The 144,179-nt window shown below is 39.6% G+C and overlaps 2 protein-coding genes across 15 annotated transcripts; both read left to right on the top strand.

Annotated features, from left to right (window-relative positions):
- ZCCHC6 (zinc finger CCHC-type containing 6) lies at positions 52,896–111,175 on the top strand. 13 transcript variants are annotated; one of them, XM_018052452.1, is made up of 30 exons: positions 52,896–53,213; positions 54,681–55,231; positions 59,435–59,616; positions 59,955–60,071; positions 60,563–60,740; positions 62,426–62,514; positions 64,654–64,705; positions 65,669–65,738; positions 66,518–66,644; positions 68,007–68,126; positions 74,780–74,932; positions 77,685–77,865; positions 79,284–80,380; positions 80,729–80,879; positions 81,977–82,063; positions 82,610–82,710; positions 84,499–84,556; positions 88,474–88,577; positions 89,193–89,282; positions 90,084–90,197; positions 90,372–90,449; positions 91,069–91,246; positions 93,805–93,852; positions 93,937–94,028; positions 95,239–95,354; positions 96,782–97,107; positions 99,802–99,878; positions 100,219–100,282; positions 101,407–101,493; positions 110,172–111,175. In XM_018052452.1, exons 2-29 carry the CDS (start codon positions 54,712–54,714, stop codon positions 101,487–101,489), a joined length of 4,653 nt encoding a protein of 1,550 aa, XP_017907941.1. In that variant the 5' UTR covers positions 52,896–53,213; positions 54,681–54,711; the 3' UTR covers positions 101,490–101,493; positions 110,172–111,175. The 13 variants fall into 13 exon arrangements, with proteins under 13 accessions (XP_017907941.1, XP_017907939.1, XP_017907944.1 ...); XM_018052450.1 differs by lacking the exon at positions 52,896–53,213 and adding an exon at positions 53,395–53,522; XM_005684129.3 differs by lacking the exon at positions 52,896–53,213 and adding an exon at positions 53,410–53,633.
- Positions 116,743–130,358, top strand: ISCA1 (iron-sulfur cluster assembly 1). 2 transcript variants are annotated; one of them, XM_018052449.1, is made up of 5 exons: positions 116,792–116,947; positions 120,355–120,459; positions 123,240–123,293; positions 127,303–127,408; positions 128,518–130,358. In XM_018052449.1, exons 2-5 carry the CDS (start codon positions 120,439–120,441, stop codon positions 128,664–128,666), a joined length of 330 nt encoding a protein of 109 aa, XP_017907938.1. In that variant the 5' UTR covers positions 116,792–116,947; positions 120,355–120,438; the 3' UTR covers positions 128,667–130,358. The 2 variants fall into 2 exon arrangements, with proteins under 2 accessions (XP_017907937.1, XP_017907938.1); XM_018052448.1 differs by lacking the exon at positions 120,355–120,459 and having other exon boundaries at positions 116,743–116,947.

Genomic DNA, 144,179 nt, shown 5'->3' with positions numbered 1-144,179 from the left:
TTAGAAGCAACAAAAAAAGGTCAAAATTAAAAAGCAACAAAGAAACATAAGCATAAGCCAAGAAATGGACCATAACCAAATGAATAAAATGTAGCAAAAACAAAAAAAAAATAAGACATAACCACTCTAGAAAAAAATAGAAAATCCCCATTGTGCCAAATAAATAGAGAAACCAAGGTCAGAGGAGAGAAAGGACTCAACTGCAGCTTCAACATCAATCACAGACAATAGAGGCTCAGGATTAATGTTTCTATGGGGACCAGAGATAGAATGTCTTCATGGGGCAAGACCTGTAGTTGGACTTCCCAGGTAAGGCATGGAGCCTCGAAGAACTACCTCCTCCATGAAGAGACTAAAGTAACTCCTTCCACCTAACTGTAAAAGCAGTTCAAAAGATTGCCACCTCTCCAGGGCCTGGAGTGAAACACAAATCAACAGTGAGAAAGCAAAATGCAAGGTACCCATTAACACAGATGTAGAGTTTATGTGTGTAACACCCACAAGATTAAGGCACCACAAACCATGCAGTTGATACTGACATAAAACTTGTTACTATAAAAAGCACTTTTTGCATCCTAAAACATGTGAAACCATTTTTTGGGAATATCTTAAAAATAAGGATTTAAGAAAATTCCAGGAAAGTGGGGGTGGAATGGAGGTAGGGAAGTTACCATAGCTGAAAATCATTTATAAGTTCAGTGAGAAATCAAGACACAATAGAAGAGATTAAGAAAATGCAGTCAATAGGAAAATTAAGCACTCCCAAAATATAGATTATAAACAGTATGAAAGGGACTACAAGGAAGTATAATAAGATACTTATAGGAGATAATGAAGGATCAAAAACCATAAGGAAAAGATTAGAAACAGAAAATAAATAGGCCAACCTAAAGAAAAAAATATATATGACTTAAAACATCTAGAAAAGAAGGGCAAACTCTCTGAAGTTAAAAACAAATAAAAATATCCACACCCAGATATGTTATAGAAAACTTACCAAATTTCAATTATAAAGGAATAAGAAAGTAAAGGCAAGTTATCTATAAATAAATGGTGATTAGAATGACGGTAGACTTCTTATTAGCAGTGATGATTCCAGAAGGCAATGAGACATCCTGAAGCAATGAGGAAAAGTAACCCAAGCAGAGGATACACATGGCTTCCCTGGTGGCTCGGTGGTAAAGAATCTGCCTTGCAGTGCAGGAGATGCAGGTTCCATCCCTGGGTGGGAAGATCCCCTGGACGAAGGCATGGCTACCCACTCCAGTTTTCTTGCCTGGAGAATCCCCATGGACAGAGGAGCCTGGCAGGCTACAGTCCACAGGGTCACACAGAGTCAAACACAGCTGAAGCGACTCAGCAGCAGCAGCAGCAGGGGATACACACAGCTAAACTATACAGAAGTGATGGTGAAATGAAAACGTTTTTGGAGTCTTAAATTGAAAAAGTGTACTGCCCACAGTTTTTCCGAGAAATGACTATCAGATTAAACCACATGAAATGTCTGATATTCAGCCATTTTTGATGCACAAAAATGACAATTTCTTATGATTCAAACTAAAAGACATATGCTTCAAGGAGAAGAAAAGTGAAGCATTAATGAGCAGTTATTTGTAACTCTAAACAAACATTGACTAATAAAGGGTGACTCAGTGCAAAGAACATATCTGCAGTGCAGGAGACTCAAGTTCCATCCCTGGGTCAGCAAGATCCCCTGGAGAAGGAAATGGCAACCCACTTCACTATTCTTGCCTGGAAAATCCCAAGGACAGAGGAGCCTGGTGGGCTACAGTCCATGGGGTCGCAAAAGAGTTGCACAGGACTTAGTTACTAGTTCAGTTCAGTTCAGTTCAGTTCAGTTCAGTCGCTCAGTCGTGTCCGACTCTTTGCGACCCCATGAATCACAGCATGCCAGGCCTCCCTGTCCATCACCAACTCCCGGAGTTCACTCAGACTCATGTCCATTGAGTCCGTGATGCCTTCCAGCCATCTCATCCTCGGTCGTCCCCTTCTCCTCCTGCCCTCAATCCCTCCCAGCATCAGAGTCTTTTCCAATGAGTCAACTCTTCGCATGAGGTGGTCAAAGTACTAGAGCTTCAGCTTTAGCATCATTCCTTCCAAAGAAATCCCAGGGTTGATCTCCTTCAGAATGGACTGGTTGGATCTCCTCAAAGTCCAAGGGACTCTCAAGAGTCTTCTCCAACTAAACAACAATAAATAAATATATAATTTAAAAAATAATAAAATAACCATGGAAGTTGGAATGAAAGGAGAAAGCTAATATGTATCTAAGAGTATGAGCATAAAGCTACTAATTAATATTAAATCATATGAAGTCATGTGTTGATGTTAAGATGTTTTAAGATTGACTCTTTAAAGGTCAGAAATAAAAATATAGAAGTTCCAAACTGGTAGTTGGAATGGGGGATAGGAATAAAGAAAACTCAGTCTTTCCAAGATAAGTTAGGAAAAGAAAGTGAAGTCGCTCAGTGGTCTCCAACTCTTTGCGACCCTATGGACTATAGCCCACCAGTCTTCTCTGTCCATGGGGATTCTCCAGGCAAGAATACTGGAGTGGGTTGCCATTTCCTTCTCCAGAGAATCTCCCCAACCCAGGGATCGAACCTGGTCCCCCACATTTCAGGCAGACTCTTTACCCTCTGAGCCACCAGGGAAGCCCCAAGTTAGGAAAGCAGAAAGTGAAAGCAAAAATAAAAGCCATGAGATATAGACACATAAGCCCAATGTTCTAGTAATCAAAGCAACTGTGTAATGAAACAAATAACCCTATAAAGGAGAAGATTCCCAGACAAGATTTTAAAGAACAGACCAGCAAAACCCAGCCATGTGCTTTATATAAACATATCTACAATGGCTCAAAAATGTCAAGAATAAATTAATAAGAGGATGAAAAAAGATACACCAGGCAAATTCTTAGAAAGAAGAGGAAGATGAGGATGAGGAAGAAGAGGAGGAGAGGAGAAGGAAAGAGAAGGAAGAACATGTAAAGGGAAAGAAAGGGGAGGAGAGAGGGAGAGAAGGTCGAAAGGAGAGGGGACGAGGGCAGGAAGAAACCAGTATAGCAATATTAGACAGAGACTAACATCAAAAAAGACACGATTTCACAGGAAGAGTCTTTGAAAGTGAAAGTGTTAGTCTCTCGGCCGCGACTCGTTGCGACCCCATGGACTGTAGCTCACCAGGCTCCTCTATCCATGGAACTCTCCAGGCAAGAATATGGGAGTGGGTTGCTATTCCTTTCTCCAAAGACAGTCTTTGTGTAATGATAAAAAGAACAATACACCAAGAAAATACACTTGCTTTAGATTTGTATGCACCTAACCCAGTAGTCACAAAACATGTTAAATAAATATTAACAGTCTTGAAGAAATACTGACTGAAACTAAGACCACATTTGATTTTTTCTGTTTACAAAAACACTTTTCACTATCAATTAGTTTTAATTATGTATTAACTTGTTCATTGAAAAAGATGTTGGTGACAATTATGTCCTCAACTAGAAAGTAACGGTGAACAAAACAAAGTCCTTGTCCTCATGGAGCTTAAATTCCAGTGAGCAGAAACATTTATTTTAAAGTAAAATTTGAAAACACATGGCTCACATGGTGAGAAATTATATCTAAAATAATACATAGTGCTCAAATTACTTATTCAGTCATATTGCCCAATGTCTAAATGGTTCTCCGATAATAAATTGGATATCATTAAGAGATTTGTTAATGTTTTAAGAGCTTCACTTTGTTCAATTAGTTTCATATGTTTGTTCACATATTTGCTTCTCACTTTTATTGAACATGTTTACAAGGATGATACCCCACAAGATGAAACAGTAAAAGACAGTAAGAATTATCTAATGTTAAATATACAAACCATTTAAAAAAATAAGATATTAGTGCCAAACTGTGTTTGCAGCCGAACAATAATGGTTATAAAAATAATCGTTGTTCAGTTGCTCAGTCATGTCCAACTCTTTGTGACTCCATGGACTGCAACACGCCAGGCTTCCCTGTCCTTCACCTCTCCCGGAGCTTGCTCAAACTCATGTCCATGGAGTCAGTGAGGCTATCTAACCATCTCATTCTCTGTTGTCCCCTTCTCCTGCCTTCAACCTTTCCCAGCTTCAGGGTCTTTTCCAATGAGTGAGCTCTTTGCATCAGGTGTCCAAAGTATTGGAGCTTCAACCTCAGTCCTTCCAATGAATATTCAGGGTTGATTTCCTTTAGGATGGACTGGTTTGATCTCCTTGCAGTCCAAGGGACTCTCAAGGGTCTTCTCCAACACCACAGTTTGAAAGCATCAATTCTTTGGCTCTCAGCCTTCTTTATGGTCCACCTTTCACATCCATATACAACTACTGGAAAAATCATAGCTTTGACTATATGGACCTTTGTTGGCAAAGAAATATCTCTGCCTTTTAATATACTGTCTAGATTTGGCATAGCCTTTCTACCAAGGAGCAAGTGTCTTCTAATTTTATGGCTGCAGTCACCATCTGCAGTGATGTTAGAGCCCAAAAACTTAAAGTCTGTCACTGTTTCCATTGTTTTCATAATTACCAACTTGTTACATGAGAAATGTAGCTAAAATCCACTACAGTTACATGACTTAGGAAGTATAAATAGCAACACAGCACTGTAGTACACTTTCATCATTTGCTTTACTCTCCTAATGTAAAAAGCATAGATCCATTTACAGTTCTTCTTTGTACATAAGTGTGTGTTTCCATTGAGTCATATATTAAGATGATATAAGAATGTAAATACTTAAATCTTCATGAAGCGTATCTCTTTTCATTAACTGCCAAAGTATACCTAATATATTCCAAAAGACCAAATTACAGCATAAGTTTTTTAGATATGGTCAAAACATAGTTGGCATAAGCTACCAAAAGAAATGTAGTCAAGTGGCAAGGGATATTTAATTTACATCCTGAAATATTTACAGAAACTATCAAGTATTGATGATGATTGATAAAGTGACACAAATAACCTCTGCTATAAATAACATGCATAGTTTTAGCTAGTATAAACACAGTTGTAACAATTAAAATGAAAAAAAGTCCTGAGATTACATCTGATTCCCAAAAAAAACAACTTGATATGAAAAAAAGAAGTTTCTATATGCTTAGAAAGCTTACCTAGAATAGAAATGAACATTTCAAATTAACCTGGTATTTATGGAGCTCCATTTCTCTGTACATGCATGCTAAGTCACTTCAGCTGTGTTTGACTCTTTGCTATCCCATGGACTGTAGCCTGCCAGGCTCCTCTGTCCATGGGATTTTCCAGGCAAGAATATTGTAGTGGGTTGCTGTGCCCTCCTCCAGGGGATCTTCCCGACCCAGGGATCAAACCTGCGTCTCTTACATCTCTTGCAATGGCAAGCTGATTCTTTACCACCTGGGAAGCCCCTATTTTGCTGTATGAATGATTATTTGTAATCTCGGCATTAGTGATCATTTCTGAAAGTTATGTTTTCCTCATCACTGTTGATGAGGTCAAGTAACTGAGAGCTAAATCCGAGAATCTATGTCCACAGATGGTCCCGCATTTGATTGGAAGAAGCTTTCCTTGGATTTAATTGTCTGATCATCATGCACTGAAATGAGTCCTGCTGCTTTTGCCTATTTTATCTGGCCAGGTCCTATTTTATCTACCCAGAATTTCTATGTGTGAGTTACTTAACTTGTACCAATCCTGAGGAAGAGGGAAATGCCAGATCTGCCATTACCTGAAGCTTCCGGTGCGTTCCTAGGGCCGCTGTGTTTCCCTTTTCATGTCTTCTAGGAGGAAAGTGGTGCAGAGAGAGAGGTGCTGAAGCCCAAGTTCTGCCAAGGTGAAGAATGTGACAGAGATCCCTGCATAAAGTTGAGGCCCCACAGGGTATCACCTACCTAGTGAGACTGAAAAAGAGCTAAACTCCACCACCCAGGAAGAGGACAGCATGTAAACCTGCCCACCCCATCTTTGAAGCTAAGGAAAGGGAGAGAAGGGAAAACTCTCCTGGGAGTGAGACTCACTAGGTGGTCCTCAGTGGGGTTTGCAGTACTAATTCTTAGTGCTTTAGACAGTCCAAAGAATCTTAAGTGGAGGAGACAGTTTAAAGTAGCTGCAGAAGGAATTACTAGTGAGAATAAAGAGGAAATTATATTTAAAGAGATAAGATTTTTCAGAATTGCTGACAGAGATCAGTCTTTAGATCATGGTGCTCAGTGAAACCCAAGCAAACACACACTAGACACATCACTGAACAATGTCGAGATGAAAAGAATTTTTAAAAACAGCCACAGAAGGTAGATAGATCTACAGAGAACTGGCATTAGGGTTGATGACTGACTTTTTGATATCCAGCCACTGGAAGTCAGAATAAAAGCCACTGAAAGAAAGAAAATAACCAGCAAACTGGAACTCTATTTCCAGTAAATATCCTTTTCAAATAATAATGGTAGAATCTAGGTAAGTATATGGGTATTCACTACAATACTCTTTCAGCTTTGCTGTATGTTTGAAAATCTTCATAATAAAATGCTAGAAAAATACTTTTCAAGAATGAGGTACAATAAAGACATTTTTAGATAACTGAAACATTATAAGGACTATACTTCAGACAAAAGAATTGTCTAACATCAAAAGGATTTAATGTAAAAACAAATGGTGAGCAGAGATATTGTAGTAGTAAATAGGCAAGTAAATTTTTTAAAATTCTCTGTCTAAACCAATGATAATACTCTGGTTTGTGGCAGAAAATATTCTAGAGATAAAATACAACTGCAGTAGTATATAAAGAGGAAGGAGAATGGAATTTAAGCATTCTGAGGTCTCTTTTATCAGAGAACAATAAGGATACTGATTAATTTAAACTTTGATAAGCATATACATTAAAGTAGCTTTGATAGTGACATAAAAATAGAGAAGACATAACTTGCAAACAAAAACAGAATTAGAAAAAAAATTCAAAAACAAACATCCATGTCATTGCAGATGGAATTATTTCATTCTTTCTTATAATTGAGTAATAGTCCATTGTATTCCATTCCAATATACATATACCATATTTTCTTTCTTCATTCATTCAAATAACCAGATGATGGACGTTTAGGTTGCATACATGTCTTAGCTATTGTAAAGAGTGCTGCAACGAACATTAGGATGCACATATCTATATCGTTACAAATTATGTTTCTCTCCAGATATATGCCCAAGAGTGGGTTGCAGGATCACATGGTGGCTCTATTTTTACTTTTTCAAGGAAACTGCCTACAGTTCTCCATGAGTTCAGTTCAGTCGCTCAGTCGTGTCCAACTCTTTGCGACCCCATGAATCGCAGCACGCCAGGCCTCCCTGTCCATCACCAACTCCCTGAGTTCACTCATATTCATATCCATCAAGTCAGTGATGCCATCCAGCCATCTCATCCTCTGTCATCCCCTTCTCCTCCTGCCCCCAATCCCTCCCAGCATCAAAGTCTTTTCCAATGAATCAACTCTTCTCATGAGGTGGCCAAAGTACTGGAGTTTCAGCTTTAGCATCATTCCTTCCAAAGAAATCCCAGGGCTGATCTCCTTCAGAATGGACTGGTTGGATCTCCTTGCAGTCCAAGGGACTCTCAAGAGTCTTCTCCAACACCACAGTTCAAAAGCATCAATTCCTTGGCGCTCAGCCTTCTTCACAGTCCAACTCTCACATCCATACATGACTACTGGAAAAACCATAGCCTTGACTAGATGGGCCTTAGTTGGCAAAGTAATGTCTCTGTTTTTGAACATGCTATCTAGGTTGATCATAGCTTTCCTTCCAAAGAGTAAGTGTCTTTTAATTTCATGGCTTCAGTCACCATCTGCAGTGATTTTGGAGCCCAAAATAATAAAGTTTGACACTGTTTCCACTGTTTCCCCATCTATTTCCCATGAAGTGATGGCACCAGATGCCATGATCTTCGTTTTCTGAATGTTGAGCTTTAAGCCAACTTTTTCACTCTCCTCTTTCACTTTCATCAAGAGGCTTTTTAGTTTCTTTTCCCTTTCTGCCATAAGGGTGGTGTCATCTGCATATCTGAGGTTATTGAGATTTCTCCTGGCAATCTTGATTCCAGCTTGTGCTTCTTCCAGCCCAGCATTTCTTATGATGTACTCTGCATATAAGTTAAATAAGCAGAGTGACAATATGCAGCCTTGACATACTCCTTTTCCTATTTGGAACCAGTCTGTTGTTCCATGTCCAGTTCTAACTGTGGCTTCCTGACCTGCATACAGGTTTCTCAAGAGGCAGGTCAGGTGGTCTGGTATTCCCATCTCTTGAAGAATTTTCCACAGTTTATTGTGATCCACACAGTCAAAGGCTTTGGCATAGTCAATAAAGCAGAAATAGATGTTCTCCATAGTTGGTACCAATTTACTTTTCCACCCATAGTGTAGGAGGGTTTCTTTTTCTCCACACCCTCTCCAGGATTTATTATTAGCAAACTTTTGGTCATGGTCATTCTGACCAGTGTGAGGTGATAACTGATTGTAGTTTTGATTTGCATTTCTCTAATAATTAGTGACGTTGAACATCTTTTCATGTGTCCTTTAGCCATCTGTATGTCTTCTTTGGAGAAACATCTATTTAGATCTTCTGCCCATTTTCTGATTGGATTTTTTGTTTTGGGAACCTAGAGATTATCAAACGAAGTGAAGTTAAGCCAAACAGAGAAAGACGAATATCATATGATATTGCTTATATGTGGAATACTAATGTGGAAAGGGAAAGGAATATATTAGGAGTTTGGGATTAAAATATACACACTACTATATGTAAAATAGATAACCAACAAGGACTTACTTACTATATAGAACAGAGAACTATTCTCAGTATTTTGTAGTTACCTAGAAGAGAAAAGAATCTGAAAAAGAAACCATATATGTATATTTATATATGTACATGTATAACTGAACCACTTTGCTGTACACCTGAAACTAACACAACTTGTAAATCAACTAAACTTCAATTTAAAAATTAAAAAATAAAAATAAAACAACTAAATTGAAAGGATGTCAAGAAAGGATTTTTTAAAAAAGGAAAGGAGGGAGAGTTAGGGAAAAAAGAGACAAAATAGTAAAGCTAAATGGACTAAATGAAAACAAAACTGAGTTTAAAAAAAAAATCAGAAGCCATGTTATATAGTTTGTAAGTGATGCACCTAAAATGAAAGGTTGATAAGCCTAGAAATATGTATACTAAGTATACATACAACAAGCGAAAGCTAAAGTAGCTATATAAACATCAAACAAAATAATAACTAAGGCAGTAAGAGTTCTATATCTCAGAGTAGAATGATGAATTTCCTTCACGGAACTGAAACTCCCAAGTCGACAGTAATAACTCTTTAGACATGATAACTTTGTTTTTAACCCTCACTCTCTACAACCCTCTGCCTTTATTTCCCTTTGACACAAGACATACCTGGAGTCCTCACAAAATATGGTCCCTCATTCTGAGTTCTCTGTCTTAGTTCTTCCACCTCTATTATAATAACCTTAACCTCTAATTTTCTGTCCTTCTCCAAACCTATTCCACTTCCGCAACCCTTAAAACTGAACTTTTCCAGGAATGTTTTTTGGTGGTCCAATGATTAAGACTCAGTGCTTTCATTGCCAGGGCCTCGGTTCAATCCCTGATCAGGGAACTAAGATCCCACAAGTCATGTGGCATGGCCAAAAAAAAGAAAAAGCAAGCAAACAAACACCTTAACTTTTCCATCACAATCCTGGTGCTAGGGATTAGACAGATTAGACAGCCTCAGATTCCTTCTTGATCTCTGAGCCAACTGCAGTATTGAGTAAAACTGCTTTAAAGGATAAAGCTGCTTTCCAAATTCTTATATATTTAAGAATTTTCTGAATACAGTAGCCAAAGACATTTGTAATGATTTTGTCACTACAGCTATACTTTGAGAATAGCCAACAGTTAGTCTATCTCACAAAGCATGTCACATGGGAGTGATTAGTGATTAGCCAAGCAGTAAACTGGAATTGTTGCAAGCATACTGACCTGAAACAAGCAGAGGGCAGATTCTGACCTGGCAGGAGAAAGAAATGGGAGAGAGGCAGTGGCTAAAGGTGACGGTGAGAAAGAACCAAGGAGAAGGAGAACAAAACAGAGTCTACTTACTTTTTAACCTGGATCAACTCTGAAAATGTTAACATATTATTGGAGTTAAACATTTACCAAAACCTGTCAAAAGGGAAGGAGAGAATAAGTTGATCCCCAAAAGTATAAATCCCTTTTATCTAAAGGGTAGAGGACAGAATTATTGATTAGTATTGAATTTCTATATTTTTTTCTCTGAAATACTTTTAGCCAAATGAGAAAGGCCTTAATTCTCATGTAGACCAAGATCCTAGGTCAAAAAAGCTTCTTTTCAGCCACAAGTATTAATTCACCTTCTAGCTGGATGCAGAGACAGCATAACCCAGAAAAAAAAAAAAAAAAGCTGAATTAAAAGGAGAGATTTAAACACCTGCTCAAGAAATACAAGAGATATCACAAGACAAAAAGTGAATGTCAAAAGCATAATATCCCCAAGAAATGCTAAAAAAGGTGGACTGAAAATACTATTACTGCATTCATTTCCATGCTGAAAGATAAGCAAAGCGAAAGAAAAGCCCTCACATGAACCCCTCTGAATAAGTACCTGGAAACTGGGAGAATCTGATGGAGAAAGAATGAACAAAATGTTGCATAAACCGACAGCTTCAGAAGGGGGTGAGCTGGCAAGCGGGGGGTGCTGCCTCATTTGCTCAGCCCACCGCCCTGTTGCTAGGGGAGAATAACACTGTGGGAGTGAGTCAGGCAAGAAAGGAGAGAACAGGAGGTGTCCTATCTCTGCTAAGTCAGCTGTGGAGATAAAGGAGCGCAGACACTGGAGACTCACGGAATGGAAGCTGATGAGCCAGAGGGGAAGAATGCATCCCAGCTCCCAGTCAGCAGCCACATCAAAGATTTCAAGGATTAGCAAAAATGCCCAACCCACTACGCAAGCAATCCTGGATACCCAGAATCTAATCTGGTTGATGAGTTTAATCAGGCCAGTTTTTTGTGGACTTGGTACAAAATGCTCAAATGACTTTTCACCAGGGAAGCAAAACAGAAAAATAGTCTTCATAAAGCACCCTCCTCAGCATTCTCCAATGGTAATAAAACAATTATATATATCTGCTAATTCCTGAACATAAAATCGAGATCACCAAGGACCAAATCATAGTCCCAGGCTCCTTTCTCTCTAGATGAAATGAAGTCTTGTTTATCTAGGCTATTTGAGGAGTATCCAACCTATGCACTTATTTGCAATCCCAGAAATCAAAGGATAGGTACACTGCACCCTCTACTGGCTTTGCAACTGCAGTTCAGTTCAGTTCAGCCACTCAGTCGCTCCCACTCTGAGACCCGGTGGACTGCAGCACACCAGGCTTCCCTGTCCATCACCAACTCCCGGAGCCTGCTCAAACTCACGTCCATCGAGTCGGTGATGCCATCCAACCATCTCATCCTCTGTCGTCCCCATCTCCTCCCACCTTCAATCTTTCCCAGCATCAGGATCTTTTCAAATGACTCAGTTCTTCACATCAGGTGGCCAAAGTATTGGAGTTTCAGCTTCAACATCAGTCCTTCTAATGAATATTCAGGATTGACTTTCTTTAGGATTGACTGGTTTGATCTCCTTGCAGTCCAAGGGACTCTCAAGAGTCTTCTCCAACACCACAGTTCAAAAATATCAGTTCTTTGGTGCTCATCTTTCTTTATAGTCCAACTCTCACATCTATACATAACCCCTGGAAAAACCATAGTTTTGACTAGACAGACCTGTGTCAGCAAAGTCGGCAAAGCAATTGCAGTTAAAAAGAAATTTAACCTCAACTCTCAGCCTTTAGCTAGATTCCTTTCTCCAGGGGCCAAGAAATCGAAGGATGAAGCAAGTTCAAGGTTAACTTTAAGTTAACCTTAACCAAAGATGTATACAACATAAAATCTATAAATATACAAGACTTATACAAGATTTATCTAATTAAAGAGTTAACATAAAAATGTTCAAACCCTTAAAAATAAACTCTATTCATGTATTTTTGCTGATATTTGCTGGAATTATTGAAGTTTTCTGCTGCTGATGACCCTGGAGAGTCAAGGACTAGAAAGTGAATTAAAGAAAGGAAAGTAATAATAGAGCCATTTCAGATTTTTCAAAGCAGTGTTCCCACGTATTTCTTATTATCTCTCTTCTCAATATTTGCAGAATTTCTGTCACCCCATTCTTCTATCACTGAAATTTACAGACATAAAAGTATCTACCTTCAATTTCTCTGAACTCCCAGAAAAGAGTTTAGAGTACAGATTTTAAGTAAAAGTGAAAATTTTCCAGTGTCCCTAATAATTGAAAATGAATAGGCTATTTCCCTCTTATCAATTACCTAGCAAATAGTCCAAAGGTGATGTTTCAGAATGTATCATCTCTCTTCCAAGGTTGCAGTTACACCCCTAACTGACGTATTCAACCAAATTCACTCATTTTGTCATCTGGTCGACATTTACTGAGCACCTATAATGTGTCAGGCAATGTTCTGCGTGCTACAGACAAACAGTAAACAGATAGCCTCATCCCCTGTATCACTGAAAAGACAGAAGACAGCTTAGAGAGTTCCCATTCATTCTCCTCACATTTCAGTGAGTTTGTTCACCTCCACACCTACTAGACCAAATTCCAGCTCCTTAAAGTCTTCTTTGATCATCTTCACACCAACTCTGATTTTCCTGAAATGTCCTGTTATTAAGCCACTACACATTTCCTATCTAGACATGTGTAGGTGTACAACTGTAGGTCAATAAATTAGTTGTTACTCATGTCTGTTATTGTCTTAAATTAATATTTAAATATTTCATTGTCACTGGGTTTGACATATCTGTGTTTTTTCCTCAACTAAATTAAAAGTTCTTTGAGGCAAGACATACATGACTTGACATGGAATTATATAGGAAATGTTAAAAGAATATAAAAGTAAATCATATTTAACAACTCATGTGTTTTGAAAAGAATAATATTACATTAAATACAATCCATCAGCAGGGTTTTATATACTGTGAAAAGTAAGCTGGTTATTAATAAAAATTAGATGGTTTTATGCTAAGATGTTAACTGTAATCTTCAGGGCAACTTCTAATAAAATAATGCATCAGTTCAGTTCAGTTCAGTTGCTCAGTTGTGTCTGACTCCCCCATGAATCGCAGCAGGCCAGGCCTCCCTGTCCATCACCAACTCCTGGAGTTTACCCAAACTCACGTCCATCGAGTCAGTGATGCCATCCAGCCGTCCCATCCTCTGTCATCCCCTTCTCCTCCTCCCCCCAATCCTTCCCAGCATCAGGGTCTTTTCCAATGAGTCAACTCTTCGCGTGAGTTGGCCAAAGTACTGGAGTTTCAGCTTCAGCATCAGTCCTTCCAATGAACACCCAGGACTGATCTCCTTTAGGATGGACTGGTTGGATCTCCTTGCGGTCCAAGGGACTCTCAAGAGTCTTCTCCAACACCATAGTTCAAAAGGGTCAATTCATCAGTGCTCAGCTTTCTTCACAGTCCAACTCTCACACCCATACATGATAATGCATAAAACACAGTAACAGAAACAACAGCAAGAGAATTTAAATGGGATACTAGAATCTATCTACTTAATACAAAGAAGGCAACAGAGAAATTAGAAGAACAGAAAGGATATAAGATGTATAGAAAGAAAAAGAAAGTGAAAGTGAAGTCGCTCGGTCGTGTCCGACTCTTTGCGACCCCGTGGACTGTAGCCTACTAGGCTTCTCTGTCCATGGGATTCTCCAAGCAAGAATACTGGAGTGGGTTACCATTTCCTCCTCCAGGGGATCTTCCCAACCCAGGGATCGAACCCAGGTCTCACGCATTGGAGGCAGACGCTTTAACCTCTGAGCCAGCATAAATCCTAACTTAGCAGTAATTGTATTAAATGCAAATGGACTAAACATTCCAATCAAACTCACTGGATTTTTTTAATGATCCAATTATATTGTGCCTACAAGAGACATTTTATTCAAAGACACAAAGATATTAAAAGTTTAAAAATGGAAAAATGATATAATATGCAACCAGTAACAAAAAGAGAGCTGGAATCCTATATTAATATTGCATAAAATTGACTTTAAGAGCTGGAGGAATCAACCTTCCTGACTTCATATTATACTACAAGTCATCAAGACAGTATGGTACTGGCACAAAAACAGAAATATAGACCAGAGGAACAAAATAGAAAGTCCAGAAATAAACCCATGCACCTATGGGTACCTTATCTTTTACAAATGAGGCAGTAATATACAATGGGGCAAAGACAGTCTCATCAATAAATAATGCTGGGAAAACTGGACAGCTACATGTAAAATAATGAAATGAGAACACTTCCTAACACCATACACAAAGATAAACTCAAACTGGATTAAAGACCTAACTGTAAGAGGAAAACATAGGCAGAACACTCGATGACATAAATCAAAGCAAGATCAACTATGGCCCACCTCCTAAAGTACTGGAAATAAAAACAAAAGTAAACAAGTGGGACTTGATTAAACGTAAAAGCTTTTGCACAGCAAAGGAAACTATAGCAAGGTAAAAAGACAACCTTCAGAACGGGAGAAAATAATAGCAAATGAAACAACTGACAGAAGATTAATTTCCAAAATATATAAGCAGCTCATACAACTCAGTCCCAGAAAAACAAACAACCCAATCAAAAAGTGGGAAAAAGACTTAAAACAGACGTTTCTCCAAAGAACACATACACATGGCTAACAAACACAAGAAAAGATGCTCAACATCGCTCATTATTAAAGAAATACAAATCAAAACTACAATGAGATATCACCTCATACCAGTCAAAATGGCCATCATCAGAAAGTCTATACACAATAAATGCTGGAGAGGGTGTGGAGAAAAAGGAACGCTCTTGCACTGTTGGTGGGAATGTAAACTGACACAGCCATTATGGAAGATGGTATGGAGATTCCATAAAAATACTAGGCAAAAAAACCACCATATGACCCAGCAATCGCACTCCTAGGCATATAACCTGAGGAAACCAAAACTGAAAAAACACACGTATCCCATTGTTTACAATAGCTAGAACATGAAAGCAACTAGATGTCCATCCACAGATGAATGGATAAAGAAGTTGTGGTACATATGCACAATGGAATATTATTCAGCCATAAAAAGGAATGTATTTGAATCAGTTCTGATGAAGTGGATGAACCTAGAACCTATTATATTATATACAGTGAAGTGAGTCAGAAAGAGAAAGATAAATATTCTATTCTAACACACATATATGCAATCTAGAAAAATGGTACTGAAGAATTTATTTACAGGGCAGCAATGGAGAAACAGACATAGAGAATAGACTTATGGACATGGAGAGAAGGGAGGAGAGGGGGAAAGGATAACATGGAAACTTACATTACCATATGTAAAACAGATAGGCAACAGGAATTTGCTGTATATCTCAGGAAACACAAACAGGGGCTTTGTATCAACCTAGAGGGGTAGGATGGGGAGGAAGATGGGAGAGAAGTTCAAAAGGGAGGGGATATATGTATACCTATGGCTGATTCATGTTGAGGTTTGGCAGAAAACAATAAAATTCTGTAAAGCAATTATTGCCCAATAAAAAATTTAAATATTAAATAAATTTATTTTAAAATTTTTAAATTAATAACAATAAGAAAAATACTCTAGAATGAACTTAATAAAAGAAGTGCAAGAATCGTACACTGAAAACTACAGAACATCATTTAAAAACTTCAAAAACACCTAAATTAATTGAAATACATCCTGAAGTCATGAATCAGAAGACTTACTATTATAAGGTGACAAAACTCCCCAAACTGATCTACAGGTTCAACACAATCCCTTTCATAATCTAGCTATCTCGTTTTGCAGAAATTGATGAACTGAGAGTACTAAGACTCAAATGGAAATGCAAGAGACCCAGAGCAGCCAAAGTAACATTGGGAAAAAATAAAATTAAAGAACACATGTTGCCCAGTTTCAAAACTTACTACAAAGAATTCCCTGGTGGTCCAGTGGTTAGGATTCTGTGCCTTTACTGCAGGAAGCAAAGATACAATAGCCAAAACAATGATATTTGGAACAAAGCTAAACATATAGATCAGTTGGATAAGTAAACCAATACCTGTACTGTCTGGTTTATATACCAGAAATAAACCTATATATCTATAGCCAACTGATTTTCAATAAGAATGCCAAGGCCATTCTTTCAGAAAAGAATAGCCCCTTCAACAAATGATCTTGGACAGTTAGATGTTCATGGGCAAAAGAATAAAGTTGGACCCTTACCACACACAATACACAAACATCAACTAAAAATGGATCAATGTCCTAAAGAGCTGAAACCATAAAACTTTTAGAAGAACACCAGGGGGTTACAAAGAGTCGGACATGACTTAATGACTAAACAACAACAATAACAACAATATTGACATATACGTGAAAGCATTATGCTAAGTGAAAGAAACCAGGCATGAAATGTCACATATTGTACTTTTTAAAGATATTTTGGCTGTTCTGGGTCTCTTGATTTTCCATGACTCTTAAGATCATCAGTTTGGCCATTTCTGCAACTAGAATAGATTTCATAAACATGAAATCCATTTATCAAATAGGCAAATCTATAGAGATAGAAAGTAGATTAGTGGTTGTCAGGGGCTCAGTGAATTGTCAGGGGGAAGGAAAAATGGCCACTGATGGGTGAAAGATTTCCTTTTGGGGTGATAAAAATGTTCTAAAATTATCTAGTGGTAATCAAGATTGCTGGGAGAAATATCAATAACTTCAGATATGCAGATGACACCACCCTTATGGCAGAAAGGGAAGAGGAACTAAAAAGCCTCTTGAAGAAAGTGAAAGAGGAGAGTGAAAAAGTTGGCCTAAAGCTCAACATTCAGAAAACTAAGATCATGGCATCTGGTCCCATCACTTCATGGGAAATAGATGGGGAAACAGTAGAAACAGTGGCAGACTTTATTTTGGGGGGCTCCAAAATCACTGTAGATGGTGACTGCAGCCATGAAATTAAAAGACGCTTACTCCTTGGAAGAAAAGTTATGACCAACCTAGATAGCATATTCAAAAGCAGAGACATTACTTTGCCAACAAAGGTCCGTCTAGTTGAGGCTATGGTTTTTCCAGTGGTCATGTATGGATGTGAGAGTTGGACTGTGAAGAAAGCTGAGTGCCAAAGAATTGATGCTTTTGAACTGTGATGTTGGAAAAGACTCTTGAGAGTCCCTTGGACAGCAAGGAGCTCCAACCAGTCCATTCTAAAGGAGATCAGTCCTGGTGTTCTTTGGAAGGACTGATGCTGAAGCCGGAACTCCAATACTTTGACCACCTGATGCGAAGAGTTGACTCACTGGAAAAGACTCTGAAGCTGGGAGGGATTGAGGGCAGGAGGAGAAGGGGACGACAGAGGATGAGATGGCTGGATGGCATCACTGACTCGATGGACATGGGTTTGAGTGAACTCCGGGAGTTGCTAATGGACAAGGAGGCCTGGCATGCTGCAATTCATGGGATCGCAAAGAGTCGGACATGACTGAGTGAGTGAACTGAACTGAATGGTTGCAGAACTCTGTGAATGTGCTTAAAATCACTGAATTGCAGACTTTCAAAGAGTGATTTTTATGGTGTATGTGAATTTTATGGTATATGAGTATATTGTGTATTTTAACAGAGCTGTCATTTTTTAAAATCCAGTCCCATCCCAGAAAATTGGGATATTATAGTTACTTCATTTTTCTTTCTAGCCCTTGGAATTTACACAAGATGCCTTGTATATAGAAGTGCCAAAAATACATACATTTTTAAAAAGTACATACATTTATGAGTGTCTATTATATCACATTGTTCATGAAATGCTCCATATATTAGTTGGAGTTTCTCAAGTGGTTCAAGCTTCTTGAGGCAAAGTTCATGTCTTAGATTTCATGAATATTCACCATAATCATTAGACATAATGATTACATTGGGGGCTTCCCAGGTAGCTCAGTGGTAAAGACTCCACCTGCTACACAGAAGACATGGGTTCAGTCCCTGAGTCAGGAAGATTCCCTGGAGAAGGAAATGGCAACCCACTCCGGTATTCTTACCTGCGAAATCCCATGGACAGAGCAGCCTGATGGGCTACATCTACGAGGTCACAAAACAGTCAAACGTAACTTAGTAACTAGACAACAACCAATGATTACATTGAGCATGGAAATACATAGAGTAGGTAGAAATGCTCAACATCTTGATCCACTTGTAACTCATGATTATTCAGGAGGCTGTACTATCATGGGATGTAACAATCCCAAAGAAAGGCAATGCCAAAGAACGCTCAAACTACCGCACAGTTGCATTCATCTCACACACTAGTAAAGTAATGCTCAAAATTCTCCAAGCCAGGCTTCAACAGTACATGAACCATGAACTTCCGGATGTTCAAGCTGGTTTTAGAAAAGGCAGAGGAGCCAGAGATCAAATTGCCAACACCCTTTGGATCATCACACAAGAGAGTTCCAGAAAAACATCTATTTCTGCTTTATTGATTATGCCAAAGCCTTTGACAGTGTGGATCACCACAAACTGTGGAAAATTCTGAAAGAGATGGGAATACCATACCACCTGACCTGACTCTTGAGAAATCTGTATGCAGGTCAGGAAGCAACAGTTAGAACTGGACATGGAACAACAGACTGGTTCCAAATTGGGAAAGGAGTACATCAAGGCTGTATATTGTTATCTTGCTTATTTAACTTATATGCAGAGTACATCATGAGAAACACTGGGCTGGATGAAGCACAAGCTGGAATCAAGATTGCTGGGAGAAATATCAATAACCTCAGATACGCAGATGACACCACCCTTATGGCAGAAAGTGAAGAGGAACTAAAAAGCCTCTTGATGAAAGTGAAAGAGGAGAGTGAAAAAGTTGGCCTAAAGCTCAACATTCAGAAAACCAACATCATGGCATCTGGTCCTATCAGTTCATGGCAAACAGATGGGGAAACAGTGTAAACAGTGGCAGACTTTATTTTGGGGGGCTCCAAAATCTCTGCAGATGGTGATTGCAGCCATGAAATTAAAAGATGCTTACTCCTTGGAAGAAAAGTTATGACTAATCTAGACAGCATATTAAAAAGCAGAGACATTACTTTGCCAACAAAGGTCTGTCTAGTCAAGGCTATAGTTTTTCCAGTAGTCATGTATGGATGTGAGAGTTGGACTATAAAGAAAGAATTGATGCTTTTGAACTGTGGTGTTGGAGAAGACTCTTGAGAGTCCCTTGGACTGCAAGGAGATCCAACCAGTCCATCCTAAAGAAAATCAGTCCTGAATATGCATTGGAAGGACTGATGTTGAAGCTGAAACTCCAATACTTTGGCCACCTGATGCAAAGAACTGACTCATTGGAAAAGACCCTGATGCTGGGAAAGATTGAAGGTGGGAGAAGAAGGAGATGACAGAGGATGAGATGGTTGGGTGGCATCACTGATTCAATGGACATGAGTTTGAGTAAACTCCGGGAGTTGGTGATGGACAGGGAGGCTGCAGTCCATGGAGTTCCAAAGAGTTGGACACGACTGAGTGACTGAACTGACTATCAAGGGAGGACTCTGAAGTCAGACTATCTATGTTGAAATCCAACTTCTATGGGTTAATAATGCTATGGTCTTAGATGAATAGTTTATCCTCTGTGAGGCTTGTTTTCTCTAAGGACAGGATCAATGTTAATAGTAACCACCTTCTAGGGCTGTGTGAGGCTTAAATGAGGCAAGGTGTGTAAAGCACTAACATGGCCTTATTCATCATAGAGCTGCTCAACATTCATTGGATATTGAATGTAATGTTCTGTCCTCAAAGGACAGAAGTAGAAGATATGTAAATCAATGCAGTGAAGCACTGTAACTCTGAAAGACATCCAAAGAACACAGGAGGGGTTCCCAAGGGGTGAGAGACCCTGTGTGTAAGTGGGATGGTCAGGGCCACAGGATATAGGAGTTTTATGGAAGAAGTACCACTCGAACAGAGCATTTATTTAACTTCAAAGAAAATTATTCATTCCCCAGGTTGAGAGAAATAGGGAAATAGGACATTTCAAGTGAATGGAGGGAGTGATAAGAGGAAATCACCATTTGTTCAGGGGGCTGTGATTAGCTCAGCATAAAAACAGATCCAAGGTGAAGAGCAGTCACTCTGTGACCCCATGGATTGTAGCCTGCCAGGTTCCCATGTCCACAGGATTCTTCTGGCAAGAATACTGGAGTGGGTTGCCATTTCCTTCTCCAGGGGATCCAAGGGATTGAACCTGGGACATCTGCATTGCAGGCAGATTCTCTACTGTCTGAGTCACCAGGAAAGCCCCAAAGGCTAGGTAAGCAGGAGCTAAAGTCCTTGTTTTCCCACTCACGAGGGCAAAATGAATCAGCTCTTTCCCACTCCAACAGAGGCATTTTCTTTGGTTGGTTTCTTTCCAAAGATCATAGAGCAAAACAGAGGAAGGACCAAACCTGGAGACAGCTTGTGCACTTCCAGAGTGTTCTGGTAATGTCAATGCTGATAAGGAGAGTCATTTGTTGGCCTGTCATCACTGAGCGTTCAAAGGCCACAGGGCAATGATTACAGGTGACAAATTTCCTTGATCAATGCATCTGCACTTTGCACAATCCCCAGTTTCCCTTGTGCGCTTCCAGCATGCACTACTTCCACCAGACACCAGAGGCTGACACAAGATGGCAGCTCCCAGAGGAGGGCCTTCAGTTACCGACAGCAAATACCTAGGCATAATCATGGGTGATTACGGCCACAGGTTAACCTAGCGGTTTCTCCTAACTAATAGCTTGGAGTATTGAAGAAGCCAGAACTGACCGCAACTCTCCAAGTTTTTGGGAAAGCCCAGCTGGCTGAGTGTCAGCCTGCTGCAGACCTAAGCCTCAGTGTGTTTTTTAACCACATCACCCTTTCCTGGAATCTGGCCCTTTGGCTGACACTCCTCTGTGGAGACACAGTGTCCCTCTTGTGGTTCAGAAATGCCATTTAGGTTTTTCTTCTGCCTCAGCATTCCCAGTTCTCGTTCTTTCGATTTCTTCCAACCCATTCTTCTCTCAGAAATAAGCTCAGTCTTTTCTCACTCATTTCTTCAGACTCGCTTTATTTTTTTCTTTTCCCTCAAAAGACCTTATGTCCCATTCTTTTCTGACTCTTTGATTTTTCCATTTCTCTTTCCCTCTGCCCTCTCTCTCAATTACCATTTTTGTTTTGCTTTTCTTTTCTAAACTGACCTCAGATGAAAACAAATGGATTATGTTATATGTTTCATGACACTCTCAGCACATTCTATGTACAGCCCTCTTTTTTTTTTGGCTCATGCTTTTTCTAATTTCTTGTTTTTAATAATGTAATAAGCACCAGTGAATCTAATAACTGCTGAAACAAAAAGGGGGGATCCCACGGTATTCTAACAGGACAACATTTGGTAGCCTTCTATCCTACCCCTTGGTTCCCCAACCCAGAATGGCGGCCATACCAAATCCTGGCCATCATCCCTTCCTTTAATACAATTTTATTGTTTCTACATGTAGTTCTTCTTTAGAACATCTTACTCTAGTATCTTAACTCTATGGAAGGTATAGTGCTATATCTACTTTTTTGTTTTAGCTTTATTTTATAGATTTTTCCTTTTTATTTTGAAATAAGTTCAAAATTACAAAAACATTCCAAGGAAAGCACAAAGAACTCCCCATATAGCCCTGATATACTTTACTTATATTTGACTTATATATTTGTTTATAGAGAGTTATTCTTCTCCAACTCTTTTGAAAGTAAGTTGCATGTATGTTGCCTCTTCACCCCCTCACATACCAGTGTGTATTTCCTAAGAACAAGGCAAATCTCCTACATAACCACAAATGAGAACATGTAACATTGATTCTATACTTATAGTTTAGCAACAGTCCACTTTTAAGTTTTCTCAACTGTCCCCACAATAGTGTTTATAGCAATTTTTTCAAGTACAAAAATCTGATCCAGATTCCAACAGCATTCAGTTGTGTGTCTCTGGTCTTCTTTAATCTCAAACATTTCCTTCACCATTCTTTGCTTTTCATGACATTTAATATTTGTCTGGTATCTTATTAACATCACTCAATTTGGGTTCTCCTGGTGTTTCCTTTCTATTGCATTCAGGATTTATATTTTGGCAGGAATATCACAGAAGTGATGCTATGTGCTATGTTTTTCTCAGTAAATCACATTCAGAGGTCCCTCACTGGTGACATTATTGTTGATGATATTATTGTTGATTTATGGTGATTTATGGAGAAACTGGTGCCCTGTTTCTCCAGATGATATGTTAGCATATATTCTTTGGGAAATCACTATTGCACTTAATATTATACTGCTAAGATTCACCCACAATGATACATGTCACTTTTCTCTTTCTCTCCCACACACACCTATTTTCTTATCTTCTTTCTCCCTGTCTTTCATTTTCCAGCCACATTCTTACTCAAAATCAGTTTGGAAGTATACAACTCTTAGTTGAAGTACGTACCTTCTGTTATTCAATTCCTACAGACTAAATCTCCAAAGATTGGTGTATAACATGCCAGAGATATGTGTTGTTATGAAAACAGGTGGCTTAGCAAAGCAACAGATGACAAAGAGATCAAAACCTGTCAACATGTATTAACTGAGTAACTATTATATTCCCAGCACCATGCTTGACTACAAGGGGGCATATAAGGCACAAAACCACAAAGGGCTTAGAAGCCCACTGTGTTGTGCGCCTCCTCCCACCAGCATGCACCATGAATGCCTTTCTCACACGTCAAGGCTCAGCTCAAGGCTTTCTCCATGAAGCTACCCATCCCCGCACCAATCCTGGGTACTTGACTGAGAACCTACTACTTGCCAAGCATAGTATTACCATATATGCTTTCCTCACAACAGTTTAAGAGGGCTCTGCCTTATTTCAGCTTTCATAATACAAACTGTGTCCTTTTCTGGGTCTATGTAGCGCCATGATTTTCACAACTTTTTGCTTTTTGTTAATGCTTTCACTGTTTAAAATGACCCCTGAGCATAGTGCAGAAGGGCTGTCCAGTATTCCAAAGTGCAAGAAGGCTGTGATGTACCTTACAGAGAAAGAATATGTGTCAGATAAGCTTCCTTCAGGCATGAGTTTTAGTGCTATCAATGTGAATTCAATTTTAATAAATCAATAATAATATATTAAATAAAATCTCCTTAAACAAAAACACACATAAAACAAGTTTATGTATTGACCAATTTACCTAGTTGTGTAAATATTATGACCAGAGATTGTTAGGACCCTGTATTTTTCCTAAGAGTAATGCTTTGGTATTGCTAACTCTGTGTTCCTGGTGATTGTAGAAATTAACAAACAATACTGTAATAAAAATAAAAGATGAAAACATGAAGAAAAGAAGCCATTTGTTGGAGAAATGACATTAACAGATGAAAAGTTGCTTTATGAACCCACACAAAGCCCAACATATATAGATTTTATTATTGATATGATAAAGAAGTGTCAGAAAGTGGATTATCATATAATAAAGAAAACATACAAAGGGGAAGGAGTACATGTCCTACTCAATGGGAAGAAAATGTTCTATAACAATTTCTTTCCAAAAGAGTGAATATTTATTATGCAAATTGAAGTATATCTGGCTGCCCTGAATTTAACACTCCATAATTAACAACTTTTCTCTTTGTATCTCATTGAGCACATTAGAAATCTGAACGTTTCACATTTGCAAGAATATAATAGCACCACACTTTTAACCACAAGTATTTTCAAGGGCCCACTATAACTCTCTCCCAAATTTTTATGAGTACTTTTTTCTTACGAAAAAAATCAACAAGATTATCTCCGTTGTTTTAAAAACAATGCACTAGAATATTTATCTCTGACCTCTTCATAAAGCAAGAAGAGAGTTTTCCATTGACTTTGTAAAGCAGATTCTACATTGTGGCATGATGGGAGAGGGCCTGACCTGACAGTTCCTTATCCATATGATTGTGGTAAAAGCAGACATAACATTATGGCTCAAACAGAACAAAGACGAGCTTCCAAAGTACATGGTTTAAATAATTCCAGAGCTTTGGGACACAGATCTCTTTTTTTAAGACACGAATCTCATGTAACCATAATCATGATTGGTGGTGGGGAAGTTTAAAAACAGAGTGTCCCCCAAAACCTCCAGACTTAGTTATACCACAGCTAAATCAGGTGATTCCAACACATGATTCACATCCCACAAAAAATGAAATGTTTACAAAAAAAGGCTCCCAAAGTAGCCTTTTCTCAAAATCCATTCAAATTTTTAAGCCAATCTTTCTATATTTTGTTTGCCATAACTACCACGTTTCCTATTCTAAAATAAATGTTCATTCAAACACACACACACACACACACAATTTTCACATCTAAGTTTTAGCATTCTGACATATTTTAAAAGCAAATTTGCAGATGTAGGTCGCAACTCAAGCCTATTACTATAGTGATGTGTATACACATACATTTTTTTATCATGGAAACTTTTCAGTTCAGTTCAGTCGCTCAGTCGTGTCCGACTCTTTGCGACCCCATGAATTGCAGCACGCCAGGCCTCCCTGTCCATCACCAACTCCTGGAGTTTACCCAAACTCATGTCCATTGAGTTAGTGATGCCATCCAGCCATCTCATCTTCTGTCGTCCCTTTCTCCTCCTGCCCTCAATCCCTCCCAGCATCAGGGTCTTTTCCGATGAGTCAACTCTTCGCGTGAGGTGGCCAAAGTATTCAGCTGCAGCATCAGTCCTTCCAACGAACACCCAGGACTGATCTCCTTTGGGATGGACTGGTTGGATCTCCTTGCAGTCCAAGGGACTCTCAAGAGTCTTCTCCAACACCACAGTTCAAAAGCTTTACACATATAAAAAAATGGAAGAGGGAATAGGATAGCAAATTTCCATACACCAATCACCCAGTTTCAAAAATTATTAGAGATATTAGCAATTATATTTTTAAATGCAAAGAAAAAAATCTCATAGCATCATACCTTTTCCTGCCTACAACTGTAGAAACAATAACATGATCACCAACACTGAATGCTTTGCAGAATATGAGCTGTATTTGACCTGCAAACACATTAAATTTTGACATGAAATGCCCAAGGGAATAGCTGCATAGAGCAATTTTCCTAAATCCTTTATATAAAATTCCTTAAATCCCTTGTATAAAATTAATGCTAAAAATTCATGTTTACTCTAACATCTGATTTTTTAAAGAAATTTTTTAGTGTTACAAAGTTATGCATTTTCATTTTGTGAAGTTTGCAAATCCAATTACACAAATTTGCATATAGATGGGTATTCTATGGTATTATAAAATAATTGTTCATTTCTTGGTACAATAATACTACATTTAAGTAAGTACTGTTTTGTTCTTAGGAGATGCATTAATAAAGTAACTGAGGGAGCAATGTTATAATGGCTGCAACTTGCTTTTCAAATAATTCAGCAAAACTCTGCTTGCGTGTGTGTGTATATACACGTGTCTGTAGATCCAAGGCTGGCAAACTTTTTCTGTAAAGGACCAGATAGTAACAGTTTTAGGCTTTGTAAATCAAAAGACAAAATCAAGGATGTTTTGGAGGCAACTGTGTAACTAGTTAAAATGTTGCTGCTTAAAAATGTAATAAACTTTCATTAATTCAGGGTTGTACAAAAACAAGTAATGAGCCAGAACTGGCCTTGACTTTAGTTTGCCAACTGTGACACACAGATACACACAGATAGATACAGTTAGGGCAAATATGAGAGAGCTAACAATTGTTGAAATTATGAATACATGGGGTGTTCATTGTATTAGTCTTTCAAATTTTCCGAATGTTTGAAGAATTCCATAATAAAAAGTTGGGAAAATGCAAATACATAAAAATACAATGAAAATAAATCTCTTCCACAGTATAAGCACCTAGAGATTAACATCATGGTAAAGTAGCTTTTATTTTTAGTTCCTGGAATGTGTGTTTCTTGCAACTATAATGAGATCCTACTCCATATAAAATTTTATAGCCTGCCATTTTCATTCACCATTTAGTCATAAGCATTTTCACATATTATCCACTTCAGTCATGTCCAACTCTGTGTGACCCCATAGACAGCCTCCCACCAGGCTCCCCCATCCCCGGGATTCTCCAGGCAAGAACACTGGAGTGGATTGCCATTTCCTTCTCCAATGCATGAAAGTGAAAAGTGAAAGTGAAGTCGCTCAGTGTGTCCAACTCTTAGTGACCTCATGGACTGCAGCCTACCAGGCTCCTCTGTCCATGGGATTTTTCAGGCAAGAGTACTGGAGTGGGGTGCCATTGCTTTCTCCAATTATCATATGACATATATTCTATTGAACAAATGTTTTAAGATGTTTTAACTATCTCCCAATTATTGAACATTCTACCTACACTAGTTTGTTTTTGTTTTGTTTTGTGTTTTCTATTTTCTACTCTTTGAAAAATTTTAAAGCTCTGGAAAAGTTATAAGAGCAATATAACCAATGAACATCATATACCTTCCACCTGGGTTCACCAACTACTAACAGTTTAACAAATTTGCATTATCTCCACTGTATAATTATTTTTATTGCTATTTTGAGACTTCAGCACATTACTCTTAAATTTCTTACTAAAATATTTGAAAACCACTGAGGAGCTGATTTCCTCAGGGTTTCCAATGTTCACATTAAATGTCCTCTGAGACCTAACTGATCTCGCGGGAAGAAGAGTCGAAAATACCCATATATATTAACAAACCCAGGAACTATTTTTAAAGGCAAACTCAAAATCTTCACCTTGCCAACCAAAAGTTACATCATGAATTAGGAGTTAGATTTAACAGGTCTCTAATGCTTTACTTACTCTGTAAAGAGACACGGCCCCAAACATATTTTTCCAGAATGAGCATGTGACATGTCAGAGTGTCATATCACACCTCTGTAGCAATTTAACTTTCTCTTTATACTATTTGTCTTGGTCCCCATCTTCATCCCAGCCTTGTGGAAAAATTCACCTAAACTGCTTTGAATGTTTCTCTTTGACTTTACTGCCACCTAGCGTTGAGAAAAAAGAATTCTGGGCTCTGTAAAAAGAGAAATCGAATGTGTACTATTTGCTTGTCTGGATTCAAAGCCTGTTTTAGGGCAGAATAAATTCTTGGGAACTAAACTCACCATGGTCTTCTTGCTTTGCATCATGTAACATTTCTAAGAAAAAAGTCACACTTGAAAAATTAGACTATATTTCGCATTATGGTGCGGAGAAGGAAATGGCAACCCAGTCCAGTACTCTTGCCAGGAAAATCCCATAGATGGAGGAGCCTGGTAGGCTACAGTCCATGGGGTCACGAAGAGTCGGACACAACTGAGCGACTTCCCTCTCACTTTTCACTTTCATGCATTGGAGAGGGAAATGACAATCCATTCCAGCGTTCTTGCCTGAAGAATCCCAGGGAGGAGGAGCCTGGTGGGCTGCCGTCTATGGGGTCGCACAGAGTCAGACACGACTGAAGCGACTTAGCAGCAGCCGCAGCACACTATGGTGAGACAATTTAGATGATAAGGCTTTGTTTTTCCAACGTCATGTGGCCTGTTTGGCCCTTTCACTCCAATCATGAACTTGTGCCTTTCAGATGGTATTTTCCTTCTTTACAGTGTAACAAGTTAGAAGGAGGGAGGGGAAAAGAGGGAAAGGAGAAATTCAAAGGAAAGAGAAGAATGAGACAGGGACATAGATGACAGGAAAAAATAACACTAAATATGGGGTATAGACACAGGAAAGAAAATGGGAGAGGGGAGAAAACAGGAGAAAATGCCGAAAAGCCAAGGTATAAAGAGGAAAGGAAAGAAATGGAGAGGGCGAGGGGGCCAAGATCAGGTGATCACTCGCTGATCAGCCTTGGGAAGGACCACAGGGCCAGGCCTGCACACATTGGACAGTTTAGAGAGCTCAGGCCTCGCTGAGGCCCCATATCCCACCCCAGCGCACACTGGCTCCTGCTCCCCCTGACTCTGCTCCATCCTTTCCCTCCCCACCTCCTTTCCCACAGGACAATGGTATCATTTGTTACACATGCTGTCCTCCTGCGCTAAAATGTAAGTTCCAGGAGGGCAGAGATCTTGGCCTTTTTTTTCCTCCTGTTTTGTTCTTTGATGTATCCCAAGTGTGTAGAGCAATGGATGCTACATTATGACATGATTTAATAAACATTTATTAAATAAATGAAGACACGGGGAGCACTCTAGAAATGGACAAGATGTATTTATAACATTTGTTTTGCTTTATGACAGTGATACCTGTTCTCCTGAGTAGACCACATTTTCCATCACAGGTTACCACCTAGTTTTTAACACATCCTGCTACAGACTGAATATTTTTGCCCCGCTCTCTCATTTATATAATGAAACTTAATGCCCAACGTGATGGATGGTATTAGGAGGTGGGGCCTATGGGAGGTGCTTAGCTCATGAGGGTGGAGTCCTCAAGAATGGGATTAGTGCCCATATGAGTGACCTCACAGAGCTCCCTCGGCCATTCCACCACGTGAGGACACAGCGAAAGTCTGCCCCACCACGCTGGCGCTTTGATCTTGGGCTTTCAACTCCAGAACTGTGAGAAATAAACTATTTTTCATAAGCCACACAGTATATCACTATAGCAGTCCACATTTCCCTTCTGAGGAGATAAGCACTTCCTAGAAATTATCTTCGGAACATTGTTTTTAGTCACTAAGTTGTGTCCGACTCTTTTGCAACCCCATGAACTGTAGCCCACCAGGCTCCTCTTGTCCATGAGATTTCCCAGGCAAGAATACTGGGGTGGGTTGCCATTTCCCCCTCCAGGGGATCTTCCTGACCCAGAGATCAAACCCACCTCTTCTGCATAACAGGTGAATCCTTTACCACTGAGCCACAAGGAAGTCCAATTGGAAACATTAGGAGCAGCTGAATTCACAAGTCAAAAATCAATGAAAGAATGTTTTCAAGTATCTCATGGGTGGATATTCACTAGATAGATATACAAAGGCTGATCTGGAAATGTGGCCCTTGAGGCATGCTTGTAAAATGATGCTGACTCGACAAGTGCTCACACAAGAAAGTCTTGCCAGCCAGATGCTAACGCAACTTTCAGATCGCACATCATAATTTTCAGCTGCACGGTTTTGCGGCTTTAAAGGAGGGGAAACTGGATTTACCCTATTTCTCCCTTTCCATCTTGGCCTCCCATGTCATGGACATGATAGTCTTGACAGCCCAGGGCCAGGGGTCTCTCCCACCTTCCACCAGACCACTGTGGGTCCTGCAGCAACTATCATGGTGTTACCAATCCTAGTGGGTGAATATAGTGGGGTTCTATAACTCAAATGGGACTTGTAAACAGTTTGGATGAAACTGCCAGCATAGTTGGGCAACTGTCTGTGACCATGTGCAAGTTAAGTAAACTCTTTAGGCTTCTTATTTCTCATTTGTAAAGCAATCATGTAGTTCTGTATGGTTTTTAAGATAGTGGATTCCAGACAATGAGTCCATTGGTCAGTTAGAAAAAAAGTTTTTTTTAACTTTAAGGATTCATATGGGCTTGCCAACCCTTTATGTTCAAAATAGATTAAAGATGTCGACAACTACAATCATCTATCACCCTTCCTCTCACCCTCACTCTCAACCAGTGAAGAACTGACAGAGATCCAAATGAGGACCCAAAAGTAATTTTATTAGGGGGTTGGTTAAGTGCCAATGCCCCACATAGTAACAGGGAGCCTCACAAAGCTGAATAAGGGGATACTGGCTGGCATCTCTGGAGGAGCTGGGCTTAGCAACCACACCTGATGCCAAATTAGAAGCAGCGCAGCCTATCAGATAAGTGCCTCCTTTGCCCAGACAAGCCTTGCTCTCCACACCTGCCCTAGGGGCTGTAAAGTGGGCACCTCAGCTACTGCCCCAGATGACCCCAAAACAGGTCAGAACAGAGTGTTAAGATAACTTCAACGCCACACACACTGTAAACCAAAATTAATTGCCTTTTCTGTTTTCCATTCCACATGATATTCCATTTAATGCTCTACATCACTCACCAGATGTCCTGCAATGAACATCAGACAAAAGTCTAAAATACTCTAAATAACACAAAGCCTGTGACACAAAAACACCCAAATATTAACATAAGCCTACATTAATGATTCAGAGAAAGCAATGGCACCCCACTCCAGCACTCTTGCCTGGAAAATCCCATGGACAGAGGAGCCTGGTGGGCCGCAGTCCATGGGGTTGCTAAGAGTCGGACACGACTGAGCGACTTCACTTACACTTTTCACTTTCATGCACTGCAGAAGGAAATGGCAACCCACTCCAGTGTTCTTGCCTGGAGAATCCCAGGGACGGGGGGGCCTGGTGGGCTGCCGTCTATGGGGTCGCACAGAGTCAGACACAACTGAAGCGTCTTTGCAGCAGTAGCAGCAGCACATTAATGATTACATATCCAGAGAGGTTGAATTGTTCTGTGGTAGGAATCTTCTTCTTAAGAACTGAATCCTGACAGCAGAACTGTCCCTTTCATGAGTGTTACAGACAGAAGGTCCTGGATCCCAGCAGCACAAAAGGCACTTTTAGGTCAAGTCAGAAGTTAGAGGTACCATCCACATGCTAGCTTCCCAAGGGATAGATCCTGAGAGAGGAACCATAGAAATGGTGGCACCTCTGTATCTCCTTGATCACTCTGTGCTTCTCAGTTGAGGTAAAGAATGTATGTTACATTGGGTTTTTTAGGTCACATGAGGCACCTTTGCTCATGACATAAGCATTGTGATATACAATGTGTGATACATAAGTGATATTATAATATACCAGTGTGTTGGGTCTGAACTGTCACAGGTGGTGTCCCTGGCCCTGAAGAGTGTTTCAAGACAGCAGGTGTTGATGGTGGACAGTGGAAATGTGGGTGCTGTGATTCAGAGACCATGTCAGTATGCAGGGTCATCTTCCACTGCTCTCTGAGCCACAGGTCCACGCAACACCATCCATCCAAACAGGAGCCAGATCACAAGACTGAGATCTGCACCTGGATGACAAGGACTGGAGGGTAGGAGCCGCAGATCCCGTGGGTGCTTCCGTATTGAGCCTGACAAGTATTGTCATTTATGCTTTTATACATGAATATATCCGTGTAACCACAATTCAGATCAAGACATAGAACATTTTCACCAATCTAGAAACCTTTCTGCCCCTTCCCATTCCATATATCCTGCCAGAGTAGCCACTATTCTAAATTCTACCACTGTATATTATGTTCTCTGTTCTTAATTTTCTCAGAAATGAAACCATATAGTAACTCTCAGAAAAAATAAAAATGTACCCTACAACTCCCAGTCCCCAGCTCTATGCTCAGGAAGATGCTAGGACTCTGGCATTTTAAGCCATTCCTAGAACTATTGGTTCAACAGGTACCAGCTGCCAGGTTGAGGGTCTGGCTCAACAGAGAACAGTCAGTTAAATACATACAATGGAATTATTCAGTTCAGTTCAGTTCAGTCGCTCAGTCTTGTCCGACTCTTTGTGATGCCATGATCGCAGCACGCCAGGCCTCCCTGTCCATCATCAACTCCGGGAGCTCTCTCAGACTTGCATCCATCGAGTCAGTGATGCTATCCAGCCATCTCATCCTCTGCCATCCCCTTCTTCTCCTGCTCCCAATCCCTCCCAGCATCAAAATCTTTTCCAATGAGTCAACTCTTCGCATGAGGTGGCCACAGTACTGGAGTTTCAGCTTTAGCATCATTCATTCCAAAGAAATCCCAGGGTTGATCTCCTTCAGAATGGATCTGAAGGAGGATCCCGGGTTGGATCCCAGGTTGGATCTCCTTGCAGTCCAAGGGACTTTCAAGAGTCTTCTCTAACAACACAGTTCAAAAGCATCAATTCTTCAGCACTCAGCCTTCTTCACAGTCCAACTCTCACAACCATACATGACTACTGGAAAAACCATAGCCTTGACTAGACGGACCTTAGTCGGCAAACTAATGTCTCTGCTTTTGAATATACTATCTAGGTTGCTCATAACTTTTCTTCCAAGAAGTAAGCATCTTTTAATTTCATGGCTGCAATCACCATCTAGTCTTAAAAAGGAAGGAAATTCCAATACCTGCTACAGTAGAAACCAGCCTTGAAGACATTATGCTAAGTGAAAGAAGCTACTCACAAGAAGATATACAAGGAGCAGCTGAACTGAACTGAACTGAACTGATAGGGCATTTGGCCACCTGATGAGAGGAGCTGACTCGTTTGAAAAGACCCTGATGCTGGGAAAGATTGAGGGCAGGAGGAGAAGGGGATGACCGAGGATGAGATGGTGGGATGGCATCATCAACTCAATGGACATGAGTTTGGGTAGACTCCAGCAGTTGGTGATGGACAGGGAGGCCTGGCATGCTGTGGTTCATGGGGTCGCAAAGAGGTGGATAAGACTGAGCAACTGAACTGAACTGAGAAGAAATATACATGATTCCTCTTACATGTGGTACTTAGAATAAGCAACTTAATAGAGACAGAAAGTAGAACAGTGGTTGTCAGGAACTGGAGGGAGGAGGGAGTTATTGTTTCATTGGTTCAGTTCAGTTCAGTCGCTCAGTCGTGTCCAACTCTTTGTGACCCCATGAACTGCAGCACGCCAGGCCTCCCTGTCCATCACCAACTCCCGGAGTTCACTCAAACTCATATCCATCGAGTCGGTGATGCCAACCAGCCATCTCATCCTCTGTCATCCCCTTCTCCTCCTGCCCTCAATCTTTCCCAGCATCAGGGTCTTTTCCAACGAGTCAACTCTTCACATCAGGTGGCAACTCTTCACATGAAGTACTGGAGTTTCAGCTTTAGCATCATTCCTTCCAAAGAACACCCAGGACTGATCTCCTTCCAGTCCAAGGGACTCTCAAGAGTCTTCTCCAACACCACAGTTCAAAAGCATCAATTCTTCAGTTCCCAGCTTTCTTTATAGTCCAACTCTCACATCCATACATGACTACTGGAGAAACCATAGCCTTGACTAGATGGACCTTTGTTAGCAAAGTAATGTCTCTGCTTTTCAATATGCTATCTAGGTTGGTCATAACTTTCCTTCCAAGGAATAAGCGTCTTTTAATTTCATGGCTTCAGTCACCATCTGCAGTGATTTTGGAGCCAAAAAAAAATAAAGTCTGACACTGTTTCCCCATCTATTTCCCATGGAGTGATGGGACCAGATGCCATGATCTTCGTTTTCTGAATGTTGAGCTTTAAGCCAACTTTTTCACTCTCCACTTTCACTTTCATCAAGAGGCTTTTTAGTTCCTCTTCACTTTCTGCCATAAGGGTGGTGTCATCTGCATATCTGAGGTGATTGATATTTCTCCCAGCAATCTTGATTCCAGCTTGTGCTTCTTCCAGTCCAGCGTTTCTCATGATGTATTCTGCATTTAAGTTAAATAAGCAGGGTGCCAATATACAGCCTTGACATACTCCTTTTCCTATTTGGAACCAGTCTGTTGTTCCATGTCCCGTTCTAACTGTTCCTTCCTGACCTGCATATAGGTTTCTTAAGAGGCAGGTCAGGTGTTCTGGTATTTCCATCTCTGTCAGAATTTTCCACAGTTTGTTGTGATCCACACAGTCAAAGGCTTTGGCATAGTCAATAGTTTAATTGGTACAGAGTTTCAATTTGAGAAGTGAAAAAGTTCTAGAGATAGATGATGGTTATGGTTACTCAGCAATGTGAATATACCTAATATCACTGAACTGTGCACTTAAAAATGGTTAAGTCTGTAAATTTCATATATATTTTATAATTTTTAAATTTTTAACTATGAAAAATCTCTTAATCTGATTGTGGAACTACAAACTCCATTCTATGATTCTCTTCTATGATTCTCTCCAACTCTCAGCTATGCAGTAATGCCAGACACAATGAAACTGTCAAAGCATTGAGGCTCTTTCAGTAAATTCTATAGCCAGCCCCGCCCTCTTGAACTCTCCATTTTGGCTCATGGAGGATCTTCCTCCAACATTTCCACATCTAGGCCAATGCCTGAAAGAGTTTCCACTCTACACTCATGCCATCCAAAAGGAAAAGCACCAACAGATGAGCTGACATTTACTGGGCATGGCTCACTGGTGGGCAAGGTCTGGGTAAGAGTTCACTGCACCTATGTCTCTTTCAGTGGTTAAGCAGGCTAAGCCCAGCCCATTATGTTGTTGTTTAGCTGCTAAGTCATTTCCAACTCTTTTGTGACCCCATCAGGCTCGTTTGTCCATGGGATTTTCCAGGCAAGAACACTGGAGTGGGTTGCCATTTCCTTCTCCAGAGGATCTTCCCAACCCAGGGATTGAACCCACATCTCCCACACTGCAGGCAGATTCTTTACCACTGAGCCCCCTGGGAAGCCTGGCCCACTCTATCAAGCCATAATTCTGTCTCTGCTCCACCTCCTCTGATTGTGACTGGGTATGAGTCAGATTAGCCTTGTGGAGAGGATCTGGTTGGATCTGGTTGTATCTGGTTGCAAAGGAGGGAGAAGGAGACTGCCCTCTGGACTGGATTTACAGTGTTACTGAGCCCTTGCCCAGCCCAGGGCCAAAGTGATACTTTGGGTCTGACCCACTTGGGTCTCAGTTTCTTGAGCCTCTTCTCCTCTGACAGGTGCAAGAGAAATAAAACTTTACCTCTATCCATCTTAGGTTTTCAGCTGGGGCTCTTAACAATAACAACAAATTAACAAGAGAAAAACAAAGCATGCAGCTCACATCAGTCAGGAGAAACCTAAAAGAAGAGTAACTCAAAGCAATGGCTTAGAACTCCAGATTATATAGCAACTTCAACAAAGCACAGTCTTTAGAGAAATGGGACAAAAGAAAGTAGTTTTAGGCTTTAAAAGTGGCAAGCTGAGGGGAGGTAACTGTACGGGAGGGCACTAGTGGAGTAAGGTTTGTTCCTACATTTCTCTGGTGTCTCTGGGCTGCTAAGAGCCCATCTCCAGTAAAAGGAGAATTTATACCCTGACTTTAGGCACAAAAGGCGGAGCCTTTCCTACATTTGTGCTTAATTGCTTTCAGCTTAAAATAATTTTTCCTGTCAAAGAGACATATTTTGGGGTGACATATTCTGGTTTCATTCACAGAAAAGGGGGCAGCAAAGAAAAGGTAGAAGATGAAGGTTTCATTCCTTCCAAACTAGAAAAGTAGGACAGATATTCTTTTCTTTAATCTCCTTTTAAATTGAATACATGTTGCGTTACACAAAATATACTTTATTTGCTTTTCATTTTGTTCAAATGCTGAAAATCTAATTATCATCAGTTCATGAACATACATTTGAGGGACATTTGAGGAGTATTTCCTCTGAAGCACACTTTGACCTAAAATTCTGTGATACTAATATTGTTGCCTCTTCTTCCACTGGGGCTTCCCTTGTAGCTCAGATGGTAGAGAATCTGCCTGCAACACAGGAGACCCAGGTTCAATTCCTGGGTTGGGAAGATCCCCTGGAGAAGGAAGTGGCAACCCACTCCAGTATTCTTTCCTGGAGAGTCCTATGAACAGAGAAGCCTGGCAGGCTACAGTCCAAGGGGTCACAGAGTCGGACACAACTTAGCGACTAAACCACAACCACCTTTTCCACCACTCCTCCCAGAATCCCAGGAAATGAGGGGGTCATAAAAGATGGTGGAAACCAGGATTTAGTGCCTTACAGAATGCTTTAGTAAAGACAAATACTTGACAAACAGAAGAATAAGCTTTTCTCCTGTGCTAGCACAATACAGGACCTCATCTGATTTATCTAAAAAGAAACCGTCTGTTTATCTAAATCCAGGATCTGCTTGGACTGGGACACTCTTATGTAGATGGAAAAAAATACCAGGAGTGACACAGCCCTGGGGCATACTGCACCAAAAATGATTTCACAATAGGTACCCGGTTTATTTTTGCTTCACAAGGCTATTCTCAAATTCAGGTTTCTCTGGTTCATCTCCTTTGTGTTAGTATTTATCTATTAAAGTGAAATAACCATGTCTTCATCATTTTATACACCCCAGGACTAAAGTTAAAATGAAATGACTTCATTTCATGAAGTTCTCTAGGTATCTGGGTTCATAAGAACTCATCTATTTCTCTGAGAATTATTAACTCATTCTCTTCACCATGTTCCCACATGGAGAGGAAGAAAGAGAACTCTGTGTCCCCATCGCCGCATAAAAAGTATGTGCAAAGTACTCTCTGCAAGTAACTTTTCTTTCAGCTGACATGTACTAGATTGTTCTAAAAAGAGCAATGGCATAAGAAAATATAAGAACAGATGATTCAAAGACTCCCTGGGAATTGCCACAGCCTGCTCCTAACTTCAAATGCAAGGGTAGGTGAAACATCTGTATTCTGAGTCATTCCATTTTTCAAGAAGGGAGCCTGTCATTAGCCATCCTGTTGCATAAATCTTTGTGGTCTGTAAGTGGGCTCCAGAGCTGGTTCACAGTGTGCTCGATCTTGACACTGCAACTGACCCCCACTCCACTCTTACACAAACTCAATGTATTTTGAAGTCATTTTAATAGACTAACTGAACCCAAGAGTTTTTAAGTCTATATTTCTAATAATAACTATGCAAAGGCACGCACACACACACACAAACACACATGTATGGGGGGGGGAGGCAGGGAGAAAGAAGTCATTTACCTTAAAAACCTACACAGGTTTCTCTTGTAAAAGAATGAAACTAGATCACTTTCTAACACCACACACAAAAATAAACTCAAAATGGATTAAAGATCTAAATGTAAGACCAGAAACTATAAAACTCCTAGAGGAGAACATAGGCAAAACACTCTCTGACATAAATCACAGCAGGATCCTCTATGACCCACCCCCCAGAATTCTGGAAATAAAAGCAAAAATAAACAAATGGGATCTAATTAAAATTAAAACCTTCTGCACAACAAAGGAAAATATAAGCAAGGTGAAGAGACAGCCTTCTGAATGGGAGAAAATAATAGCAAATGAAGCAACTGACAAACAACTAATCTCAAAAATATACAAGCAACTTATGCAGCTCCATTCCAGAAAAATAAACGACCCAATCAAAAAATGGGTCAAAGAACTAAATAGACATTTCTCCAAAGAAGACATACGGATGGCTAACAAACACATGAAAAAATGCTCACCATCACTCAGTATTAGAGAAACGCAAATCAAAACCACAATGAGGTACCACTTCACACCAGTCAGAATGTCTGCGATCCAAAAGTCTGCAAGCAATAAATGCTGGAGAGGGTGTGGAGAAAAGGGAACCCTCCTACACTGTTGGTGGGAATGCAGACTAGTACAGCCACTATGGAGAACAGTGCGGAGATTCCTTAAAAAATTGCAAATAGAACTGCCTTATGATCCAGCAATCCCACTGCTGGGCATACACACCAAGGAAACCAGAATTGAAAGAGACACATGTACCCCAATGTTCATCACAGCACTGTTTATAATACCCAGGACATGGAAACAACCTAGATGTCCATCAGCAGATGAATGGATAAGAAAGCTGTGGTACATATACACAATGGAGTATTACTCAGCCATTAAAAAGAATACATTTGGATCAGTTCTAATGAGGTGGATGAAACTGGAGCCGATTATACAGAGTGAAGTAAGCCAGAAAGAAAAACACCAATACAGTACACTAACACATATATATGGAATTTAGAAAGATGGCAATGATGACCCTGTATGTGAGAGAGCAAAAGAGACACAGATATGTAGAGCGGACTTTTGGACTCAGAGGGAGAGGGAGAGGGTGGGATGATTTGGGAGAATGGCATTGAAACATGTATACTATCATGTAAGAAATGAATCGCCAATCTATGTCCGACGCAGGATACAGGATGCTTGGGGCTGGTGCACGGGGATGACCCAGAGAGATGTTATGGGGAGGGAGGTGGGAGGAGGGTTCATGTTTGGGAATGCATGTACACCCGTGGTGGATTCATGTCAATGTATGGCAAAACCAATACAGTATTGTTAAGTAAAATAAAGTAAAAATAAAAATTTTAATTAAGAAAAAAAGGAAAAAACAAAACAAAAAAAAAAACCTACACAGGTTTCTGACCCTGGTTCACTAATGCCAGGAATGATACAAATTCAAGGATATTGCCTTTTGTGGGAAGAGACCTTAGAAAAAAGTGAAAAGGGAAGCAGATATTTCTCTAGAAAACTATAGACAGTTTTTCCAGATGAGAGCTTGGTTGAGACACTTTGATTGACAAACAAAAAAAGATGATGGCAAAAGAAAAGACACTGATGCACAAAAAAAGCTAATAGCAGTTAAGACAGTCAAGTTCACCAGTGTGCTTTTAGGACTTAACTGCCTCTTCTGATGTGACTCCTATGGGGAAATTTCACTGTTTATATGGAGAGTGTAAACATATCTGTTGACCTAACAAAATACTGGTTTTCATTCCTCATCCCCTCCTCCCCCAACCATGGTAAATACCTTCACATTTAGGCTCACAGCCTTTGGGGTGAGTTGGAGGTTCATAACCTGGCTGTGCTATTCATAGTTGTGTGTCTTAGAACATGACTACTATCCCCTCTGAGTCCCAGTTTCCGCCCCTATATGATGGGGATAATGGTCGGGTCTATCTTGAAGGGCAGTTGTAAGGATATAAGGAGATAACGCAGGTAACCACCACAGTTCAGCTCTTGGCACACGAAAAGGGCTCCATGATAGTTTAAAGCGGAGTGAGATGGCAGTTTGTTGTTGATTTGTCTAGATAAAGGCTCACTCTTACGAGCACCTGGAACAGAATAAAACTAAAGCTCTCCAGGGTAGGCACCAAAACCTCAGACCCTAAAGTGACAGTAACACAAGACATGCTTATTAAGATCGCTTTGGATGAAGAAATGCAACAAAACTTGAAAGAAGAACTGAGGATGGCAGAAACACCTACTTTGAAAATTCCAGCAGGCTCAAATGATTGCAAAAGGAAGATGGAACATTACTGCCTCAGCAGTACCTGAACCAAGAATTATCAGATGTACAAGCTGGGTTTTGAAGAGGCAGAAGAACCAGAGATCATATTGCTAAGATTCACTGGATCATGCCAAACGCAAGGGAATTCCAGAAAAACAACTACTTCTGCTTCATTGACTACCCTAAAGCCTTTGACTGTGTAGATCACAACAAACTGTGGAAAATTCTTAAACAGATGGGAATACCAGACCATGTTACCTGTCTTCTGAGAAACGTGTATGCTGGTCAAGAAGAAACAATTAGAACTAGACATGGAACAACAGATTGGTTCAAAACTGAGAAAGGAGTATGACAAGGCTGTATATTGTCACCCTGCTTATTTAACTTATATGTAGAGTACATCATGAGAAATGCCAGGCTGGATAAGTCACAAGCTGAATCAAGATTGCTGGGAGAAATATCAATAACCTCTGATATGTAGATGATACCGCTCTAATGACAGAAAGTAAAGAGGAACTAAAGAGCCTCTTGATGAGAGTGACAGATAAGAGTGGAAAAGCTGGCTTGAAACTTAACATTAAAAAAAACTATCACTTCATGGCAAAGAGAAGCATAAAAAATGGAAACAGTGGTAGATTTTACTTTCTTGGACTCCAAAACCACTGAAGACAATGACTGCAGCCATGAAATTAAAAGATGCTTGCTCTCTGGAAGGAAAGCTATGACAAACCTAGACATCATATTAAGAAGCAGAGACATCACTTTGCCAACAAAGGTCCATAGAGTCAAAGCTATGGTTTTTCCAGCAGTCATATACAGATGTGAATTGGACCATAAAGGCGGCTGAGTTCCAAAGAACCAATGCTTTGAATTGTAATGCTGGAGAAGACTCTTGAGAGTCCCTTGGACTGCAAGGAGATCAAAGCAGTCAATCCTAAAATAAACCAACCTGAATATTCATTGGAAGCACTTTTGCCGAAGCTCAATACTTTGGCCACCTAATGCGAGGAGCCAACTCACTGGAAAAAAACGCTGATGCTGGGAAAGATTGAAGGCAAAAGGAGAAGGAAATGGCAGAGTGTCTCAATGGACATGAATTTCAGCAACTCTGGGAGTTAGTGGAATACAGAGGAGCCTGGCGTGTTCCAGTACATGGGGTTGTAAAGAGTCAGACATGACTTAGTGACTGAACAAGAAAGAACACGTTTTAGGAAGTGTGAGTTATTCACTACTCTCACTTCCTCTCATCCTCCCTTCCACCAATCTCTCCCCAGATGCCACAGGCTACAGCACTGGACAGTCTTCGAACTTTGACCAGAAATGATATTCTAATATAGCATAGCAACATTGTATTTCTTTGTTATTACTTACTTTTAATAGCTGGTACTAGACTTCATCTTGCACCTTTGTTGGGAAAGGGTCTGGGGGGTCACAGATGTTGGTTGGTATCATGGCTTCTGCTAAATGACCCTGCATGGGGTGAGATGCCTGTTACACTGCTGGAGTGGAAGAAGAAGAGTCAGGAGGGAAGAGGAAACTGGGATAGAGAGAGAATAAAGAAGAGTCAGTGAAATGATGCAAGGGTAGGTAGCAATGGAAGAGACAGCTCCTCAAATTCTCACCAAGACCGCTAAATCTGTGAAAGCTTATGAGTGGGTTATGGTATGTGTGGGGTTTATGTCTGAGTTGAGAAGTTACAAAAGAGAATACACCTGCAGAATCAGGAGCTAGAGAGGCAACATGATTACACAAACATGTATCTACTAAAGACCATGTCATGAGCAGATATGCAAAAGTCAAAAAGACCTAGAGAAAATGCAAGTGAAAAGTGAAAGTGAAGTCGCTCAGTCCTCCGACTCTTTGCAACCCCATGGAACGTAGCCTACCAGGCTCCTCTGTCCATGGGATTTTCCAGGCGAGAGTACTGGAGTGGGTTGCCATTTCCTTCTTCAGGGGATCTTCCCAATCCAGGGATCGAACTCTGGTCTCCTGCATTGTGAGCAGACGCTTTACCATCTGAGCCACTAGGGAAGATGGGAAGGTATGAAAGTGGTGCATCAACCAAGGGAAGTGCCCAGGTTCACGCATGCATGCAACCGTGCACACCATCACTGATACATCAGTACTGGCTGAACTCTCTATTATGTGCTGGGCACCGCACCAGGCTGTGGAGCACCATGGAGACAAAACCAGAGAGTTCTTGTTCTCCTGGTGTCTGTGCACAAGTGGCAGAGATGGACATTGATCAAGTAATTGCAACCTTTGGTAACATTGTGACTATGAGGGGACCTATAAAGGAGGAGGACATGACACTATGCGAGGAGATAACAGAGAGACTGGCCCAGCCAGAGGAGTCAGAGAAGCTTCCCTGAACAAGTGATCTTACTGATGTGAGCATTGAGTGATGAGACATTAACTGGGTGAAGAAAGGAGAGAAAAGCGCCCTGGGAAGACAAGTACGTACACAGGCCCTGGGTGGCAGGTTTGAAGACTGAAAGAAGGCAAAGTGTGGCTAGGGCAGATAGCCCAGGAAAATGGGCAACATGGCATTGTGAGGCAGGGAAGGACCAGACAGGTTCCTTGGGGCCTGTGGATTATGTGATGGTACGTCTTTACTTTAAGGGCAGTCAAAAGGAAATCGACAGAAATCCCCATAAAAGTTTGAAAATGGCAAATGTAACACATTTATACTTTATTTCCAGTTATCTCATCATTCCTACTGACTACCAATCAATGTGTAACAGCACACCCCAAATCAGAAAAGTAAACATTTAATTGTTAACCCAATAATTGCATTTAAATCACTGGTATTTTTAAATGAACTTTCCATCAACATACAAGGAAAAACTCCCAATTTTGAATCGCCATCAAAACATAAACTCCAAGTGTGTAAATTCATAATTCAGTATTTAGTCATCAGTTGCTGAAAGAATACTGAATTAGAAATCAAACAACCTGAGATTTTAGTTCTGACCCTGACACTTATTAGTCACATGGCTTTGGATTAGTTCCCAAAACTCACTCAGTTTCAATTTCCTCATCTATATAATAGGGCAATAACTCTTGCCCAATGTACCTCACAGAATTAAAGTGAGAGCCTTTTGTAACACCAAGTAGATTATTATTAACCTTTCATCAAACTGCAAAGCAAATACACAACTTACTCAAATCAGAAAATGTTTTATTTTTAACCTATCAAACTGTTTTGCAATATTGTTACAAAATGAAGCTTCATCTTGAAGGTCATTGCCCTCAAGCTCCTTATAAAACTTACTCTTTTGTACATAAAATTACTGCTGCTGCTAAGTCTCTTCAGTCGTGTCCGACTCTGTGCAACCCCATAGACGGCAGCCCACCAGGTTCCACCGTCCCTAGGATTCTCCAGGCAAGAACATTGGAATGGGTTGCCATTTCCTTCTCCAATGCATGAAACTGAAAAGTGAAAATGAAGTCACTTAGTCATGTCCAACTCGTAGCGACTTCATGGACTGCAGCCCACCAGGTTCCTCCATCCATGGGATTTTCCAGGCAAGAGTACTGGAGTGGGGTGCCATTGCCTTCTTCACATAAAACTACAGAGAGACTGAAAATTTTGTCTCATTTGATTGTAGCATAGTTCTGTTCAAAGTTCTGTTCAAATATGTAGTAGGACCCTGTTGGTTAATTTTTATGTAGTTGGCCTTCCAAGGTGGCTCAGTGGTAATTACAGAATTCATCTGCCAATGCAGGATGCAGGTTCCATCCCTGGGTTGGGAAGATATCCTAAGGAAATGGCAACACATTCCGGTATTCTTACCTGGAAAATCCCTTGGACAGAGGAGCCTGGCGGGGTAGACATGATTTAGTAACTAGAACAAAACAAACAATTGTATATGTTAATTCCAAAATCCTGACTTGTCACTTCCCCCTCTCCTCTTTGGTAGCCATAACTTTGTTTTCTATGTCTGCAAGTTTATTTCTAATTAATTTGTATGGTAATCTCTAGGCTCATCCATGTTACTATAAATGTCATTATCTCCTTCTTTTTACGGCTGAGTAATATTCCTGTGTGTGTGTGTGTGTGTGTGTGTGTGTGTGTGTGTGTGTGTATGCTACATATTCTTTATCCATTCATCTGTCATTGGACATTCAGGTTGCTTCCATGTCTGGCTATTGTAATTAGTGCTACAATGAATGTTAGGGTACATGTATCACTACTTTTTACAAAAAATAAACACAGAAAAGATTAACAGGAAACAAGTTTGATTATCTGTGGGGATTGGGAAATGAAATGGAAAAGATGGAAAGGGGACAGGACCTGTCTGAATATAATTTTTATGTAGTTTCAAATTTTGAACCATGTTAACATTTTATATATTAAAACAATAAATTAAACAAGAATGGGTGGGTAGGAGGACCTGAAAGTGAAACAAATGAATAAGCTTAATTATAACCAAGTTAATAAGACAATTACAAAGAAAAAAAGAATCCAAAAAACATCTGAACATAATAACAAATTATTCTAACGATACACTTTCAGTGGGATATATTCTAAGGACAAAAAATCTTGACCTTTACTTGGTAAGCTTGTTTTGGATAATGTTGATGAAGCAGTTCTGAAACTGTTTTGTGTATACTGTAGAAATGAGCAAATGAGTAAACGGTGATGTTCTAAGGAAGCAGGGGGTTCACTGTGGGAGAACAAACATGAAATGGAGGTAGAATTCCATCAGATTGGGTATCAATTACAGCATCATTATGAACTCATGATTTTCAAGTGTTTCTAGTACTGTCCATTGAGAGGACCTAAAAGCAATTTCACTCCAGAGCAATGAGCACACAAGGGCATGTTTTCTAAACACCATTCTCCAAGCCCTTTGGAAAATTCCTAATTTCAAGGTGAGCATGGAGCATTTTCTTGTGCCAGAAATTAAGGAAGTACCCCAAACTGAGGAAGATATGTCAGAGATATAAGAACACATTTAAGGGGCTGCCACTTGCCAAATTTTGGACAATATGAGCATCAAGGTAAATAATGACAGGAATGGATTATAACACACTAAATAAAATAGAATCCATGAGTCTACAGTTATTTTTTTTTAAGTGATTAGAAGAGAAAGCCCTCCTTTAGAGAAGAATGCCAATAAAGATAAAAGAGATGAGAAATAGAAAAGCACTATTTCGTAACCACCATAGTAATACATGATAGATACTAAAACCATTGGGTGAAATACAATGAAACAGGATCTTCACAGAGCCCAAAGTATTCCATCACAAGTCACTTATTAATGACAAAGGGAAAAGGAGTCTTTACAATGGAGAAAAACAGTAGATAACACCCTAATCAAATAATCCAACTTATCATCATTAAAAGGACATATTCATGTCTTATGTCCTCTGTTGTGACACGCTCAGATGTGTGATACATCACTCAGATGTTGTGACACTCAAGATGTGTGATACATCATCTATGCAGCACTCCTGCCAAAAATGTTTAACATTAAGTCTAACCGCGGGGAAACACTTAAGATATCTGCAAAATAATGGGCCTGGACTCTTCAAAAATATCAATATTATGAATGAAATACTAAAAAAGGAAGAAAAAAATACTGTCAACCTGTACTACAATAGAGAATACTAAAAAGACATGAAAATAAATCCAATACAATGTATGATCCTTTCTCAAATCTTTAATACAAAAAAAAATAATAAAACAATGCTAAAGAACATTACTGGAACAATTGCAGAAATTGAAATATGGACTGCATATTTAAAAAGTAGTATTACATCACTAATACTGAGAGTGGTAACTGCATTGTGGTTACATAGGAAAATATCCTCACTTTTAAAAGACACATGCTAAGTCTGGGGGCCAAGGCATCCAGATATCTGCAACTAACTCTCAAATGGGTCAGCGAAAGAATATACATATGTACAAAGGGAAGAAAAGAGGAACAGCAAGGAAGAAAATGTGACACCAACAAGTAACTCCAGTTTAATGGATCTTTGCCCAGAGTTTAAGCTCTAGCAGAAAGCCTCCCAAAAATATTGGAGACAGCCAAATTTAGCAACAAAAAAATTAACTAATTAATACAGGACATCCAGTAAAGTCTGAATTTCAGCTAAACCAGAAATTGTTTTAATATAAGTATGTCCCAAGTATTCATATAAAATATATACAATAACAAAGTTGTTTGGATTTTAAAAGCACCTTATCATATAGCTAGAGTTAGGTTTTTTTGGTAATGAACTGAAACAATAAATTTTAAAACAATATGTGCCCTAGTTCAAGTATGTGACACTCGGTATGAAATCCGTAGAGTTGTTAATTTCTAATTCACAAAAACCGGTTTATCCCTGCTTCTTGGGAACCCATCTTATATTTACTACATAAACAAAGCTTTTTAAAATCCAGTACATGTGGCTTAGACGGTAAAGCGTCTGCCTACAATGCAGGAGACCCGGGTTCAATCCCTGGAGAAGGAAATGGCAACCCACTCCAGTACTCTTGCCTGAAAAATCCCATGGATGGAGGAGCCCAGTAGGCTACAGTCCATGGGGTCGCAAAGAGTCGGACAAGACTGAGCGACTTCGCTTCTAAGCTTCTAAGTATTTTATCTGGCAGCCCAACCCTGAGAAGCACTTTAGACTGTTCCATGCCTAGGGAATAAAGTACAACAGTTAAAGAATACTAGGACAGTTCAGGGAGAAGACAATGGCACCCCACTCCAGTACTCTTGCCTGGAAAATCCCATGGGCAGAGGAGCCTGGTGGGCTGCAGTCCATGGGGTCCTGAAGAGTCGGACATGACTGAGCAACTTCACTTTCACTTTTCACTTTCATGTTTTGGAGAAGGAAATGGCAACCCACTCCATTTTCTTGCCTGGAGAATACCAGGGACTGGGGAGCCTGATGAGCTGCCATCTATGGGGTCGCACAGAGTCGAACACGACTGAAGCGACTTAGCAGCAGCAGCAGCAGCAGCAGCAGCAGGACAGTTCAAGATTAGAGCCATTAATACTTTTTACTATTTTTATCAAACTCTACTCCATTTTCTTTAATGAAGACTACTCTTCAAGCTACACTTTATCCTTACATATTGTTGGTACAATCATAATTTAGGCTTCATTTTTCTCACTGCATTGCAAAACTTTCCCACACTTCCACCAACTTTGACTTCTAAATACTTTTCCCATCCCCTTCATTTTTCTCGCTTCTCAGTTTCCACCTGTTCAGCCCAGGACAGAAGTTGCAAAACAACAGATGTTACTTGGCAGGACTGCTTCAGGAAATTTTTGTTAACCCCACCCAATATTGGGCTTCCCTGGTGGCTCAGATGGTAACGAATCCGCTTGCAATGCAGGAGAACTGGGTTCAATCCCTGAGTTGAGAAGATTCCCTGGAAGAGCATGGCAACCCACTCCAGTATTATTGCCTGGAGAATCCTCATAGACAGAGGAGCCTGGAAAGTCCATGGGGTTGGACATGACTGAGCAACTAAGCACAACACAGCACAGCACCCAATGTTATTAAATGTCTTGACCGAGGCTGGTTAGGGATCTTCCCCTCCTAAGGGGATGTAGCAGTTTTGGTACATTTGGCATCCATCAGGCCAGAACAGCTCATTACACTCTCTTAAAAGCCCTCTTATCACCGATTCTCTTCCTTCTTTGGTCTTATCAGCTTCTTATTTTTCTTAATGTCTAAATGTTGGACAGCCTCAGTGTTTAATTCTGGGCATTTTCTCTCTCCATCACTGGGTCCAGTGCTTCCCAAAGTTCAACCATATGTATATCATCTTCATGATTTTTGACATCCCTCAATAATTATTACGTTTTCTTTAAATGGATAAGATTTTTTTAACTCATATATTTGAAAAAAAGATTTTATATCACAGCTATAGAGAAAATTTTAATATCATAAATAGAAAATAATCCAAAAATAAACCTCAAAATACATAAATGCAATCTTGTCAGATTTAAAATAATCAATAAAGACATTATTAATATATATATATATATACTAAAATACACACCTCAAAATTAGTTACTAAAGAGAACTGAGCTATTCACAATCAGTCAAGAATACTGACTGGATGGTTGGCATCACATTTCTTCTCATGCTTACAGTCAAGGAACCTGAAGACCATGAGAGAAGATAATTTGCTGAAAATCAAAGTAGAGGCAGAGCTGGAGCCATGGCCCAAGACGACTGGACTGCAGTTTCAGAGAGTGGTCTCAAGGACAGAGAATTCAGAAACACTGGCTCCTAGGGGTATTGAAAGCTTGTTGCTGAATCATGCAAAGACCCTGGGATTCTTTGCCTCTGGAGAATAATTCAATCTGGGGCCAGAGACAAGGCTTGATTGCTCAGAGCTTTTGTGTAATAAAGTTTTATTAAAGTATAAAGGAGATAGAAAAAGCTTCTGACATAGACATCAGAAGGGGTATCCACTTGCTAGTGTTAGCAATGGAGTTATATACTCTCCAATTAATCCAAAGAATGTCTGGAGGTTGTAAAGACCTCACCAGACCTACTCCCATAATTTACATTTGAAGATAACAGAATTAGCCAGAAGGTCTAATCCAGAGACTGTCCTCAGGCAGGATACATTATTATTATATAATCCTGGAACTAAAAAGCCTCTTGATGAAACTGAAAGCGGAGAGTGAAAAAGCTGGCTTAAAGCTCAACATTCAGAAAACAAAGATCATGGCAACCAGTTCCATCACTTCATGGGAAATAGATGGGGAAACAGTGGAAACAGTGTCAGATTTTATTTTTGGGGGCTCCAAACGTGAGTTTGAGTGAACTCTGGGAGTTGGTGATGGACAGGGAGGCCTGGCATGCTGCGATTCATGGGGTCGCAAAGAGTTGAACACGACTGAGCGACTGAACTGAACTGAACTGAAAGACCAGACCTACTCCCATAATTTACATTTTAAGATAACAGGATTAGCCAGGTTTAATCCAGAGACTGTACTCAGGCTGAGATACATTACTGTTATATAATCCTAAGGAATGTAGAGGAAAAAAAGTTTATTCTTTCTTCCTCCTTGAGAATTCCAGACCCCTCTCTCCTTGGGGACCCCTAGACTTATCAACCTGCCAAGGAAATGACTCAGTACCAGGGTTCAGTCAGCGGGGAGAAACTTGGTGCATGGTAGAGATAAAAAAAAAAAAAATTAAGTGCTAAAGTCCGAAAAGGTTGTGGTCACGTTGCAAACAGGCCAGTTAAGCCATGTTACTATACACCTATGACTTTACCCTTTGAACCTGTTTCCTGGCATAATTCAGGAACAGTGGAATTGTGAGAAATCAGACACACAGTACTGACTGCTCAGCCCAGTGGTTACACAGTCAGTAGCAGTTTCCTTTCTTCCTCTCCCATTTTTGTATCACCAACATTGCCACAGACCTACACACCAACCAGCTCTATGTCCTTTTGAAAACATAGCTAATTTCCCTCCATCACTGCCTTGTGTCCAGTGCTGGAAGAAAGGACCTCATTTGTGCTGGGCTAGTTGGCAAGGAGATGCAGCAGCTTCCTGGTATCTTTTGCGAGTTGAGTCTGTAAAGACGAAGATGGCCTAGAAACAAATTCTGCAGCCTCAGATAATCCCCAATTTTCAGTTGCAATGGGAGAGCTGCAGGCTCTAGGGGCAAGTATATGAGGCCAAGGATATTGTCACGTTCCTGACTCAGTGAATGCTGAGGCCTCTTGGGAAGTTACACCCAAAAAAAGCCCTGGCAGAGCAGGGCTGTGGGGAACCTAAAGCCAAGCAGAGGAAGCTGAAATTGGCACTTTCGGACATATCTTGAGATTCCATGTGTCCCTGAAAAGAGTCAAGATGTTTCTGGATTCTTAATACCAAGGAAAACAAATGGTAAAGCAGCCAGTTCAGTTCAGTCGCTCAGTCGTGTCCGACTCTTTGCAACCCCATGAATTGCAGCACGCCAGGCCTCCCTATCCATTACCAACTCCCAGAGTTCACTCAGACTCATGTCCATCAAGTCGGTGATGCCATCCAACCATCTCATCCTCTGTCATCCCCTTTTCCTCCTGCCCCCAATCCCTCCCAGCATCAGAGTCTTTCCAATGAGTCAACTCTTCGCATCAGGTGACCAAAGTATTGGTGTTTCAGCTTTAGCAGCATTCCTTCCAAAGAAATCCCAGGGCTGATCTACTTTATAATGGACTGGTTGGATCTCCTTGCAGTCCAAGGGACTCTCAAGAGTCTTCTCCAACACCACAGTTCAAAAGCATCAATTCTTCTGTGCTCAGCTTTCTTCACACTCCAACTCTCACATCCATACATGACCACTGGAAAAACTATAGCCTTGACTAGACGGACCTTTGTTGGCAAAGTAATGTCTCTGCTTTTGAATATGCTATCTAGGTTGGTCATAACTTTCCTTCCAAGGAGTAAGCATCTTTTAATTTCATGGCTGCAATCACCATCTGCAGTGATTTTGGAGCCCCAAAAAATAAAGTCTGACACTGTTTCCACTGTTTCCCCATCTATTTCCCATGAAGTGATGGGACCAAATGACAGGATCTTCGTTTTCTGAATGTTGAGCTTTAAGTCAACGTTTTTACTCTCCTCTTTCACTTTCATCGAGAGGCTTTTTAGTTCCTCTTCACTTTCTGCCATAAGGGTGGTGTCATCTGCATACCTGAGGTGATTGATATTTCTCCTGGCAATCTTGATTCCAGCTTGTGCTTCTTCCAGCCCAGCGTTTTTCATGATGTACTCTGCATATAAGTTAAATAAGCAGGGTGACAGAATACAGCCTTGACATACTCCTTTTCCTATTTGGAACCAGTCTCTTGTTCCAAACAACAGAATTGGAAAGACTAGAGATCTCTTCAAGAAAATCAGAGATAACAAGGGAACATTTCATGCAAAGATGGGCTCGATAAAGGACAGAAATGGTATGGACCTAACAAAAGCAGAAGATACTAAGAATAGGTGGCAAGAATACACAGAAGAACTGTACAAAAAAGATCTTCACGACCCGGATAATCACGATGGTGTGATCACTCACCTAGAGCCAGACATCCTGGAATGCGAAGTCAAGTGGGCCTTAGAAAGCATCACTACGAACAAAGCTAGTGGAGGTGATGGAATTCCAGTTGAGCTATTTCAAATCCTAAAAGATGATGCTGTGAAAGTGCTGCACTCAATATGACAGCAAATTTGGAAAACTCAGCAGTGGCCACAGGACTGGAAAAGGTCAGTTTTCATTCCAATCCCAAAGAAAAGCAATGCCAAAGAATGCTCAAACTACTGCACAATTGCACTCATCTCACACGCTAGCAAAGCAATGCTCAAAATTCTCCAAGCCAGGCTTCAGCAATACACCGTGAACTTCCAGATATCCAAGCTGGTTTTAGAAAAGGCAGAGGAACCAGAGATCAAATTGCCAATATCCGCTGGGTCATGGAAAAAGCAAGAGAGTTCCAGAAACACATCTATTTCTGCTTTATTGACTACACCTAAGCCTTTGACTGTGTGGAACAATAAACTGTGGAAAATTCTGAAAGAGTTGGGAATACCAGACCACCTGACCTGCCTCTTGAGAAACCTGTATGTAGGTCAGGAAGCAACAGTTAGAACTGGACGTGGAACAACAGACTGGTTCCAAAGCAGCCAGGAGACTGCCAATTAGGAAGAAGTAGTTGACCACGCACATTGAAAATCTCCTGTAATTTGCAGCTAGATCTCAGGAGAGATGCATGATGACATCAAGTGAAAATGGGTCAAAGTTGGCAAACCACTGGAGATGGACTAAGCTGGGTGAACTAACCACGAGTCCCTGAGTATCACACTTCAGTATCAGATACCCAGCAACAGGGCAAAGAACAGAAACTGGAAAGACCAGAGAAGCAAGAAAACCCCTGAAAGAGCTTGTGGATATGCATCCAGGGACACTTCTTTTCAATCATGACTCTAGATCATCCCAACCCCACATGGCATGAAAAGGGAGTAGAGAAAGAAATGTGAACTATGGGGCATATATCCAAGAAACCAAATCATCAAAGATGTGACTTGAATTAGCAAAGACTTGAGATGTGTTAACTGACAAGTTAAAAATTTTTTCCCCATAGTTCCCAGAGGGAAGTAGGGCCCAGGGTAAGATTAGCTCAGTTGTGGGGGTTCTTGCAGGGTGGGGTGTGAGTACATTCATCTAAGCAAATTCCTAAATTTTCAATTTCAGGGCATTTTGTACCTTTACTGTATTTTTCAACACTTTGAGAACTGAGACTATTTCCATATATCAGGCACTTATCAAGCGTTCAACATTTGTTGAAAAAATGAAAAGGATGAATGACCCTAAATAAATGGCTGATTTTGCAACAGCACAGTCTAGGTTTTAATTATTTGCATATACCAACTCACCAAGGTTCAAAAACACATACTGGAAATAAAATTCTTTCACTTTACACAACTTCTTATATCATAAATATAAGATCCTGGAATAATTTACCTAAGAGATTTTAGAGCAGGCAGAAGCAGGAGATTTTGTTAAGACCTTTGCAATTTGTTAATGACCTCTAAACCAGATAACCCCCACAATGCTAATTCAAATTGTTGGAAACATGTCTGGACCATGAAGCAATCACCTCAAAGATTCAAAGTGAAAGTTGCTCAATCATGTCGGACTCTTTACGACCCCATGGACTATATCGTCCATGGAATTCTCCAGGCCAGAATACTAGAGTGGGTAGCCTTTACCTTCTCCAGAGGATCTTCCCAACCCAAGGATTAAACCCAGGTCTCCCGCATTGCAGGCGGATTCTTTACCAGCTAAGCCACAAGGGAAGCCCTCAAAGATTCAAAGAAACTCAGTATTCCCTCCATATAACATCCCCAAAGTAATCAAACCAACCTTAAAAATACAAATAAAAAATACTTTAGACCCTTAAAAAGATATATCCTCTACTACTCCTCCAGAACTCTAAACAGTCAAGACCAACTTTTCCTAAACCAGTTCTTCCATACAGAATTAGTCGACTAGGTGTGGTGGCCCATGTAATAAATGCAGTCATGTATCATCACACTCCCTTTGGACTCTTTATAAAAGGTCAATGTCTGCCTGTCAGAGCCTTGGCTTATCAGGTATTTTCAGAACTAAAGCATCTAGAAAAAGCATTATACAAAAGTTGTACCCACCTGTTTTAAATCACATTTAGTATAGACAGTGGTTAAGAACAGATTGTCTTATTAGTGTTTGGACTCCAGTGGCTCTGTTTACTTCACCATGAACACTATTTCCCCACCTTTAAAATGGGGATAATGATATTTTCCCAGTGGAGCTGTCCTGAGGATTAAATGAGTAATTATTTGTAAAGCACTCACAACGTTGCCTGGCAACAGCCAGTACGAACGTGTGGGGATTAAGACCATAATCCCCACAGAATCTCACGGATTTAAATTTAAATGCTCTTAAAAAGCAGATAAATTGAAACTATCGCATTTTCTAGACACTCCCTAATTAGTTGCTCGAGGCTTTCAAAGTATTTATAACACGGCAGATAGACAGCAAGGAAGGTAAACTCAACAGAAAAGAGACAGAGGGGGAAAAAAGGAATACAGGTTAGTTGCTAATTCCATTAGAAAATTCTCCGTTCAAAAATTCACGTATGAATGCCCTCCTTGGTCATTCTATGCGATTATACATTTTTTTCAAAACAAGATTTTGTTTTTAAGAGAAACTAATCCGCACAATCTAAGGGAGGGAGAGAGGGAGGGACGGCATTTCCCTGAGCCACACGGAGACCTGGATGAACAGTGGACGCTTAAACGTTAGCGTTTCTAGAGAGTCGGTAACTAAGACCTCACAGAGACGGTCAATCATTCGAATTATCAGAAAAACAGCAAGCGCTACGAGGCCTCAGACCCAGGCTGAACTTGCTCACAGACAACCCCAAGCATCCAGGGGTAAAGCCGAGCCTCCGAGCCGACCCGGGCGTATTGCTGCGCCCAGACCACGAGCCCCGCGTCTCCCCGTGGAGAACCAGAGGCTTCCTCCGAACGCTTTCCCGGTGCTTTAGAGATCCAGGAGAAAGAGGAAGCGAGGTAAGGACACCTCCAAGCGAACAAGAGCTGATAGCCAAAGCCCCGAACCCGACCGAACCCCCGACACCCATTAAACGCGGGGGCGCAGCAGCGTCTGCGACGACGGAAGCGGGAGGGGCGGGGCGGTGGGCGGCCCTCCGGCTGAGGCGGGCGTTTCCGGCGTGCGAGACAGAGCTCTCGGGCGGGGGCACCGCCGCCTCCCAATCGCGCACAATGAGACAGCGCTGAGCGCCGGAAGTGGGGCTGAAGGAAAACACGGAGAGGGAGCCCGGCCGGGACAGGAAGAGGCGGGGGGCCGCGGCGGAGGTGGTGAGTGTTCCTGGGCGCCTCTTCCCCTGTGTCCCTTTCAGACTCGCGTCCGGGGTGGCTCTCCGGTGGGTTCTCCGGTCTCCAGAGTTGAGGGCGGGCCTGGCCCGAGAGGTACGTTGACTCCATCCTCTGCCGGCCTCCTCGCCTCAGTTGCGAGGACCAGGGATCCCCCAGGCCGGCGAGGACTGAGCTCTCAGGCTTGAGTCCGCACCTTCACTTTGTGTCAAACCCTGCGGGGACTGGAGGAAAAGGGATCGGGGTGGAGGCACTCGCCCCCAACCCCCTGTCCGGCTGGGGGGGACCCCGGAACCCCATCGAGGAGGCGGGTCACTTCCTGCTTCCTGGTCCCCGCGGTGGCTTCGTAGCCAGGAGTGCGGAGACGCCTCCTGTTTTTCCGTCTCCGACTCAAAGGATGGAAACTGAGGCAGATCGGGGGTGGGGCGGTCACTTGGGGATCGAGGAAGGAGAATTGCTGTTTCATGACAAAACCAAAGTTGTTTGGGGTGGGGAAATGAGGACTGGGGTGGTTAGCGGGAGTTGACCCTTGGTCGTAAAGCCAGCCCCTCAGACCGGAGCGGAGCCTTGGTCGGAAGCCCAGGCTCTCCGTAGCCCAAGCGATGGGAGCCTGTCGGTCTGAATAGTGGCGAGCGGAGCCGAGGCCCCAGGGTACCGAGAAGGGACTGAAAAGTGAAGTCGAGAGATGTACTGCCTCCACAAAGTTTCGGTTACTCTCTATTAACACTTGAAAGTAATTGCCAGCTTGTTTTTTCAAAAGACTGGGGAGTTCTCTGAAGTATAGGCTCGGGGTGAGGTATTTGTTTTTTTTGGCGGAGGGGGGAAAGGTTCTGAAGAAAAGAGCTTTCGTTATATAGGTAAACGCCAACCAGCTTGGTATGAGTGACTTTTTAATATTACAGTTTTTAAGACATTTAGTTTTCATCTTCATATTAAATAGTACTAATTTCTATGAAGATATTATAAAACTAAGCCTCCCACTTCTATGTAATGCACTGATTATTGGAATGTGATGGAAATTAGGAAAAGGGTTTCTTGCAGGCTTTTATACATCTGTACAATGAGTGTGTGATATTTTGTGAATTTGATATGATGCCTTGTTATAGTGATAGTTTGATGTTTCTCCAAAACACCTTCTTTCAGGTGAAGAGGAAGAAAACTGAAGTCAAAGACCATGGGAGATGCCACAAAACCTTATTTTGTGAGGCGTCCTAAAGAGCGAGGGACTACAGATGATGAGGATTTCAGAAGGGGTCACCCCCAACAAGATTATTTAATAATGGATGATTATGCTAAAGGCCATAGCAGTAAAATGGAAAAAGGCCTTCCCAAAAAAAAAGTAACACCAGGGAACTATGGGAATACTCCCAGAAAAGGACCGTATGCTGTTTCTAACAATCCATATGCATTTAAGAACCCAATTTACAGTCAACCCACTTGGATCAATGACAACCACAAAGATCAGAGTAAGAGATGGCTATCTGATGAACTTGCCAGTAATTCAGACAGTTGGAGAGAATACAAACCTGGACCTAGAATCCCTGTTATAAACCGACCAAGAAGAGACTCTTTTCAGGAAAGTGAAGATGGATATAGGTGGCAAGATGGAAGAGGCTGCAGAACTGTAAGACGACTATTTCATAAAGAGCTGACAAACCTGGACATCATGTCAGAAATGGAAGCGGGAAGCCCTGGTAATGTTTCCAACTTGTCAAGTTACAACCCTGAAGTCAGCAATGTCTTATTTTTCATTCAGAGGAGCTTTATTATTTTCAGCAATGCAGTTCCAATTTTTCATAGTTTTGGCTTATTTAATGTGATTATTTTAAGGATAATCATGTTATTTGGGAAGCTTCAACACACTGCATATATTGATCCCTTTAAAAGTTAACTTTGCCACAAGGCTCGTTTTACCTTAGTAAAAGTATGTTTCCCATTGGTGCTTTTTACAGAAGAGGGTGATCATATCCCCCTAGGGATATATCATAATTTCTGAGTGGTATGTATGTGTTTTCTAAACTATATATTGTAATTTTGTACTTGGATTATGTATGTATCCATAATATAAATGACAGAATGTAAAGCTTAAAAACTTATTTGATACAAAAACATAGTATAGACTGCATGTATCTCCTGGTACAGAGGGATACACATTTTTTTGCGTGAAGTATCAATGTCTCCAGGAGGAGAGTGCAAGATTCTTTTTTCCTCAAAAGTGAACATGGCAAACAGGTTGAAAAACATTGGTTAAAAAATTGGAAATTCAGTTAAAAGCTTTGCCTTTTAGTTTCAGTAAAACCAAAACCCAATTCTAAGGATCCTATGTGCTTGATAATTGCCCCAAAGTTGTTATTTATCCCTTCTTCCAAAAAACAGATAGATTTTGTCCACGTAGCAGAGAAACAGAAGAATCAAACAGCCTTGTAAATCTTTAAGCTGAAAAGAACTTGAAGGAATTGCAGTGCTGTCATGATGTATCAAAGGTAGAAGCACAGTTTTACAGAGCAGGTAGCTGTGTCTCCGGTGAGGTTAAATTTGTCCCCACTTGTTTACGCAAAGTGGTAGATGAGGAAGTGGAACTGAAATCATGTACTGTGCTGCTCTGGCCATGAGCTCAGCCTCACTGACCTGGAATCTGACAGAGAGAAATGAACATGTATTCAAAATTTCTGGGCTTTTGAAGTTTGTGTATATTTAAGTAGTTCTTTATTACTGTGTCCAAGTGGGATATGGATATTTTAATTTAGTTACTAATCGTTGGTCTTTAAGAAAAGGTTGCTTTTGAGCAGCATTATAAAAAGAAAGGTTTACAGGTCAAAAGTTTGCCACCAGATAGATATTATAAGAGACTGAAAATCAGTTTTTCTGTATTCCTGTCTAGTCTTAAAAGGAAACCTTAAGTGATATTGAATGGGACCTGCATTTTTACTATCTTTTTGTTGAAGTCAATCCAAAATGCCCAATGTTTTCGCTATATGAAATTGCAGGTGTTTGCTTTCAGTTTGGAAATTAAGGACTGTTCAGTTTTTATTCCTTTAAAAATCTTCGCAAAGAAAATATTAAGCTTTGGCATAATATTACTTACTGTAGCAACAAGTTCAGTTTAAAGTATAAACTTTTATAAACTTTAAAGTATAACCTAAGGATACTCAGAGTATCCTTAAAAGGCTCTCATTAAAGGAACTGAAATTTTCTTAAATCAAAGAGTCGGACACTACTGAGCGACTGGACTGAACTGAACTGAATACCTTAATAACAAAGGTTCTTATTAAATGATATGAAAAGATGTAATGAAAATTATCGTAGCATTGCTTTGTTTTTTGATACTAAGTTTCTCTTTTCCAGTTCACTTTACTGCTCCTACCTACTTCATTCCTCAAATATCCTAGATTGCCAACTTAATATAGTTGGGACAGTGCCATTAATGATCTTAGCTGGAAACATCCATTCAAATTCATGTGTCTTTTGTAAATGGAATAATGGACCATATTCAAATAAAATATGAGAAACTTGGAATACTGTATGTAGAGAATACATATTACTACCTAGAGCCTGGGAGGAGCCAGGTAGTCTTCCTCTAAGTAATTATGGAAATTTGTTTTAGCAATACCCAGCTTTGCCTTCCTTGATTCCCTCCAATGAGATTTCATTTGACTGTTTTTACCATGCAGGACTATGAAATTCAGTTTAGGATTTTGTATAACCTTGTCAGTTCTGGTTAATTTAATTTAATTTTTTTTTTTTTACAAAATAAAAGGGAGTTCTATATTTTAGATGTGAATAGCTTTCCTACAAGAAAGGATTTTTCTTGTATTGTTAGATAGATGAATTTCAGAATTCCATCCATGCTCTAATCTCTGTTTCATATCCCTTTATTTGCTTTAGTCATGTATGCCTGGACAAGATACTTTCTTGGACCAGCATTTTATGCATCTGTATCCTGGGGATAATATTAGCATCCATGATAGGATCACTTTAGAGATTAATCTGAAGCCTCCTAAAGTGCTTACGTTGCATCTGCTGCATGAAAAAATACTCAATATTGGTAGCTGCAGTTGTCATCATCAGGCAAAATTTCTGCAGCCCTCCACTTCTCTTTGTAAAATAAGTTAACTCTACTTTTGGAGAGAAATTAAAGTTACTCTTTCTAGAAAGATTACATAGCAAATATAGCAAGAAGCCTTTGTGAAAAAGTAATCTGGTTCCATATCAATTTTTGTTTTGGTGAACCAACAGTGGATCTTTCTGATTGTGTTACATGTTTCAGTGTAAATCTTTAAAGAGAGTTTTGCCTAAGAAACTCCTGCCCGGAATACTAAAGTTAGATGCAGTTATTCAGAGTTTGTAATGATAAACAAATTAGAATAGACACACCTCTGAGTTAAAAGAATTGCTTATCTCAAAGCTTTATGCAGACCAGGAGTACTACCCTTAAAAGATTGTGCTTATTTAGTTGTGAATAGAGGGTGTGTTAAAAAGCAATAGACTGATTTTAACTATTTGTCTTTTACTATTTTGTTTGGTCCATTTTGATTCCTATTAAAATAAAAACTTTGTCCTAATACTTCTTTATTTTTTTAATTGCTGCTTTATCATAATATTGAAGCTGTTGGCAGAATTTCATTATATTCATCTCAGGGTAGTCTGAGTACATTGCATGCTGCTTTTCCTTCAGAGCTGTTGGTGATAGCTTTTTTAAAAATTAAGAGTCCTATACCTCCCTTTCCCAACATAATTTCTTTTCAATCAACTGATTCATTGTACCTGCTCTACAAGTAATGAGTTCCACTGAAAACCTGTCATGGCAGCTGCTTCATGCAGAGCATTTCAGTTGGTTTATATATTCAGAGAATAATTTTTGGTAAGCCATTTAAAAACTATTCAGTCCGCTTAATCATAATTTTAATTGAGGAAATGAATTTCATTTTACTTTTATATGGTACTAGCAACTTCATTTTCAGAACTTGATGGAAATTACCGAAGCTATTTAGAACATTTTTTTTTGTAGATGAATTGCACAAACGTCTTCAGTTTTACTGAGGTTGAAAAGTCCTAAGTCTTAAAAAAGGAACAGATTTGTTTATTACTTACAAGGACTGTAGAACTAACAGCAGAGTTTATAAGCAGATGAATTAGTCTGTACTTGCAGAAAGCTTTTATTTCAATTGCTAATTTGTTTTTGTTTTTGTTTTTTCATTTGAAATGTGCTCTGTTGCAGGCTCATCAAAGAAGTTAAAATGAAAGTAAAGATAAAATGGTTAATAGTTATCTTCAGTAAATAAAATTTTGGCTTCAATTTCTTGAGGTTAACATGGGGGAGGGCCCAATTCTATGATTGCCTGATTTACAATTCAGTGATGGATTTTCTCCAGATAAGAATAAAGTTGTATTCTCAGTTCTTTGGAGATAATACTGTCCATCTTTACTCCAGTGGGGTTGTTTACTTACAAAAAATGAAAGCAAATGTGGACAGTTTTCTTTTGAATACCAAGTATCCTTACAGGTATATTAGAAATTATTAAATATATGTACATTATACGTTATATTATGATATATTAATTACATTAGGATTACTGATGTACTTGCTTTCAAGTAATAATTTTTACTATTGTTGAGTAAACTCAGCAGTATACTAGGAAGAAATGATAGAATCAGATTTTATGGTTGAACTAGAAGTCTTTTGTTTTCCAAAAAGGTGGCTTCTGTGGATTAGTGTATCCACATGTTGAGGTGCTCAATGAGCATTTAAGCTTTTTATCCATGGGAGAGGTGTACCTTCCCTTTTGCTCTGTGTTCAGGTGTCATTCAGCTATCACGTGATTTCATGAATAAATATGTAAGTTCTGCTTTTGGCTTGGGGTTATTCAGTATCGCCAATATTTTCCCCCTAACTTAAGAAAACAAGAAACCGAGGTCCAGACCTCGGAAGCCACGGAGAACTAGAAATGACGAAAATGAACAGGATGGAGACTTGGAAGGCCCTGTGATCGATGAGTCTGTGCTTTCAACGAAGGAGCTGCTGGGCTTACAGCAGGCTGAGGAGCGGCTGAAAAGAGACTGCATCGACAGGCTGAAAAGGGTAACAGCTTTATTTGTTAGTTAAAATCCTTGTTTTGGTTTAAACTATGTTACTAATCGGAACATGTGCTCCAATGAATTATATAGATCAAAAGTGATATTCAGTTTGATTTAATAAAGTTTCTTTTTCTTTTTTAGAATTTCTTTTAAAAAACAATTATTAGCATAATGATAGTGACAGTAATTTATTAACAATTTAAAAAGTGTCCAGGAAATCATCTTCTGGCCAGCTTTTGTTTACCTGTATTTTGTCTCTGTACATCTTTCTCTCTACATGTCTCTCTAAATATGTATTTATATACAAATATATACATGTCTGTAAATCTCTTCAAATTGTAGCGACCAAGAAACTACCCTACAGCAAAGTACACCTGCAAACTTTGTGATGTTTTAATTGAATCCATTGCATTTGCTCATAAGCATATCAAAGAGAAGAGGCACAAGAAAAACATTAAGGTAAGTGTAAAGTAACCTAAACACATATGTTTGTCAGTTATTACTTGTCATCTTTATGACTTTCCTTAAGACTGTGATACTAATAATTTGGTTATTTATATTACTGAATTTATGTTAACCAGAATACTTTATACTGGTCAGATATGTTTTGCTGGGTAGTCTTGTGAATTTCCTTAGGACAGTATCAGGACGAATGAAGCCAATGCTAGGACCTAGATATATGTCCTTATGCCAATAATAACAAAGTAAATAATATGCCATTACTGTTTCTAATGTTCTTTCCTTACACTTTTTCCCTATTCCTCCCTTCCCTCTATTTTATGTGCATAAAGAAGTGTGTGTGTGTTTGATAAGATGAAGACTAACACAGCTAAAGGGAAAAGGAGGGCTGAGAAAAATATTCGAGGGTACTGTGCAGGGTGTTGTCTCAGTGACTGGTAGAAGGTAAAAATGGTGTGAGTCATTTTTAATCTCAACATTGATCTTAAAAGGAGAAGCAAGAGGAAGAGTTGCTCACCACGTTACCCCCGCCTACACCCTCCCAGATAAATGCAATTGGTATTGCCATTGACAAAGTGGTACAGGAGTTTGGCTTACACAATGAGAACTTGGAACAGAGACTAGAAATTAAACGTATCATGGAAAATGTGTTCCAACACAAGTTACCAGGTATTTTCTAGATTTGTTTTTCTTTTTAGCTACCTAAAATACCCCATTCATTTTTCTTACCATTAGTAATTTTTGCCTAATAGAAATCAACTTACCATGTTCTAAAGCTCTCAGTTTTTTTGTTTTTTTATGTTTTTGTTTTTCCTGGCTTACCCTAGGGTAGCAAAGACTTTTACGTATGTTGTTAGTAACCTGTCTTCATTGTGAATTTCGTGTTCGTTTACATGTCCCATATTATTAGAGCACCGTGGGACTCTTGTGTATGTGTTTTGTTTACCTTTCTATTTTCCATCTCTCAGTTCAGTTCCTTTTTTAGTTGAAGTATAATTGACTTACAGTATATCAGTTTCAGGTATACAGCATAGTGATAACAATATTTTGTATACATTACAAAATGATCACCACATCTTTCTACCTATGTACATTGACAGAATATTTTGCGTTAAAATTAAGTGTCCTGGAGTCATTTTCAAGTTATCTCTTTCCGGAAAAGGTTCTGTTTAACCATGCTTAAAAGAATTGCACCATCTAAAATGAGCTTTGAAACTAATGTATAATAAATTTTGTGCACTGTTGAATTGATGTTTCCAAGTTATGTCTATGGAACCATGAAAGACTTTTTTTATAGAAAGCTCCACAAGTGATTCTAATCCACAGCCAGGGTTGAAATCACTATTTGAATTTATCATTGTACTACCCATCAAACTATTCATTTTACTGAAATATTCATATAGTATGATTCATATTCATATATTTGTGTTCAGAAAAAATAAAGAACAAGAATCTATTCATTTCCTTATATAAGGTATCTCATCTTTGATGTTGTAGACAAGCTCCTGAGATGTCATTTGTAATTTTGATTTTTGCCATAGATTTCCAATGTAAAATTGAGTGTACTTTGTCTTGGAAAATTGTTAAAACCCAAATAAATTACTTGACTTAACCTGGGAAAGAAAAGAGATACAAAGTTCCTTTTTTTGGCCCAACAGTAGTAAAACATTGGGGGGAAAATGCCATAAAATAAATATACGTGGTACCCATACACACATTTTCCTCTAAAGAGTGACTCGCTTGCTGCCTAACATTTTAAGTTATATCAGTGATAAATCACTTTCTAAAGTTTTCCTGAAAAGATTGTATTGTTAAACTTTTTGTTCATAATATAAGGAGTATTTATATTGAAAATAATATAATGCTGATTTTTATGATTATTGTTTTACTGAACCATGATCTTTATACTAAATTACACCTGTGTATGCTTTCAAAAAGGTGAATGAAGTATCTGCCTTAACTCTTCAGTGTACTCCAAGGTTTATAAACATATAACAAAGTTAGACATCTCTTTTCGACTTCCATATTTTAAAAATCATTTTAGCTAGTATTTTCTCTGCAAAATGTGAATAAAGGAAGTATTAATGTATTTTACAACTGGTATGAAAAGAGTGGCTATTAAGGTAAACTGCAGTCAATGTAGTCTTCCCTTTTAAGTAAAATAAAAGTGAAAGCAAGAGCAGAGAGTCACCCATTCGTGTCCTTTCATTGTGCCAGACTTGAATACTGTTTTTCTTTTGTGTGTAGTTTTAATTGATGGTTCCATTTCTGAAATAGCAGTGTCTTGCATTAACTTTTGAGAAATTTTACTTTATAAATAACTTCTATTTATTAAAAAAAATTTTTTTTTTTAGATTGTTCTCTGAGATTATATGGGTCATCCTGTAGCAGATTGGGTTTCAAAAATTCGGATATAAACATTGACATTCAATTTCCAGCCATTGTAAGTACAAAATAAATGTTAGAATTTTCAGAGAGTGGTATGGAAGTTCTGTTTTTTTCCTCTAAATGTGAGCTATATGTGGATATATTTTAGATGTTTGAGGACAGTTTAAGTGTAATTTTTTTTTTCTAAAACTACTTTGTTTTTAAAAGTATAATTTTTTCCTGAAAAATCTTTTTTAATGTTCTTCTGCATGCCTTCACTTTTAAAGAGTATTTCTTCTTTTCTACATATCTTTCATGCTTTCTTCAAACACTGGTTTTTTTTAACCATGTGAATCTGATGGTGTTACTTAGCTCTATTAACTTGAAAAGATTACATTATCTTGACAATTATCTTGACAATTCAACTTTGCAGTGGCAGCTGAAGGATTTCAGATTTCAAATGGGTGTGGTATGTGTATATACACACACATACACACACACACATATACACACACACACACCCATACATACATATAAACATTTAAGACCTGCAAGCTCACACACACGTATATACACACATACCCACACCCATACATACATATAAACATTTAAGACCTGGAAGCTCGATTTGTTCCTGAGTTTCCTCTTATATACACCCACCTTGTAAAAATAATTACACTTTTGAAGAACTGCACCTAGCCTAGATTTCTGGTTTAAACATGGTTCAGAAAGATGTTGATGAGTCAGAACTTTAAAACTGGAAGGCACTTTAATAGGTTATTCATTTACTTACTGGTGGTTCCTGCAGGCCAGTTTGCAAATGGTTTATGCCCATTTACTTGGGTTACTGCTTAAAAATAGAAATAAAGATTTCTGACCTCCTCCCCCAAATTTTGTATTTCACACTCTGATTCCTTGCCATCCCCAATTGCTGTAGCTACCTGGTCAGTTGACCAAGATTTTACTTTTCTTTTAACCTTAAATTCTAATTAATATTTTAGCAGCATGGCAGTTATTTTGATTTCATGTCATTCATTCATTCCTCAGGTCTGTGTGATATGCCAAGACTATACTAGGTTCTAGAGGCCAAAAAAAATATGATTGCTTCTTCATGAAATTCATACCTAGTGAAGGAGATAAGTAATTATGTACAGATAATTAATTATAATGAGAGCAGTTCAGACAAACAAGGTTCTGTGACAGAAAACAAGCAGTCCTGATGCCCCTTTGAATGGATAACATTTAAGCTGAACTCTAAAAGATGAAAAGGGATGGAGAGAGTGAAGGAGTGTTTTGGCTTTAAAGCACATCATATGCAGGCATTGAGCATGGCCTGTTCAAGGAGCTCAAGGGAAAATTGTTAGGGCTGTGAAGGGACCTAGAGAAAGAGGAGCATAAGATTAGGATAGAGATGTAGCCTGGATCCCAAAATACAGGAAGCTGGAATTTCATTTTGACCTAAGGGCATTAAGTAGCCAGACAGAGAGTTTTAAGGATGGTCAGGACTGGATCTAAGTGGTTTTAAGTGGTTTTGGTTCCCAGTGTAGCAAGGATTAGAGAAAGGGAAGACAGAAGTGAGCACACCAGTAAGCAATCTGTTGAAGTAGTCTCACAGAATAATAGTATAGTATTAACAGTTTGACAGCTTCTAGCCACAGCTTCGGAGAAGGCAATGGCAGCCCACTCCAGTACCCTTGCCTGGAGAATCCCATGGATGGAGGAGCCTGGTAGGCTGCAGTCCATGGGGTTGCGAAGAGTCAGACACGACTGAGTGACTTCACTTTCACTTTTCACTTTCATGTATTGGAGAAGGAAATGGCAACCCACTCCAGTACTCTTGCCTGGAGAATCCCAGGGACAGGGGAGCCTGGTGGGCTGCCGTCCCTGGGGTCTCACAGAGTCGGACACGACTGAAGCAACGCAGCAGCAGCAGCAGCAGCCACAACTTGGAGATTTGCTGAGAGGCTAATTAACTCATGAATTAGTGAATCAGGAGTTAACTGAGTAGTCAGTCTCTTTTTGCCCACAGTCGTCATCTTTCAGTGCTCATCTCCGTGTCTGTGTGCACATAGCACAATGATTAGTTCTTTACTCAGGTAGTAAGGTGCGTTCTAGTTTGGAGAGGCATTTGGGTAACTTCAGATGACTGTGTGTTATCTCAGTGAAGCCAAAGTACTTATGAATTATTTGATGTATTCATTGATTTATTTCCTAGATGTCTCAGCCAGATGTTCTCTTACTTGTCCAAGAATGTTTAAAGAACAATGGTAAGGCCAAATTCTTTCCATATTTGGTTGTTAAATTTTTCTTTTGTCTATAATTTTAAATATATCTTATTTTTCAAGCTTTGAAAATAGGAAGTCATGTTTTTTGATTTACTTATATGAGTAATAGCCAAGCAAAAAACTAAAGCAAATGCCCATGAATTATTAGCAGGTTAATTGGAGTCTTGTTAGTTGTTCTGCTATGCAGAATAACTATCTTGGAAGTAAAGCTTTTTGCTTGGTGATAATGTCACAACTTGTAAAGATTATACAGGCCCTAGCCTAAGACTGATAAGAGTCAAAATATGTAAAATTTACTCTTGAAGTTAAAACCAAAGGATGTTCATCTATATTCCATGGCTCAAATTAATACTTTATGAATAATAAATAGTGTGACTCAACTCAGATTAATGAATCAACAAATAATTATTCCCGGGTATGTTATCATATGTCCAAAGTAATGTCCAACTGGGACTTGACAGCTTGTGTGCTTTCCATAGGCCTGGTTAAATTGTCTCATCCCTGAATTAGTCTTTCCCATCCTTTTTGTTTTGACTGAATGAAATGTTTAAACTTTTCTTCTTACTTCAGTCAGTATGTATTTTGATCCCACATGTTTTAGTAGCTTTTGCAGCAGTTTTGTTTTTTATTGTCCTGTTCGTATTTATAATTATGTTAGTGACCTAACATTTAAATGTTCTGGTTCAATAATGTAGCCATTTCTAATCAGACATTAATTTTGTAAAATAAGAGTTTTAAATTAATGTGATTACTTGATTGTTGAATATAATATTTTTCCTTTTCAAGTCATTTTTATTTCATAATCATCTCTTAAGAGCTTTATTGCGTAATGGTCTTCCAAAAGACCCAACAGATGATACGCAGCTGGTACTTGTACTTTATCTAATTGTGCTTTTAAACAAAGGCTTAATTAACTAATCTATGTAATATTCTTTACTTTTTCAGACTCTTTTATTGATGTTGATGCAGATTTCCATGCTCGGGTGCCAGTGGTGGTGTGCAGAGAAAAGCAAAGGTCTCTGTTTTTTTAAGCTGTTTATTAAGTATCAGCTTGCCAAAAGCACTTGTACTTTACTACATCTTAATGTCCAGTTTCTAGAATTACAAGCTCCTATGTGGTTAATTTCATAAGCTTGCTATTAGCTTTCTCTCTCTACTGTTGGTGTTTAACCCAAGAGGAAAAGGTATTTTATTTTAAAAAGAAGAAAAGTACTTAAAAGGAAAAAATATAGAAAGGAAGCGTTTTGATCCATTTCAGTAAAAAAAAAAAACTATCAAATAGTTACTTGCTCTGATCACCTTTATTTGCCATTCTTTTTAGCAGCATTTTAAACAGTACTGAAAACAGTTGGTATGACTTCACCCAGCTCTCTCTCTCCATCTGGAAACACTCCCATTCCCACTGTAGATGGGTGGTTTGTAGGCTGTAATGAGTCACCATCAAGCAGATTCCTCCAGCTAGAGAAAACACTTTTGCTCCTACTAAGATGAATTTATACTCCCATTTGAAACATTTTATACTTCTTTGCATTTCCCCCTAAAAACTGTTTTAATATAAGAAAATGTGACAGTTTTGGTTCTTAAAAAATAAAGTTTACCCAGAAAATAGCTGCCCTATCTTTTTTAAGCCAGTTATTTAAATGACCCATAAAGGTTTAATGAGTTTATTTTCATTTTTAAGGTATTTATTATCAGTGTAAATTAGTTGATGATAGTGTAAAAGAAACCTGATACCTGTATAACACTTTATCTTTCTCTTTTTCCTTCTCATTGTCACCCTCTACCCCTCACCAGTGGTCTTCTTTGTAAAGTGAGCGCAGGAAATGAAAATGCTTGTCTGACAACAAATCATTTAACTGCCCTTGGAAAACTAGAATCAAAGCTGGTTCCTCTGGTAATTGCATTTAGGTACTGGGCAAAGGTAGGTTTGAGTTCTTTAAATGAATAAATATATTCTACATATGCTTAAGCAGTACACTTTGATTTTTACATGGTTCATTTAATCTTAAATGTTTGGATGCATATTTATAGACATCAAGAGAGTTGGCATCTTGAGTATTAGAAAGTTTAATGTATATAGAAAGAAAAACTTATTGTTTCTGTTTGACTATAGCATATTGTTCAAAAGATCAATGATTTATGATACTTATTAAAAATTAAGATTTGTAGGTCAAATCTGAGGTATAGCCTACACGTTTACATTTTATCTAGTTTCCTGAAGTGAGTCTCAGATACAGGAGAGTTAAGATAAAGCCTCTTATACCATCCAATGATAAACCCTTGCTTAGTCATGTTGACTCTTTGCAACCCCATGGACTGCAATCCTCCAGGCTCCTCAGTCCGTGGAACTTTGACAAGAATACTGGAGTAGGTTGCTGTTTTCCCCTCCAAAGTATCTTCCCAACCCAGGGATCGAACCTGCATCTCCTGTATTAGCAGGTGGATTCTTTACCACTGAGCCACCTGGGAAGCCCCAATAATATACCCGAAGATTCCCAAAAAATGAAAGCCACTATCTGATCTTGCTTTACATTTCTACAGTATTTTAAACATGGTATCCTAATGAAATGCTCAGATGAACACGAGAGCATCACATATCTCCAAAATGTAAGGTCCCATCACGATTATAAACTTGAGATTCTGTGTAGAAAAAAGCCAAAAGCTTTATGGATTAGGACATGGCAGTGACAACACATAATTCCTGTTGCTTGAGTCGAAGATGCAACAGGACAGAGGATGCCCCACTCTTAATTGAGTGAATTGGTAATCACAATATGGTGTGCTTTGAAAGCAGCCTCCTACTTCATCACTAAGTTGTTATTTTCTCCTAGTGCTAATTGGTTTGCCTGCTTTCTTTCCTCTAATTACGTTTCTGACCAAAGCATGCATTTTCGAGGTAGCAGCTAAGCATGAGGGGGGCCATTAAACTGAGCAAAGCCAATTGGTTTATGTTTGGGATTGAATCATTATTTTGACTTCATTAACAAGTTTTTTAACCAAGTGAATGGATTTACCATGGATATCAAAAAATAAATAGATTTTTAGAGCCTTTCACAAGTGAGTTTAGTTAACAAATGAAAAATTTGAAGTGGAAACTCACTGAAAACCACAGTATGTGTTTACAACACAAGTATGAGGAAGTTGGGTATTTTGTCATTGTGGAATTTCATTTTGAAGAGTAAGTCACATGATAAATGGAAATGAATTAACAGATTTTAGACCAAACTGCATAAATGACAAGTTGGTACAAAAGAATGCTTATCCTCTTTTCTCTCGTTTGTAGCTTTGCAGTATAGATCGCCCTGAAGAAGGAGGTTTACCACCTTATGTGTTTGCTCTGATGGCCATTTTCTTTCTTCAACAGAGGAAAGAACCCCTTCTGCCTGTTTATCTAGGATCATGGGTATAAAACATTTTTTGCTTATGTATCCAATATTGATTTTATTATGGAGCCACAATCCCTTGAGCATAGTTTCAAAGTCTAAAAACCTAACCAGAACTGACATGAATTTATTTATCCTATTATTGTGAAAATTCATGCCTCTCACTGCTGAAATATTAATGTATTTGGCTACAAGATGCTGCCGTATACTCTGCTAGGGAGACTGTTAACTTTTCTAAACTGAAGAAACTTACAATTTATGGAGCACATGATTTTTGAGGTTTACAGACAGAATGTGAACCTGCATTATCATTTGCTACACAATTCTTTGGGTACAGTTTTATAATTTGATACTTGAATTTATATATCACCTCCAGAAAGACTGTAGAAAGCATTCAGTTCGCTATCACTTTCTTTTACTGGTCTTTTTGTTCTCTTTCTACCCTGTTCCCTGTGAAACAAAAGAAAATGTAAGTGCTGAGATTGCTACTCATACCACAGATGTAGAACTTAGAAGTCATCTCTTAAATAATATTTTGCTGTAATCTTTAAGATGAATAAGACTTCAGTAAGGTGACCACTCTTTCTTTCTGGATAAATTAAAGTTGAGCTGATTTATTCAAATAGTAAGATTCAAGAAGGAGCCATCTCAAAATCAAAACGAGGTTATTTTCATTCTCTTGAAATGCCTCACTTTTAATCCCTAGGTGAAATTCCTTGATAAAAGTCTTATGTATATCCTTATTTTATAAAAAGCTTCACTTGGTAAAAGATACATCCAGTATTTTAACTACTTGTCTTCTTACCATATGCAGGATTCTCATCATTTAACGAGGAGATGTTCCAGAGCCGTAGTTCTTATATATATATAAAACAAGATTTTAGGGAATTTTTTTCTTTATACTAAATGTGTTGAGAATTAAGCAAGGACCTTTATCAGGCAGGCCCTGAGAACAAAGGCTGAAGCAGAAACACTGTCCTGGCTCTAGGAATTGCAGTCTGCTGTGCTGCAACCCAGTTGCCTAAAGAGAGTTCTCCTTGTGCTTGCGGTACTGAAATGAAAAAATTCAGGGTATCCTTGCTAATCTGTTCTGGTGGAAAAAAGGGTGAGAGAACAAAGTCAACCCTTAGTTGACAAATAACCCTTTTCATCAGACCTAAGTCTGATACGAAAGTCTTTGAAAAAGTCTTTGAAGTTTTCTTTTCACTTTGATCCAAGAGAGATAGGAGTTTAAGATACAACCAAACCAGTTGGACTCCTGGGCCAAAAAAATGCCTGAGAAAGAGGTTGGCTGTGTTGCCATATCACTGCTGTCTTAGTGAAATCTGCCTTTTCTTGTGTCTTCATCTTCCCTGAAGTGGGCATCTGTCACTGATGTGAAGATGTAGGGGGAAAAAAGCGCTTCTCTTCTGGTGATGGGAATCTCCTCAGGATTTGCTTAAGAGAAACATGAATACCTTTGTCTATAGCCAAGTGTGTTATTTCCTTGGCAGTGATACTAGAAGTTCTCTAAGATGACAGAATTTGGTTTTGATTATGCCATTTGTTTTTGCAAATTTAATGAGAAAAGTATATAGTGGTCAAACACTGGATTGAACTGCATATATCAAATAAGGCAGACTACTGCCTGACCCAAAGTGATCTTAGTCTTCACCTTTTTAAACTAGTTAGGTATCAGTGTGCTGGTTTCTGCTAGAGTATTAATCAAAAATATACAGCAAAAATACAGAAAAGAAATTCAGTGCCTTGTTCATGCCAGATATTATATATCACTGTTCATGTAGAAAATCTATTGAAAACCTCAAAATTATGTGTATGAAAGTATCCAAACTGTTAACTTCTTCAAAATCTTTAAATCACTCTGTATGTTAGTCATTGTACTAAGCCCTGAAAGTAATACATGGGTGAATAAGATGAGATTCTTTGTCAAGAAGTTTAGACTATCATATTTCTGTGCTCTGATCTGTGTTTTCAAAAATCTTTTGGCCATTCTCTCCCAACCTACTCAGATCTCTTTCATGTTGGAGACTATCTCTCTGACCTTTTACTCCCAATTAAAATTTCCATTTTATTATCATTTGATACTGATATGTGAGTTGTGAATGATGACTAGCTTAACCCTGTCTTCTTAGCCTCTTTTATCCCCTACAACAATATTTTGCTAGTCTCCAAGTAAATATTTTTTTGAATCATTCTTATTTTAGATTATATAAACTTAACTCTTAGGAAACAATTATTTTCACTTTAAGAATGCCAGATAATACAGTAGAAAGAAGAGTAGTGTCAAGTGTTAAAAGCTTGCCAGCCCTGAAAGTCACCCAGGATTTGCCACTAAAATCCTTATAACCTTGAGCAAGTTGTTTAATCTCTGAGCCTTGGGGAAAGACTCACCTGAGAAATTTTGAAATGAGATCATGAATGTGGATCTCCTGGAACAAGATAGGAGAACAGATGTAGTCCTTTTCCCCTTCAGTAGAAAGTCAAGTTCCTCTTATTGGGTGAAGGTTTGAACTCCTAAACAAGTGATCCTTCTGGAAATAACAGCTGTAAATTCTCAATAAAACACATAAAATAACAACGTGAAGGCTCTGGAGACTGAAAAACTCAGACTTTAGAGAGAAGCCCAAAATTAAGCAAATGACCAACCCAGAGTGAGTTCCTGTTTTTCAGTGGCTTTACCATAAAGGCTTTACTAGTAGAAAAGCCACTCCTCTTTCTGGGCAGAGGACCTAGGGCCACCAAATAATAAGGGGAAAAAGAACAAAGAGGGAAAATACAGAGAAGTGGAACCCTTAATTCTTTCTGGCCACTCAGCACATCTCTGACTGATTGTTGATCAATCCAGGGCGCCATATAAGGATCTTGAAAGTCATCGCTCCATCCTCACAAAAAGAAAAAAGCTGAGCATGCTGAAAATCAACAACTCTTACTAGATCCATCAGAGAAGTGGGGTCATGGGAAAAACCACTGTTCCCCAAGTTAGAGAGACAGGCAGGTATATAACTTGTCAGAGCAGAAACCCAGGAACAGAATACTGCCTCTGGAACCATTACCAGGCTAAGAAAACTGTGATTCTGGAAGTTCAGTTTGGATAAGCGTGAAAATGGAAAAACAGCAGAGGGCCCATTCATAGGGTGCTCATTTCATGAGTTTTATCTCCAGAAATGCCCACCAGGTTCTCAGGGTAAAGATCCAAGAAAAATCCTCTATCCAGGAAAAAGGTTGTCAATTTGACATTGTCTAGAACATTCTGCTGTCTTAGGTAAAAGCCTGCCCTCAAAGGCAACAATTTTACCAGAACCAAGTTGGACTATAAAGAAAGCTGAGTGCGGAAGAATTGATGCTTTTGAACTGCGGTGTTGGAGAAGACTCTTGAGAGTCCCTTGGACTGCAAGGAGATCCAGCCAGTCCATCCTAAAGGAGATCAGTCATGAGTGTTCATTGGAAGGACTGATGTTGAAGCTGAAACTCCAATACTCTGGCCACCTGATGCGAAGAGCTGACTCATTTGAAAAGATCCTGATGCTGGGAAAGATTGAGGGCAGGAGGAGAAGGGGATGACAGAGGATGAGATGGTTGAATGGCATCACCGACTCAGTAGACATGATTTTGAGTTAACTTGGGGAGTTGGTGATGGACAGAGAGACCTGGTGTGCTGCCGTTCATGGGGTCACAAAGAGTTGGACACGACTGAGCGACTGAACTGAACTGAACCTCCTTGTTAAAGTGCTGAACTCAATATGCCAACCAATTTGGAAAACTCAGCAGTGGCCACAGGACTGGAAAAGGTCAGTTTTCATACCAGTCCCAAAGAAAGGCAACGCCAGAGAATGTTCAAACAACCCCACAATTGCACTCATCTCACACACTAACAAAGTAATGCTCAAAATTCTCCAAGCCAGGCTTCAACAGTATGTGAACTATGAACTTCCAGATGTTCAAGCTGGATTTAGAAAAGGCAGAGAAACCAGAGATCAGATAGCCAGCGTCTATTGGATCATCAAAACAGCAAGAGAGTTCCAGAAAAACATCTACTTCTGCTTTATTGACTATGCCAGAGCCTTTGTGTGGATCACAAGAAACTGGAAAATTCTTAAAGAGACTGGGAAAACCAGACGACCTTACCTGCCTCCTGAGAAATCTGTTGCAGGTCAAGAAACAACAGAACCAGATATGGACCAATGGACTGGTTCTAAATTGGGGAAGGAGTACATCAAGGATGTATATTGTCACCCTGCTTATTTAACTTATATGCAGGGTATATCATGTGAAATGCCGGGCTGGATGAAGCACAAACTAGAGTCAAGATTGCTGGGAGAAATATCAATAACCTCAGATATGCAGATGACACCACCCTTACGGCAAAAGCAAAGAACTAAAGAGCCTCCTGATGAAAAAGTGAAAGAGGAGAGTGAAAAAGTTGGCTTAAAGCTCAACATTCAGAAAACGAAGATCATGGCATCTGGTCCCATCACTTCATGGCAAATAGATGGTGAAACAATGGAAGCAGTAAGAGACTTTATTTTGGGGGGCTCGAAAATCACTGCAGATGGTGATTGCAGCCATGAAATTAAAAGACGCTTGGTCCTTGGAAGAAAAGCTGTGACCAATCTAGATAACATTAAAAAGCAGAGACATTACTCTGCCGACAAAGGTCCATCTAGTCAAAGCTATGGTTTTTCCAGTGGTCATGTATGGATGTGAGAGTTGGACTATAAAGAAAGCCGAGCACCGCCGAATTAATGCTTTTGAACTGTGGTGTTGGAGAAGACTCTTGAGAGTTCCTTGACTGCTAGGAGATCCTAAAGGAAATCAGTCCTGAATATTCGTTGGAAGGACGATGCTGAAGCTGAAACTCCAATACTTTGGCCACCTGTTGTGAAGAACTGACTCATTAGAAAACACCTTGATGCTGGAAAGATTGAAGGCTGGAGGAGAAGGGGATGACAGACTGAGATGGTTGGATGGCATTACCGACTCAATGGACATGAGTTTGAGCAAGCTCTGGGAGTTGGTGATGGATAGGGAAGCCTGGTATGTTGCAGTCCATGGGGTCACAAAGAGTCGGACATGACTAAGCAACTAAACTGAACTGAGCCACCTTGAGATTTATCAGGGCCTGACTGACCTGGGGCAAGGAAAAATAGCCGACTCCAGCATTCTGTTGTTCCCTGTCTCACCTCTGATTGGCAGGACTGAGAAACACGAAGTAACAGTTGCAGCCCAGGATCCAGTCTCACTAAAAGACTGAGACCTCATAGAACTATAGGATATCTCGCCTCTCTTCACAGCTTACTGCAGCATCATTCGGCCTCCTGTGTAATAATGAGGTTATAGTAGAAAGATTTCATTTAAGAAGTCTCTCGGGAAACCCAAAAACAGTAGAGGAGACAAAAACAAGGATACCAACAGAAGTTATAGCCCCTTGACATCTACAGCTACAACAGTACATTGCCTGACTCCAGTCAGATAAAGGGAAAAAACCTCACACCACAAGGTTTTACCCAGCTTTCAACAAAAAAATTATAAGGCATTCTAAAAGGCAAAGTCATAGTTTGAAGAAACAGAGCAAGCACTGGAATTATTTCACCAGGAGTTTTAACAATATGACTTAGTATGCTTAGGGCTCTAGAGGAAAAAAAAAATCAGTAAGCTTTACTCAGTAGAAATTTTTTACTACTGAGCCACCTGGGAGGCACCACCTAGGCCCTAGAAAAGACCACATTTCATCCTGAGTTAGAAGGAAATTTTTATGAGCAGGGGACCTTATGGTTTAGGATTATTCTGTCAGGTAAACCACAGAAGTTGTCCATTTAATGTGAAAATACATTGGAGAATCAGGCTACCACAGTCATACCCCAACCCATAATTTGTTACGTACGTTAGCATGTTTAAAGGCTGTGAAAAATCCCACTATACCTACAGTAAAGAAATCTGTTCACATTTGTTCCACATTTCTTAGACCTTTTGAGCCTATGCTTTTCTTTAGCATCTTAACCATGTCCAAAGAAAAACTTTATGTTTATTTAGCAGTTACTATATGCCATGCCCTGTCTGAATGCTTTGTCCATTATTTTTTTCTATTAACTATCCCATTAAGGAGATGCTAGTGTTACCCCTTTTTACAAGAACCTGAGACATAAAAGAAAACAAGGACCTTACTGAAGGTCTCACACCTAGTGCCTGAGAGAGTGAGGTTTGGGCCTAGGTGGTTTTATACCAGAACCGTGGCCTTAGGCCTAGGACGTGGTCTGTTAAGACTATTTACGAAAAAATATTTCCTAAAGGGCTTCCATTGTGGCTCAGCTGGTAAAGAATCCTCCTGCAATGCCTGAGACCTGGGTTGGGAAGATCCCCTGGAGAAGGGAAATGCTACCCACTCCGGTGTTCTGGCCTGGAGAATTCCATGGACTGTATTTTCCATGGGGTCGCAAAGAGCTGGACACGACTGAGCAACTTTCACTTCACTATTTCCAAAAATCACCATTTTGCAAATCAAAACCTTGATTTTTTATCTCTTTAAATTTACAGATGTCTCAAAGGTAATCTTTTGATAAAAGATGGCTTTCATATTTTGAGTGAACTGTGTCACTTTTCATTTCTTCCAGGATTAATATGCTCTGATTATTTTAAAATCATTTCTGCCTTATAATGCGTGTTTAATTTTTCCTAGATTGAAGGATTCTCACTAAGCAAATTAGGAAATTTCAACCTTAAAGAAATTGAGAAAGACTCTGTGGTCTGGGAATACACTGATAATGTTGCAGGGGATGTGGACTCAGCAAAAGAGGAGGCACCAAAGGAGATGGCCGTTAAAAGGGGACAGGTCTGTTCTCTCTCATGTCTGGTCTTACCGTTTGTTTTTAAATCAGTAGTTAATTGTGGAGTTTATGAGTTAGTCTTCCTCTCTTCTTTCCTCAGCTATCTTTAACTATTTCATAACTGTTTAATTTCTAGCCTGTTCAGTTCTTTGAATAGACAAGGAATAAAAGGTAAAATTGCAAATCATTGAATCCACAGTTACATGGTTTCTTCTCTGTGTAAGGTGCTGTGAAAGAGGCTGAGAATTCAAAAATAAGTTCCTATCTATCCTCCAAGAGCTTAGGTCTTAGGTTATATTATGAGGTTTAAATATAAGAAAAGTTAACTTCAAATTGCTAAAATAACAGTGAATAAGCCTATGGTAGTATACTTGTCCTTACTCATAAGTTAATAGTGAGAAAGAGAATTTATGAACAAGGAACAAGCTGTCATTAGAATTTCAAACAACAGATCTAAGCAACCTAACAGTAGGATTCTGACCCAAATTGGTAAACAGTCCTTGACTCCATGAGCTTTCCCATATCCCTTTGGGATAAAATGACAATAATATCCACAAAATACCTCTGAGACTGGGATTCTAATCCCAGCTCTTCACAACAGGTCATGTCACTCCTGTAGTCCTTGTTTACTCTGGCCTAAAATGGGGAGATATTGGTGAATCACATATTCTTGGTTTTGTTGAAGGGAAGAGAATGGTGGTGGCACCCTACCTGAGCTGCCACCGGAACACACCACTTGTGTCATTTGTCTGTTTGGGGTTCCAGTGTTGGCTAAGAGCACAGACTGTGGAGCCAGAATATTTGAATTTGTATCCCAGCTCACCCACTTCTAGCTATGTGTCTTTGGGCAGGTGGCTTAATCTTTCTGTGCCCCAGTTTCCTCACCTGTAAATGGAGATGATATTGGTACCTTCTCATAGGGTCATCGATTTATAGAATGCTTAACTCAGTGCCGAGCATATGGTAAGCACTCAGTAAATGCTAGCTGCTAGTCTTACTTTATTTGAAAAACAGTGTTCTCCCATGTTTTTTTAGAAAAACAACAATGTAAGTACCACTAGTCTAGGTATGTCAGAGGTCTCTTAAGTTCCATGTTATGATATTGTGAAGTCATTTCAGAGAGATGTTGAATATATGAATAAAGAGGTGAGATCTAATGGAACTTTCCATTTCTGGGGTTTTCTCCATGTCCTCAACTGTTGTTTGAGGACAAACAACTACATTTTTAATCAGATTTAATTTGTAAATCCACCTGATGACTTTATCTTATTTCACAGAACCTTTGTGTTGAGATTTACTGAATAAATCTATGACCACACCACTTATTTTGAAGCTTGATATACTAAAGTGCAATTGGAGGCAAATTTGTATACCCTAGAAGGAAAGGCTACTGCTGAAAGACCGGTTAAATACTTTTATCTTTGCATTTGAATGCTAATTGCAGAGATGAATCATGCTGCCACTTCTAAAATTGTGAGGTCTGGACAGTGTTGACATTGCATAGTGTGGTGAAAGAGCACTGGCCTGGGATCAGGAGACATTGTTCTTTTGCCACACAAGCCACACAAACTCTTTGGGTTTCAGTTCCTTCTCTTGTAGCATATGGGAGTTGAATTAATTACCTCTTAAGAGCATCTTACAGTTGTGACATGGTTTCAATGATAAATGGATTTCTTGTATTTAAAAAGACTATACCTAAATGAAAAAATACAGACAGCAACCAGTCTACCAGATGCTTTCCCTTGTTTCTGATTTAATCCTCATAACTATCCTGTGTTATAGGTGGTATCATCCCTACTCTGCAGATAATGATAGCGACCATTTTTTGAACATGTGTGCCAGGCACTGTGCTAAGCTCTTAACAGACTCTCTCTCACTCAGTCCTCCCAACAGCCCTATGAGGTGGGTACTATGATCCTCATTGTTCAGATGAGGAAACCGAGGCTTAGACAGCTTATATACCATCACCAGGATCAGACACAGCTAGTAAATGGAAGAGCTGGATTTGAAAGCTTAGCATGTCCCATTCAAAAGCCAGTTCTCTTCGCTTCTGAGTTATACTGCCAGTCCAAGAATGAAGAAGCTAAGTCATGAAGCGGTCAAAACCTGTGAAGTGACAAAGTCAGTATTTGGACCCTCTTTTTCTTTTCTAAGTCCTTTGAACTTTCCACTCTATTGTATCACAGTATGTCACATCTTATCATGAGTCTGTGAGTGGAAAACTTGTATTAATTTCTGAAATCAAGGGTTATTTATTCGACTTTAAAATCAGTTGCTGCTGGAAGAACCAATGAACTTAATGTAACTTCTCAAAGCAAGTGAGAGGAGCATTTTTCCTTCCACTCTCTGCAAACAACTGCAGTCCATTTCTGTGTCTTAACGGCATAAAGGCGCCCTCCGGCGGCAGGAACAGGGAGAACTCAGTGCTGAGAGGAGTAGCAGTGAAGCCCAGTTCTCGCCACCTGCCCTTAAGACTTCAAAATTAGAAGTGCTGCCTGGTTATGTGCTGCCTGTCTATTCCTATGGTACTGACTAGGTGTTATTAACATAACTTTAATCCCAGAATTCAGTGAAGGAATGCTGTTTTTTCTCACAATCAAAATAGAACCTAGAATGTGATTTATCAAGATAGATTGCCGATTCATATCTTTGCTAAGGTTTTCCGGATATATTTAATTTGATGCTTGAAGATCGCTGATTTTTCAGATTGTACTGACATCTGAAATAACCTGTATATTTTCTCTTTGCTGTTAATAGGTATCATTAATATTTGATTCAAAACAGCAGCCTTCAGTACCAGTTGGGCAACTCTGGGTAGAATTGCTTCGATTCTATGCTTTAGAATTTAATTTGGCTGATTTAGTGATAAGTATCCGTGTCAAAGAATCGATATCTCGTGAATCAAAGGATTGGCCCAAAAAACGCATTGCCATTGAAGGTATCTCAAAATATTTATCTTTAATCCCCATCCCCACCCCGCCTTTTTTTTTTTTAAGCTATCAGTCTAACAGCATGCTTTTTATTTCAGTCTTTTTTCAGCTTCTACATGTAAGGTAGGCCTGACCCCAAAGGTGAAGTAGATAGCGAGAATCTTGCATGCATTACAGTAGATCTTTCCAAGGGACCAAATTGTTTATCTGAGTTTTTTAAGTGCTGTGATAAAAATTCTTAATTATTTATGCAACTAAAAGGAATAGCTGTCTGTGTCCTTATTTTCTTTGTAAATTGCTTAATAACTTTAAATGCTTAAAAAGTCTTTTCCAAGTGACATGTAAATCCCCCTTTCCTCTTTGCTGTTCTCATTTCTGAATCTTTAGATTCAGTCCTTTCATGAATTGTTATTGATGTTGTTTAGTTTTCAGAGGTTGAGGAAAATACCTTTTCTCATAAAAAACAGCATTCTTCATTAAATTTCTCTCCATGGAGAGAGTTTATTTTTGGAATACCTGCAGTAATATTTAGAACTTATTCATAAAAACACCTTTCTCTTTAAAAACACTTAGCTCTTAAATGAGTTAAGTCTTATTTAGCTGAAACCATTATATGAAAGACATACTGGTGTGCCCTGTAGACTCCCCTAAATGCACGAGCTCCTGTCAGCTTTACAAAGTCAGGAGATGGGAACCCCTCTAGAAATCTTAATTCTCCTCCTTAAAATAATTTAAAGAACCTCCTAAATGGAATTCTCTTATTTTTGCTTGATTTTTTTCAAGCCTTATATTGCATAAGAGGGTTTTTTGCATTTTGCATAAATTCTGTGTGCAGTCATGGGGATCTCACATTTTTAAACCCTCCCCTGCAGTTTCTCTGGCTCAGCTCTTCTGGCCAATTGCCTAACCTGCTGGAGTTCTAGGGGAGGAGAAAAGATTGAGAGAAGTGGTGTCTCCTCCTGGTGCCTCCCTCTCGCCCCTGAATTCAGTCCAGCCAGTTCAGTGATGGGGCTTCCCAGGGCAGAAGAGTGGAGGTAAGCTCTACAAACCGCAGGGCCTGGCTGAGTGGGGAGGCAGAGCACTCAGCAGAGCCCGGAGGGAAGACCCCGCTTCCCGAGGGCATGAGAGCCACACTGATGACTTTTTTTTTTTTTTTTTTTTTACCTCCACAGTCACAAGACAGAGTAGGGAAGGGGTAATGGTTTTGAATAGAATGGGTTCTCTTCATAGAGCAGATGTTTAAGAAAGCATTTCTTTTTGTTTTTAAAACTGTATTTTCTTACTTCCCATCCCCAGTTTTTAAAAAAGCACATGAGATAAATGATAAGTTATACTGTTACTTATTTGTTGTCTTTATGTAGCAGGTTGGTTTTTAAAACGTAAAATAGAAATGTGTGAAGTAGTGGATTTTTTTTTTTCATTACAGATCCCTACTCTGTAAAAAGAAATGTGGCAAGGACCCTAAATAATCAACCTGTGTTTGAATATATACTTCATTGTTTAAGGACAACGTATAAATATTTTGCTCTTCCACACAAAGTTACGAAATCCAGTTTTCCAAAGCCTCTGAGTACTGTCAGCTGTACTTCTGAATGTTCTAAAGAAATAGCAAAACACGATCCAGAGGTACAAGCAAAAGGTGATAAACTAAAAAACTCAGTTTTGGCTCAAGGTTCTGGTGCTGCCAGTTCAACTGCAAACACCTGCAAGGCACAGCCACTTACTCTTAAAGAGACTGCTAAAAACTTTGAAAACCCATCAGCAGAGAAAATGGGAAACTCACACATCAGTGTCCACCTGGAAAACTCTGACTGTATTAAGGCAAAAGTCAGTTCTGGTGACTCTAAGGACGTTGAAGTACATCATCAAGAAACAGGAAGTAAAAATAAGAAAGAAAAAAGTGGAAAGGAAAGCAAGCATCCTTTGACTGCTGATGATCAAGCTTTAAGTAGTAGCAAGTGTGGAGCGCTTGTTACCTGTGGCAGCCCAGGAAATAAGGAGACAGATACCACTTTGGATCTAGAAGGCTTCAGAAATCCTGTAGCTAAAGAGTATGATGAATTTCCTACTTCCTATGCCAAGGCTGATGTTGATGAAGAAAGCATAGAAGGTACCAGTGAACTTGGAGATGCTGTAAGCCACTTTACCCCTTCAAGACAGAGCCAGATATCAGGAATCCTTCACTCTGATGAGGAAGAGGAGGACGAGGAGGAGGAAGAAGAACCCCGGCTCTCCATTTCCCGAAGGGAAGATGAGGATGACATTGCTAATGGAGATGAATTAGACAACACCTTCACTGGATCAGGGGATGAGGATGCCCTGTCTGAAGAGGATGTGGAATTAGATGGATCTGCTAAGTATGAAGACTTGAAAGAATGTGGAAAACACCATGTAGATGGAAATCTACTAGTGGAACTTAATAAAATCAGCCTTAAAGAAGAAAGTGTATGTGAGGAAAATTCAACTGTGGACCAGTCTGATTTCTTCTATGAATTTAGTAAACTCACCTTCACCAAAGGCAAGGTAATCAGTGCCACTTCTATACATGGAACCAGGAGATTTGAAAGAATTTTAATGCATGTACTTTGGATTTTCATGTACTAAACCAGGGCTCTCACCTGTCTGAGTAGTGGTTCACTCCAGTGCAGCCATAAGGTCCACTGCCCTCATTAATCTCTTGGGAATTTGCAGAGGAGAAAAGAAATGCTGTTGGTAGTCAAAATAACTACCTTTTTCTCCTGAGTGTGTTTGGAGTGGCCATGCCACTATATTTTCATTCCTTTGGAATGTGAGGTGGAGGATGTGTACTTCGGAATAAAGATTCAAGGCTCCTTTATTTAAATCTTGTTTTGCTTTGCCATCTTCCTGCAGTCTCCTACAGTAGTTTGCAGTTTATGCAAACGAGAGGGTCATCTAAAGAAGGACTGTCCTGAAGACTTCAAAAGAATCCAGCTGGAACCTTTGCCACCATTAACACCCAAATTTTCAAATATCTTAGATCAAGTTTGCATTCAGTGTTATAGTAAGTTATTAACATTTCTTTTTATTTGTCAAAATATTACATTAATGTTTTCTCAAGAGTTAATCTGATTCACTAACCCATTAGCTTCATTATCCAGGCTAAGTCTTTTGCTTTGTCTGTTTGTCAGAGTATCCATAGTACTCTGTGTATCATGTTCCATTTGGGACATGCAGTAAGTACTTGTTAAAGAAAGACAGGGAAGGAGAATCTTTTAAGGCTTATGATTGGAGTACTATCATTTCCTAACTGGTGTTCCTTGAAATGCTTTTCTAGGTAGCTGCCATTAATAGTATTTAGTAACAAGAAGTATTCCAAAGGTCAAGGGGGAATAACTGTATATCCTGCCCCCTCCCTTAGAGATTTTCAGGGCATATTAGCATAATAAAGGCTCCTGGAAATGTTTAGGTAATAAGCTTATTTAATAACTCCTTTATCTAACATTTCTAAAATTTGAGCTTAGAATACTTTTTCATTAATGTTAGCTAATAACCTTTAAGGAACATCAGTTTGGGAAAGTGTTGATGTGCAGAGCTTTAAGTTCTACAAGGAAAACCATTTGATGGAGAGGCATGCAGCTGCTAAGAGTGGAAAATTATGACACATCACATTGCTGCATGTTAAGATGTCTATCTGTGCCATAAGTCACTTGTTCTTAATCAGAGATTTGTTCTTCAAATCTCTTTGGAGAGAGTAAGTGATGAAAGAAAACTATTACTTCTCTTTAGGGGGGAAAATGTGAATAAATATATATATACACACACACACCCCTATAAAATGTGTTTTATATATATGTATAAATACATACTCACAAACTGTTATGTTCACGCTCTGCCTTTATCAGGCTCTGGGCCTCTATGAAACCCAGGAACAGAACCCTTGTGCAGACTGGTTTCCATCTCAGGAACAGTTCTTGGTGATAGACTCTTTAAAAAAGGCATCTTTATTGTATGTTGCTTAATACTGTCTACTGAGAAGACACAAAATTTAGGGTTTGGTTGGTTTTTTTTTTTTCTTTAGCTAACTAGGTTTATTGAAAAATACTTTTCAGAGAATGTGAACAATCTTTGTTTCTGAATGTATCTGTTTATTTTAAACAGAGGATTTTTCTCCAACTGTTCTAGAAGATCAGGCTCGTGAACATATTCGGCAAAACCTAGAAAATTTCATAAAGCAGGAGTTTCCAGGTAAATAATTATTTAGCTTTAATAAGAACATTAACTTTGAGCATAAGAAAGCAGTCTTGCAGTGATGGTGGGGACCAGGGCTGCTTTGTTTTGTGATACTCCTAGGATGGTTTTAGGTCTGTCCAGTCCTGGTTCGCCAACAGAGAAGACAGTTAGTAGTATTCCACTTAGCAGATACACGTGAACTTCATTTATTAGTTGAGAGTCAAGGTTCAGACCTCTAAAAAGTGAATTCATTTAGAAAGTAGTAAGCTTACGTTATTAAATGTGCTGAGGTGGATCCACATTTTCCTTGGAATGTCCTTGCATCTAAGAATAAAGTGACATTTGATAATCTTTTGTGTCTTCTATAGCTTGTATTTATTTATAGTAAATTTTGAAAGGCAGTAATTTATAATCAAAGACTAGTTAATAAAAGAAAATAATTATTATGAGATTATTATAGAACACTTAATAGCTGAGTGTTTTTGATTCATAAGAGAGTTGCTGTGGTCAGAAAATTAAATGTACTCAGGTTAGTTGTTACTTTTCATATATCCCTAACAGGAACTAAATTGAGCTTGTTTGGCTCCTCCAAAAATGGATTTGGGTTCAAACAGAGCGACCTTGATGTCTGCATGACAATTAACGGACTTGAAACTGCTGAGGTATAGTAACCACATAAAACTTGCATTTGCTGTGGCGTGTGTTTCGACAATCTTGATTCACAATTCAGCGTGGTATTTTCCAAATTTATCAGGGTATATCATATGGAGTATGCCATTTGGCATAATCTGTCTGGGCAAATAAATACATTAGAAGTTTATAGAGAAAAAAAAACAGTTTATCGGGGTGAATGTGAGGAGTAGAAAGGCTTGTTCTTCCAACCTGTAATACAAACTGGATATGAAAGCGACATCTGGGAATTCTAGAACGCCAAACTAGCCTTTCCAGTGTCCCTTTGGCATAGCCACCAGGCTGACTCAGGTGCATAAAAACACCCTCTTAAGGTTTTCTGTGAAGTTTTAGAAGGCAGCCAGTGTAATACAGTGATGAAAGTGAAAGTCACTCAGTTGTGTCTGACTCTTTGCTACCCCATGGACTACACACTCCCGGGAATTCTCCAGGCCAGAATACTGGAGTGGGTAGCCTTGCCCTTCTCCAGGGGATGTTCCCAACCCAGGGATCAAACCCAGGTCTCCTGCATTACAGGCAGATTCTTTACCAGCTGAGCCACCAGGGAAGCCCATGGTACAGGAATAAAAGAGTACTAAACTGGATTCAAGACAGGCTTGTCCATCTTTGGTTGCTTATCTCTAATACAGAAATGAGATTTCCTTTGCCTCAGAAAATTGTTGTGCACCTCAACTTGGATCATGTATGTCAGGAATCAGTGAACTACAGCCTACTGCCTGTTTTGTTTTGTTTTTTAATGTCAGTTTTATTGGCATTCAGCTGCACCCTTTCATTTATGTATGGTCTACATCTGCTGTCACTCTAACTCCAGGGTTGAGTCCTTGCAACAGGCCATATGGCCCACAAGGCAGAAAAGATTTGCCTCCTTGATGGCATTTGTCAAATATAAAACACTGTGAAAAGGTGTAAAGTTTAACAAGTACTAAATCCATCCCCTTTTTATTTACAACAGTAGTCCAAATGCTGCACATCCAAATCAGTGGTGCTGCTGTTGCTCTGGATCTTCTTATGCCTTTTCTGAGTTTCAGGGTTTTGTCCCTTGAGGATGCATCTGATTTAAGAAAATAGCCACAGGTTATCTGGCGTGACTTTGGTGAATAAGGTGGATAAGGACGATTGGGTCCACTATGTGAATGACCTGATTATACATCATTAACATTGAATTTTTACATGATTAATAAACTAGTTGTGGGGGCATTTCTAAATTAAATTCCAAATTCTGGGAAGTATATAACCAGCTAACCAACAAGAGTACTTAATGTTAAAAAGGTCAGCCCAAATGTTTTTAAATATTTGAAATGTTACTCATATTTGCTGTATAACTTTCTTTTTGTGCGTTATATGCTTGACTAGTCCTATGGAGAAATAACGAGCTTAATCATACCCCAAAGCAGTTCATCAGCTCTTAATTAAGCTATAATGAAGATCTACCCAGAATGAATAAGACAGGCCACAGAAGCTCTCTTATTAATTCTGTCACATAGAGGAAAAAAATTGGAGGTTCTTGGTGGTTCAGAGACTTTTCTGGGGACACTGATTTCAGCCTTTCCTGCTCTTCTAAGGGCAGTTAGTAAGTAGGATGCATGAGGGTTTCCATATTAAGATATTCCTATGAGTAGGGATTAATGCTCACCTAAAAAAGAAAAATGAATGTAAAGCAAATTGAATTTAATTTTGTTATTTCTGGTGGAAATGAAACGAAAACAGGGTTAGGAACCTGTCTTCTGTTTTTGATTCAGTCTGTGCCATTTTTGTTGCAGGGGTTGGACTGTGTAAGAACTATTGAAGAATTGGCAAGAGTCCTCAAAAAGCATTCAGGTACCTCTATAAGCTTTATCTAAAAAATATTCTCATCTTTTTTATTAGTGTTTTGCATACTTAAAATTTACAAATGACTGAAACAGTGTATTGGCTCATATAACATTTATAGCATTGGTGTCTTTGAAAAAAATCTGTGTGGTTAAGTATGAAAAACTGAGGACTTTGTTATAATTTGTATGCATATTGTTGCCTTGGTTTTATTTCATGACAAAATGTATACTATACACACAAGAAACTTTGGGAATCATTTTGCCTTATCAACATAATGTAAGTCAAAGTGTAGGTAGAGGTTGCTGGCCATGACGTGAAGTATAGCGGAAAGCGCTATGGACTGGGGTGATGGATTGTATTTGCAGCTGTTCAGCAAGTTGTGCATGACCCTGAACAAGTTTTTACAGCTGCAAAAAATGTACAGGTTTTGTAATTGTGCACAGAGCTGAAATGCCATTAACATATTCTTCTGCCTCTCTTTGTCAGAGGTAGCTATGGATGCTGTTAACAGTGAGAGTCTTTTAAAATGTGGTACATCAAACGTCTATGCTAAGAGTTAAAAATGAAAATGAGCAAGATGTGGTCCTTGCCTTTGTGAAACTTAGCATCTATGGACCATCCATAAAACACTTTCTTTTATCTTGGTCAAGAGTAGGTTTAAATCCACAGCATGGGCATGCGCACATAAGTGTCCACCTGGAGTACCCCTTTTACTTGCATTTTTTATTTCCAGGAGTTTAAAGAGGATACCATGTGATTTTAAATAACAGGGGCAAAAATCTTAATTTTGTTTTATTCCTAATGAAAAGTGACGTAGAACATCAGTATTTTTTTAATGTGCTTTGATATCATTTTTATGATCATTGAAATAAGCATTATGGGAATTTTACCTCTCAAAACTATATGCTTTTTTATTTTTGTTTTTGAAGATTATGCAAAGAAACTAGATTGCTACGTTGCCATGACTATTAGGTATTTCATAGTGAGGTAGGTTTTATTTTTGATTTTGAAATAATTTCGTATGTAAAGGAAATCAGCAAAAATTGTACGAAATGAACCATGTTAAAAATAGGTCATTTTTAGACTAAAAATGACTTTTTAAAAATGACTTTTATATATAGATTATAATGTAATACAGATTGCATGGAGCAAAAATTGAATAATAGCTAGAAAGCAATGATTAAGAAAGCAGTTTTCCCACATATTTTATTGGTTGCTTGTTATGTGCTCAGCACTGTGTTGGGCATGTAGGTAGGATAGAAAAATAAGTCTACAGGTCTTTCCTTTGACAACTTTCAGATCTCAAAGGTAAGATACTCTCATAGGGTATGGAACAATGTATGGTGGTATTCATTTATTAAAATAACTTGTAGAGCCTACAGTAAGTATTAAATAACTTCTGAGGAGAGAGAGATTTGGGGAAAGAGTTGGGTAAGGGAGGTTCATGGAAGAGATGGCCTTGTTCTGATCTCATGATATTGATGAACATGATTTGAAAAGGATAAATGAGAAGTCATTCCGAAGATGCATGGATGTGACTATGAGAATCACTATAATCGATTTTGTAGGACAGTGAGAAGATTGATAAATTTTGAGAGGAGTTTCAAGTGGGAACTAGTAGGAAAATGTGAACTGTGTTCAAGAGAAGAAACACAAAGCAGAACTTTTTAGGCCGCTGGTATGCTCTTAGGGAAGGTACAGTCTAAGGGACAGGGCAGAAGGATCTTAACCAGATGCCAGTGATCCTAAAAGGAAAAGAATATGAGAGATTCCAAAGGGAAATTTCTTAGATTCAAAACCTGCAAGGAAGAAATATGGTTTCAGGCTGATATCTGAACTAAGAAATAGGAATGGGAATGTTTGCAGAGAACACCAGTGTGGAGTGATAGTTGCCATGAAGCTATAATTTCTAAGTTAACAGTCCAGCAAGCAGTTAGAAAAGTAGAGTTAGAAACGTAGAGTTGCCAGTTAAGACTGAAGAATAAAATGAAACAGTTTTGTATTGAAAACCTTGAAGGAAGAGGCCAAGAATAAAACAATCCCATGGGATTATGAGAGAGGTTGAGGACCAAGCTTTAATTTTTATAAGTGTAGAAATTAAGGAAGGACACTGAAAAAGTAGCTGTTGGAATGGTAAAATAGGAACCAAGATGATATACTGTGAGTAAATCCTAGAGGACAGGTTTATAAATGTCATAATGGTGAATTAACAGTATCAGATTCTAGAATTTCTCCATCTAGGAAGGAGATGGGAAAAAAAGGATACTTAATTTAAAGCCACCATAGCAAAGTAATTAATGGTGGCTTCTGAAATCAGACTCCTTAGTTTTAAATCTTGGGTCCCTGCTTGCTGGCTGTGTGATTCCAAAAAGTCACTCACCTTCATTGTAAGCACTCAGTTTCTCATCTGCAAAGCAGGAACAACAATAATAGGATTTAAGATTAAGAAAAATAATACAGTACAAGGCCTGACTTGCTGCATGTTCAGTAAATAGGAGCTTCCTTGCCCCTTCTCCCCATCAGTATAACTTAGACTTGTTCTGTCTCCCATGCAGACCTTTTCTGCTGAAATTCCTTTCATCTGCATACTTTTTTTTTTCTGAATTCCAGATCACTAGGCATCTGTCCTTCTAGATGTCACCATTTAACTCTCTCAAAAAGGAGCTCGGACCTCAGCACCCAGAATAAACACATCTTTCTCTCTTCAACTTCCCTTCTGCTACAAGCGCCACTAGCTGTTCTTCCTCCTACATCCTCTTTCTTGGTTGTTGACATTGACATCCTTGGAATCACTGAAATGAACGAAGTGATAATTAGCCTGTCCTAGACTAGGTTCAATAGAGTCAGACATACCTAGATTTGAATTCCCACTCCACAATTCACCAACTGTGTATTCCGAAGCATGTTCATTTCTCTGGGTCTGTGTCATCTTTTGGGTAAGGGTGAATGGTCTTAGATGGTGATGTTTGTAAAGGAATCTGGGTGTTCAGGGAGTCGTCTTTCTGTTATAGCCTTCCTTTTCCCTACATGTTCTTCCCCAACCCATCCAGTTAGAGATGCTCTCAAACATGTCTTGCTGCTTCTCTGCATTCCCATGCCACCATTGTAGTTCAGTCCCAGGTCAGTTTTTATAATGACCTGTCTTCCAGGTGCCTCCAATGGTCAGTGATTCTTCCCAGATTTTGCCAGTTCATTGGCATCTCTTTGCCTCCAAGGATATATTTGTTCCATATTTGGGCTCTTCTCAGTTTTACCACTTCTCCTGTTACTCATTATTTCTTTCCCTCAAGTCTACTCTGTAGCTTGCACAATTCCATGGAGGTTTCCTGAGCTTGTCATTCTGTTTCAGGCAGCTACCTTTTCCCTGTGCAGTTTTCCTTGCCTGGTAAATTCCCTCAGCCTTCTCTTTTTTTGCCTGTAGTTTTTCAAAACCTAGCTGAGGCAATATCCTTCTCTCCTGTTGACACTGATTCTTTTCTTATACTGACATAGCTTCTAGCTCCATGATGAGTAACTTTTGTTTTGGGCATTCAGATGATTACTCATATGATGTAGGGCTTTTCTTCATATAATGTATGTAGTCACAGAGAATAGGTAGGGTGCACGTAGTCCAGATTCTATAGTAGTTTCCTCTGTTTTGAAGTTTATCAGACTGACAGCTCTATACACATACACAAGATCCAGTGTGTTCCTGAAGAGCAGTGGCTGCCTTGTTGACTCTTGTACTTCAGGTATTCATGTGTTTAGCAAATGTAAATTTTGCCAAAAGAATCTTGTTTGTTAATAACAGAATTCTTTGACTAGTCTTAGTGACTCACTGAGACAAGCCAAAGCCAGGTTTACTTCATTCTGTGTTGGAACATAAGAGCAACTTAGACCCTCTGCTGCTGGATTTAATAACACTATCTTGTTTCCTAACCTAGGACTGAGAAACATCTTGCCTATTACAACAGCAAAGGTGCCAATTGTAAAGTTCTTCCATTTGAGAAGCGGGCTGGAAGTGGACATCAGTTTGTATAACACATTGGTAAGATTTTCCCTAGACTTTTTCTTTATGGAGATTAAGGGGAAGAAGTATCTCTTAATTTACTCAATCTTTAAGTAAAATTAAGCCATTCATTTCATCATATTCATTCTTTTAGTAGTTGTTAGTGCTTACTAAGTGTCTGGCAGTGTTCTGAGACTGGGGATATAACACAGAATTGAGTTAATATTAGTATTCATTAAAATGAGGTCAGAGTGGCAAGTGTTTGTTTGTTTGTTTGTTTGCTTGAACTTTGTGGGGGGTGTGTGTGTGTCTTTGGTCTCAGACCTGGTTTGTTTTCGAGGCTCTCTGGAACCTCTCTGGCCCCTAAGGACATGTAATATGAATACTAGGCAGGGATACAGATCTTACGTTGAGTTAAAGGGAAGTGATTATTTTTATAGCCCATATTTTCTAGGAATGTTTAGACTAAGGTGGCCTGAGATCAGATGTCACTTGTAATTATTATCTAGTAAGTTAGTAAAGCTACTCTGTAGGGGAAAAATATTAGTTTCAGTCTAAATGTCTTCATCTTAAAAATGAATTACACTGTAAACCTATTCAGAATATTTCACCTTTAAACTTTTTTTTAAGGTAGTATAATTTCCCTTTTAACAGGCCCTTCATAACACAAGACTCTTATCTGCTTATGCAGCCATTGATCCCAGAGTGAAATATTTGTGCTATACTATGAAAGTATTTACAAAGGTAAGTATGCTTACTCCTGAGATTTCCTCAGGAAATTTCTTTACATCTTTAAACCTTGTTGAAAACGTAAGAAACAAACTCAGTCATGTAGAAAACAAACTAGTGGTTACCAGTAGGGGAGACAGGGATATTATGGGATTAAGAGACACAAACTACTATATGTAAAGTAAATTAGCAACAAGGATATGTTGTACAACACAGGGAATGTAGCCACTGTTTTGTAATAACTTTTTTTTTTGGCCACACCGCAGAGCTTCTGGGATTTTAGCTTACTGACCAAGAATAGAACCTAGGCCCTCCACAGTGAGAACACAAAGTCCTAAACACTGGACCACCAGACAGTTCCCTGTTTTGTAATAACTTTAAATGGAGTATAATCTGTAAAAATATTGCATTACTGTGTTACACACCTGAAACTAATATAATATTGTAAACCAACTATACTTAAATTAAAAAAGAAAAAAGAAAACATTGGCCTATATTTTTAAAGAACCATAGCCAACTATTTGAGAAGCCCTACTGAACAAACTAAAATGCTACGTTAATTTTACATGATAACCTAATATTGCTTGTGGCTGATAGTTCCACAGCTTTGTTGGGGTTTGTTTTACTTTTTGATTTTTTGGGGGGGGCGAGGTTGGTCTTATTTGGTTTTGTTGGCATATATTAGCATTTGAAAAGTACGATTTTTATATTAGTGCCTTCTAGAAGCACCTTACTTTTAGTGACAATAGAATAGCTGTAAGTGTAGCAGAAGACATTGGTGATCTTTCGTTTGTTCCTCCTTTTCCTTACCCCCAGATGTGCGATATTGGCGATGCTTCTAGAGGCAGCTTATCGTCATACGCATATACGCTCATGGTGCTATATTTTCTACAGCAGAGGACTCCACCAGTTATTCCTGTCCTTCAAGAGGTATTAGTAAAGGAAATTGTATTTGTCATCTGTAGAGCTGGATGATTTTTGAGCCCTTTTCCTTCTCTAAAATTCTGTGGTTCTGTAGTTAAAATTTTTACTATTTTCCTACAAGTTTTTGTATCAATGCGCTAAGTTTGTAATCCATACTAATAGTTTAAAAATTAATTTCAGATATACAAAGGTGAAAAGAAACCTGAAATATTTGTTGATGGCTGGAATATTTATTTTTTTGATCAAATAGATGAACTGGTACGTATTTTAATAGTAAAGATTTTTTACATCCTTGACTGAAAGTTAGCTATATTGTGCTGTAGTGTAGATGGTCAACAATTATATTATCACTTGTTACATTATATTTATTTATATTGTGATAGTAAAGAAAAAACTAGCATATACAGATGATTCCTTTGAAGTTGAAAATATTTTTTAAGCCAGGTGAGTTTCTAGGGACTGTATCCAGGATGTCTTTACTGACTAATAATTCAAAATGGTTAACTAGCTTTACTCCAGATGAACAGATAATTTGTTCTGTGATTTCCTACAGAATTTAGAAAAACTCTTGAGTTACAGAGGTATAATAACTAGGTGTCACCAAGGCTCTAAAATTTATTTCTAGATTCTTCCACAAACATGCATTCTGAGGTTTGACGTTTAAAACCCAGAGCACTTTCTGTCTCTGGGTCATAGGTTAGAGATTAATAAACTCATGTAAATGATACTTTAAAATAGAAAAGTTTTATAATTGTTTTTATATATTTAAACTCTAGTTAATTAAAATAAATCCAGATTTATTCCCTAAGATACAAATGACTATTGATATTAACAGTTTACTATAGAGCATGAAATCTCTTGTTCCTTCTATTTCTAGCCCAACTATTGGCCAGAATATGGAAAAAATACAGAATCTGTTGGGCAGCTATGGTTGGGACTTCTTCGTTTCTACACAGAGGAATTTGATTTTAAAGAACATGTAATTAGCATCAGGAGAAAAAGTCTGCTTACAACTTTTAAGAAACAGTGGACATCAAAATACATTGTTATTGAAGGTACTAATAAAGTCTAACTTAAAACTGAATAGAATATAGAGATTGAACTGTTGAGGGTATTCTTGGTCCTTGCAGAGCTCTTCCCAAGCCACCATGAGCCACTGATCAGGACGCGCCTAGCAATTGCCCCGTTACTGTCCATGTCAGGAAGACTTATCTGTTTCCTTTTTTTTTTTTAATGACTGATGCCTTCATGTGGGATTTCTTATAAATCCAAAAATCTTTGTTCACCATAAGTCCTTTATCTTTGTTTAACAAGTTCTGGAGAATAATTATCTCTCTGCTATAGAGATAAGCCAGCTTCAAAAATTTGTCATTTAGTTTGCCCATGCTGAATGCTAGGATTCATGGGCCATATGTGTTTGTATTTGATTGTTTATTTCCAATTTGGGGGATTTTTGTTTTTATCTTTGTAGATTTTTTGCATTAACTTTATATATATTTGTATGTACCCAGATAAATTTATATATACATAAACTTTTTTCTTTTAGATGTTTGTGGTCATTATTCTGAGACTTGCTTTTTACACTGAATGGTTTTACTTTGATCCTCTATTCTGTCTATACACCAAATTATTTTCAGTGGTTGTTCAGTATTGATTTGTATAATTGATTTACAATGTTATACTAGTTTCCTGTGTACCAAATAGTGTTTCCGTGTTTTTATAGAGTATACTACCTTTAAAGTTATTATAAAATATTGGCTGTATCCCTTGTGCTGTACAGTATATTCTTGTTGCTTATTTATTTTATACATAGTAGTTTGTGTCTCTTAATCTCATAGCTCATCTCGCCCCTCCACACTTCACTTTCCCTACTGGCAACCACTAGTTTGTTCTCTATATCTGTGAGTCTGTTTCTGTTTTGTTACATTCATTTCTTTGTTTTATTTGTTAGATTCCACCTGTAAGTGATCAATTTGTGGGATTTTAATTTTAAAGACAAAATGGAGTTTAAATGCTTAAAAATGGAATTGAAAATGCTTAAGAAATATTTTGTTGATTTTAGTCTTCTATAATTTTTTTAACTGTAATCACCTAAATAATGTGTTACTTTAGATGCTCTATTGTCATTACTTCTGCTTATTGACATTATTAAAATACAATGACTGCTTACAAAATTAAATTCAGATGACCATGGATTATGGATATGGTTATAACTTTTTAGTATCCCGTAGCTAAAAACAGAACTTTGTCTTAAACATTTCCATTATCACAGTGGATTCTTATGGTCTGCCAATTATTAATTTTTTTTTTAAATTTTTTGAAGCCTCATTACCTTTTGCTTTTAACTTTATTTTATAAATGAGCCATTAGTAATAGGCTGTCTTAGAAGGAAGACTTCTGACTAGTTTTTCTAGAATCGAGAAATTTCAGTGGTGGTAGTTTGTAGTGTTTGTACAGTAACTAATATTGTAGCATCTCTGCTGCACCAAGCAAACACCAAAAATACTTCCACATAGCACACACGTAAAAGTCACCAGAGGAAAGCATGACCAAACCTACTAGAAAGGTAACCTTATACCAATTATTAGTATAGGGTTAAACTGAGTGAAGGGTGCTTCTCTCCAGTAAACTCATAGTGGGTCTAAATCCCGAATGGTATACCCCAGTTACTGTACATTAGAAGCATAAGAAGACAACCAGAAGGATGCCTCTTTTTACTTCTTTACTCCTCTTATGTGTACTGTATACATCCTCCGTTTTCTTAAGTAATGAGATGATCCTCAAAAAAGGTTTTGTTTTGTTTTGTTTTCCCTTTGCTTGTCTTTGGTTTTGTTTTGTTTTGTTTGGTTGGTTTTGTTTTTAAGATTTATTTATTTATTTTTGGCTGCATGGGTCTTGTTGCCATGCACAGGCTTTGTCTAGTTCCAGAGACTGCAGGGCACTTTCCAGCTGCAGAGAGTGCAAGGGCTTCTCATTGTGGTGGCTTCTCTTGTTGTGGAGCATGGGCTCTAGGGCTTCAGTAGCCGTAGTGTGTGGGCTCAGTAGTTGTGATACACAGGCTTAGTTGCCCTGCAACATGTGGAATCTTACTTCCCCAACCAGGGATCTAATCTTAGTCCCCTGCATTGGAAGGCAGATTCTTAACCACTGGACCAACAGGGAAGTCCCAATAAGTGTATTTTCCAAAATGATTTTTTGTAAGGCTGTTAATTAGCAGGAACATTCAGTGGTAAAATGTTTTAAATGTATTTGTGTCCTCTATATGCCTCTAAAACTAGTATGATTTGGTGATATCAGACTAATATGTCTTTTCCAAATAGTATTTTGTTGTCCAAAATGAAGCACCTTCTCATAATATGAAGGACTCTTTAAGAATTCAGATATAAAGCAACATCCTCATTTTTGATTGATACTTTTAGGGAAAAACTTTCCATATATTTAGAAATATATAGCACTTAGCTGTATTATAGACTTGAAGCTCATTAAAAAGGCACTCATTTTAATACTTTAAAGTATGTAACACTTTCTTTTTGTTACATAGACTTCACTTAATGTATAAATAGTGGTATTTCCTATTTATCTTTTTTTGTTTTCATTAATTTTCTTTACTTAGATCCATTTGATTTGAATCATAATCTTGGAGCCGGATTATCAAGGAAAAGTAAGTTTTGCTTTGTTTATAAATAATAATGCTTTCTCTTTTCCTGTTAATCCATTTAATTGAGACTTTACTCTTTTTTCTAAGTGACAAATTTTATAATGAAAGCATTTATTAATGGGAGAAGAGTATTTGGGATTCCAGTCAAAGGATTTCCAAAGGACTACCCCTCAAAAATGGTAAGTGTCAAAAATGGTAAGTGTCAAAACCAGTTCCAAAAGCCTTTTAAGCACCTAATTTGTATACATTACTTCAGTAATAACCTAAGCACTTGAAGGTTCGGTGAGTCTAGCCACAATTAAAGCCTTTTCATAAACATAGCTGTTTTGAAGCCATTTGTCAGCAGCACAGGGAGAGATAGCCAGAAGTGAAGTTTGGGTGGATTTTCCTAGATTTAGGAAAATCTAAATTTTCCAGTCTGCTTGCAGAGAGTAATAAATACCTTAATGAAGCTAGGAGAGACACAGTGCTCCCTGTGCTAAAAATCTGTCCTCATATAACCTGATACTCAGGTTTGTATGGAACCACACTCAATAAAAGCAAAACAAAATTACTATAAATTATAAAAATTCATTTCAGTGAGAAAAAAGGGGAAGGGGCTAGGAACTAGAGTGTTTCATGTTAAAAATAAAGGGGGTTTTCTCATGCATTAATTTTCCTAATTAAGACTTTTTAAATTAACCCTAAGTTATCAGATGTGTGAGCATGTTCAGCATTTGATTACATCTCTGCATCTAGTTTTTGCTAGATATTGCTGTGGCAGTCTTCTACACCCTGCTTCTGAAACTTGTTCTAATACATCACCTGGGGATTTTGTTAAAATGCAGATTCTAATTCAGGAGGTCTTGGGTGGGCCCCAAGACTGCATGTCGTGCAAACCCCCAGGTAATGCCACCTCTGCTGGTACCCAGCTTCATTACAGTGGTAAGGAGGCTAGAATCCAGGCCATTGTCTTTCCTTTCCTCTGGTACTTTCCTTCAGAAGCCACAGCAAAGCAACAACACACAGCTTCTTCCTTTTTAGGTTTTAGCCTTTTCCTTTTATGCGAAAATGAAGTTTTTTTAACCTGGCCTCAGTTTTCCCCAAGTCCTAGGAAGCTGACTCACAGGCATATGAAATGCTCTTGTTTAGAGTTGTGCTGGGGAAAAAGGTAGGGTTAAAGTGTTCTGCACGGTGAAAAGGAATGAAGCAAAATGAATTCAGGTAAACCTATCCTGAATTACACCTCTTAGTGATTTTAGATTTTTTGATTTAAATGGTATGATAATAATTATTAAAAATAGTGATTTGTCAATGTTGAGATATAAGATCCCTGATTGATACTGGTTAGTTTTTGTGTTTGGATCTGATATTAGTAGTTTAGGATTTTATGTATTTATATTCTGCTAGGAGTACTTTTTTGATCCAGATGTACTAACTGAAGGAGAGCTGGCCCCAAATGATAGATGTTGCCGCATTTGTGGGAAAATTGGACACTTCATGAAGGACTGTCCTATGAGGAGAAAGTAAGTGAACATTCAAAAGGGTGGTTTTGTTTTTTTCTTACTGTACCAGTTTTCAAATGAGGTTGTCTTGTACCAGGAAATAAACTTATATTAAACCCAGAGTTCTCAGTAACTTTGAGATTTTTTACAAGGAAAATGAAGTGATTTAAAACCTGACTTTAAGTCAGATGGCTAGGATTAATTTGAGTGTACAGGAGACAGTCTTCCAGGCCTCGTCCCTTTTCCTAATTTTGGGCACATCCCTAATCACCCCTTGATCATTTGTTTATTACACTCTCCAACAAGGATGGAAGAGCAGCAGAGGAAACTGAAATTCTTCCATTTTACAGCAGTGAGAAGTCCAGAATCATTTCAGTCACTGAAAAGTAAAATGATTTTTTTTTTTAGGATCTCAGTTATATTTCTGATATACAATAACGAGTGTACTGTGTGGGAATTTAGACTCAGTAATACTGTACTGCACTATAGGACCCTTCACTTGTATGCATTTTAATTCTTAATAATTGTTGTGGTGACCTACTCGATTTGGTCATCATGCTTTCTTCTGATAATGTTTTCAGGAGGGCAGAGGGAGATGTTTTTGGTTGCTTCCTTGGGACATATTCTTGTTTTGTGGTGGTGGTATTTTTAAGTGGACGATAATATTCTCATTTAAAAACATGGTACTTAAATCACCATCTGGAATTTGAGGCTCTTATTTATTACTTTATTTTTTATTCAGATAATAGCCACTGATTCTGTAGGGCAAGGAAAAAATAATTTTGACAGTTTAAGAGCACAAAACTCCTTGTAACCATTGTTCTGTTGTGAACCTAAAGTTTTATGTCTCAAGTTTCCAGTGCTAGTAAAGAATGCTGCTGCTGCTGCTAAGTCACTTCAGTCATGTCCAACTCTGTGCAATCCCATAGGCAGCAGCCCACCAGGCTCCCTGTCCCTGGGATTCTCCAGGCAAGAACACTGGAGTGGGTTGCCATTTCCTTCTCCAGTGCATGAAAGTGAAAGTGAAGTCGCTCAGTCGTGTCCGACTCTTAGTGACCCCCAGTGGGCCAGAAAGTTTTAAGAAATCGTTCCAAAGATAATTTGAGTTTCATTACATCGGTACCAGAGTAGGTATTAAATTAAGGAGTTCTGTTAATTGCAAAAACTGGTTTCATAGCATTAGAGTAATTGTGAAAATGAACAACTACACCCTTAAGCTCTGAGGGTACTTCTTAATACATTATTGACCAGGGACATATTAATGCCACAGGTGATAGTTTCTGCAGAGATCCCCCAGTCAAAAATATGTTAATAGAGAAGATGGGCTAAAGTTCTTATTTTTCCCTCTGATGCCTTCTGTATCTAGTTGTCTCCTAAACCTAGAGGGGTCTTAATACTTTGTTAGGTTTCTGTTCAGATTTTTCCTACTAGTATTATATCTTCTACAGAGTGAGGCGACGGCGAGATCAGGAAGATACCCTGAACCAAAGATACCCTGAGAACAAAGACAAAAGAAGCAAAGAAGATAAAGAAATTCAAAACAAGTACACGGAGAGAGAGGTATCCACAAAAGAAGATAAACCCATGCAGTGCACACCTCAGAAAGCCAAGCCAGTGAGGGCAGCTGCTGAGCCAGGGAGAGAGAAAATCCTCAGGCCGCCAGTGGAAAAGTGGAAGAGACCGGAGGACAAAGACTTAAGAGAAAAACGTTGTTTTATTTGTGGAAGAGAAGGGCACATTAAAAAGGAGTGCCCTCAGTTTAAAGGCTCTTCAGGTATGGATGCCCATCATGCCTTGATGTTTGCACTCACATCTCAAGGGAAATCTCTTTTTTAGGGTTCTTAACTATTTTAGTTATATGTACAGATCTATTTACTGGATAAGATTTTGTTTTTCAGAAGGTAAACCCACCTCCCCCATCTTTACTTCTAATTCTCTGTGTGTTTTTAAACACTTATTCCTGGTTTTTTAAGAGGCTTGTCAATCTGGTTGACTCTGATAAGTTTGGTTGACTTTTCAGATAAGATTATCAATGAATTGAAGACCTAGTAATCCCCAGTACTTAAAAAATGTAACTTAAGACAGGGATCCCCAACACCCCCCAGGCCATGGACCAGTACTGATCTGTGACCTGTTAGGAACCAGGCTGCACAGTGGAAAGTGAGCAGTGGGTGAGCAAGTGAAGCTTCATGTGCTGCTCTCCATCACTCCCCATGGCTTTCATTACCTCCCGGACTACCACCCTCCTGCCCCCCGTCCACCACCCCCCAGCACCCAGTCCGAGGAAAAATTGTCTTCCATGAAACTGATCGCTGGTACCAGAAAGGTTAGGGACTGCTGACCTAATTGACCAGAAAACAAGCTACCACTTACTTGAGCTTTCCCAGCTCAGTATGTACACTTCTGAAATGGAAGAGCCATGGGTAGGCATAGCTGAAGTGATCTCAGGACACCATACTTTGTGTGCAGGAGCCACTTACATTGTTGTTTAAACACATGTGCTCACAGGCCTAAAAAGGGGAGTAGAAGAAGGGTGATACAGTTAACGGTGCCTCTGCCTGCAGAGAATTACCTTTGCATTTCATCATTTTCTTCAGTGAGCAGGGTTACTCTTACAGTAAGGAAAAATGTATTTTCTGTCTGTAGTTGAACATCATCCATAGATCTTGCCCCTGTGAGTTGTTGGATCTTAATTTGCTTTTTCTGTGAAATGGGTGAAGCATCCATTTGGGGCATATTTTTAACAGACTATTTAAAGTAAGGGTACCTTGAAGAGGGGAGGGTAAGTTACAGTTTACAAGGCAGTTTATACACTCACTTTTTTTCTCAGAGCAAACCTGTGAAAGTGGATGAAATTTATTTAGCATAAAAATGAAACCCTGAGAAATAATGTTTCTTATTAAAGTAGTGACCCTGTTCGTGTCCTCAACTGTTAAGTGTTTATGGACAGCATAAAAAACGTCAGCACTGAAAGTTTCCTTAAAATACTCACTCTAGTCCTTGTCGTTCCTGGAACACTGATACCTCTCTTCCACTTTATGATACCATATCAGCAATATAGTATCTCTTTTTTTAAGATAGGAAAGTTTTAGATCAGCCATCCTTATTTTTTTTAATGAGCTTTATATGAAAAGTAAGTTCTTAAATTGTTTTATTATCAATTTTAAAATAGAATGTAAATGTTTATGAAATGTTTTTACAGCTACAGCTTGTCCTACTTCTAAGGAATTCAAACTTTTATTGCCCTCACAAGGGACATATAGCAGAATAAAATGATGTTACGATTATAAGGGTAAAATGTTTAAAAGAAATTAAAATAAAAGCAATAGCTAACTTTCATTGAGCACTTTCAGTGGGTCAGGCACTATTTAAGTGCTTTACATGGGTAAATTCATCTAATTTTCACCAAAGCCCCATTAACTGTCGTGTTATTTTGATATCCTCAGTTACAGATGAGGAAACTGTAAACAGTATATGTAGATAAGATGTAATACAGTCTGATTAAAATTCCTTTTGTAGGCTACCCTTCAGAACAGCTCACTGTCTGCTTTTACTCAGAGCAGGAAGTACATAGGCATTGCCTTCCTCTTTGTTACAACAAAGTGGTGCAGGGATGCCCCTGCACTCCCCCAGCTTGGATGGATCTCTTCTTTCTAGCTAGTATTAAGTTGTAAGTTGCCAGTAGTAAGTGGAGTAAATAAAATAAGTAAAGCTCTCAAAATAGTAAAAGTAGGGAATTCCCTGGTGGTCACGTGGTTTGAACTTGGCACTTTTACTACTGTGGGCCTGGGTTCAATCCCTGGTCAGGGAACTAAGATCCTACCAAAATTTTTAAAACAGAGCAATGATCCTGGCCATCTAGAGGGTAGCAGCCGATCAAGAGGGACAGGGGATGTCCTGGGACAGGGATGAGGTATTATCAAACATACAGAAAACACTAGAATCTTGGTTCCTTCAGACTGCCATGTTTTCATATTAAATCAAGTAGTCATAATGTAAAACAAAAAGAGGAGGGGCTTCCCTGGTATCTCAGACAGTAAAGAATCTGCCTGCAATGCAGGAGACCTGGGTTCAATTCCTGGGTCAAGAAGATCCCCTGGAGAAGGGAATGGCTACCCCCTCCAGTATTCTTGCCAGGAGAATTCCAGAACAGCCTGGCAGGCTACAGTACATAGGGACACAGGATTAGACACAACTGAGCGACTAACACACACACAGTAAAAAGAATTAAAAGAGGAGTGGGGCTAAAGTATGGTGAATTTCCTCCAATAGCAATTAAAAATAATCAGCTTTTGTCTAAAGATTATGTTCTTCCATCTTATTTCTTCTAATACATTAGAATTTTGTCCACATAATACTTTGAGTAGAGCTTCTGTCGTCTCAACAGAAAATCTTTCTGTGAAAGTTTGAAACAGGGCCACTGCTTTCAATTTAAAGTAGGAACAAAAAGTGCTCATTTCTTTCTCAGGTCTGTCTAAATCAGATTGTGTATTTGGATCCCCTTCTTCATCTAACCCTTTGAGACCAGCTGGCACATTTGTTCAGGTAAACCTAGCTCAGACCTGAGCAGGAAACCCTCCCATCTCTGCCTCTCCCTCAAACACTCTGAGCACAGGCAGCTCTGGGCCATTTGCTCGGGAGGGGCTGGGCAGTTCAGGTGGCTCCTCTGCTCTGCCCAAGGTGCCATGTGCAGTGAGCTTGCTGTGCACTGGCTGCCGGGCGTGTCTTTCGGGGTCCTGCAGATGTGTCTTGCTTGTTGATTAACTTGCAAAGTTCTGCCACCCACATGCCTAATTTCAGCTCTCCTTGGATTTGGTTACAGTTTTCAGACTGTTGCGGATGCTGTTCCTTTCGACTTTGTAAACCAGTCTATTTCGTTTTTTAGGCAGTGCTTTTACATGAAGACCAAAAGAAACAAAAAACATCTATATTTTTGAGTCCCCAGTCAGGTATGTGGGTTTTTAAAAAAACAAATATGTGTTGTTTTATTTACTGCGTAGTGTACCACATGCCTTTTGAGGTACTTCCTTTGAATAAGTGGTTTTAACAGCGATTGGACATTAGAATAACTTGGGGAGCTTTTAAAAAACACTTGCCCTGCCCCCACTTTTCATTTCCTAAATCAGATTCTTCGAGGGTTAGGCTTAAGCCTGTTTTGTTTTGTTTTTTAATTTTCTAGGTGATTCTTACACCATTCTTGAATAGGAACCATAGTCTCCAATTATTTGTTTCTCTTCTACACTTTTTGTTTCTGCTTTGAAATTGCCACTGTCTTGTCAGCAGTATATTCTCCTCATGGAGATGATTTGCCACCAAAGAAAGTAATTGTGGGCCTGAACACTCTGTCTCAACTATGTCATTTACTGGTTCCTTCAACAAATAGTAAGCCACACCTCCCACCCATCCGCCCCTTCCAAGTGTGGAGTGTGGGCCTAAATACTGAAGATAAAAGCCCCTTCTCTCATTTACTCTGCCTTCTTGTCAGAAAAGAGACAGATATATTTCATGCGGCCACAGATGTTAAGAAATATAAAGAAGGAAAAAGAAAAGAGAATGTTGGGAAGGAGGCAGCCTCTGATAAAGTAACATTTCAGCAAAGAAAGTAAAAGGAAGAACTTGGATTTAGACTCTTACAACAGAGCTGAAAACAGTTTTGTCCCAAGTGGTGACACTAAGCCGGATGAGGGAGAGGAGGGTAACTGGAGGTGAGGTCAGGGTACATGACTGTGGGTCACACAGCTCCTTCAGCAGTGGTAGAGATGGGTTTTTTTCTCTATATGAGATGGGCAGCTGTTGGAGGCAAAGGAGTGGTAGAATTGTCTTAAAAGGTTCACTATGACTGCTGAGGAGGCAAGGGTGAAAAACCAACAAGGAGGCTCCTTCTGTAGTTCAGGGTAGAGATGAGGACAGCTTGGACAGGGGTGGAAGGGATGGAAGTGAGGTCTGCTTGTGTTCCTGGAGACTTTGAAGGTAGCGCCGACATGATCATTGATGAGTTGGATGATAAGACATGACAGAAAATCATGAGATTTTGAGACTCAGAGGTGACACTGTGATTTTTCGTTCTGAGCAGCTAGAAGAGTGAAGTTTGAATTTCCTGTGCTGAGGAACCATCAGGAAGAACAGATTATGGGGAGACATAGAGTTCAGCTTTAAATGTGTAAGTTTTAAGAGACCTGCTAGATATTGTGGTAGAGGTGTTGAATAGCCAAGTAGATAATAGGAAAGAGCCTGGCATTTAGGGCAGAAGTCCCATCTGCAAATATAAATTTGAGGATGATCAGTATGTTAATTGATGGTAGTTAAGCCCTGGATCTGACTGCAATCACTTAGGAAATACAGGCAGATAGAAAAGCATGTAGAGGCTTAGGCAAAATAAACCAAGGAAACAGAAACACACCCCCAGAAAAGAATGTTTAACAGTGGGGATGGAGAAGCAGCGAGTTTGATCTTTTAATGGAGTTTTAATGGAGAAAGTGCCTCAAAGAGGGGGCAGTTGGCTTTGTGCAAATTGCTTCTGATAGGCCTATTCAACGAGGACTGAGAATGCTGCATTTTATTTGGCAACACAGAAGTCCCTCACTGTGACTTTGGAAAGGGCCGTTTCTTTGAAATAGGGGTAGAAAAACCTGATTGTAGGGAGTTGTGCTGAGAAGTGCTGGAAGAATTGTAGGGTACCTGACCTCAGCTATGGCTGCATAGTGCCAGGGCCCCCATCCCTACCCAGTCCCCCCAGGCCCAAGGAAAGATGCTAAAAGGGAGGGGAAAATAGGATGCTATGAAGGCCTTTCTTGGTGTTTCAAGAGTAGTTTTAATCCTGAAATAGAAGGGAGAAATTTGAGGAGTAAAAGAAAAATCAAAGTAACTTTAACATATAATGAATCACTTTTTCAGCTTTTTTTTTTTAAGGGGATGAAACTATAAATCATGATGCAAACAGCTGGCCTTTAGATACTTAACTAGTTTTGTTTAGTATCTCTTTCTCTTCTTCTCTAATTTTCAATAAAGTAGGATTAAAGAAGGGAAATTGTTTTTAAAAAAATAGAGCATGTGTACTCTTTAAGCTGATTGTATAGGTGATGAGAAAAGTTTTTGAAATTTTAAGGCTTCATTGATAAAACCTGACAGTTTTATATATAATGTAAAACAAGCTGCCTATTTTGTGGTCAGTTTTTACATGTTGTATGTTATTGCTAAGGTGCAAACAATGTTTGCTTGTAGATTGGAGAGCTGCCTGTGTTAGTTATAAAGAATGAAGAGGCTAAGCCGTTCCATCAGGTGTCAGTTTCTGAGAGAGAGTGCCTCCAGAGCCTCGGCAGCCTCCCCAGGCCCCACGGCAGATAAGAGCTCTTCCCTGCTGTCACCAGCCCAGGCTGCAATAAGCCAGGGCACAGTGGTCTCACCCTGGGAAAGCTAAGGAAGCTCCAGGTGAAGGGCATTTGGTTGTCTCTACTTTGAATGTTAACAAGGAAAATAAATTGAATTATTAAATTATTTAGGTACTTCTGTTTCTGTTAGTACCAAGATGAATTATCTCAAGTATATAAAATGATCTACTTAGAAATAGGCATTTATTTTTATATGTGAATATTTTACAGTTTTGTTTATTTAATATTGGGAAAAACATTTGATATGGCATCAAGTTTCTCTACAATCAGACTGAGGTAGAATATCCCAAAGAGAAACAGAAATCTTCAAAGAATTGTCACCCTTACCCAAGAGGGGAACATGGTATCCATGAAAGGTGAAGACATAGGAGATTCTGTAAGAACAGGCAAGAGCAGCTCTTTCCTGGGAAGGTTTTGTAATTGTTCTCATTGGAATGCATGGACTTAAAAATAAGAAAAGTTCTACTGGGAAAACCCTCAAAATGAAATAGAGTGAAATGAGAATGAGGTCTGTTCTGAGAGGATTTGATTGACAGTGGGAGTAGCCATGAAACATGGATGAGGAGATTGACAAGCTGCTCTGGAAGCTGCTTCAGCAAATGAAAGTGTTTTGGAGACAAACTCCACTGCAGTTTGTGGGGTTGTTTCCCATAGATCCTCTGAGAGTTTGAAGGTCACATAGTTACCAGATGTAAAGCCAAAAGACTTGCTTTTACAAGCTTCAGCCTTGAATAGACATTTCCAGAATACTTTACTTAAGAAAATACTGGTCCTTACTTAGTTGAGATTTGTTTTGTCAAAGATAAGATGTTTATGAATATCAGCTTTGCCGTCAGATTGCACGGTGTGATTTCTGGCTTTGTGATCTTATCCTCCCTTGCTTCAGTTTCCTCATCTGTTAAAGGGGATAATAATAATACTTATCTTGTAGGACTGTTGCAAAATCTATGTAAAAGCACTTAGAACAGTACCTGCATGATGTGAGAGCAGAGGTTGGTGGGCGCCAGTGGCGTTTGGTGTTCTGCAGGACATCTGTCAGCATTGCTTCTGCTAAAGATTTTACGCATCTTGAAAGTAAAATGTTAATATAACTTCTTAAGTGGGGGAAAGGTACAGATGTTAGACGTATACCTAGAAATGGCAATACCAATTGACAATAGGTTAGGATTTCAATAAATTATCTTCTGAGTGAAAGATTTACATATTTATAAATGTTTTGAGTAACCATAAAATTTAAGCTTACTACAGAAAAAAAAAGTTATTGCAATAAATAAGGTTAGCTTTCTACCAGAAAAAAAAAAATTATAGGTGGTTAAAACTTATCTTTTCTAATAAACTCTTCAAGTTAATGACAATTGTTAATACTGTCAAATTTACCCATGAAAAATTTATACAAGTTATGTATGTTGTTATGTGAAATGTCTCAACATTAAGTAGGATTAAGTTCCCAGAAAGCTCTTTCTTTTCACAGACTTTATTTATTTGTAATGCATGGGTGGTTTCCTAAGGAGAAGCTGCTAGTGTGTACAGCCCCTGTTCTTCCGCAATAGCTGAATTGACCTTAGAAGAAAGAGGTGAGCTCCTCTGAGCTCCAGGTGTCCCGTTTATAAAATTGGCAAAAGCACCATCTGTCTCGTGCTGCTGTGCTAAAAGCAGCCACCCACATCAGATAATCAACCAAGTTCTCTTTCCTCTCCTGATACTTCCTCCATTCCACTAAGCTACATATAGTTCCTGACTCTCAAATGAGACAGCAGTAGATAGAAAATCCCACAAGTTTCCTTGCTCTTATTTCCTCCCTCCGTCACATACACACAGCTAACAGTGCCTTAGATGTTCAGTAAGTTTTATTGATTAGAGGTGGACTCATTTTGACAAAGTAAAGAAGAGTGGGAGAGTGATCAAGAACAAGAGCTTTAAAGTCAGACTTACTCTAGTTTGACATCCAGTCCAATCATTTACTAGCTCCATTACCTCTGTCAAGTTAGTGGACCTCTCTGCCTCAGTTTCCTTGTCCATAAATTGGGGCTAATAGCTCACAGGGCAACTATAAGGATTAGTTTCATATATGTAAAGCCCTTAACACCGTATCTGGCACACATCACTCAATAAATTATTATTACTCTTACTGCTGTAGATAACAGAAAGTCTCCAACTATGCTCTGTCTAACTTCTAGGACAAATATATAATGGAAATTTTTAACAAAAGAAGAGTATGTGGAGATTGAAGAACCATAGTCATAAACTGTTCGATATGAGAATCTCAAGAAACTAACATTTTTCTATTGCTTAATCTGCTACTGTTTATTGGAAAGAAAATTATTTTTCAAAAGAAACTACCTCTGTGTCTTTGTTTATTCCATTTTAATCCAAGGGTTTGAAATCTTAAATATTGGAGATGCTATAAGAGATTGGTTATCTTTTCTCCTTTATGATAATGTATACTTTTTTCCTTGACCAGAATGTTAAAGCTTACTTATTAAAACAAAAGCACAGTAGTCTTTATGATAGCAAATTTAAAATAATAGAAGCACTTTTTGAAAACCATATGGGGACGATCTTATTATCAGTGAATATATGGATCATTGTTTTCCATACCCTTCTTGATATTCCAGTATATGAACATACATTATGTATTTAACTATTCTTTATTAATGGAACTAGTTCTCTTCAAATGTTTGTTATATCAGTGTCTTCAAAACTTTTTTGCTTGCATACTCGCTCCCAAAATGTTGAACCACCCATATATCTCCTTGTATGTATTTAAGTTGACATTTCAGTTTTTCATCATAGTTGCAAAACATATAATTTCTGGAGGTTTTTTTTAAAAATATTGGCATTTTTAAAGCAAAACTTTTAAATCAGTCTTTTTAAATGTATCAAATGAAATATAAATATTATTGCAGAAATTTTACATCTTTTTTTTCTCCTTGAATTCTTTTGTTTCACTTCCATGGAATTTTATCTTAAGATGATATATTTTTATCATATATATTTCAAGCATTTTATTGACTGGCCACAAAAGTGTTCATATAAATTGAATTTTTCAGCTTTTTGTTAAATCTCAAAGTGTAAAAATGTCTTCTAAATTGTTTTTTTTAGTTGTAAGAAGAATATAATTGACCAAAACCAATGTTACAAATTTTGATTAAAAATTGCTTCCTATGTTTACTTTATCTTTGGAGTAGTACTACTTACTGCATGAATGAAACAGTGAATCATTTCTATTCCTAATCTTTTTGTTTATACTTCATAAACATTGTGAAGCCTCATTAGTCTTTATAATGGCAAATTAAAAGGGATAGAAATAGGTTTTGGAGTCTGGGAGGGAAAGAGACACAACAGTGCCACTCAGTTTCCATTCCTTTTTAATCAAATCACCAAAAAATCGCATAAATCGTATCATCAGAAGTTATTCTGATGGTCATCAGCTATCAGTGTAATTTTATGAAAGCTAAAAATTTGGGCTTTTATTAGATGTATTCCCATTTTGCCACAGATCCCAGCATTTTGTGTGCTTCTTTGCTTCCCAAGGCTTTTTTTTTTTCACCCTCAGGTAATGTGCCACATTAAGAGGTGAATGGTTAGAACACACGTGTCTCTCTCTCTCTGTCTTGTGAAAGAGTAAAGAGAAAGTGGTATGATTCCTGAGAACCACCCCCAAAGCCTGGTCCACAAAGACATTCTCAGAAAGAACTCAAATAAAAATTGAAGCACTGTGGTCAGCTCTCTTAAAACTCTACCCACTTGTCCTCTTAAGCTATTCAGGAATAGCTTAATACCATGTACCCAAGGTTGAAGACCACTGTCTATATAAAACACTGCAATGTCAGTTTGCATATTTGTCTAGTTATTTCCTCAGGATAAATTTCCACTTAGAAGAATAATAGGTTTAAAAGCAACCATATTTTGACAGTGATACCACTAATGCCGCATTGTGATTGTGGACAGTTTCAGAGAGTCAGTCACAATTTTTCTATATCCTTGCTTCATTGAAGATAGTCTTTTTTTGCCAGTCTGCTTGAAGTTCTGTTATTACCATTGAATGCTAACAATTTCCCACATTTTCATTTGTGTTTCTTCATGTTACATCTTGGTATTTTTGAGTGTTCATTTTTGTCTTCAGTTCTTTCTACTTAGAAATTTATTCATGCTTTGTCAAATATGTTATAGTATCCTTCGTCACCAGTTTATTATTTTTTCAACCTCATTTATGATTTATTTTGCCATGCATACATTTGTTTTAGTAGTTTAATCCAGCCAACTTTATGGTAGTTTCAAGTCATGCTTACACATTTTTAAGAATTTCATGTTCTTCCTCCAGATTACATAAAAATACATATTTTATTTATGGTAGTTTTATCTTTTTTTCTTAACTGAACCATGTGGCATCCAAGTTCTTAGTTCCCAACCAGGGGATCAAACCCTGCAGTGGAAGCACCAACCACTGAACCAGGGGAGGCCCATAGTTTTATCTTTGTATGTGTGAATTTTTTTACATGAAGCTTCTTTAGGTATGTTGAGATGTTTAAATACGTATATACACACACACCCATATATATATATATATATATATATATGTATACAGGGGATTACATGTTTATGAGATAAGTAATAAAACTGTAAGTATTATTCTTAGAACAGTTTCTTAACATTTGGGCAAAAAAAATTTTTAAGATCTAAATAATATAACAACTCATCTACTAGAGAATTGGCTTTATTTTTTCATATTTTCTTTTCAGTCATTTTTTATTAATAAGAATTCAGGTACCCATTCTTTTTTAAACTCTTACATATGTACCCTTTAACATATATATCCTTTAATATACATATCCTTGGTGAATTTTTAAATGTAAATGACTCACACTATATAATATGAATGTTTTACAACTTGATTTTTATATCCGACAAAATGATTTTGAAATTTATATATGTTGTGTATGGATTTAGTCTCTCTTTACAGTATTGCATCGTGTGAATACAGAATACTTTGTGTAAAATCACCTAGTACATGAGCATTTAGATTATGTCTGGTGTTTCGCTGTTAGAAGCAGTGTCGTAGTGAGCACTCTTGTGTGAGTCTTCTTGAGCATATTTGAGAGATTCTGTAGGATTTGAGTTCCTAGAAACCAATTTGTTGTGTCGCAGAGCTTTTTTCATATGTGCATATGTGCCTTTTCAACTTAGTTAGATACTGTCAGATACCCCCTCATTGGCTGAAACAGTTGCCACTTACATCAGCAGTGTTTATTCATACAATATGAGTGAAAAAAACACTGTGGTGTTCTAATGGATATTTTTTTTTACCCTGGTGATCCTAAGCACCTTTTTATATGCTTACTGGCTGTGAAGACCATGTATTTATTATTACATACATTCTAAATATTTTCCTCCAGTATATCTTGTCTTACACCACTTCAGTTTTTAATTTTGAGATAATTAGATGATCGGTTTTCATGAACATGTGATTCATGATTTTAGGGTTGTCTTTCAGAAATTGTTCCCTCACCTGAAGTTGTAAAGATATCCATCTATATTTTTTTTCTAATAGCTTTAAAACTTTATTTTTCTTATTTAGATCTTTATTCTATCTGGTTGTATGTAGAGTATGAGGTACTGATATAAATTTTTGTCCCTTAAGTGAAAAGCCTTTCCTCAGTACTTCATGCAGTTTAGAATGTCAGAGACAGATATTTTTGATCAGTAGACTCTATGCGGTATGAATATGGTATTTATACTCATAGAGTGCTTCGATTCTTCCTGTCATATCACTGATTTTTCACTGTGAGTTGACTCTCGGGATATCTTGCTTTGGAAAGTTTGCTTTTGAGGGGACATAAGTTTGTTTGCATACTTAATAAGTTGACTTTGGACATTTTAGAAAGTATAGTTTAGGCAAATTGAAAGTAAAAGCCATTTATACTTGTTCCATTTTAGAGCATTAACTATTTGAGTTTTGAAGATAAAATCTTACCACCTTTTTACATCAATGTAATGATAACAGTTAGCATTAACTGAGCACTTTCTGTGTGCCAGGTACTGTGCAGTTATTTTACCTATATTAATTTATTTAATCTTCACAGTAACTCCAAGAGGATGGGTATTATTGTCTTCATTTTACAGATAAGCAAAATGAGGCAATACATATCTGATTAGTGGTTTTTTTCAAATGTGTTTTTCTGTTAATTTTTAGTTTTAATGAAAATACTATTCATGAGGATTTATAACCTTCATTTTTCATGTTATTAAGTATCCTTCTCTGCATACCTAGTATGTTATTGTGTTTATAATATAATTAGGCATATCACAAGTTTTGGACATGTGAGTTACTTGCATACTTTACAAGGTTTCTATGGTTTATATGAATATTCCTTTAGCAAAATTTGTGCACACCTGCCTGTCCTTCTGCTCTTCTTTCAGCAGTTAGTGGTTAAGAATTAACCCCTTGTTTCACTTTGCATTTCTTTGAATACCCACTGATACTAATTTTTATCTATTTACATGCTTTCTTTGCTCTTTCATATGTTGCTTTTTCTTTCACCAGCTGTCTATTAGTGTTTGTCTTTTTTCTGTGGATTTGTAATTTCTTTAGTGCTAAGAATAGAAAGCTCTTTTAATAAGTAAAGCATAATGTGGTATACTTAGGAAACTCCCCACTCCAGAATATTCACTACCTCTTATACTTTGACTCTCATATTTAATTCTTAATTCATTTGAAATTAGGTGAGGAGGAAAAGTATGATGTGAGGAAGGGAACTTATCTATCCCTTTCCTTCCAAAATTACTTGTTTCACACAATACCAGTTATTGAACAATCCATACTTTGCACCATTGGTTTAAAATGTGTGTAATCAATGTGTGTATATCCTTTGTTAGATACTACTTTCTTGTAAGTAATCATTTAAGAATTTGTCAATTTTCTTGTTTCATTGAACTATTTGTTTTGACTCCAGAACAAAATTTATTAACTGTTCTGTGGTGTGCATGTAATTAGCAGTCCTCATTTCTGTCCTACAGCTGTAAATACAATAAATTTCGTTTTTGCTTTTAAATCAATAAGTTATGGCTACCATGTCACCAGTCACAGCTTCATGTCTGCAGAGGACTGACTCGAGATATTTATTTCTGACCAAAGAATTCTTTTCAGTTTATTCTGTTTGGTTGCAGATGCCAAGCAGAGCTTTAAAAAGTTCTCCTGGCCTCTGTACCAGTATGTAGTGAGCATGCATGTCATAACATGACGTCACTCTAGCAGCTCATCTGCATTTAGAAAGATTATGACGAGGCTTTTGTTATACCTTTTTATATCTAGCCAGATGACTTGATTCAAAACAAGTGACAAGTATGAGGTTTCTGTAAATAATTAACCATAAGAAGTAATTGTATAGCATTTACGATAAAGTGAGGCCTGTTTCATTTATGTTGGGTTTTGTTTTTTCCCCTCCTCTAGGTAGCCTTTCCAGTAAATATATGACTCAGGGAAAAGCCTCAGCGAAGAGGACCCAGCAGGAATCATGAGGGAAGGAAAATGCCGCATTCTAAATGGCCACTCAGGCGTTCCTATTCACTTTGAAAATTAGGTTCATTTCACAGGACACAGCAGCATAGATCAGGCTTCAACTTAACATTTAAGGGAAATGTCAGATTTTTTTAACTTAATGAAATTGTTAATGAGGAAAAAAATGTTTAATATAGTCTTACCTACTACAGATCCCTATAGATTTAAGGATTTTAATAGAAAGCCATGATGTATGTATTTAAGACAGGTTTAAAAAAAAAATGTAACTATGGGCCAGTATTCATTGAATACAATTTCAAGCTTTTTAATTATTTCGAAGCACACTAAAAATAGTGGGCTGATAAACTCCAAGTAAATTAATCCTTTTTTTCCTTTATAAATCCTTTTTGTTTGTTTTAAAGAGGGGAAATTATATTTATTGTTGTCAACTGAATCCTTGTGTGAAAGCGTGTCAAACGTGTGAACTGCTACTGCTGTATTTACGATTTACAAACCTTATTTTATTGATATTTGTAGAACTGATAACGTGAACATGAGTACCTATTATGTGAGCCTCCTACAGATGAGCAGTGCCACTGAAGGGCTTTTGGTTTTTTTCCCTCTCTAACTTTAAGTTGACATATAACTACTATGGTCATAAAAATGAAGTAAGGAAAACAAGAGTCCTGTTTGCTGCTAAAAACATTTGCAAAGGAAAAATGACAAAATAAAAGTAATTTTTACTTTTTATGATACTCCAAAATCAGGGTGGATGACTTTTAAAATCCCTGATGATTAAAGAGGCTATCTCTGCCAATCACAAGTTTGATTGGTATCATTTTGATCTGACTGGAGCCTTCATGGAACTGTTTCTCTAATTCATGAGCCCTTCAGAAATGGTCAGAACCATGCCTCGGATTATCATTTTGAAATAAAATCAAGATTTTAACCTGTAATTTTATCCACCTTACTTTCCAATGAGAGTCCTAAATTTCATGAGGAAACTAGGTGAAGGATTAAGGGCGGTACAGCTCTGCTCCCCTTTATTCCACACTCCATCTCCATGTGCTCTTGCTGTCTGGTGTTCACTGCCAGCCAGTGCCTGCCAAGTCCCGGGAGTGTGCAGATGAGTCATACAGACTTAAGGGCATGAATGCATAGGGAGGGCTGCTGGGGGTGCTTGCTGGGCAAGCGTTCCCAGATAGAAGAGGGCTTGAAAGGAGCATACCTGTATGCTTTTCTTTTAAACAAATTCCTTGAAGACATTTTCCAGCTAAAGAAGAATCGTATCAAAATTAACTTTATTTATTTGGGGTGGAGGCGGGGGCAGGTGGGGGGGGGGGCGCTTCCCAGAGGACTCAGTGGGTAAAGAATCGGCCAGCAGTGCAGGAGACACAGGTTCGATCCCTGGGTCAGGAAGATCCCCTGGAGGAGGGCATGGCAACCCACTCCAATAACCTTGCCTGGAGAATCCCATGGACAGAGGAGCCTGGTGGGCTACAATCCATAGGTTCACAGAGTCTGACACAATTGAAGCCAGTTAGCCTGCACACGTGCACACATTTATTTTTTGGCTGCGTGGCTCTGCCAAGTCAACTGGACATAAAATTCTCGTCACTTTCTTTGAAAAGATTTGATACCATTCTGTTGTCCTCTGGCATAGTCACGGAAGACTACAGCCAATCTTATTTTTGTTCCCTTATGGGTTTTATTTTTCTGTTTGGATGCTTCTGTGTTTATTTCTCCTTACACCTTTTGTATCAAACAAAGATTTCACATTAACTTTTGTCTGAAACAAAAGTGAATCCAGTGTCTCCCCACCTAAGTTTTGTTTCTTTTAGAATATATCTTTTTCATAATTTTATTTCTCAGAAATATTTTTTTTTTCTCAAATGCCTCTCCCAATCATCTCTTTCCTTTCTGTTGGGAAAACTTGCCAAGCTTGATCTCCATGTGACTGGCTTAATTTTTAGTGTCATTCTGCCATTTCTCACATCAATTTTTTGTTACTGTTCTTTTAATTTTCTTGAACTTACCTAACCTACCACCCATCACCTTCCTGTTCCTGTCTTTTAGTGTTTTCTTATCTTCCTTTTCAGGATGCCATATTTTCATATATCCTTTTAAGAATATTTAAAAGTTCCCTACATTTTATTCTGATTCCTAGAGTAGATTCTGTCCAACGAATTTGATAGCTTTTTCAAGTCCTCACACTGAATCATTGGGACAGTGATGAGTGCTTGCCAGCAGACCTGGATAATGTGTTGCCCTTGGTTCTTCACTCCCTTTACTTGGGTGCTTGTCCCAGCCCCTTCTCAGCACCCCAGCTAGGGGACAGGTACATCTGTTCCATGCTGAGTCCAGTTTCCAGGGCGTGGCTATCTTGCAAATGCAGCTGGCCTGTCTCTTACAAGCTCCAAAAATGCCCCACTACCAGGGTTCTCCCTTCCTCTTTCTCTCAAACAAAAATATTGAAATCCATTTTAATACCCCCAGTCTGCACTTTTTAATCTCTTGCTGAGTGTTCACAATAGCAGCAGTATGCACAGTCAGAGGTACTATTAAGGTGTTCTGAGATACTTCAATTTATTTAAAATAAATATATTACCCTAGTGGAAAAAATCCTGTGTAGGTAAGTCAATAGGGTTCATGTTACAGGCAGAAAATTGTTGAAAAAGCTAACAGAATTTAACAAACCTCTCTAAAACTGCAAAGATGTGTTCAGTACTTATTTTTCCTTCTAAAGCCAGCTTATTTGGATAGCAGCAGTCAAGAATTTAGCAACTTTGCACTGACTGGAATTCTCGGCTTAATTAGGTTCTGGCTCTGCCATTTTTGTAGCTGAAGAGTGTAGAAAATCCCCCTGACCTCTAAGCAGTTCATTTTCCTTGCCTGCAAAATGGAAATCATACCTGCCCTTCCACAGTAGTGAAGATCCAGTACAGTCTTACCCAGAGGACACTTTAATGTATAGAACCCTGAAATTAAATCCTGAAGTGCAGTGTTGAACATTTCCCCATTGTAAGTTTTTAACCTATTAGTGGAAATCTAGACGTGGTTATACCTTGCAGCCACTTCCAAATACATGCCTTATTTTGACCCCACAGGACAGCTGCTGCTCTGAGATAAGCACACAGTTTTTACATAGTCATGAAGACACTCTTCGAACATGTCAGTTTCTTTCAGGGATCTGCACCAGTTTCAAATAACATGAGGTATACCTCATCCACTGACAAATAGATTATGTGATTGAGTATGTACATGCAAAACAGCCAACAAGTTAAAAACTGAGCTATTCAGTCCAGTTGCTAAGTTCTGTCTCACTTTGTGACCCCATGAACTGTAGCACACCAGGGTCCCCTGTCCTTCACTACCTCCCAGAGATTGCACAAATTCATGTCCATTGAGTTGGTGATAGTATATAAAAACTGAGTAGTGTATTAAATATTAGGTTGGTGAAAAAGTAATTGTGATTTTGGACCTTGAATTTTAAATTATTATAACTAGGCTCAAACATCTTAATTAATCAGAATAGGAACCATTACAATCAACACAGTTTTGCCAACAAATAAGTTTGTTTACTCCTGTAGCATAAAAATCCATCCTTTGGGATTCGATGAACTCTTGCAAAGCATTTCCTGCATCCTGAGGGTTTTGTAAGTGTTTTCCCTGCAAAAAGTTATCATGATACTTGAAGACGTAGTTGGTTGCTGAGAGGTCAGGTGAATATGGTCAGTGAGGCAAAACGTCATAGCCCAGTTTGTTCAACTTTTGAAGTTATTGGTTGTGAGACATGAATTGTCACGGGGAAGAACTGAGTGCTTTCTGTTGACCAATGCTGGCTTCAAGTGGCTGCAGATGTTGCAGTTTTCAGTGCCTCTCATCAATTTGCTGAGTATATTTCTCAGATGTAATGGTTTCACCAGGATTCAGAAAGCTGTAGTGGATTAGACTGACAGCAGACCCGACCACCAAACAGAGCATGACCCTTTTTTGGTGCAAGCTTGCTTTGGAGCTTCTAGGTCCAACCACTGAGCTAGTCACCGCTGGTTGTATAAAATCCACTTTTCATCGCACGTCACAGTCTGATCCAGAAATGGTTCGGTACAGTTGCATAGAATAAGGGAAGACGACACTTCAAAAAGACGATTTTTTTAATTTGCAGTCAGCTCCTGTGGCACCCACTTACTGAGCCTTTTCACCTTTCCAATTTGTTTCAATGCAAAATGACCATAGAACGATAGATGTTGAGTTCTTGGGCAACTTCTCATGTAATTGTAAGAGGATCAGCTTCGATAATGCTCTCAGTTGGTCGTTGTCAGCTTCTGATTGCTGGCCACTGCATTCCTCATCTTCAAGTCTCTGGTCTCCTTTGCAAAACTTCTTGACCCACCACTGCCCTACATGTTTATTAGCAGTTCCTGAGCCAAAGGTGGTATTGATACTGCGAGTTGTCTCTGCTGCTTTACGACCCATTTTGAAGTCAAATAAGAAAGTCGCTCAAATTTGCTTTTTGCCTAACATTATTTCCATAGTCTAAAATCAGCAAGAAGTAAGTCATTAGCAAAAAACATAAACTGAGAAATGCACATTAAAATGGTATGTAACATAACCACATTTATTTAAGAATGTATCCCAATATCAAATGGCAGATTTCAATAATATAAAACCGCAAACACTTTTGCACCAACCTAAAAAAGCTTTCCAGTTGGCACTAGTGTTAAAGAACCACTTGCAAATAAGACATAAGAGATGGGACTTTGATTCCTGGGTTAGGAAGATCCCCTGGAGGAGAGCATGGCAAGGCTTTTTTTTTTTTTTTAACTTTTTTATTAACCAACTTTACTTTTTAGAGCAGGTTTAGGTTCAGGGTAAAACTGAGCAGAAAGCAGAGTTCCCTTAAGTGTGGTGCAGTTGCCCCAACCTCCACCACTGTCCACATGCTGTACCAGAGTGGGACGTTTGTTAACAATCCACGAACCCACACAGGCACATCATTATCACCCAGAGTCCATTGTTTAAGATTCATTCTTGGCATAGCACATTCTGTGGGTTTAGACAAATGTATAATAGTATTGTACTATATATGAAGTATTTTAACAATTTATGGCATCTTCCAGTATGCGTTACCCATTAGCAGAGTTGATGGAGTGCTGCTGTATGCCCTGTACTCTTCCAAGAGCTTTTCGTTTAATTTTCACCATATCTGTAGGAGAAAGGGGATGAGAAGGAACATGCCTTGACCTAGATCACCCACCTAGTTAAAGATGAGCCGAAATTCCACGCTATCATCGCCTAATCCCAGTTTCTTTTGTGTATAGCGGGGCTTGGAAAAATAACCATCCTCTTACTGTCAGTGCGATTGCATCTCAATAGCAGAGAGACAATCACTTAATGAATTCTTAACTAGCCAATTCTGTAGGATCTAAGGGATGAAATATAACTGGGCTCTAATAAACACTTCACACTCCACTCGCGGTGGTGTGCACAGCGGGGGACGAGCGGGAGCCCTCTCCTAGCCCAAACTCGTCACTCCAGCCCTGGCCCGGTATTTTTAAGTTAAAAAAACAAAACACTGCTCAAGAATCCATCCTCCCCAGCACTACTCCACATACCCTCCTTTCCCCCTTTACCTCTAGCACTTCCACGAGAAATGCCTCCTTTCCTGGTGGTATCCTCCCGTCTGTAACCGCTGCTGCACTTCCTACCAAGATCTCTTTCCTTCCGGTTACCAGGCTTCCTGTTAATAATGCCCGGGTATAGTGCCTGGGATGGAGAAGGCAATGGCAACCCACTCCAGTACTCTTGCCTGGAAAATCCCATGGACGGGGGAGCCTGGTGGGCTGCCATTTATGGCGTCGCATAGAGTCGGACACGACTGAAGCGACTCAGCAGCAGCAGCATAGTCCCTGGGGCTCGGGAAATACTTGTGGATTAAAAGGGAGCCACAAAATCTGACAAGCAACAGGTATTCAATAAAGTCATCGACTGATACTCGCTATAAAAGAGTATCCCCCGAGCTGCCCAGTCACATCTTACAGTAAGACTGGATTCCAACCTAAAGCGAACTTTGCATTAGTATCATCTTTCAACCTCCGAGCAGCTTGGGGAAGGCGGAAGGGTTGTTGTTTATTGATCTGCAGTAATCCTACGCTCCTAAAAACTGCCTCGCTGAACCGAAAAAGAAGACGGGAATGTGTGGAGCTGCCCGGGTCTCGGATCCATTCTGTCCTTGAAAGCTGCAGCTCCCCGGCCTGTGGACTTCTCTGAGCTCTTAATCCGCGGCTCCGCACCTTGTCCAGAGGGCAGGGCGAGGTGCCGCGCGCCCCGAGTCCACAAGGCGGAGCTCATTCCACGTGCCCCAGTGCTGCTAGAGACTGCGAGCCAAGACACCCGGCAAAGTGACGACCTTTCTTTTGACCCCTGCGCCCCGCGTCACCAGACCGAGGCCCTAGCACCGCGCCCCGCCCTCCGCCCGTCATTCACACGGACCGCCCAATAGCGGTCGTGAGGGCGGGCCCTCGAGGGGCGGAGCCTAGGGCTCCGTGCGCCGGAGCTTGTGGCGTCAGAGTGCCCGCGGTGTCCATGGAGAGAGGTTGAGATGGCCGACCTCCAGCCCTAAACACCGGGGCGGCAGGACGGCGAGGATGTCGGCTTCATTAGTCCGGGCCACTGTCCGGGCTGTGAGCAAGAGGAAGCTGCAGCCCACCCGGGCCGCCCTCACCCTGGTGAGTGGCTGGGGCGCGTGGCCGGGCCGGTGACATTGGTTCACCTCTGCCCTCCGCAAGGTGGGAGGTCAGGGTGGCGGGGCACTGCACGGCCCGACGACTGCGCCCTAGACCCGGCCCGCAGCCGCCGCATCGCCCTCACCGCCTACTCGCCCCTGCTCCTGAGATAAACAAGCGCGGGCGGGCGCGGCTCCGGGAACCTAGGCCCGGGAACTACGATTCCCAGCAGGCCGCGCGCTGCCGCGTGCGGAGGGGGGAGGGGCGGTGTGAGCGTGGCCCCCAGCAGTCCAGCGCGGCTTTCCGGGACCCTGGGGCCGCGCAGGTTCTTGCAGGGGCTGCATTGATGGGGATCGCGGGTGGTTTAGAGGTTGATGTGCCAGGTTCCAGGCGTAAGGGGTGAATGAACCAGCTTGAGGCCCTTATGGAGGAGCCGAGTCGAGCCCAGCCGGAGGATCTCAGTGGTGTGCGTGAGCGCCGGTGAGAGCGCAGACAACAAAGCCCACCCCCCTTGCGGAGATCAAGGCTGCAGTGCACAAAGGGTTGCTTCCTGATGTCTGGGGTGGAAGAGGCTTTGAGGTACTCTGTGCCTCCAGCAGTCCTAGGTCGTGGTGACTCTCAGAAAGAACAAAGAAGGTTACGTTTCTACCCTGAGTGAGTTTCCAACGTACTCAGGGTGGAAGGTCAAACACACTCAAAGGGGACCAGAGTACGTGCCGTAGCTCCTTAACAGAATTAACTGTGCATGCTGGTTCCTTGTACTGCCCAGTTTTGTTTTGTTTTTAACTGAGGGAAAATTCACAGAAAATTAACCATTCTTAAGCGTTCGATTCGGTGACGTTTAATACATTTACAGTATTATGGAACCGTAGTTCCTACACACACCCGGCCCCAAAGGAAAACTCCTTTCCCATTAAGCAGTCACTATTTGCAGTTTTAAAAGATTAATTTCATAAGAAAACTTATAATCAGCATTCTTCTCACACACACACTACTCTTGGTTAAGAAACCTTTGCGCAAGCATTTCCTGAAGACTGGGAAAAAAGATGAGAATGAATCATGGATTTCGTTCAGTCTGATGCCATAGAAGGCTTGCTGCCGGAAAATTAGGATTTAGCGAAACAATGAAGTCACGATCAGGTGGGAGAATTTGTCTTCCTAATGGGTCACTGTTTTAGGTCCATAAAGAGGTGATCCTGTATTCTGCATTCCTTTTTTCTGTGCCACCAGCCCATTTTAATTTCTGAAGGATACACCATTAAGTCTAAGACCTACATTTCCCACCCTCCGGGGACACAGTCGTGGGCCAGGCCTTTGGCACCTCTAGAAATGACTGGGAATGATAACCTAGCTCACAATCCGTGCTTGCTCCTTTATACCCTATTACTTGTTCTGGCTTACCAGGCCAGTTCTGTCACCAGCACTGCTTTATCATATCAGTGTTCGGTTCACAAGGACTCTGCATTGCCTTCTATCAACATTTCCAGTTAGCATGCAGGAGTCCGTTGTGTGAATTTATCCGACTTAACTCTCTAGTACATTTCGGTCTCTTTCCCTGTGATTTTATCTGGTGCCTAAGCACACCCCTGTTGCTTTCCACCAGAGGTCTGTGGTAGCAGGCTTGCAGTCATTTTAATCCTGGCATGTGTTGCCTAGTCTTAACACTGGCCTTAACACATGTATTGATGTCTGCCTAATTTTCAAGTGTTTTTGCAAACATTTAACACCATGTTCATTTAAGTGCAAAAGGGATGAAATCATCAAAGGACTAATAAGTGAAGAGAGATAAGAGCAAATTTAATGAGATAATAAAACTGATAAGACAGAAATGTTAGCTAAATATAAAAGTTTTGACATAGACGTATTATGACAACAATTAGATGTATTGCAACCTTGGAGAAGTGCTATACCTGTCAGAAAGAAGTATGATTCCATGTTTTAAGCACCAAATTATCAGCAGTAACTGATGTTAATCCAGGAGAAGTTGGCCGTGTCCTGGAGAAAGACTTAAAAGACTAGTCCCAGGCACTTTTATGCAGCCCAGGGTAGGTCTTTGATAGAATACCGTAAGATTTCAACCCACCACATCAAAGGCAGTACCCTTGACACCTGCAGAGAACATCCAGGGCGGATGATGTCCCCTTCCCCTACTTCCCGCCAGACCAGGAATTGAAAGGTATTGAACATACAAGAGCCAGAGTAATTTTACTCTGGCTAACCAAAGAACTTGAAGATTTTAACATTCCACTGTTGGCATGCGTACATGCTCAGTTACTTCAGCTGTGACTGACTCTGCGACCCTGTAAACTGTAGCCCTCAGGCTCCTCTCTCCATGGGATTCTCCAGGCAAGAATACTAGCGCGGGTTGCCAGGCCCTCCTCCAGGTGATCTTCCCAACCCAGGGATTGAAAACACGTCTCTTACATCTCCTCCATTGGCAGGCAGGTTCTTCACCACTAGTGCCACCTGGGAAGCCCCCACTGCTGGCAGAGCCCTTTATTTCCATTATACAAATTAGAATCATTGCAGCCCTAATTTACTGTTAGAGATATACCCACAGCTGGCCGAAAGCTCAGCTAAAGCTATAAAGATTAATGGCAATAGCCAGCATCACTCTTGATGCTCCGGAGAGAGGTTAATTTATTATATACAGTGAGTGTCTTAAGGCTTAATTTTTAGCTGCACCTGGTTGAGAAGGGTATGGAAACAATGTAAGTTAAATACACTGGGGGCTCAAGGAACTGTTCACCGAAGGACTAGCCCAGAAGTCCTTTGGAACAGTGACCAAGCTATGGGACTTGTATATGGAGATAGTTTAAGGGGCATTACACAGGAGACAATTGGAAGTAGCCTGAATATCTAACAATGAAAGGTCAGTTACATTAGAGTAAATCCTTTTGGTGAGATTTGTAAATCATGATTTTTTTTTTAAGGTTTGGGAGTCATAATTCTTCATTCTTGACTTGGTAGTCCTGTGCAACTTCTTGAATATTTAAACTTTAGTACGTAAATCACAGAATCGGAAGAATAAAACGATGATGCATATAAGCCATTAAGCATCTGGAAAGTACTCAGCAAACAGTGAATATATGTATGTTATTATACTATGTGTCAAGAAGCATGTTAAACTTTCAAAAGTAGGCTACAAATTGTGAATAGATAACAATGATTACCTGCAGACACAGGAATAGTAAAAAGCAAAAGAGAAACAGCACCATAATGCCATAGCTGTTAATGAATTAAACAGAGTATACTGTAATATATGCATTGGCTACTCCTTATCTGCCATCTTTTAAACTGTAAAATGTCAGATTTATTATGAAACTAAAATAGGTTGTAGCTGTTGGCTCATATTTAGTATACGTAATCATGGAGTTAACTTTGGGTTTTAATCTTGTTTCCTTAAACAGCAAAAAATGAAAATTGCCTGGGGAATGACTAAGGAAATACAGTATTGAGGATGGAAAGTTTCTGCTACAAGGAATAGAAACCCTATGGCATTGGATAAAGTAAAAGTATGTTGCTATGAAGTAGTTAAAAAGTTTTTTCACCTACAGTGCTTTTTCCCGTAATTTCGGCAACAAAAACAGACTGGAACTCTTTTATTTTTTTAAGGCCAAAATATCTCACTCAAAGATACTCTCACTTGAAAGAATGTTTTGTTCTGTGATACACGTATGAAAGACATCATTATATTTCATTGAGTTTCAGGGGCTGCTTAAATTTTAATTCATTGACCAAATCTCAAGTGAATTAGACTCATTAATTATACGTAAATTTCTTGGACAGATGTGGGTTTCTTAATTGTTTGGGGGAGTATGTTGAAATTGGAGAGTCACTAGGCATGCAGCATGTTGTTGTGAAATTTTTATATTCCTGGAAGGATCTTAGGTCCCAAATGTTTCCTGTTCAGACATTCCAACTTCTTCTGAAAATCTATCACTTGGAAGATTCTTTCCCCTGAATTGAGTACTCAGCAAGGTTATCCATCTTCATTAGTAACACTCCTCCCAGTGGGGTACGTTTGGTTTCTGCCTGATGCTAGACCGTTAAGACATGTTTTGATTCCTGTAACAACAGTTCCCTGACACACAGGTTATTTTTCCCTCGAGCTCCTTCAGTATGAGATGTTGAACATCAGCCACTATGTGATAAGTGAACCACTCTCTCTGAATTGTTTTTGTTTGCTGCTTAAGTGTTTTCTACCAGGAGATGAGAAAAAAAGGAAACCTGTTACTTTTGTAAAGCCAAATTAGACAAGCGAGAAAGTTAGGTATAGGGCTCAGGAGTTGTCTGGTTGTCCAGTGGTCAGGGTTTGGTCCTTTTACTGCCAAAGATTGGCCCAGGTCCAGTCTCTGGTTGGGATGAAGAGAAACACCAGGGGGTGTAGGGGCAGCGTAGTGTGCATGCCCTGATCTTATATCACACAGCGGCACACCTCCAAGCCACCAGCTATAAACCAAGGTTCCACAGCAGGTTGGACTTGCAGCAGATATTTTCCTGTGGCTGTGCCTTTTTTTTTTTTTTTTTAATTTACTGAAAATCTGTTGATTGTAATTTGATAGTAATTAGGTTAATTTCTCTCACATGGGAAATTTGACCGGAAAATTTTGGAAAGCTAGTTTTTACTGGCAGTCATTTAGAAGGGTAAATAAGCACTTAAATTTTTTTTCACTAATATTTCTGTAACTATTTGAAGCTGACATACTGTAATCTCAAAAAAAAAAATCCATAATTCTTCTGCATTTCCTTCTTTCCCCCACCCCCATCCCACTCCAGGTTGTTGCTCTGCTGGCTCCTGTTCTGACAGAACCGTGGGAAATGGCCTTTTTAAACCTTAACCCACTGTGATTACCTTAACTTTTTTTTTCAATGACACACAGTAAGAAATATGTACACAGCATATATTAATAACTGAAGTCAAAGTTTCACAAACTGAATCAAGTGCAGTGCATTGGTTTATCTTCTATTTTGAGGGGGAGAGAGAGGGTTGCTTTTTTAATGCTAGTCTCAACCTTCTAAATTGGTTTCATGAGTTTTCTTGGGTCCAGACTCTGCTTCAGCATCTTCATTTCTGGTCAAGCCCCCACAAGATGGAGTGAAAGAGCGCACCCGGGCCATCCATCAAGTCCGCTCCCCCAGCACAGGCCTGAGTTATGGCCACGGTGATGGCCATAATGTCCACTCAATTTCATAAACGAGGGAAATGCATGTATAGAAAATTAGAGAGCCAGCACAGCATGGCCAGCTGGAGGAGCTAGGAAAAGAAAAAGCAGGAAAGGTGTCTCTTCATGACGACACATTCTCATCATTGTGGTGTAACAGCTGGCTTATGTTGAGCTCTTTGTTCCTGGCACTGTTCTAGATGCTCTTCATTAATTTGCTCATTTACTCTTCACAAGAATCCTGAGGAAGAGGGACTGTTATCCCTTTTTAAGTCAAGTACTGAGCTAAGACACAGCTAAGACGTAGACCAAGAATGCCCTGGGACAGGCTTTCTCCCTGGAAAAGCTTTTTCCTCAAGGAAGTTTATCTATACCCATGTAGTAAGTACATCGAGACATTTTCTTATTTTGAGAAAACTAGGCTCAGTTAAACAGCATTTCTCCTGAAAACTTGTGTGTGTCCTTCTTTGTATCTTTGACTAGCGTAGTTCTGGTCGTTTAGATAACCGAGATGCTGATTTAGGAATCTCTGAACATTTGGTGGGACTGGCATGAGAGGCACACTCTATGTTATTTGATGTGTTATTATTCTGTGTTACTTTTTCTCTAAGTGTGCATTTGTTGGCTCTGAATAGCTTTAGGGTAAGCAGAATGAACAACAGAGTTAATAATGATCAACAGGGAAAATGCCTGAAAGTTGTCTCTCCCAGTGCAGCGCTTGATGTCATTCATTGAATGTTGAGTGCCTTCTGTGTGTTAGGCAGAGTGCCTTTTGCCGAGCATAATGTAGGAATACAAAGTATATGCTGACCAGAAAAATTAAGTTTGTGATCTAAGTAGATAATACCATAGAGATTATGACAAGGAGCCCTCCTTGACCAGAGTAGAGGAAGGAGGGATGAAGAGGATGTTGCTAGTAGATATTTTTTTTTAATTTTAAAGTGCTTTTAATTGAGTAGAGTTCATATGCCTCTATAAAATCCAAAAGGTACTTTGGCAAGAATGGAACATAAATTCATCACATAAATTTGTTAAAGATTAGTCCTGAATTCTTAAAGCCTAGGAAATGCAATGCTTTGAAGAACATAAAATTTGTAACTAACAACTTAATAACCTTTTTTTTTTTTCAGACACCTTCAGCAGTAAACAAGATAAAACAACTTCTTAAAGATAAGCCTGAACATGTAAGTAAAACCAATCAGACTAATATTTACTAACAAATTGAAGCTGTGTTTCCGCAATAAGTTTATCTTGAGATATACAGTATCAGTTCAGTTCAGTCTAGTCACTCAGTCGTGTCCCACTCTTCGCAACCCCATGAATCCAGGACGCCAGCACGCCAGGCCTCCCTGTCCATCACCAACTCCCGGAGTTCACTCAAACTCACGTCCATCGAGTCAGTGATGCCGTCCAGCGCTCTCATCTTCTGTCGTCCCCTTTTCCTCCTGCCCCCAATCCCTCCTAGCATCAGAGTCTTTTCCAATGAGTCAACTCTTCCCATGAGGTAGCCAAAGTACTGGAGTTTCAGCTTTAACGTCATTCCTTCCAAAGAAATCCCAGGGCTGATCTCCTTCAGAATGGACTGGTTGGATTTCCTTGCAGTCCAAGGGACTCAAGAGTCTTCTCCAACACCACAGTTCAAAAGCATCAATTCTTTGGCGCTCAGCCTTCTTCACAGTCCAACTCTCACATCCATACATGACTACTGGAAAAACCATAGCCTTGACTAAACGGACCTTTGTTGGCAAAGTAATGTCTCTGCTTTTGAATATGCTATCTAGGTTGGTCATAACTTTTCTTCCAAGGAGTAAGCGTCTTTTAATTTCATGGCTGCAGTCACCATCTGCAGTGATTTTGGAGCCCAAAAAAATAAAGTCTTTCACCATTTCCCCATCTATTTGCCATGAAGTGATGGGACCAGATGGCATGATCTTTGTTTTCTGAATGTTGAGCTTTAAGTCTGTTTCTGCTTTATTGTTTATGCCAAAGCCTTTGACTGTGTGGATCACAATAAACTGTGGAAAATTCTGAAAGAGATGGGAATACCAGACCACCTGACCTGCCTCTTGAGAAACGTGTATGCAGGTCAGGAAGCAACAGTTAGAACTGGACATGGAACAACAGACTGGTTCCAGATAGGAAAAGGAGTGCGTCAAGGCTGTATATTGGCACCCTGCTTATTTAATTTATATGCAGAGTACATCATGAGAAACGCTGGGCTGAAGAAGCAGAAGCTGGAATCAAGATTGCCGGGAGAAATATCAATAACCTCAGATATGCAGATGACACCACTCTTATGGCAGAAAGTGAAAAGGAAGTAAAAAGCCTCTTGATGAAAGTGATGAACAGTATACTTTCATTGATTAGGGGTTTTTATTTAAAAAGTGAAATATGCTCATGATTGTTAAATCCAAATAACACAGGTCGTGGGAAGTCACTCTCTCACCCCACATTCTTTGTTCACTCTCCCTTCTAAGAGGCAGCCTCCTCGTGTCCTCTCAGAGACATCCGTAGTTTATTTATACCTTCACCAGGGTTTCTCAGCCTCAGCAGCGGTGACGCTTTGGACTGGGCAGTTCTTTGTTGAGAGTGGATTGCAGGATGTTTAGCGGCCTCTGCCAGAGTTATTCCCTGAGGGGAGCCACCAGCCTGGGCTTTGATTGGTGCGTTTGCATGAGTCTCTTTTCCAGCCTAGGTGAAAACATGCCAGGCAGGCTGTGGTGACACTTTGCTTTGCCCCTGATGGTACAGCTTGAAGATCCTTCCCTGTCCTTATGTAAAGGTCCTCATTCTTTTCCATGGCTGCATAGACCAGAATATTCCACTGAACAAGTGTTATTTAGCCAGGCTCTCATATAAAAGGTCTTTGGGGTTGTTCTGTTTCAGTGCTGCCACAGATATTATTCAGCATATATTTACTGTCCGTAGCATGCCCATTGCTCTAGACCTGTAGGTGTAGCTTAGTTCATCGAGGTAGACTATATTCTTAGATGTAGAATTGTTCAGCAAGGGGTATGCATATCATCTTAGTGCATCATTAATTATCTAAGGGATATGTAAATGACTTCCAAGACAATTAAAATTTGGTGATTAGACAACAGAGTAATTTCTGGGTTCTTTTGCACAATCTGTGTTACAGTGTAATGGGAATTCTAGCATGTTCGTTCCTCATAAGAATTATTAAATCTAAAGTGTATCAGTGTTCCAGCTCAGTTTGGGTAGACTAAAGACCAGAGCATAAATTGAGCAGTTGACACAATTTTGTTTAGTGTTGAGGAATGTTTGTTCATGACGTGAAAAGGGTTGAGCAGACGTGAAAAGTGTCTGCTCAACCCTTTTATTTGTGGCATAAGCAGTTCCTTCTCCAAACTCCAGTTACCTAAAGTGCCTGAATCTATTCCTGATGGTTGAACTCCCTGCTACGTTGAGTCTTCCTGTTGTAAAGATAAAAGCTAAGTTAAATATTTATGACATGTGCTCCAGAATTTCAGTCAGGCAGTTTATTATTTATCATGTTGAGTATGTGAAATTTCCTCACAGATTCTCAAAGCTGTCACTCTGAAGGTATGAATAAGACTACTGTCTCCTTGTTTGAAGACAGAAGAAAGTGCTCTGAATGCTTTGGTTCATCAGAACCCCCAGATGGCTTAGCATCTAACTCACGCTCTTCACCAGATGTCTTCCCACGTTATAGTTGCTTTCCTGGAGCAGGCACATGTTACTGCTTTTCAGGGAAACAAGATCAGCTTACTGAAATGATACTTCTTATAATAATGCTATATACACACATGAAAAAGAAGATGGCACCCCAAAATAGAAATTGGGGAAATGTTAGAAAATTACATAGAAGCAGACATTAGTATTTTAAAAGTGCTCTTAAAAATTGGGGAAATGTTAGAAAATTACATAGAAGCAGACATTAGTATTTTAAAAGTGCTCTTTGATCACTTTTTAAATTTCTTTTGTCTGTGTTGACTGCAATCTTTTGCTTTCTGGTAGTCGAGAATGTTTACAGAATTATGGCCCCATGTCACGTAGAGGCAAAGTAAGATTGCCAGGTGATGGCCTCTGAACACTGGTGAACCTAACCACAGGGAAACTTCTGGGAGCAGCTCACGTGATGAGGTGGAGCAAAAACATTTTTGAGAAAGTCCAATTTTCTTAGTCATCTCTGCCATTGGATACTTTTTTCCTTTAAAAAAGCAAAGGTGATTATTCCTTTTTGGAATTAAAATCCTTCCCTTAAAAATGGTCATTCTCAGACTAAATGGCTAATAGTAATCGTTAAGTAGTAAACTTGGGTTTAGGTATAGTGGAATATTATAAAGGCATTAATTGAAAATGGTAATTATACAAGTTAATTACATGGGGAAATGTTTTAAATGGAAAAAAAAAAAAAACAGAGAAAAAACTTTTTTGTTTTTACTTCTAATAAAAGCTATGCTTAGGGAATTCCCTGGAACTCCACTGATTAGGACCTTGGGCTTTCACTGCCGAGGGTGCAGGTTCGGTCCCTGATCAAGGAAGTAAGATCCTACAAGCTATATGGTGTAGTCAAAAAAAAAAAAAAATTTAGATTTTATATGACATAGGCTGAAAGAAGGAGAAGGCCATGGCACCCCACTCCAGTACTCTTGCCTGGAAAATCCCATGGACGGAGGAGCCTGGTGGGCTGCAGTCCATGGGGTCACTGAGGGTTGGACTCGACTGAGCGACTTCACTTTCATGCATTGGAGAAGGAAATGGCAACCCACTCCAGTGTTCTTGCCTGGAGAATTCCAGGGATGGGGGAGCCTGGTGGGCTGCCGTCTCTGGGGTCGCACAGAGTCAGACACGACTGAAGTGACTTAGTAGTAGTAGGCTGAAAGAAAACAGGAAGAACCACATAGCTCATTTTTATGGTAGTGATGACTGTAATTTGGGGGGGCAGTTTTCCCTTTATATTTTTTCTTTGTCTATAATTGGTTTTTATTCTTTTTCAGATCCCTGCCAGCATTGTAGTGATATGTGTAGATAATTGAGATTTTTATATGCTAGCTTCTCATTCTGCTTCCTAAAGGGACATTGTATAACAGAAATCTAATATTTATCTTTCACTTTTGAAGAAATGAATGTCAGATAGGGCTTTCATTAATATAATTGTTTAATCTGTGCTACTTCAAAACCAGGTTTATTTTTACAATGCCTTTTCAGGTTGGTGTGAAAGTCGGTGTCCGAACCAGGGGTTGTAATGGCCTTTCCTACACTTTAGAATATACAAAGACAAAAGGAGACTCTGATGAAGAAGTTATTCAAGATGGTGAGCTTTATACAAACTTTTTCTGGGCACTTTGTGCTACCTAAAATGTTTAGCCTTCTGAAGCCTGAAGAGTAATGATGATAATAGTAACAATGGTGTCTGATGCTCACTGTGAGGGAGACGTGGTTTGACAAGTTTTCATATGTTAACTGTTTTATACACAGCGACTAAATGAGAATAGTTCTAAATTGCCCCCATTTGGCAGGTGAAGAAACTGAGGCACTGAGAGGTTAAATATGTTTGCGTACGGTCACACAGCTAGGAAATGGCCTTGTGAACATTTGAACCCAATCAAGTTTACCCCAGAGCTGTGCTCTTAGTAATCAGTTGATAGATTAGTAGATAAACTTACATGTTTCAGTTATGAAAGGTTATCATTGTGTACCTAAAGATTTTAAGATGATAAAACTTCAACCACTTGAATGAACCAACCACTTTGGTATGAAGCATCTATGTCAAATAAGTAAATATTATTTTTAAAATCAATGCATGAAAGTATCTTAATCCTATAATCTTTTATCTGACTCAGTTTCTTATAAGGAAGACAGCTTTCTTAATCCATTTGTATTTATGAGGATACCCACCTCCACCTACATAGTAACTAGGAAGTTATGTTATTATCAGTTTTCCAATCCATAAGTAGAAAGACAGAACTACTTGCCCTGATCACTCTGATTTCGTCTTATTAAATCAGTCCATTGTATCGTAGTCCTTTGTGTTTCTCAAGGCTTGGCAGTTTTTTGTGTGCACAGATGTCATTTCAGGACTTTGATTAATTTTATTGACTGCATCTTTACAGCACTCAGTCTGAGAATATACAGGTTTCCATCATGTGGCAAATTCCAGTTTTACATAGAATTGTCCTGGAATTTGCTTGTGTACAGTTGTCTAGCCTAATACAATTGTTTTTGACATAAATTACTGTGTAGGAAAGGGGACAGACAGGAAACTGAGCACTGCATTCCTTTAAGGAAATGAGACAGATTCAAAAGCGTCTTGTTTGACTTCTGTTCATGGCTACTATTTAAAGTTCAGTTGTGCTTTGAATCAGCAGGTTCCAGGGTGGGCATGACTCATGTTCTATGACTCATCATTTTCTTCTCCCTCAGGAGTCAGAGTGTTCATCGAGAAGAAAGCACAGCTAACACTGTTAGGAACAGAAATGGACTTTGTTGAAGACAAATTATCCAGTGAGTTTGTGTTCAATAACCCAAACATCAAAGGAACATGTGGCTGTGGAGAAAGCTTTAACATTTGACTCCTCAGGACTGCTCGGGCCCCAGGAGAGCTGTGGAAGCTCTGGGGCTTATTGAAGAAACCATGTGACTGTCACGTGCTTAAGGTGTGTAATGCATGGCTGCCTTCCAAGGAAAATAAAGTGATGCATTTGAAAATAAAGCCAGTATGTTAGATTCCAGAAGAATTGATACTTTTGTTCTTTATACGGGACAGAAAATGAGAATCCATTGCTCTCTTTGGGTCTTCTTTCTGATCTGTAAAGAAAAAGTTAAATTCTCCTTCCTGCATCCTTTCTGTTAGAACTGGTCCCATGGAGGTGGCCTTCCTGGGAGGATTTCAGAAAACGTATTCTTAACAGCTGTGCTGTGGTAGATCTTTCACTTACCACCAAGACTGATGACTGGAAATTCAGAGGCAAGAAGTCTAGACTGCTGGCGTCTTGTGATGGTGCACTGTTTTCCTACCCAGACTTGGTATCGTGTCCCTACGTTTTTTATCCAGAATTTCAGCGTCAGATGCCTCATTTGCTTATCACCCTGTAGCATCCCCAGCCATTAGATTAAAATACTGGACAAAGCTTTCCTTGAACTATAGTGCCGAACAGTTCCCAGTGATGAGATCAGAAGGTAAATACTTCACCCACCTGTTTTTAAGTCCATTTCTTTTGCCACTCTTAAGTGTCTGCCCAGAGGTGAGACCTCAAGCTGACTTAGGTCCTTTCTCTTGAAGTCTCTTTAAGGGACTTCCCTGGTGGTCCAGTGGTTAAGATTCCCCACTTCACTGCAAGGGTCACGGGTTCCATCCCTGATCAGGGAAACAAGATCCCAAAATGCTGGGTGGCGAGGCCAAAAAAAAAAAATAGCAGGAAGTTCTCTGAAAAACCATCTAACCCACTCACTCGATTCTTTACCTAGGGAATAAAACCCCAGGGATGCTGATGGGCTTTGTCCCCCGACACTGCAGGCCGGACTGGGGCAGAGCGGGGACCACCCACATCTCCTCTCTTGGAGGTGCCACACTAGCTCTGTGCTCTGAGGCAGTCAGTGGAGGTAAATGGGTGATCTAGCTTCTTTATCTGGTCAGCATTTTGATTAGATTTCCTTGTAATTTGGAGAGCATATTTAGCTTTATTTTATTTGGGGTGAGAAGAGTCTTATTTTAAAACCCATTTGTGTGAATTACCATCTTATTTCACTAGGACTTGGAACAGTAGTTCACACTAGCAGGGAAGAGGACACCGTAGCAACCCAGAATTGTTCTTTTGGAATGTGGTAGTGATTTTGAAGCAGAACACGGGGATCTTTTCTTGTAATTACCAGCATGCGTACACTTTCTGGACCCTAAGTCCAGCTGCTAAAAATTTAAGCCTAATATTTTAACCTAACATTTTTATCACCACCCTTTCTTAAACAGTGTTCCTTTTGTCCTTTAGTTATTGATTTTCCTGGATTTGACTTATTAAGTGTTCTATGAGATGACATATTTGCCGCTTTTGAAAGCCTGTTCTTATGAATTGGAGTAGCTGAGTTCCTTTATGTTTGTCATATTTACTAAGGTACCTGGCACAAAATGCACCAAAACCTAGAGCAGCAGCTTTATGTAAATGCTTATGAATTTATATTGTTACTATAATTGTCAACCCACTTATAATTTATGCAATACTGTATATATGTAGAGATTGAATTGCCAATAAAAAAAAAAAAAAGAAAAGTAGCCTCTTTGTGATCATAAAGTTGCCTTTTCTTTTAAGACAGCAGGATTTGGGAGGAGAGCCATTGTTGCTACTAGTAAGTAATGCTGGATTTTTCTAACCATCTCCCTGCTGCCAGGATTTTCCCTGCCCAGTTGTGTTCCATCCACTCTTTCAGTAGCTGGGTTTCTTGTGCAAGGCTGTTGACAGACCATTTCAGACTGCTCTGGGCTCCAGAGTCCTCGTCCTCATCCTCATCCTTTCTCTTGTGCATTGTCTTTCTCCCCTTTTTCATTATAAGGGTCATTCGCTTCATCCAAACTGCTGCCTACACCCTCCCACGCAGATTTGTTCTTTACTTTCTCGTGTGGTATGACTCCTGATATGGAATGCTTTTTCCAGCTCTGTCATTTGAGCTTTATGTTCATCTACACAAAGCTGCTTAGGAGTTACCTTCAGACATATTTGTAAGCCCCTGGTCTCTCCCATCCCTGAAACTTCACAGATAACCAGAGACAGGCTCTGATCTCAAAGATCTCAGCATTGACAAATTAGACAGACACCAATGAACAGGGTAAGTAAAATAGTAGATAAAGGCTGATAGTATTTATTCCATACTTGCTTCGTGCCAGAAACTCTTCTGATTAGCATACTCTTCACAACAGCCCAGTAAAGTAACTCTGATGATGGTCTTTTCATAAATGAAAAACTTAAGTATAGCATGGATGAAATATTGATAGTTGACCTAAGGTCACATGGTAAGTAGTTGAGTCAGGACAAGCCACAGCAGTCTGACTCCAATCCCATGACCCCCACAGTTAGGTCATGCTACACATGATAACTGAGATTGCAGATGCACTTCTAAAAAGGTATTTAAGGGGCTCAGAGGTTAAAGCATCTGCCTCCAATGCGGGAGACCCGGGTTCGATCCCTGGGTCGCGAAGATCCCCTGCAGAAGGAAATGGTAACCCACTCCAGTATTCTTGCCTGGAAAATCCCATGGACGGAGAATCCCGGTAGGCTGCAGTCCACGGGGTCGCAGAGTCGGACACGACTGAGTGACTTCACCTCACTTTACTTCAGACAGTAAAGAATCTGCCATGTAGGTGACCTGGGTTCGAGGTCAGAAAGATCCCTAGAGAGGGGAATAGCTACCCACTCCAGTATTATTTTTTTTCACTCCAATATTCTTGCCTGTAGAATTCTGTGGACAGAGGAGCCTGGCGGGCTGTAGTCCATGGGGTCGCAAAGACATGACTGAGCAACTAACACTTCCACTTTTTCACACGTGATAAGAACTGAGATTGCAGGTACACTTGTAAAAAGGTATCTAAGAGGTTATGACACCTGAGCTGAGTCTTAGACGGGGAAGAGGGAAGAGAATGAACAAAAGTAAAAGGTTAAAACCACGCTAGGAAACTAAGCACTTGGAAGACTGAGGCACAAGGTGCAGGAGGTGGGCAAGGGGGGCCCAGGACCTGGGACTGACTAGGTTCTCTGGGTGTTGGGAGCTGCTAAGGCTTTCCCAAGGGGTTCATGAAAACAACTACATTGTGACGTGTTGCCGTGGCTGCGCTGTGGAGCTGGAGAAGGCTACATGAGGAAGGCAGGCAGGAGGAAGCTACTGCAAAACCCCAAACGAGACCTGAGGGTGGGGCCAGCGTGAGGAAGGCTTTAGGTGCAGTGGGAGGGACTCCACTAACACACCAAGCCCAGCAGGCTATCATTTGGTGACTTGGCCAATCACATTAGCGGTGTTTGTGCTGGTGTCTGGGTTTTGGTTTGTTGCTTGCACTGTAATGAAAGGTTCTGGAAGACAGGAGCACTGCCATTTTCTTAGATATTCACTTAGCACCAAGCACATGGTTATTTGGCAGAATAACTCCTACAGCCATATCATGTCCTGTCTCTCCTGCATCCTATTCATCCCAGCGCTGCTTCAGCCCCTGAGTGTCCTGTGTGGTCACTTGGTAGGACCCTGTGTGACACATAGGCCGTCAGCTGCTATGGGGGGAGCTTCACTGGGAGGTAGAGCTGATGGTTGATCATGGTTAGAAGATCAAGTTTAGAAGCCCAGTCAGTCTTCCATAACAGGACGTTAACTGTAGGGCTCAGGCCACTGTGTCTAAAATACCCCTTGAGGAATTCCTTCTGTCTCTGGACCCACAAGAATGGTCCCCCCCGCCCCCCACCCCCTGCCAAAGAGGAAAGGGTAGAATAGGGTTGGAAAAATCCCTGCAAGATCAGATGTCCCTGAGGTTTCCAGAACTTCCTAGATTTCACTAGCAAGACATATCTTGAAAAAGCCTTTCTTGTTTTGGAGGCTGAGATCAAGAAATGCAGAAGCCTGTGATGTTAAGCACCTGATAATTCCCCTGCCATCTAACAGCTGTAAGGACACTCACTGCCTGCAAAGCTCTTTAACTACCGTCTTTAACTACCAGCATCAGATTTGTGCCTCAGACAGACACGCCTCGGGCCAGAGAGACGGCTTCAGGGTGGAATAAACACAAACGCGATACTGATGCTTAGTTTGTGCTATTTGTGGGAGGCTGGTGTGCACATATGTCAGGAGTGAGATACACCTGGATTGAATCATGAGTTCTGTCATTTTGTAGTCTTGAGACCTAGCACAGGCTAAGTAACTTCTCTCAGCCTGTTTCCCTTCTCTAGAACAAGCTAAGAATTGGGGTGAGTTGCTGAGCTAACGGAGGAGGCAAGTGGCAGCCCACTCCAGTACTCTTGCCTGGAAAATCCCATGGACGGAGGAGCCTGGTAGGCTACAGTCCATGGGGTTGCAAGGAGTCAGACACGACTTAGCAACTTCACTTTCACCTTTCACTTTCATGCATTGGAGAAGCAAATGGCAACCCACTCCAGTGTTCTTGCCTGGAGAATCCCAGGGACAGTGGAGCCTGGTGGGCTGCCTTCTATGGGGTTGCACAGAGTTGGACGTGACTGAAGCGACCCAGCAGCAGCAGCAGCAGCAGCTGAGCTAACTGCAGGCGAGCAGCATCAGCTTAGAGTGCATGCTCAGTGCATTACAGTCCTAGCCCCTCTCACCCATGGAAAAGTGAAAAAGTAAAATTGGTTCAGTCATGTCCAACTCTTTGTGACCCTGTGTTCTACACAGTCCATGGAATTCTCCAGGCCAGAATACTGGAGTGGGTAGCCTTTCCCTTCTCCAAGGGATCTTCCCAATCCAGGGATCAGACCCAGGTCTTCTGCATTACAGGTGGATTCTTTCTTTTTTCATTTATTTATTTATTTTAATTGGAGGCTAATTACAATATTGTGGTGGTTTTTGCCATACATTGACATGAATCAGCCATGGGTGTACATGCGTCCCCCATCCCAACCACCCCTCCCACTTCCTTTCCCATCCCATCCCTCTGGATTGTCCCGGTGTACCAGCTTTGAGTGCCCTGTTTCATGCATCAAACTTGGACTGTTCAATGGATACACTGAACATGCATCGAGCCATCTATTTCACATATGGTAATATACATGTTTCAATGCTATTCTCTCAAATCATCCTATCCTTGCCTTCTCCCACAGAGTTCAAAATTCTGTTCTTTTTATCTGTGTCTCTACCATCACATGTAGGGTCTTCATTACCATCTTTCTAAATTCCATATATATGCATTAATATACTGTATTGGCATTTTTCTTTCTGACTTACTTCACTTTGTATAATGGGCTCCAGTTTCATCCACCTCATTAGAACTGATTCAAATGCATTCTTTTTAATGGCTGAGTAATATTCCATTGTGTATATGTACCACAGCTTTCTTATCCATTCATCTGCTGATGGACATCTAGGTTGCTTCCATGTCCTGGCTATTGTAAACAGTGCTGCAATGAACACTGGGGTACACATGTCTCTTAATTCTGGTTTCCTCAGTGTGTATCCCCAGCAGTGAGATTGCTGGGTCATATGGCAGCTCTATTTCCAGTTTTTTAAGGAATCTCCACACTGTTCTCCATAGTGGCTGTACTAGTTTGCATTCCCACCAACAGTGTAAGAGGCTTCCCTTTTCTCCACACCCTCTCCAGCATTTATTGCCTGCAGACTTTTTGATAGCAGCCATTCTGACCGGCAGGAGATGGTACCTCGTTGTGGTTTTGATTAGCATTTCTCTGATAACGAGTGATGTTGAGCATCTTTTCATGTGTTTCATCTGTATGTCTTCTTTGGAGAAATGTCTGTTTAGTTCTTTGGCCCATTTTTTGATTGGGTCCTTTATTTTTCTGGTATTGAGCTGTATGAGCTGCTTGTATATTTTTTAGATTAATTCTTTGTCAGTTGCTTCATTTGCTATTATTTTCTCCCATCCTGAAAGCTGTCTTTTCACCTTGCTTATAGTTTCCTTCATTGGGCAAAAACTTTTAAGTTTAATTAAGTCCCATTTGTTTATTTTTGCTTTTATTTCCTTTACTCTGGGAGGTGGATCATAGAGGTTCTTGCTGTGATTTATGTCAGAATATTTTGCCTATGTTTTCCTATAGGAGTCTATAGTTCCTGAACTTAATTTAGATGTTTAATCCATTTTGAGTTTATTTTTGTGTATGGTGTTAGAAAGTTTTCTAGTTTCATTCTTTTACAAGTGGTTGACCAGTTTTCTCAGCACCACTTGTTAGGAAATTGTCTTTTTCCATTGTATATCTTTGTGCAGGCAGATTCTTTACAAATGGAGCCATAAGATAAGCCCATGGATTATCAGTCAAAGAAAGAGTTTATGGAAATATAACCCCCAATTAGGTGGTTATCAGTTCACTTCAATCACTCAGTCTTGTCCAACTCTGTGACCCTATGGACTGCATCATGCCAAGTCTCCCTGTCCATCACCAAACCCGAAGCTTACTCAAACTCATGTCCATTGAGTCAGTGATGCCATCCAACCATCTCATCCTCTCTCATCCCCTTCTCCTCTACCTTCAGTCATTCCCAGCATCAGGGTCTTTCCCAATGACTCAGTTTTTTGCATCAGGTGGCCAAAGTATTGGAGTTTCAGCTTCAGCATCAGTCCTTCCAATGAACACCCAGGACTGATCTCCTTTAGAATGGAATGGTTTGATCTTGCGGTCCAAGAGACTTCCAAGAATCTTTTCCAACACCACAGTTCATCATTTCTTTGGCACTCAGCTTTTTTATAGTCCAAATCTCACATCCATACATGACTACTGGAAAAACCATAGCCTTGACTAGACAGATATTTGTTGGCAAAGTAATATCTCTGCTTTTTAATATGCTGTCTAGGTTGGTCATAGCTTTTCTTCTAAGGAGTAAGCGTCTTTTAATTTCATGGCTGCTATCACCATCTGCAGTGATTTTGGAGCCCAAACAAATTTTGTCACTGTTTCCACTGTTACCCCATCTATTTGCCATGAAGTGATGGGACCAGATGTCATGATCTTCGTTTTTTGAATGTTGAGCTTTAAGCCAACTTTTTCACTCTCTTCTTTCACTTTCATCAAGGCTCTTTAGTTCTTCACTTTCTGTCATAAGTGTGGTATCATCTGCCTATCTGAGGTTATTGATATTTCTCCCAGCAATCTTGATTCCAGCTTGTGTTTCTTCCAGTCCAGCGTTTCACATGATGTACTCTGCATATAAGTTAAATAAGCAGGGTGACAACATACAGCCTTGACGTACTCCTTTTGCAATTTGGAAACAGTCTGTTGTTCCATGTCCAGTTCTAATTGTTGCTTCTTGACCTGCATACAGATTTCTCAGGAGGCAGGTGAGATGGTCTGGTATTCCCATCTCTTTCAGAATTTTCTACAGTTTATTGTGATCCACACAGTCAAAGGCTTTGGCATAGTCAATAAAGCAGAAGTAGATGTTTTTCTGGAACTCTCTCGCTTTTTCGATGATCCAAAAGATGTTGGCAATTTGACTTCTGGTTCCTCTGCCTTTTCTAAATCCAGCTTGAACATCTGGAAGTTCACGGTTCATGTATTATTGAAGCCTGGCTTGGGGAATTTTGAGCATTACTTTACGAGTGTGGCAGATGACTGCAATTGTGTGGTAGTTTGAGCATTCTTTGGCATTGCCTTTCTTTGGGATTGGAATGAAAACTGACCTTTTCCAGTCCTGTGGCCACTACTGAGTCCAAATTTGCTGGTATGTTGAGTGCAGCACTTTCACAGCATCATCTTTCACCATTTGAAAAAGCTCAACTGGAATTCCATCACCTACACTAGCTTTGTTCATAGTGATGATTCCTAAGGCCCACTTCACTTCACATTCCAGGATGTCTGGCTCTACGTGAGTGATCACACCATCGTGATTTTCTGTGTCATGAAGATCTTTTTTGTATAGTTCTTCTATGTATTCTTGGCACCTCTTCTTAATGTCTTCTGTTTCTGTTAGGTCCATACCATTTCTGTCCTTTATCAAGCCCATCTTTGCGTGAAATGTTCCCTTGGTATCTCTAATTTTCTTGAAAAGATAACCAGTCTTTCCCTTTCTATTGTTTTCCGCTATTTCTTTGCACTGATCACTGAGGAAGGCTTTCTTATCTCTCCTTGCTCTTCTTTGGAACTCTGCATTCAAATGGGTGTATCTTTCCTTTTCTCCTTTGCTTTTCACTTCTCTCCTTTTCACAGCTATTTGTAAGGCCTCCTCAGACAGCCATTTTGTCTTTTTACATTTCTTTTTCATGGGGATGGTCTTGATCCCTGCCTACTGTACAATGTCATGAACCTTCATCCATAATTCATCAGGCATCTGTCTATCAGATCTAGTCCCTTAATCTATTTCTCACTTCCACTGTATAATCATAAGGGATTTGATTCAGGTCATACCTGAATGATATAGTGGTTTTCCTTACTTTCTTCAATTTAAGTCTGAATTTGGCAATAAGGAGTTCATGATCTGAGCCACAATCAGCTCCCAGTCTTGTTTTTGCTGACTGTATAGAGCTTCTCCATCTTTGGCTGCAAAGAATATAATCAATCTGATTTTGGTGTTGGCCATCTGGTGATGTCCATGTATAAATTCTTCTCTTTTGTTGTTGGAAGAGGGTGTGTTGCTATGACCAGTGAGTTCTCTTGGCAAAACTCTATTAGCCCTTTCCCTGCTTCATTCTGTACTCCAAGCTAAAAGTTGCCTGTTAATCCAGTGATCTCTTGATCTCCTACTTTTGCATTCCAGTCCCCTATAATGAAAAGGACATCTTTTTCAGGCATTAGTTCTAGAAGGTCTTGCAGGTCTTCATAGAACCATTCAGCTTCTTCAGCATTACTAGTCAGGGCATAGACTTGGGTTACTGTGATATTAAATGGCTTTCCTTGGAAATGAACAGAGATCATTCTGTTGTTTCTGAGGTTGCATCCAAATACTGCATTATGGACTCTTTTGTTGACCGATGGCTACTCCATTTCTTCTAAGGGATTCTTGCCCACAGTAGTAGATAAAATGGTTATCTGAGTTAAATTCACCCATTCCAGTCCATTTTAGTTCACTGATTCCTAGAATGTCAATGTTCACTCTTGCCATCTCCTGTTTGACCATTTCCAATTTGCCTTGATTCATGGACCTAACATTCCAGGTTCGTACGCAATATTGCTCTTTACAGCATTGGACTTAACTTCCATCACCAGTCACATCCACAGCTGGGTGTTGTTTTTGCTTGGCTCTGTCTCTTCATTCTTTCTGAAGTTATTTATCCACTTATCTCCAGTAGCATATTGAGTACCTACCGACCTGGGGAGTTAATCTTTCAGTACCCTAACTTTTTGCCTTTTCCTGCTTTGGATTCTCAAGGCAAGAACACTGAAGTGGTTTGCCATTCCCTTCTCCAGTGGGCCACATTTTGTCAGAACTGTCCACCATGACCTGTCTGTCTTGGGTGGCCCTGTATGGCATGGCTCATAGTTTCATTGAGTTAGACAAGGCTGTGGTCCATGTGATCAGATTGGTTAGTTTCCTGTGACTCTGGTTTTCATTCTGCCTGCCCTCTGATGGAGAAGCCTGGTGTGCTGCAGTCCACGGGATTGCAAAGAGTTGGACGTGACTGAGTGACTGAACAACAACAAATAATCCTCCCGCCTAAATCCTAGTTGACCTTGTTGCTAACGTCACTATAGAACATCCTCAACTCCTTGGAGGAAAGCACCTTAACAAACAAAAGAGACCAAAGCGACTTTGAGGAGATACCCCACATCCAAGGGTGAAGGAGAAGCCCCAGCATGACTGTAGGAGGGGCAAAATCATGTTTAAAATCAAACCCCCATACCACCAGAGATGCTCAGAGGCTCAAAGGAACCTTGTGCACACCAGGACCCAGAGGCTCCACAGAGGCTGAGACAGAACTGTGTTTGAGTGTCTCCTGCGGAAGAATGGGTCAATGGTGGACCGCTGCAGGGACAGGGGCTCTGGGTGCAGTAGACCTGGGTATGGCATAAGCCCTCTTGGAGGAGGTCACCATTAACCCTTCCATAGAGCTGCCAGAACTTACACAGAACTAGGGAAACAGGCTCTTGGAGGGCACAAACAAAATTTTGTGCACACCAGGACCCAGGAGAAAGGAGCAGTGACCCCACAAGAGACTGACTCAGACTTGCTCATGAGTGTCCAGGAGTCTCTGGTGGAGGTATGGGTGAGCAGTGGCCTGCTACAGGGTCAGAGGCACTGAGTACAGCAGTGCCTGCATGGGACTTTTGAAGGAAGTTGCCATTATCTTCATTATCTCCATCATAGTTTGGCCTCAGGTCAAACAACAGGAAGGGAACACAGCCCAGCCCCTCAACAGAAAATTGGATTAGAGATTTACTAGGCACCCACCCATCAGAACAAGACCTAGTTTTCCCCCAGTCAGTCTCTCCTATCAGGAAAGGGGTTATGGTCCCACATTAAAATCTGGGGGAAATTTGCTGTGTTTCTCTCAAAGGACCATAGTAACTTGTTTGGAAAGAGCAAAAAATATAATAATACAGAGAAATTGTATTCTCTTATTAGCTGATTGCACTTGCCTGGTGGTACAGATGGTAAAGACTCTGCCTGCAATGCAGGAGACCAGGGTTCGATCCCTGAGTTGGGAAGCAGCTGATTTAGCTCTAAAGAGACTTCATAGGTAGACAGAAATCTGCTTTAATCGAGGAGCAGCTGAAGCCCCTGGGCCCTGCGGGCCACAGCGGATTCAGAGGGAGAGTAGGGCTGGAGGTCCACCCTACCCTCAGCCTCTTTGGAGACACACAGCCCATGTGGGGGATTAAGAAACTGCAGGATGTGTGATATCCACTTCCTCCCACACTCCCACAGAATCTTAGCTGATAGAGTGGAACTCAGCCTTCCCCAAGGCAAGGGACCTGTCCAGCAGTCATTCACCCAGCTTCAAGCTATGTTTTTGATAGCTTAGAAGTTTACTTCATGGTTTTACTTCCATAAACAAGTAATCCCCAAACTGTTCACTGGAAAGTACCTGTTTTGTTGTTCTCCATGGAGTTCGTGTCTTGAAGCAATTCCTCTCAAGCTTTAGGGTTGTAAGTCACCTGGGAACCTGTCAGAACACAGCCCTAATTCCAAAGGTCTGAAGTCCTGCCAAGAGGAGGCCATGCTGTTGCTCCCAGACCACCTTTGAGTGCCAAGTTTTAAACTTCAGTGTCTCTGGAAGAACCTGACTGTATTAAATGATCATTTGTGCCCATGTTTGTCTTTATTAAACACTCACCAATGTGCTCAAGGTTTCTGATTAGCATGAAATACCCATGAAGTGACAGAACTCAAAGGCCAGGACAGTCACCTGACAGTTTTAACTCTGTAACTGCTGACTATAATTTTGTTAAGGTATTCTGAGATACTAACACTATCTTGGGGACCCAGCCTCATTTCTTCTTAGTAGCTTCCTTGGTAGATGGAGTCCCTGACTTGGCCACCCCTGCCTAACCAGCAGAACCAGGCAACATGGAGGGTCCCCAAGTTATTCTTATCCTGATGCACTTGACCTAGAACCTGGGAAGTCTTGTGTGGTTCATTGAATGGCCACATAAGATGGTACAGGAGGTAGGTTTTGTGGTAAAATATATATAACATAAAATTTACCATTTTAACCATTTTTCAATGTAAAGTGCAGTGAAATTAGGGCTTCGCAGATGGCACTAGTGGTAAAGAACCCATCTGCCCATACAAGTAGACATAACAGATGCAGGTTCCATTTCTGGGCTGGGAAGAGCCCCTGGAAGAGGGCACAGCAACCCACCCCAGTATTCTTGGCTGGAGAATGCCATGTACAGAGGAGCCTGGCGAGCTGCAGACTGTGGGGCCGCAAAGCAGTCAGATAGGACTCATGAATGCAACTTAGCACCCATATGAGCACCTCATATAAATGGAATCCATTTGTCCTTGTGTCTGGTGATGTTTTTTAATCTCCTTTGTCAAGATTAGATGGCCTAAACATATTGACCAGTTATTACTATTGCTGTTTAAGCCATGATGATAAATTCTTAGTTCTCTACCTATGAAATGGTCCTTTGATGGTATGCCTGTTGATGGTTATTTATGAATAATTAGGGTCATTTTAAGAGAAGCATCAAAAGATGATATAATCCACTGACCTAGGTGAAATTCTTCATGAGCAGAAACCTGATCAAGTATAACAATTTAAATACGTGAGACTTCCCTCACTCATGCGGAAATTGTCAGTAGACTAATTTGGTGCTCCAACAAATGTTTTCTTGTTCCTTATTCTCCAGTATTCAATCTCTTTATTCATTCATTCCATCAATAAACAAAAACTTATTCTGGGCCTATAAGATGCTAGGAATTTTTGAGGCCCTGGAAATTCCAGAGTTGACAAAACCTATGTGGTCCCCAGATCCTACACATGTAATTTGCTAAAAGCAAGTAAAACATGTTGTGGAAAAATGAGTTAAACATGGTGTGTGTCCTCTAAAAGCAGGCAGAAAAGGTTGTAACAGTTGCGGAGGCTGCCGTGGGAGGAGGGGCAGCCCCAGGTACTCAAGTGGAAAGTATGTCTCCTCCAATATTTCAGAAGAGGTCTGTACATGATGGGGCTTCCCATGCGGCTCAGCTGGTAAAGAATCTGCCTGCAATGCGGGAGACCTGGATTTGATCCCTGGGTTGGGAAGATCCCCTGAAGCAGGGAAAGGCTACCCACTCCAATATTCTGGCCTGGAGAATTCCATGGACTATACAGTCCATGGGGTTGCAAAGTGTCAGACACAACTGAGTGACTTGTCCTTATACATGATGAAAAAGTAAGATGAGATAGGTTTCTCCCTGCCTGCCAACTTGAGAGTCGGTAATCTCAAAATTTCATGTTAAAAGGTGAACATTTCAGGGTACAGAAAGATAGTATTTATTTCAGTTGAGTTCAGTTGCTCAGGTGTGTATGACTCTTTGCGACCCCATGGAGTGCAGCATGCCAGGCCTCCCTGTCCATCACCAACTCCTGGAGCTCACCCAAACTCATGTCCATTGAGTCGGTGATGCCATCCAACCATCTCATCCTCTGTCATCCCCTTCTCCTCCTGCCCTCAATCTTTCCCAGCATCAGGGTCTTTTCAAATGAGTCAGCTCTTTGCATCAGGTGGCCAAAATATTGGAGTTTTAGCTTCAACATCAGTCCTTCCAATGAACACCCAGGACTGATCTCCTTTAGGATGGACTGGTTGGATCTCCTTGCTGTCTGAGGGACTCTCAAGAGTCTTCTTCAACATCACAGTTCATACGCATCAATTCTTCAGTGCTCAGCTTTCTCTATAGTCCAACTCTCCCATCCATATAAGATTACTGAAAAAACCATAGCCTGGACCTTTGTTGGCAAAGTAATGTCTCTGCTTTTGAATATGCTGTCTAGGTTGATCATAACTTTCCTTCCAAAGAGTAAAAGTCTTTTAATTTCATGGCTGCAGTCACCATCTGCAGTGATTTTGGAGCCCAAAAAATAGTCAGCCACTGCTTCCACTGTTTCCCCATCTATTTCCCATGAAGTGATGGGACCAAATGTGATGATCTTAGTTTTCTGAATGTTGAGCTGTAAGCCAACTTTTTCACTCTCCTCTTTCACTTTCATCAAGAAGCTCTTTAGTTCTTCACTTTCTGCCATAAGGGTGGTATCATCTGCATATCTGAGGTTATTGATATTTCTCCTGGCAATCTTGATTCCAGCTTGTGTTTCTTCCAGTCCAGCGTTTCTCATGATGTACTCTGCATATAAGTTAAATGAGCAGGGGGACACTATACAGCCTTGACGTACTCCTTTTGCAATTTGGAACAGGTCTGTTCTTCCATGTCCAGTTCTAACTGTTGCTTCCTGACCTGCATACAGATTTCTCAAGAGGCAGGTCAGGTGGTCTGGTATTCCCATCTCTTTCAGAATTTTCCACAGTTTATTGTGATCCACACAGTCAAAGACTTTGGTATCGTCAATAAAGCAGAAATAGACGTTTTTCTGGAACTCTCTTGCTTTTTTGATGATCCAACGGATGTTGGCAATTTGATTTCTGGTTCCTCTGACTTTTCTAAATGCAGCTTGAACATCTGGAAGTTCATGGTTCAAGTATTCCTGAATCCTAGCTTGGAGAATTTTGAGCATTACTTTACTAGCGTGTGAGATGAGTGCAATTGTGCAGTAGTTTGAGCATTCTTTGGCATTGCCTTCCTTTGGGATTGGAATGAACACTGACCTTTTCCAGTCCTGTGGCCACTGCTGAGTTTTCCAAATTTGCTGGCATATTGAGTGCAGCACTTTCACAGCATCATCCTTCAGGATTTGAAATAGATCAACCGGAATTCCATCACCTCCACTAGCTTTGTTGGTAGTGATGTTCCTAAGGCCCACTTGACTTCACATTCCAGGATGTCTGGCTCTACGTGAGTGATCGCACCATCGTGATTTTCTGTGTCATGAAAAACTTTTTTGTACAGTTCTTCTGTGTATTCTTGCCACCTTTTCTTAATCTCTTCTGCTTCTGTTAGGTTCATACCATTTCTGTCCTTTATCAAGCCCATCTTTGCATGAAATGTTCCCTTGGTATCTCTAATTTTCTTGGAGAGATCTCTAGTCTTTCCCATTTTATTATTTTCCTCTATTTCTTTGCACTGATTGCTGAGGAAGGCTTTCTTATCTCTCCTTGCTATTCTTTGGAACTCTGCATTCAGATGCTTATATCTTTCCTTTTCTCCTTTGCTTTTCACTTCTCTTCTTTTCACAGCTATTTGTAAGACCTCCTCAGACAGCCATTTTGCCTTTTGCATTTCTTTTTCTTGGAGATGGTCTTCATCCCTGTCTCCTGCACAATGTCATGAACCTCCATCCATAGCTCATCAGGCACTCTATCAGATCTAGTCCTTTAAATCTATTTCTCACTTTCTCACTTGTATAATCATAAGGGATTTGATTCAGGTCATACCTGAATGGTCTAGTGGTTTTCCCTACTTTCTTCAATTTAAGTCTGAATTTGGCAATAAGGAGTTCATGATCTGAGCCACAGTCAGCTCCCGGTCTTGTTTTTGCTGACTGTATAGAGCTTCTCCTTCTTTGGCTGCAAAGAATATAATCAATCTGATTTCGGTGTTGGCCATCTGGTGCTGTCCATGTTTAGAGTCTGTCTTGTGTTGTTGGAAGAGGGTGTTTTCTATGGCCAGTGTGTTTTCTTGGCAGAACTCTATTATCCTTGCCCTGCTTCATTCCTCATTCCAAGGCCAAATTTGCCTGTTACTCCAGGTGTTTCTTGACTCCCTCCTTTGCATTCCAGTCCCCTATAATAAAAGGGACATCTTTTTTGGGGTGTTAGTTCTAAAAGGTCTTGTAGGTCTTCATAGAACTGTTCAACTTCAGCTTCCTCAGCACTGGTTGGGGCATAGACTTGGAT

The sequence above is a fragment of the Capra hircus genome, chromosome 8, assembly GCF_001704415.2.
Source record: "Capra hircus breed San Clemente chromosome 8, ASM170441v1, whole genome shotgun sequence".
NCBI classification, from domain to species: domain Eukaryota; kingdom Metazoa; phylum Chordata; class Mammalia; order Artiodactyla; family Bovidae; genus Capra; species Capra hircus.
This window is presented reverse-complemented; position numbering and strand designations above follow the sequence as displayed.

Coding starts and splice junctions, on each gene's coding strand:
- ZCCHC6 (XM_018052452.1), top strand. CDS start 54,712: ATGGGAGATGCCACAAAACCTTATTTTGTGAGGCGTCCTAAAGAGCGA. Junction 64,706..65,668: donor AGAATGTTTAAAGAACAATG/GTAAGGCCAAAT, acceptor TTACTTTTTCAG/ACTCTTTTATTGATGTTGAT. Junction 80,381..80,728: donor TCACCTTCACCAAAGGCAAG/GTAATCAGTGCC, acceptor ATCTTCCTGCAG/TCTCCTACAGTAGTTTGCAG.
- ISCA1 (XM_018052448.1), top strand. CDS start 116,867: ATGTCGGCTTCATTAGTCCGGGCCACTGTCCGGGCTGTGAGCAAGAGG. Junction 116,948..123,239: donor CCCGGGCCGCCCTCACCCTG/GTGAGTGGCTGG, acceptor TTTTTTTTTCAG/ACACCTTCAGCAGTAAACAA. Junction 123,294..127,302: donor TTAAAGATAAGCCTGAACAT/GTAAGTAAAACC, acceptor ATGCCTTTTCAG/GTTGGTGTGAAAGTCGGTGT.